This window comes from Castanea sativa, chromosome 4 (genome assembly GCF_040712315.1).
Source record: "Castanea sativa cultivar Marrone di Chiusa Pesio chromosome 4, ASM4071231v1".
NCBI lineage: Eukaryota > Viridiplantae > Streptophyta > Magnoliopsida > Fagales > Fagaceae > Castanea > Castanea sativa.
The window spans coordinates 1,628,613-1,762,826 of NC_134016.1; the positions used below are offsets into that span (position 1 = coordinate 1,628,613).

The following is a 134,214-nucleotide window of genomic DNA, read 5'->3' on the forward strand; positions in this document are numbered from 1 at the left end:
GCCAGGCATACCTATAAATGGAGAAAAAAAATCCGCATATTCAGATAGAGAATTGGATTTAATTATAAAGTGAAGTGACATGACCGAGAAAAAACAATGAAAAAGAGTAAAGCAACATGGGAATGGCACACCCCAAATTTGGTTAATGTTTAATTTCTTTCTTTTTTTTTTTGTTTTTTTTTCTACTATTGCAATTTCCCAAGTGCGACTAAACCACCTCTGACCCACCAATTGTAACAATAATAAAATTATTTTATACTACTTAAATTAAGTTTATGCTTCAAATTTTTAATAACTATACAGATTTCAACTTCATTTTCTGAAGTTTATAATAAAATTGGAAAAACTCAGAAAAGTATTATTAAGGTGCTCATCTCTGAAATAAAGATTCTCTCAAGCCATGAAGAACAACATATGATGTAAATGGGCAAGCACATTAGTATATGTGTACCGCAAACAATTTATTCCAAATCTTACATCAATTTTAGCTTCATTAACAATAGACCTTACCGAGAATTCCAGTATAATAAGAAAGAGGTACGTCAGTATGCTGGATTTTAACGAGAGTATCAGTTGTTTTAGTGATTAGACTGTACTCTTCCCATCCTGTGATCCCCCAAACCAAGTCCCCTACCTTAAATTCTGGATGTCTGGAATCCAACACTTTTGCCACACCGTACCCGAAAATTGCCTGCATATATGTATGTTTCCATTAAAATTAGAAAACAAATTACAAGCTCACTATCACATGCATGCAGCATAGTATGAAACAAGTTCTACAATTAGTACAAATTTTAGTATAAAGTGTTTACAAACATGACAATGTATTCGTCATACTTCAACAACATATTACAGAGCAAGGGTAAAGTAAAAGTTATAATATTCCTAGCAAGTGTAACCAAAAAAAAAAAAAACAAACTAAACAACAATTCTTGAGATTGACTTACGGAGCCAGGGGTGTAGTAAAGATATCCATTGGGACCTTCAGCTTTCCTCATAAAGAATTGAATGAGAGGATCGCAGGACAAATAGAGGTTCTTCACCAAAACTGCATTTGAACCTTCAGGAACCTTTAACGTAATGTGGTCAGGCACATGTCTGATTCTTTAGGAGAACCAATGACATAGTCTCTGAATATCACCTATTTGTTGCTCACTTCATCTCCGACTCTCACCTTTGCTACTCTCTCTCTCTCTCTCTCTCTCCAAGAATTTAATGCAAAACTTTGTCAATATTTTCGTGCAATGGTTCTTCTCTACGGACCACGAAGTACTATTTATAGGGCACATTTGGAAGGGAGAAATGAAATAATTTCCAAATTGAGTTCCATACTTCACGGCTGACGTGTCAGTGGTACAAAGCAAATATATAGCATTCACAGCTGCACGTAATTGCTTACGCTATAATTGCTCTAATGGCCTGTTTGGAAGTTTAGAGAGGGAGGAGAGTAGAGGGGAGTAGAGGGAAGGAGAGTAGTGGGGAGGAGAGTAGAGGGTAATTGTTATCCTCCACCTTGTTTGAATGTTTTTAAAATTAGTAAGGGGAATGGGAGTAATTAACCCTTCCTCTTATTTGGTTGTTTTAAAAATTAGGATGGAGAGGAGAGGAAATGATTTAAATAGACAAATTTACCCTTTAAAAATGTACTATGATTAATTCATTAGTTTTGTAAACTCCATTTATTAGTTTATTAGTTTTGTAAACACCATTTAAAAATGTACTATGATTAATTTATTAGTTTTTAAATTTACCCTTTAAAAATGTACTATCATTTCTTTTCCACATTTTCTGAGCAACCAAACACAGGCACAAGTAGAGAGGAAAAAAAAACATAAATTTCACAGAAACACAAACCAAATCCCCCAAAATGCACACAACCAAAAAAATAAAAAATAAAAAAGCAAGGTCCTGGAGAACGAAGAGCAAGCAAAGCGAGATCCTGGAGTTGTAGGGAGAAGCCCTAGAATCATCGCCGAAGAAGGGGCACCAGGAATGGAAATTGTACCAAGAAAACGGACGGTCACAATCTTTGGAGGAATGTCGATCGCGATCCTCATTGTCGTTGGGATAGTTCTCCGGAGTCATCGGGGAAGAGTCGCCGTCGCGCTTCATTGCCGTCGCCTGAGCTCAATCCCGATCGCCGCGAGCGGCGTGGACCTTTGGATGTCGTTGTCGACGACCCACGGCTCGGCGGCGTCTAATTTCTTGTGCTTTTTTCGGGTTACAACTGTGAGATTCTGAGAAAAATTGTGGCTTTAATTTCTATTTGGGTGCTCTGAAAATGGAGGAAAAGGGAAATGAATTGAAATTTGAGTATTGTGTACTGTGTAGTTACACTTTTTGAAAGAGAGAAGTGTTTGTTTTTGGTGGCTTTTCCGGTTCTGAATTTCTAAAAGTTTAGCTTAAAATTTTTTTTTTTTTTTGATAAGAGCTTTAAATTATTTATTTTCTCATCAAACAAACATAAATTATTTATATAATCAGTTTGTAATTTTGTTAATTTAGAAAGGCTAAATTGGAGAATTCATTTGGATAATAATTTACCTACTCTACTCTCTCTCCAAATCTCTCCAATTTGGGGGAATTAAAAATGAGGGGTTAGAGATAGTTGAAACCCCTCCAAACCCCTCTCCCTCATTTTCTTAAAAAACTTTCAAACAAGGTAATTGAATTACTCTCCCTCCCTCTACTCTACTCTCCCTCCTTTTTTTAACTTCCAAACAGGCCATTATTGTGTTCCTAGAATCTCTATACACTGCGTACAATTTTATCATCCCGCTTTGACACGAAAGCACTTGGAAAATTTTGTTTTACAATCAAACCGTCAATTTTGAACAATTTAATGATATTTGGAGAGTCTTGTACAAAAAGAATATAATGTGTCGAAGTCAGAACTTCACATCAAATATTCTTATTAAACTATATATGATTGTCACTATATTTTTTTGTAGATAAATCGTAGTAAAATTTGTAGCTCATTACAAACCTGATAACGATCACTATCTTGCCTATAAAAATTGTTTCTCTCTTTTATTATTTGCAGTGCAACAGGCTATAGAAAAAGAGAGAGCGAAAGGTTTTAGAAATGGCAGGTGATGGTGAAGAAGTGAGAAACAAACAGGTGCTAGCTAGACATTACATAGATGGCAATCCCAAAGAAACGGACATGTACTTTAACACAAGTAGCATAAGCTTGAAGGTGCCAGAGGGTTCAAAAGAAGTGTTGGTGAAGAACCTTTACTTGTCCTGTGATCCTTACATGCGAGGCATTAAGGCCAAAATCCCAGATCGCCTTTTTTATTCCTTTGCTCCCCATTCAGTGAGCTCATGCTCATAGCTCACTGACTCACTCTCTTTCTCTTGCATATATGCTGTATAACTCTCTTGCTTGACGTGGCAATGGATACACCTTTAAATTTGCTGTATTTAATCTAAACCATGAAATGGTTCAGTTTGAAATAAAGAGAATTGTTATCATAATTTTTGCTTTCACAAATGAACATATTTTTTTGGTGAAACATGTTGCCAATAGTTGGGTATAGAGTGGCTAAAGTTTTGGAATCTGGGCACCCGGACTTCAAGAAAGGAGATTTCGTTTGGGGGGTAACCAAATGGGAAGAATACAGCCTCATTACAATGACTGAAAGCCTCTTTAAAATCCAGCACACTGATGTGCCCCTTTCCTACTATACTGGACTTCTTGGTAGTAATTTGCTCATCAATTGGGAAAAAAGTTTATAAGATGGATTTGATTTTCAAGAAAAATAAAGAAACAAAATAAAAAGGATTTTTCTTCATAATCTTTATATTATTGTAATATACAATTCATGGACTCTGGATAAAAGATGAATTTGATACTTTGCAGTGTAATTATTCATTTATACTACATAATCTATCTTGTTCATGTCACTCTTTTCTGTCCTCCACACCATCTCCTCCTCTGCATACTAGCAACTATAGATATTTTCTTTTAAAGAAAACATTGACATAGTATATGTGTCTTTCCTATGTCACTTTATTTTGTTACAATGTGTTAAATGCTCCATATAATTGGATTTACTTTTCCACATAGGTATGCCTGGTATGACTGCTTATACTGGTTTCTATGGACTTTGCTCACCAAAGAAAGGAGAATATGTTTTTGTCTCATCAGCATTTGGTGCAGTTGGCCAAATTAATGGGTTGTTATGTTGTTGGAAGTGCTGGAAGCAAAGAAAAGGTACATCAACCTTAATTGGAATCTTCTGTAAAATATTTGAAAAAGAAAAGTACTAGGTATGCATTGTTCTGACAGGTGCTACCAACAATGTTGTTTTTATTCAGTAATTCAATTAGACATTTGTGACAACAATAAAGTACACATAACTTGATCTTCTGATTATATCATCACCTTTTACTAACATCCATTTTGAATGAATTTGAAGCAATAGTATATAGTTTGTTCTTAATTCGAACTGATTTTGCAGGTTCGATCTTTTTATTTTCCTCCTTGAATGAGTTGTTAATTTTGCCTCTGGTTAGACATTTGAAGTATTTTAACACATATTTGCATTATATTCCGAAACATTAAATTTCAAATTCTCCTAGTCCTCACCCTGTTGTATGATTTTACTTATTTGGACCCAAATTTTAAGCTGTGATGCATGCTTGAATCTCTGTTTTAAAGCAGGGGATATAGAAACATGCTCTTCTTTTAAAATGAAATTTCAACACTTGTCCTGCTTTTATCTGAACAAGGTTGATATACTAAAGAGCAAGTTTGGATTCGACGAGGCTTTCAATTATAAGGAAGAGCATGACATGGATGCAGCTCTAAAAAGGTCAGTGGAAAATTTGCATATAAATAATCTAAAAGAAATTAATGAGGCAAAATTTCTCATTATTAGCTGTGAGGCAAAATTGCACTGCATTCACTAATTTATTCATGGTGACTGCAAATTGCATAACATTAAAGAATAAACGTTGACAGAAACTAACATTTGATAAATATCTCAACAGCAATATCAAGGCCTAATTGTTACTAACAACTGCAAGAGCAACTTTTATCAAAAACTGAGAGGCATTGACTTTTTTTTTTTGGGTAATGATGTTAGGTGTTTTCCTGAAGGCATTGACTTATACTTTGATAATGTCGGAGGCAAAATGCTTGATGCAGTTCTCCTAAACATGATATTCTACTGTCGCATTGCAGTAGCTGGAATGATCTCACAATACAATCTTGATCAACCTGAAGGCATAGGAAATTTATTATCTTTGGTATATAAGAGGATTTGTATAGAAGGATTTACAGTGTATGATTACTATCACCTCTTTCCCAACTTTTTAGACCTTGTGCTGCCTTACATTAGAGAAGGAAAGATAGCATATGTTGAAGACAGCCGAAGGCCTTGAAAATGGCCCTTCAGCTCTTGTAGGAATTTTTAGTGGCCAAAATGTCGGAAAGCAAGTAGTTGTAGTTCCTCGGGAGTGATCATTTTACCTACTTTAGCATATGTATTTTATACTTTTTTTTCTTCTTTTTTCTGTGTAATACTTAGACAGCACCATATATAGTGCTTCTCCCCATTACCATGGTGAAAGCCATTGCTGCTTGACAGCCATGTAACTTGGAAAGTAAATTCTCAGGGTTCAATATATTATGGGCTGTTTCAATAAGGAATGCTTGTCCATATATGTAAACATTAAGAAGATAATAGTCTAATTGGCAAATAAACAAAAAAAAATTTGTGACCGCTAAAATAATTATTACAGTGTTTTGGGCCTTTTGGCAGGAAATTGGGTCTTGATTTGAGCCACATGCTTATAGTATGAATGTTTCTATGCATAGTGACTAACATCAAGGATGTTATTTGTCTATTTGTTACTATTTCTCAAATTTAAGTGTTTACATTAATTAACAAGGGCGTTATAAACCTTTGTTTCAAGGGTCATATTGAGTACAACCACTTTTTTTCCCAATCAACTGTGAAACCTCAACATTTCTGTAGAGTCAACATAACACTAATAAAACTTTCTTTTGCTTTTGAGAAATAATATTGAAAAGCATTTTCGTCCTCAAGGGGTTTAAACCTCTTTACCTTGACTGCCATAAGCTTGGTGACATTGAAGAATGGTACTGTAACATGTGTTTTGCCCCAACATTTCTTTACTGCTAGCGATAAGGAATAAGGGAAGAAAGAGAATAAGGGAACGAAAATGAAGTCAAAGTATGCCATTTTATTCAGATGGAAATTGAATTAAATGATGATTCCACTTGGGTTCACATTTTCTAATTACTGCAATTAATTAAGCTGACCCCAAAATATTGGGATTAAGGCTTTGTTTATTGTAGTTGTCCTTTGCAATTAGTTAAGGTCCTTTGCACATTTGAGTGAATTATAGATCCTTTCAAAACCCTTTCACCAAGTTCTAGAAGCATACAATATGGTAACATGAGTCCTTATTCAGTTGCCTAAATCGTGGAAGTCAAAAAGGTTTAATAATCCTTTTATAAGTCTATCTTTCAAAAACATACAAACTGGTTACTTAAATTCAAATGAAGGTATCGGGGGGTGACTTTGAACGCAGTTAAACATATTTAAAAAATTATTTCCTCTATTGCATATGGTTAAAAATTGTTCAGGGAATCAAAAAGTTCTTTAAGGGATATTATTTAATACATTAGTTTTAACATAAAAGGCTATAAAATTTCTAAACTATTCCTATTAATTTAAACTTAAATAAAACATATGAAACAGGTATTGACCTTGAAATAGAGGTAAAGAAAAGCCTAAGTAATGAAAGAAATTTTAAAAAAATGGTAATTATTAACTTCTTAAAAAAGACAATATTTTGAGGTATGTGATTGTGATGTGGTGCATTGAAGAAGTCAAAGACGCATCCATCCTACACAGATACATGAGTATGTTATTAAATCAAGCTTAGCACAAAGATTAGAGTTATCACTTGATTTAGTTCTAAGAATGGCATGACCTCTATGAAGAGATATAATTAACCAGAAAAAAAATATTTGGCGTTAGACACCAAACATTGCCTAATCCGAAGGTCAGCCTTCATTGGGAAAAACAGTCAATTAATATAACAAACAACAAATTTATTCCTTTTTCCCCTCTTTGTGCAAATTAAATGGGTATTTCAAATAAATTAGCTAAGCACAGTAACCAATATATATATATATATAAATCTCAGTAGCAAGCCACAATCAAGAACCCGAATTTTTACTGGAAAACCCTTCAATGAAAAGGGAAAAACCAGAGGACCTAATAGTCCAGTAAAATCTTCCACTATAGAAAATGGGTTTACAACAATATTCTCAAGAGTAAATGCTAGGATTACCAAGAAAAAAAAAATCAATCTTGAATTACAAAAAATTATTCATAACGCTATGCATTGAGGTGGATACTAACAGTAACAACAAGAAAAGATCTCACCAACTGGCCAGCATTTGAGAAAACGTAGAGGAACTTCAAGCAACAACACCAGTCAACATAAGGCTCCATTCGTTAGGAAAAATATACTGAAACTTCATCGAAATCGGGAATTGAAATTACCTTCCAATTTCGGCTTGAAAGTAGTTGGTTTTGTAGAAAAACCAACTACAAAACCAATTGTGCGTCCCGGAATAGGGCTGCTGGGCCTCGAAGGGATTTGGGCTTACAATCTATTTGTATAGTGGGCTTTTGAATTTTCTACCACGGGTGGTGTTATGCTCGGCAGGCCCGTATACTAGGCCTCCTTCCCTTCCTCACTATCTCTTTCCTCTCTTCCTTTGGAAGAACTGATATTGCTCTCTCTCTCCACTCTTTTCTCTCTCCAATTGCCAACCCTTTGACTGAATCTTCTTTGTCTATTTATAGCCAAATTTAGTGGAACGGTCATGATTATTCTCCTGATAGGTGAAGGAAGGGGTCCAATACTATTACCCATAAGTGGGGGTTTAGTTAAGAGTGGGAGAAAATGAGAGTGGCATTGGAACTGGCTCCACCGCTGGGTTTGATGCTCGGCAGGGGCGTTCCCTAGACAATGGAAGAGAGGTCTAATACCGTTTCATCTAAGTGGATGTTTGGTGAAAGAGAAAATGATAGTGGCATTGGGACCAACCCCGTATGTAAGTTCCGTGCTCGGCAGGGGCACGTCACGGGCTGCTTTGAGCACTCCGAGCTCGAACCTCTTGGACGGCACACGCGTTACTATGTGTGATCAGCACGGGGCTTCTATAAGAGTTAGTCCTTACGGGCCTTAGGGCGATTGGGCTTGACAGGGGGTAGGACCTGTACAACTCGTATTTGTAATTTAGTGACGCAATGAGCCACTTCACCCTAAGCAGATATTGCGACTTCCGGCAAATGTATAGCTCATTAATGAATGATAAGTCCTCAAGTTACTGTACAAGATATTCTCACTATTTGGTTCTGTGGAATGGTTATATATTTCTTATGTTTTAAAGAATTAAGTAAAGTTCAATGTGCCTTTAATTTATTTTTTTACCATCCCAGCCAAAAGAAATTAGGAAAAAAAAAAAATACTAGAATCAGCAGCTTTTAACCCTTGTTTAAACCATGTTAGAGATCCCACAAACCAATGTTAATTTGAAAATTTAAATTTTATATTGGCATTCTGTTAGAGAAATGTTGTTTAAAGACAATAGTCCAATATTATTACAAGTCCCTATTTAAGAGAGCTCTCCTAATTGATACATTTAGTTGGGTTAAGAGTGCCTCTTTCCATGCTTCTCAGTTTTAGTTGTGTGGATAATTAGTCACTGACATCTTTATAGAAATTGCAGGTGGAAAGGATTGATGGCTCCCTCGAGTTTCTTATCCTATCTAAAGACGAATTGTGGGCTGGTCAGAAATGAGGTTTTCCATGCATTTTGATTCTGTAATTTTTTTTAAAATTTTTCCTTTCTTTGTTGAGATTCTTGTGTATTGCAAATGGCCAAAAGTGGATATTGTGTCTTAATTGAAAAACTGTTCATTGCACTCCACCTCTTTACTAATGTAATGGAGATTAATCTAGCCTTTTTATCATCTATAGAAAGAAAATAGGTTATTTCTTGTTTCATCAATTTTTGAATGGGTGTCAAGTGTTTGCTTGACTTCTGAATTAATCAAACGTGTGGGTACTCCTAACCTTTCAACTCTCTGATTCTTTCCCATTGTCTTAGAGGTTGTTGCTACAATTAAAACAATTCAGGAGCTGAACAGATAGAAAAGAGGTTGATGCAACAAGCATATCAAAGAGGTAGTGTAGAATCAAGGAGGTTCCTCTCACAGCAGATGTGTAAGCACCCTTCCTTGGCTTGGTGCTAAGGTTTAGTTTTCTACAAGAGTGGAAGATGATGATGTGCATTAAAATCAAGTGGTTCATAACGATAGGAAATCTTAAGAGTTGTTTAGTAGAAGTTTTTATCTATAAACAAACTCATTAGGCTGCTAATGTGTATTACATACTATCAACTACTAGCATAGCTCTTTTAAGAGCTCCTTGAACCATGGATGCGTCTAACTATATTTGGTAGCTGTACTTTGTCAAGGTGTAGTAAATTTCACAAATTATTGGCTAGAGTCTTGTTTTCTTATCATATGGGGTCTTTGGGTTTACAACATCGATTATTATGGGTTTTTTGGGACTTGTTTTTACTACATATATTGCTAATTTAAAGGGATTTAAATGCTAGTTTGGAGTTTTTTTCCCACTAAGCTGTTTATTTTTACACTAACATAGACTATAAGATAAAAATTGAAAGTTAACACCAAATCAAGGTGTTCATTTCAAAATTTTAAAGTTAAGGATATATTTACAAATACCCAATACATTGGCAAGCACATTGCACATCCAAAATGCTAAACTCTTCTTAACATTAATACAGATTTAATCTGAAATTATGAATTTTATTAGCCATGTTCCAAACATTCAATAGGTAAAAGTTCATCAATTTTATAGAGACAAAACAGAAAAACCATATTGCTTATTACATAAGATCTAAATTGCTGGAACATGACTAGTGTTAGATTTAATGAGTCCTTCCTCCAGCTAACTCATATATATACCTTAATCATGCCAGAATCATTTAAAATATATTGAGAAGGTCAATAACACCATATGCACAAAATGACTTTCACATCAAAAAGAGTCAAAACACAATTCAGTAATTTGGCTATACTCAATCTAACTATATACGTTGTTTTGGCAATATATGAAAATATGTGTGGAGTTGACATGCACACCTTTACATAGACTAAAAGTTTTGTTTATGTAGATATGTACATTGGCTACAAAACAGTGGCTCTGCAAATACATAAACTGAATAGGGTCTTGTACTGCACAAATTACAAAGTAAATTATATATACATATCCCAAATGGTAAAGAGAAAGCAAACCTGAAGTGCCTAGGCATCAGTTGTCATCAAGTTCGCTATTTTCTGAGATGCAATCTTCTTGTTAGCTTCAAAAGGTGGAAACCATATATTTATATATTAGAAGTATAACCATCAACAACTTTAGAGTTGTCTGAAACTTTATAAGAACGTGAGTTCAATTTTGCTTGCACTAGTTGAACTGGGGATCACTTAACTCACTAGCCCCTGCATATGATCCACTTAAACTGACCTCCCAACCCAAATATGAACTTTAAAAAGGTCAACCTATAAGTGAACTTTAAAAGAGATGTTGAGACAAAGAATGTGTATGTTTTTATTTATGGGCATCAAAGCAAGCTCTAATAGCAAAATTTTGATTTTGAAAAAATTCATTTGGAATCACAACTTTCATAATTGTTTTAGATAATTCACATATTTCCAGTAATCAGTGTTGTAGGTGGGATCACTTTCTATTAATTAATTCAGAAGCATCAATCTACCCATGGCTGGAGAGATGTTTGGTCAGTTAGCATATTTGGTTTGAGGTTGGTGTAGGGAACCTTATTCCTTTTGGCATGATTGTTGGTGTGGCAACCAACCACTAAAATAAGCTTTTCCGCTTTCATAATGAAATGGTCTCAAATGTTGGAAAATGAGCAGAAGATTTCATGGAGGCTTTTCTCAATTGACTGAAAAGCTACTACACCAACACAAATCAGGAAAAAATAATTTCATAGAAGGCTTTCCTCAGTTGACTGAAAAGCTACTACCAAAAACAATCATGCAAAAGTAATTTCCTGAAAATATAACGGATTATCATTTTTTTTTTCATTTTCTAAGTAACAGTTCAGAAAATGCTGTTGGAACAATGGGAGGAAGGAGGGGACAATTGGCATGAATAATACACTTATTGGATTGAATCAATACTTTATATACTAGAAGGGATTAGAAAATTGAGAAAACAAACCAGCTAAAACTTCTGTTGGCTTGGGAGTGGATGAAAACTTCATAATGTAATTTTTCATCCAGCTGAACACAACAGATATGTTGTCCCTTGTGCCTGAACATCAAGGAAAAATTCTTAACTGACTGAATAATCTTTTAGGTCTATTAATAATGTGGATCCAGGTTTTATTAATTCTGCTAAATAAGGATGGGAACCTGAGAAGAATTGAGGTTTATTTTGCATAAAGTATTGAAGTAGAGCAAGTACATAATCTTGGAAGACTAATCTCCCATTCTCTACTCAGTAATACAAAACTTTTGTTTTTTCTTTTATTTCTTATAAATTTTATGGGGGTTAATGGACTTAAGGTGGTTTCATAGTCATTTATTCAAGGGGTCAAAGTGTGGCAAATACACTATCTCATTTCTCTCTTCTTTCATTTTTTATTTATTTTTGTTTTTAAAGTTTGTTGTTATCTTTAGTTATTTGCTTATGGATTCTGAATAATTTACAGAGAAACCTTGCAGGTGATATACAAGGAGTGAAGCTACAGTGACTGGTCCTAAAATTGATAGCAAAAGGCCAGGAAAATCATAAAAAAGCCAGCATGCAATTTCAACCACTTCAGCTGCTGCTAATTGTGTGTCATCTTCACACACCACACAAAAAAAAAGTAGAGATAAATGTCACAATTTTGAGCACCAAGATCTGATTAAGAGTACTGGCCCTAATTATGAAAACACATTCAGTTTGACAATCTGTTTGAACTTTGAATCTAAGTTCTTAAGTGCAAAAGACTAGGAAAGATTTTTTTTTTTTTTTGATAGGTAATTGCAATATATTAAAAATCAAAATGGTATACAAAATAAAGAAAAACAGCAAAGCAAAGCAAGACTAGAAAATAAAATACACGAAACCAGCCATATAATTAACAGCACAAAGGTAGAGTATCTAGGAAATCCATCAAAGAAAACATGGAGAGAGTGGAGGGCTTCAATCCCCATTCATAAAGAGTCTTCAGAAATAAAAACTTGAAGTTTGGTGCGGTGGATTCTCTGTCCTTGAAAATGCAGCAATTCCTCTCACCCCAAATGCACAAAGGCTGGGAAAGCTAAGGTATAAACTCGCAATTTTCTTTTGTTGCCATGAAAATTTTACATTTATTACTTTATCACTCTTAGATTTAAGATTATTGTAGTAAAGAGGTTAAAAGTTATGTTATAGAAAGAACACTTTAAGTTGTTAACAGAAGCCCATTTGTGATCATTTATAATTCATTAACCTCAGTTTCCACTATAAATTAAAAAGAAGAAAAACAGTAAATTACAAATCAAACTATCTATATGATTGACAGAACATGCTGTATATACAAACTAAATTTGGTTTTGTAAATCACCATTTATGAAGTAAATTATGTATAAATATCAACTTAATTTGAATAAACTTAACCACTAACCCACTATCCTGTATGTCAACAAATAGAATATGGTCGATCTTGGACCGCTCATTGTCTTCCAAATTGGACAATCATAAATCTCCAGCGTTTTCAAATGGGTGAGGCGTCGCATGGCTTCCTCGGTGGGCAGATACACCAAGTGATTGCAATCCACAGTATACAGCTTTTGAAGAGAGGAAAGATTGCCCAGCCTCTCTGGCAAAGCTACTTAGCTACTCTCATAAAAAATAAAAAATAAAAAATTCTATCTTATATAAAAAATTCTATCTTATACACTTAGTTAGAATAATATAAAAAAAATTCATTTCTTTTTTTTTCCTTTGTTTTTTTTAGGTGGGCACGTTGCCTCTTTCCTCTTTTTTTTTTCCTGACGTTGCTTTTTTTTTCTTTTTTCTTTTTTTGATTTCTTGGGTTTTCTTTCCTGACGTTGCTTTTTGGTTTTTTTTTTTTTTTCATTTTTTGATTTCTTGGGCTGTGGTGGGCACGTTGCCTTTTTTTTTCCTTTTTTTTTTTTCTTTTGGACGTTGCTTTTTTTTTTTTTTCTTTTTGAGCTGTGCGTGTGATAGTTTTTTTTTTTTTTTTTTTAACTAGTCATAATTTTTTTGGGACATGATTTTTAATTTTTAATAAATGGGGTGATTGCTTTTTTTTTTTTGTCACTTTTTTGTATTAATTAGCCATCACTTTTTAATAAGGGTGTATGAGTAAATTTATACAAACTCACTTTTTATATTCCTCCATTTTTCCACTCTCAACCAAACAAAAATAAAAAAAATTAAAATCTTTTCTATCCACCTACTTTTCCATCCTCCCACCATTTTTTATCCTCCCACTTTAACACTCCATCAACCAAATGAACCCTAAAAGTCCCAATTCTTTGATCTGATAACCTTCATCTCGACCCACACAAAAATCTGGCATCGTTTGGAGACAAGTCAACCGTCCCACTTTTTTTAGTGTGCTGCATTTTCACAATCAATAATGCAAATATGTCTCAAATTAATCAAATTGCTTAGACCTTCTAGAAGCTTGATGAGATCAGGGAATTTGATTCTTAAAGTTGGCAAATTGAAAAGCTTAATGATTGAATTTGGTAAATAATTAATTTCAGTGTTTGAGATGTGAAGAAGCCTCAAACGTGTTAACACACCAATTGTTTCTGGTAACTCTATCAACTTATGTCCTTATTGGTAAGATTTATGCCTTAGAATTCAATTTATTGACATGTTATAATAATTAAATTGTTTAATTATATGAAACTATTTATATATGAATTATTTGTACATTATCACAGTCCTTGAGATGCATCATATGTGATTTAGTTACAGAGAATATAAATCACAAATTCCTTGTAAACTCAAAATGTAGTTTGTAGTCGGTGATGAAATTAGACATTTCATCTGTAAAGACTATAACACATCAACTAAGATGTTTTGTCTTGATCATGGAAGTGGAGACTTCTAGTTGATGTGTCCTAAGTGTGTAAAACATATTGAATTAGACCATTGTGAGATTAATTATAATAATTAACAACTGTCACCTAAATAATTAATCTCACGACTTCTAATTTCATAGATTCTCAATTTTGAGAGGATAGTGAATCCGATCATGAAATGTAGGTTACTTTGATATATAATGAGTGAAATCTAATTTAACGGTCAAAACCTCAGTATGTTGAGTAACCGCACGTAATGTTGAGGGAACACATATTCTCAAGATAGAATCCATAATGTCTTTCATAGAGACATGAAATATCTCATTGAGATAAGTTTAATAGGAACTGGTTATTCAAGGTCGGCCACTTTAGTAAGGAGTTACTAAATCTTATATTTAATGAAATTAGATTTCATAAATACGAACAATTAAAAGATTAAACCGGGGACTCAAGGAATAAAATAGTTGTTTACAAAGTAACAATTTATTATGACGGTCAAAATATCAGTATGTTGAGTAACCGCACGTAATGTTGAGGGAACATATATTCTTAAGATGGAATCCATAATGTCTTTCATAGAGACATGAAATATTTCATTGAGATAAGTTTAATAGGAACTGGTTATTCAAGGTCGGCCACTTTAGTAAGGAGTCACTATAGCTTATATTTAATGAAATTAGATTTCATAAATACGAACAAGTAAAAGATTAAACCGGGGACTCAAGGAATAAAATAGTTGTTTACAAAGTGACAGTTTATTATGACTTTGTTCACTATAGATATTTCATGGAGAGGTCAAATGATATCATATTAGAGTTTTGGGATATAATTTATTAATAAGGCCTAGAATGCAATTATATTTCCATAGTGGTACTTGTTATATAATTAATAGTAAATTTGGGCTTGTCAAGAGTTGACAGATAAGCCCGAGGCCTATTGAAGTTAGAGTCTTAATTATCCTTTTGGTCTCATCCTAAGTCACACAATTAAGCCCAATTGGGTTGGCCCAAAAGGCTAACTTAATTAGATAATCGGTTATTTATTTAATAAAAGTTATTAAATAAAGTAAATGTAATGGCAATTAATATGTACATATGATTAAAAGAAGATAAAATAGTTTTTATCTGAAGTATCTTTTGAATACACCTTCCAGAACTGATTGAGAGACCACTCATCTTGGACACAATATGGAATTGGGATGAAGATTGAAAGTATTCTCAAGTCTTGTTTTGAATTTTACTATATTAAGGTACACTTTCTGTTCTTTGTTTTAGAATTCAATGTTACATGTTATCTCTCGTGAATGAAGTAGATCCTTGTGTTGCTTCCGCTGCGGGTTTTGTATGAGATGCAAAACCAATTTTTCCAACACATATAACTTTAAAACACATAAGCTTTTGAATTCTAATAATATGTTGCCAAAGTCAGCATTCTCTAAAATTAGTGTGCACAATTTTGTGAAACCATCACCTTTAAATGAAATTTCTAGTGTTGTTCGGCCATCAAATTTAACAAATAAACTTCGTACCTAGCTGAAATTATTTGAAATTAAAGATTTTGATTTTGAAATTGAGAGCACAAAATCATATACAAAATCATGCATTTTGCACCTGATAATACTACCATACTCATCATTTTTTGCATTTTGTAAAAAGGATTTGTCTAACAAAATTTTTAAATACTTGTTACCAATATCCTCCATGACCATAGTTTCTTCAGATGGTTCAAGAAACCCTTGAGCCATCCAATACTAAATTAGTTCATCCTTTGTAATGTCATAATCTTTGAGGAAGATTGCACAATATGCAAAACATCATTTTAAAGATGTTATTGTGAGACTATCAAATCTGGACGTTAATTTCAGAAAGAGATCATCACCACCCAACAAATCCCAAATTTTTATGGCACTGTATTCTCTTACTATAACTTCTGAATCATTGAGGGAGGAGTCTATATTGTGTAGGCTAATCTTGGGGTTTAAATTCACAATTTTAAGCCCCAAGCCATCTACTTCATTCACAAATTTATTTACCATATGTTTGATAGTCTTAACTTTATCAATTATAGAATGAAATGCTAGGTACCTGATTCACCATTTGGTTTTGAATCTGTACCTTTTGCCCAAAAATCTCATAGTTGAACTTATCTAGCACATTATCAACATCATAAACTACATCTCTAAGCTCTGTTAACTAGATCCTCACAAACTCATCACTTACTTGCCTTTTCTGAGCATCTTGTAACATGACATGAATCTTGCATAAGGTGTAAAGAAGATTTTTCAGCTCCTCCTCCTCCTTGTCCTTGAAACCCCACCCAAAATTGGTATGCTTTATGACAAGTGAAATTACATTGGTGACTAGTCTATCCCCAACATCATCGATGATAATTTCAACAATATATTCTTCCTCACTCTACAAAAGAGGAATTAGTATGAAAGGTTTGCAAAGTGTTAAAAGTATGGTTTTGTTAGAAATAAATAGCTATGTGTAGAGTTAGGACTAAATCAACACCTATTTGACAATTTTGTCTTTAATTTTTGATGTTGAAGCTAAGGTGATTTTTCTCTTCTCAGCACCGCTTGAGGTGGATGCACTTTCAAGCTTTTTGTTAGACTTTTGAGTTTCTAGAGCTTCTTTTTAAACATTTTGAGACACAGCTCCACATGCCATAATGTCATGTCCTACAACTCACTATAAGAAAAAAGGCTTGAAAAAAGCATAGCATAGCCGCTGTAATATGTACTGTCTATGCTAGCGCTTTTAAAACCGCCACTATAGGTCATTTTAGATATAGAAATAAGCCCTATACTAGTGTTTTGGAAACGCCGTAATAGGCCTTGCCGATATTAGCGCTTTCAGAAACGCCTCTATAGGGTATTTAGTAAAATAGAAATATATCCTATACCAGCGGTTTTAAACCACTGTAATACGTACTTCCTATACTAGTGCTTTTAAAACCTCTAGTATAGGTCATTTTAATATTATAAAAATAAGCCCTATACTAGCAGTTTCAAAACCGCCACTACAGGGTAACCAACAAAATAGACAATAACCTATTCCAATAGTTTAAAAAACGCTAGTATAGGTTTTTTTTTTTTTTTCTTTTCTTTTCTTTTCTTTTAGGCACCTATAATAAACCTGTAATGCATATTTTCCAAGCACAATAAAAATACAATACCAAATACCAAATACAATACCACTTTAAACCAACGAACCAAATATATTTAATTACACCATATCAATAAATATATACCAAATAATACATCCAAAATGTCTAGAATGTTATGCATAGAATAATACATCCCTAATGTTTAGAATGTTATGAACAAAATAATACATTCCAACTGCGTAGAATGTTATGCACAAAAGAATACATTCCAATTGTCTAGAATGTTATAATAAAGTTTCTAACTACGACACACACACACACACACACACACACACACATATATATATATATATATATATATATATATATATATATATATATCAAAGTTTGAAACTTTATTATAAATATCAAAATGTCAAACTAGCTACTCCAAAATAAGGCCCACTCCTATCAAAATAAATAAGGCCCACAATCTACGTCATCATTGCCAAATGCCTGTCATTGGATGATAAGCGTTGATCATTGGGAGAATGGTCATCCACAGCCGAATCATCATCACCATCCTACAAATTAATAAACGCACAATGAATTAGATTATTTAACAACGTTAGTAATTGAATGACACAATATCACTAATCTATTACCAATTGAACACATTATATAACTACATGGATAACGTGGCAAATTCAAGTTAGTCTTCATATAGGTCATTGGTTCTTCCTTGCGTCTTTGTCTTAAATTAAATAGGTATTTTTGCAATTGAAAAATGTTGCAAATCATAATTACTAATTATTACTAGATTTAGGATATTATCTTATGTCACAAAACATGTAATTTAACTTGTTAAAGGTATATTCAATAAATAAATATAAAAATAAAAAGGCTTGTCAAAGGTAGAAAATAGGGATCCATTGCGATAGTTGAAATAAGGTAACTCTTAAACTACGCCGCTCACCTTGTCAATCTGAGATTGAGTGGCTTTGTAAAAAGGTTAGGATGCTAGTTAGTAACATAGATGAACTTATAAACTATGTTTTTCACCTAATCTTAGATTGATACTACCTATGGTTTTCCAAAGCATTTGGAAACAAGCACTATATCTTAGAGTGCAGATTGTGAGTGACATCCATCCATGGCAACACAAATATGGGTGGTATTGTTGATACATAAGAAATTTTTTTTTCTTATATTACATAATTTTTAAAAATGATTTATCAAATTTAATTAGTTAAAGATCAAATTCAATCAATTACTTTGCTCTCATACTATGAGAGAAGGTAATAAACTTGCCCATGGTCTAGCTAGGCATTTTCTTAATATCTTATATTATGCTGTTTAGATGGAGAATGTCCATCTATTTTTTATTACATACTTCAGTTAATAAAAGTCGTTTCTTCTCAATAAAGTCTCCAGCTTTTCTTCTTAAAAAAAAATACTAAAGATGAGCTTTTATAAAGTTAAGGTATCGTAATTAATATATTACTTTATTTTTATACCCTTTTTTTCATCTAAAAAAAAAAGTAACTAAATTAGTTAAGGTATATAAAAAAAAATTAAAGTCATGACCACCTTGATTAACATGTAGAGTCCTCCCTACCCTAATGCATAAGAATTAATTTTTTTTTTCTTATATTACATAATTAAAAAAATAATTTATCAAAATTTAATTAGTTAAAGATCAAATTCAGTCAATTACTTTGCTCTTATACAAGGAGAGAAGGTAATAAACTTGCCCATGGTCTAGCTAGGCATTTTCTTAATATCTTGGATTATGCTGTTTAAATAGTTTCCATCGATTTTTTTATTCCATACTTCAATTAATATAGCCGTTTCTTCTCGATAAAGTCTTTAGGTTTTCTTCTAAAAAAATATACTAAAAATTGGGGTAAAGGCCGGGGTTCAAGTCTCTAGGAGGGACCTTCACACACATATACACTTAGATTAGGCTAGAGTAGAATTCTATCTTGTAAAAAAATTAAAAAAAAAAATAAAAAAGTGAGTAAATAAATTAGTTAAATCAAATACTTAAAAAAGGTGAACATATAATAATGATAATTATTAGTATATTTGTAGACACGCAAAACTTGAAGAAAATATACTTCGTGAATTTGGGCTAGAACAAGCACAAAGGACCCGCAGGTCAACAGAAGAAGCCCTGGACAAAATGGCCCACAACTAGGAGCTATGGGCCCAATAGTAAAGAAAAGAGGGAAAGCCCCAAAAAAGTGAGGCAACAGCCCAAGAATGGGTGCAGCCCGAATGGGCTCAAGACCTAAAAGGCTAAAACACCCAAAAGAAGTGGTAATGGAACGGCCTCATTCCGCGGCAGTGGGACTAAGTCCAGATCCCAGAATCCTATATAGATACTTTCCAATCGCCCACACTCAAGTCCTTTATTTGGACTTGGGTTCAGCAATGACTTTTGGTTTTCAACCCATTTAGTCTTTTTTTTCCCTTTTTTGGGCTCAACCCATTTACTTAGTTCAAAACAATTTCAAATTGTACGTGTTAAGAAAGCAAAATTGTGTGAAATTGTACATGAAATGAACAGAATTGGCCTATAACGTTTTGGAAGGACTATTGAAAATACAAGCAAAATCTGAAGTATGAAATGAAAAGAACATAATCCAATCTAACATTTTCTCAATAGGGTAGTCAGCTGAAATTTGCATTTGCAGAACAACAGCACAGTGGTGAATAAGTCTGTTAAAACAAATAATAATCATAATAATAAAATTAAAAAAAAAAAAACCGCACAATGTTGAATAGAGGAAGAGGACAATGCAATTGAGCTGCTGAAATAAGTTGGAGGATGGATAGAAAAGTAATCTTATTGGCTTTTGGGCCCTAGTGACACTTCAAACTCCTATTTTCTCTTGAAACCAAATCATCATTTTTTTTTTCTTTTTGTCTTCTTTTTATAGGAAAAATATTTTCATTTTCTATCCACCCACTTTTCAACCCAACCAAACAAAGCCAATCCAGTTATTAATGAAATTGAAGAGATTGTCCCATGGCTAGACTCAAGTACAGGTCCATAGAGAAAGATTAAGGATTGCATAGAAGGAGAATCTGGCATGATGAAAAAATTTTAATCAAACTAATTTTTGGTCAAGAAACTAAAGTAGACGTTAATAAAATGAAATCAATAATTGATAACTTTAGTTTTGTTAGGCATATTTTGATTCCCTGCTATGGGTAAATCAAGTGGACTCAGCTTTGGTTGGAAAATGACATTGATATAGAAGTAACGGCCCAAAACTGACATTTCATCCATCTTATAGTATTCAAGGTTCATGAAACATGATCGATTAGCCACTAAAAATTGTCTTAGCATGACATTTCAGCAACAAGCAATTGAGCATATCAATGTCGATTTTGATATTAGATTGAAAATGAAAAAATTCAAAACAATTGCCGTCACATTTTCAGTACTATTGTTAAATAGCCTCTTACACATATATAATCATTTTACAAACTGATCGATATAAAGAATTCAAAAAAAAAAAAAAAAAAATACAACAGTTGTCACAAAGAATTAATTATATAAGATTCCAAATTGGTGGATGCCAGTAGAAAATTCATATATGAACAAGGACTTATTAGCCTAGGATTTAGTGGCAATAGATTCACGTGGTCAAACTTTAGCTGGGGAAAATGAAAACATAACATTACGGGGAAAAAAAAAATTATGACCAATGGACCAAAGGTTGGAAGAAAGGTAAAGTTACAAATTGGTCTAGTCCTCATGAGATTCTTGGTTTGCCCCAACCAACTCTTCACCCAAATTTGTTCATATCAACCAGATTATCAGCACATTCATTAATTAATTCCACTTCTGCCTTAAACAAACAATTCACCAACATGCCAAGAGCCTAGCACAACTAGCACTTTTTTTAATTAAGAAAAAATCATCCATACATCCATGACTTTACTGATACTGTTACTTCAACAAAGTTTTATGCTGGGATGGTTAGAGACTAGTGGCCCCTCACAAGCTTGACATCCCATCTCCAGCTAAATCATTCCTACTGTAAAGGGAACAAGGAAGCAGACTTTTTAACAAAGCTTGGATACACTTAGGGTTTGCCTTTTGTTATGCATAGCTCTCCTCCAGTTAGGGCCAATTGCCTTGAATTCATTGAATTCATACTCAAAGTTGCCCCCATTCCAGCTTCCTCCTTGTACGTCTGCTAGCAATTGTAATAAATTGTTCCTCCAGCTGGAAACAATAGACATTGTCTCAATTGCATTTTCCTACACATGATAACAATATAATCATGTGACAAAGAGAAAAAGTTAGTATTGGGAAAACAGAATAGAGGAATGATGAAATATCAGTTTATAAGTATGATATTCGGTTTTAAAAGCATGCTCAAAACAATCTTGAGAAGATCCAAATAGAGTCCTCAATGTCCAAAGCTCATTTCATCCGTGATTAATGGCACCAAAGACAGTGAGAGGTCATTACAGGGCATGGTTGGTCATTAACTGTCTAGTGTTGCCCGAAAAGGATACCATCCAAGCACTTCAAAGGCAAGTTGCTACTAATCTGCTCTGTTAAAAGAAACAAAGATAGCAAAGCATGCGTCGCATCTAGCCTTTTCTAAATCATTATGAGAATGTAGGAACACCGTGGTGGCTTAAACCACTTATATCAGTACTGATCCTAAACTTATAGAACTTTTCACTTCAATTTCTAAGGTACAAAACCAAATTGTACAAATTTTTTCGAATAATCGCCTTATATGTAAGTGAGTGGGGTCTATCCTCCGAACAATTGCATGATCTAGTGCAATCAGTATGGTCACCTGTTGGGTATGAAAATAGAGTAAGTTGACAAGAAGAAAACACCAGAATAAATGGAAAACTATTGTGTCCCAAGGCCACATGGCAGATAATTATGCAGCAGCAGATGGGGATAAATAACCAGTAGTAGATTAGGTTGATATTGTTTAAAATTTATATTTGATAGAAGTTAGTTCCAATTTGTTAGGATAGTTATCTCACTATGAGTATTATTTATGTACTATGAAGAAAGGAATGGAACTTAAGCAGAGAATTAATCCCAACAATCCTTTCTCCTCAAGTTCAGGAGCTTAGTCTCCTCTAATTGACTAAGTAGTCAAAGTTATCTTTCATTTATCTTGGCTCATATCAAAAACCTTAATCGAATATTGTATTTTTAAATGTCCCAATAGAGATAGGTACAAATGATTTTTAGTGAAATGCTTATGAGGCAACCCACAAGTAAAAAGACTTAACTATAGATGTCTACCACATCATCCAATAAGCTGTTGAAGTCATTTGATAGAAGCAACTATTCCATAAGCACAGGAAAATCCATGGCCTCACCTATTGCTTTGCTGGAAGTGTTGTCGTGTATAATATACTGATCAAAACATGTAAATAATGTACAATATGGTCCAAGTTGACTGACCACTAGATATTTCTGAGGGGAGAGAGAGAAAACTCAAGACAACAAAATCAACATGGTTTTAGTGCAATCTTCAGGAAATCTAATTACAAGTAAAATGGCATATCTAAAGTCATAACTTGATCTCAGAAAAAAAATGCAATCAGGGTCTAGTTCAATTTGAGTTGAATCTCAAGATTATGGGGAACGGTAAATTGGAATTTAAGTTCATGCACAATTCTAATTAGGACAAACTAAATAAATAAATGTCATTGATTATTTCTCAAAATTGAAAATTAACTTAAAAATAATTTATGATATTAACAAAATATAATGGACTTATTCCAGGTTCACTTAATGATAATGTTAAAAGCCACAGTCATACATTCAGCATCTCTTCCCATAAGTTACACATACACCTAAGGGTGAACGTGATACAATAAAATGACTTTTGAAATATGTATAAAGAAAGAGCCCAAATTATTAGAAAACTGACAGGTCAAAAATTTATTTTGAAGACAATGCAATAATCAGAAGTAGACCAGAATTTTTAAATACAAAACAAAACAAAACAACATTAATGGAATTGATTGAAACAAAAATTTGAAGGTCTACAAATGCTATGCAGCAAAATATGATGCACCACATGGAAATAGAAGTTTCCACCAAAAATGAAGGGATATCTCTATGATATAACTAGATATTTGGAAATAGCAGTTTATTAGAAAGTGGTGTTAGAGAAAAAAGAAAAGAAAAAAAAGGACATGCGAGAGAACACAACAATTTATTGTGATGTTACAAGGGCATTCTTGGACCACTCTGTGCCGAAGTACATGAACACTAATTGGGAAATGAAGGATAACCAACATCTGTAAATTGTAAATGCCTAACAAATTTAGCAAATAGTATGGGAAATTGGAAGTAGAAAAAGGAAGAACAAAGGAACATTGATAGGTTTTGTTGGAAGAGAGAAATCAAAAGAGAAGTAGACGAGAAATGAGGGAACTCACAAATTTTGATGACATAATTGCAATGGAATCAATTTAGAATTCCCTCTATTGTGATTCTTGGACTATCAACAATATTCTACCGATGGGCCACTCCCGCTACTTCCATATCCATTTCAAAGCAAACAGTAAGAAACAAAACATCTAGCTGTACAGAACTCCTAGGATTCACATTGCTATAAGATCTCTTACCTCATTCACTCCGGCAAACTTTCATTCAACATTACATGGAAAGGGATCTCACTTCTTGCTTTGTTGGTAGGTAGTATCAGTTCTTGTAACTGAACTTCAGTTTTTGAAGAGATGAAAAGTTTCCCCAACACCTCCGGAAAGGCTCCAACATCATCACAAATTTAATGCCTCCAACAAAGATCATATAGGTGCCAAAGTTGGCCCAACAACTTAGATCACCAAAGAAGGTTAGGCTCCAGGATGGTGGTATGTGAGGTATCCTTGGGATTTGAAAAGAATTCTCTGATACATCAGAAATTACTTTTGGCTCTTATATGTCAAATTGTCAAGTGCTACCTGTGGGTTACAAATATTGATATGACATCAACACTTGAAAACTACATCTATCAAAATATCAAGATGGTAAATATAATAAGGTTCAAAGGATTTGTAGGAAAACTGGAAAAGTGAGAGGGAAGAGAGGACAATTACCACGAATGACATACTTATTGGATTGCATTTATAATTCATATATTAGACGAGAGGAGAATATTTGAGTAAGCTTAATGACTCTTATAAACTTCCTCTAGCTTGGGAGTATATTAAAAATCCATAATGTAATTACTTTTTCTCCAGCTGAACACAATAGATACGCTGTCCCTAGTATCTGCACATTAAGGCAACATATTGAACTCATTAAATAGAAAATAACCAAAAACAAAAAGATTTAGGGAAACTGAAGAGAGAAAAAAAAAATGGGAGCAATTACGAAAATATTCCTAGGTCGATATAAACTATAAAGTAAGCTATAAGAGAAGAAGAGAGGATGAGCTAGGAGAAAACTTACTGGACATCTGTCTTAACAATGTATATGATCTTCAAACTGCTTGCTTAATGCATTCATTGATGCAGAAATTTGGATTATGGCAAATCTTGGACCACTCTGCACTGCTCCCCTTTGCACATTTTTCCTTTAATTAGGGGCAATGACAAATAAGTTCTTCTAATAAGGTGAGGCATTGCATGGCTCGTGTGCCGTGGGAAGAGACATTTAGATCTTGCAATTGTGAAGATTCTATAGTTGAACAGTTGAAAGGTCCTAAACATTTAGGAAAAGTTTCCATTCCATCAAATTCCTCTGATTCAAAAACTAGAAGTGGCCAGCTCTTTTACCTTAAGAATTGCCAACATGACCTGTGGATTAGAAAATTTGATATATTGTCCAATGATGCAACGACATCAACACTTAAAAATACATATATAAGAATATCAAGATAGAAAAGATGCAATGATGTCTAAACTAATTACAAACTCACCTTTTTTATTTTTTATTTTTTAAGTAAAATTACAAACTCACCTTCTAATTGTGCAGGTCTTGGAATTTGTTATTAGTATCGGAAGAAGAAATTTTTCTGAGCCATACTTTATTTTCAGCAATATCATATTCTTTGTTTCCCCTGTCTTGGGATTGGTCAAGAAGAGCAAGTAATGGTGGTTATTGATAAAGGGGTGCATTAAGGCTGACAAATTAATGCCCAAATAACAACATAATTAAGTTCATGCTAGTTAGTGATTCTTAATTTTCAATTTCTTTTTAGCTTAAGTTTTGTTAACTTCTAAGAATGAGCTAACAGCTATAAATATAATGCTAGGATTTTAAAATGCAACGAAAAAGTTAGATTTCTAGTAAATTGAGGAATTATACGATAAGTTGTCCCCCCATGGCCCTTACCCCCCCCCCCCCCAAAAAAAAAAACTGATTATTAGTTGACATCCTAGAATAATATAAAATTTTCAAATTTTAAAAGATCAATCATTTGCAACTTTTTCCAGCACATTTAAGCAAGCATTGGAATTAAATATGGAAAACAATACAATCCTCAAGCATTATGTTATGTCAGTGGAAGGGGGGATAAGCCTTCACAAGCAAGAGAGTTGAAGTACTTGAACTTATTGATGCATTATAATAAAAAGTAAGATTTGGAGAACAAAAAGGAAGTCTGTTTTACACGGACGTACTATTGGCTTTCTATGACATCACATAAAATTCAGTTGCTACCAGTTGAATGATCCAGCTATCTATTGGTAATGGACACTCTTGGACCTCCAAAATGGGTGAGGCAATGTGTGGGAGCAGATGGATCAGCTTTCTGCAATCATAAGTACAGTATGCAGTTTTTGAAGAAAATCGTCAGTCTTCATCAAGACCAGAAGATTAGGGCCATCAGTAACAGATAAAGTAATTTTAACTGCTGAACAGAATTTTAACAACAATAAACAAAGTGTTATAGTATGCAATAATGATTCTGAATAACCATCTCATATGAAAACAATGCAGCAGCTCACATACCCGACAAGCATAAAAGACTCAAGAGTACATCATTTTAGATGCAAGTTTCCAGGTATTAATATCCAAATGATTTGGCGAATTCATTCTACTAAGGTAAATCACTAGTCCAAACAATCCACTAAAACATTCGAAATATGAAAATGGGAAAAACATTAAGCAGAAAAAATTTCAAAAGCAAATATCACACCACAATCGAGAAAAAGATTAATCATTTCCCCCCTTAACTTGAAAAATTCCTACATTTTTTATGCGTAAGGAACTTTTACATGATCTTGAAATCTAAATCTCTCCATTTACTTAGATTTTTAAATTTTCAAAATGGATAAGCTTAATGTATGCAATATTGATTGGCGATGATTGAATGGTTATATAAAGAACAAAAGACATAATTAGATTCATGAAAAAGTAGTGGCAACACATTATTAATTTAAAATAGCAAAAACAGTGAAAACAATGAGGTTGGTGATGGCATGCCAAGTATACCTTCATGCCTAAATTGTAAGGGTATTGCATTATAATGAAATGGTCTCAAATGTTGGAAAATGAGCAAAAGATTTCACAAAGGCTCTCCTCAGTTGACTGAAAAGCTACTACTAACTCAAATCATGTATAAATAATTTCATGAAGGCTCTCCTCAGTTGACTGAGAAGCTACTACCAACACCAATCATGCAAAAATAATTATTCCTAAGAATATAATGGATTATCAATTTTTTTTTTTTTCAAATGCTAAGTAACAGATTCGAAAATGTTGTTGGAACAAAGGGAGGAAGAAGGGGACAATTGAAATGAATAATACACTTATTGGATTGAATCAATACTTTATATACTAGAAAACATTAGAAAATTGAGAAAACTTACCAACTAAAACATCTGTTGGCTTGGGAGGGGATTAAAACATGATAATATTTAATTCTTCATCCAGCTGAACACAACAGAATTGCTGTCCCTAGTGCCTGCAAACAAGGCAACATATTTAACTAATTGAATAATATTTTAGGTCTAGTAGTAATGCGGATCCAGGTGTGTTGAAATGGCTTGAATTTAACTTCCGTGTAAAATGGCAAGGAAACAACACCAACTCTCACCATATTCATGCATAGCCGAATTGTTTGACTCTATAGGCAATTAATGAATGCATGCCTATGTTAGAAAGTTGGACTTGATCAAACAAGTCAAAGATGAGCAATTCATCATTTAATCTTACGTAAAGAATTACTACACTCATGCATTAAATGATGTAGGATTGCTTGGCCACTATTGTTGACTTGCTTCCACATTTGATGACTCATTGGCATTCATGAATTATCAAGGAGAACTACACCTGAGCAAATCAATGTGTGCTAGCCGAAATGTGTGTCTCCATTGGCAATAAATGCTAGCCATTTTTGTTGACTTGATAAGTTTCATGATGGTGATATTTTGGCTGAAGTGTAGCTATAAATAGAGGTGGAGCAAAATGAGTTCTGGAATGTATGTAAGCTACGAATTGCATAGGAAGTGAGTGTCTTGCAATTTGTCTAAATACAATAGTGTGTTCTCTATTGTTGTGAGACAATCAAGGGTGATATTTGGGGTTTGGGTTGTGAGAAAGTGTCTTAAAGCTGTTATTGTAATCTCCACAGTTATAGTGAAATATATTCTGTCGCCTCCCGTGGACGTAGGCATATTGCCGAACCACGTAAATTCCTTGTGTTATATTTTCTCTCTCTCTCCTTTTTAACCTTGTGTAAACAAATTATTTCCCCCAATTTTCACAACAATTGGTATCAGAGCTCCAGGTTGATTTATTCAATGGAGATCAACGCTTCTATTGCCAAGATAGACGTAGTTAAGTTCAACGGAACTGGTAACTTCGGTTTATGGCAAAGAAGGGTGAAAGATTTGTTGGTACAACAAGGTTTGGTGAAGGCTTTGTACGGGAAATCAAAGAAACCAGAGACGATGACGGATGACGAATGGGAAGAACTCGATATGAAGGCGGTCAGTACAATTCGACTATGTTTGGCAGACGAGCTTATGTACGATGTCATGGATGAGGTGTCTACTGCGGCTATATGGTTGAAGTTGGAGAGTCGGTATATGTCCAAGTCCCTCACAAATAAACTTAATCTTAAGCGAAAGCTGTATGAGCTTAAGATGGCAGAGGGTACGGATTTAGCTCAACACGTCCACACATTCAAAAAAATTATCAGTGACTTGTTGCGGATCGATATAAAATTCGATGATGAAAACAAGGCGATGATGCTTTTGTCCTCTCTCCCAGCATCCTACGAACACTTGGTTACAACCCTGCTTTGGGGGAAAGAGACTCTGGAATTTGAAGAGATCTCAGGAGCCCTGTTGGATCACTACCAACGAAAGCAGAATTCGGGTGAAAGTTCTGGTGAAGGGCTTATGGTAAAAGGTAATCAAGAACGTGGAAGGAAGAAAGACAGAGATCACAATTCTGCTAGGGGCTATAACAGATCCAAATCCAAAAGCAAGACAGTGAAGTGCTATAAATGCCAAAAGAAGGGGCATTTTAAGCGAGACTGCCCAGAGTGGAAAAGAGACAAGGACAAAGACAAGGAAGGGTCATCAAGATCTGCAAATGTTGTGGTAGCAGATTCAGATTCAGATGGAGATATGCTATCTGTTTCATCCAGTGCCAACAAGCTAATCGATTCTTGGATTCTGGATTCAGCATGTTCTTTCCACGTGACTCCTCACAAAGGTTGGTTCGACACTTACAAGTCAGTTAATTGTGGTTCTGTTCTAATGGGCAACGATGCTACTTGCAAAGTTGTTGGAATAGGAACAATTAAGATAAAGATGTTCGATAATGTGGTGAGGACATTAGGAGAGGTACGACATGTTCCAGAGGTGAAAAAGAATTTGATTTCATTGGGAACCCTAGACTCTAATGGCTATTGCTATAAGTCTGAGAATGGGTTAATGAAGGTGTCAAAGGGCGCTATGGTTGTGATGAAGGGGCAAAAAGTGGAAGGTAATATCTACAAGCTATACGGCAATACCATTGTAGGTGGAGCTGCTGCAGTGACTGAATCTGAGCAAGATGATACACCCTTGTGGCATATGCGACTAGGGCATATGAGTGAGCATGGTATGAGGGAATTGCAGAAGAGAAATCTGTTGGCTGGAGTTAAGTCATGTAAGTTAGATTTCTGTAAATACTGTGTCATGGGAAAGCAGTGTAGGATGCGATTCAAAACAGCCACGCACAAAACAGAGGGTATATTGGATTATGTACACTCTGATATTTGGGGGCCGGTGCAAGTGGTCTCTAAAGGTGGAGCTCGGTATTTTATGAGTTTCATTGATGATTATTCCAGAAAGGTTTGGGTTTTCTTCTTGAAGCACAAATCTGAGGCATTTGCAAAGTTCAAGAAGTGGAAAGCTGAAGTAGAAAATCAGACTGGAAGGAAGATCAAGTGCCTAAGATCTGATAATGGCACTGAGTACAAGGATGGGGAGTTCTTGAAGTTTTGTGAAGAGCATGGTATCAAAAGGCACTTTACAGTACGAAGAACACCTCAACAGAATGGAATGGCTGAGAGACTTAACCGGACAATTGGTGAGATAGCTAGATGCATAAGACTGAATGCTGGGCTTCCTAAAGTCTTCTGGGCTGAAGCAGTGAACATGGCTTGTTACATTCTTAACCGATCGCCTAGAGCTACGCTTGATGGGAAAGTTGCTGAGGAGGTATGGACAGGAAAAGAAGTTGATTACTTGTTGATGAGGATATTCGGGTGTCCAGCCTATGTTCATATTCCTATCGAAGAAAGGTCAAAGCTTGATTCAAAATCCAAGAAGTGTATTTTTCTCGGGTTCGAGAAAGGTGTAAAAGGGTACAAGCTTTGGGATCCAGTGGCACAAAAGGTGGTGATTAGCAGGGATGTGGTGTTTGACGAGAAGTCCATGATAAAAGACTTCAGAAAGGAAGAAGAGTCTCAAGAAAAGGGAAGCAGTAATAACAACAATAGATCAGTGGTGCAGGTGGAGCTAGATGAAGTGGAGTCTCAGCAAGAGAATGAACCTCACAATAGTGATCAAGAAGATCACAACATGATATCAGAACGGCCTAAACGCAACATAAGACCACCAGTCAGGTATGGTTTCGAGGATCTTGCTTCTTATTGCTTAGTAATTAGTAGTGGGGATCCTTCCACTTTTCAGGAAGCAATTGATTGCTCTGAAAGGGACAAGTGGATGGAAGCTATGGTGGAGGAGATGGAGTCCTTAAATAAGAACAAGACTTGGGAGTTGTCAGAACTTCCAAAGGGAAAGAAACCAATAGGTTGCAAGTGGGTGTTCAGAAAGAAGGAAGCAGTATCAGAAAAAGAAGGAGAACGATTCAAAGCAAGATTGGTAGCAAAGGGATATTCACAAAGACATGGGATTGACTATGATGAGGTTTTCTCACCTGTGGTCAGGCATACTTCTATCAGGGTAGTGTTGGCTTTGGTAGCACATGAGGATCTGGAATTAGAGCAACTGGATGTGAAGACGGCATTCCTTCATGGGAATTTGGAGGAAGAAATCTTCATGAAACAACCAGAGGGGTTCAAGAAACCTGGTACAGAGAATCTTGTCTGCAGATTGAAAAAGTCACTCTATGGGCTTAAACAATCTCCCAGACAATGGTACAAGAGGTTTGATTCCTATATGATTCAAATTGATTATACCCGTTGTGAGTATGATTGCTGCGTATATGTTAAGATGCTTGATGATGGTTCTTATATTTTCTTGTTACTGTATGTTGATGACATGTTAATTGTTGCAAAGAGCATGTATGAGGTTGACAAGTTAAAAGCTTTGTTGCACAAAGAGTTTGACATGAAAGACTTGGGTACTGCTAAGAAAATTTTGGGTATGGAGATTCGCAGGGATAGGGAGTCAAGAAAGCTGTGGATATCTCAGAAGAACTATATCAGAAAAGTTCTTGAAAAATTCCACATGCAAGATGCTAATTCTGTAAGCACCCCATTGGCGAATCACTTCAAATTATCTAGCAATCAATGCCCGAAGAATGAAAAAGAAAGTGAAGACATGTCAAAGGTTCCATATGCAAGTGCAGTTGGGTGTTTAATGTACGCGATGGTTTGCACTAGGCCGGATTTGGCTCATGCAGTGAGTACTGTCAGTAAGTACATGGCAAATCCAGGTAGAGAGCACTGGAATGCAGTGAAGTGGATATTCAGATACCTGAATGGAACTGCGGGATATGGGATTTTGTTTGCGAAGCAACATGGGGATAATTCAGTGGTAGGATATGTGGATTCAGACTATGCAGGCAATATAGATGACAGAAGGTCTACAACAGGTTATGTGTTCACACTGTCAGGAGGGACTATTTGTTGGAGATCCACACTACAATCCCTAGTAGCCATGTCTACTACAGAAGCTGAGTACTTGGCGGTAGCTGAAGCTGCAAAGGAAGCACTGTGGTTGAAAGGGCTAGTCAAAGAGCTTGGTTTGAACCAAGGAGGAGTTCAGTTGCATTGTGACAGTCAAAGTGCCATTTACTTGGCAAAGCATCAAGTTTATCATGCTAGGACTAAGCATATTGATGTGAGATTCCACAAGATAAGGGAGTTGACTGCTACAGGTGAAATTATTCTTGAGAAGATTGACACTTCAGAGAATGCAGCTGATATGTTGACAAAGCCGGTACCTACAAGCAAGTTCAAGCATTGCTTGGACTTGATTCGTGTTTGTGGCTTGTGATAGCCCGTAGGGGCTAAGGTGGAGGCGATTGAAGAGTTTATTTGTGAAGCTTGATACAATTCAAGTCAAGGTGGAGATTTGTTGAAATGGCTTGAATTTAACTTCCGTGTAAAATGGCAAGGAAACAACACCAACTCTCACCATATTCATGCATAGCCGAATTGTTTGACTCTATAGGCAATTAATGAATGCATGCCTATGTTAGAAAGTTGGACTTGATCAAACAAGTCAAAGATGAGCAATTCATCATTTAATCTTACGTAAAGAATTACTACACTCATGCATTAAATGATGTAGGATTGCTTGGCCACTATTGTTGACTTGCTTCCACATTTGATGACTCATTGGCATTCATGAATTATCAAGGAGAACTACACCTGAGCAAATCAATGTGTGCTAGCCGAAATGTGTGTCTCCATTGGCAATAAATGCTAGCCATTTTTGTTGACTTGATAAGTTTCATGATGGTGATATTTTGGCTGAAGTGTAGCTATAAATAGAGGTGGAGCAAAATGAGTTCTGGAATGTATGTAAGCTACGAATTGCATAGGAAGTGAGTGTCTTGCAATTTGTCTAAATACAATAGTGTGTTCTCTATTGTTGTGAGACAATCAAGGGTGATATTTGGGGTTTGGGTTGTGAGAAAGTGTCTTAAAGCTGTTATTGTAATCTCCACAGTTATAGTGAAATATATTCTGTCGCCTCCCGTGGACGTAGGCATATTGCCGAACCACGTAAATTCCTTGTGTTATATTTTCTCTCTCTCTCCTTTTTAACCTTGTGTAAACAAATTATTTCCCCCAATTTTCACAACAAGGTGTTATTAATTCTGCTAAATAAGGATGGGAACCTGAGAGTAATTTGAGGTTCATTTTGGAGAAAGTATTGAAGTAGAGCAAAGTATTTAGTCTTGGAACAATTATGCTAGAAAAACTGATCTCACTTTCTTTACTCAGTAATACAAAACTTTTGGTTTTTCTTTTATTTCTTATAAATTTTATGAGGATTAATGGACTTAATAAGGAGGTTTCATAGTCATTTATTCAAGGTGTGTGTGGCAAATATGTAATTCACTTTCTCATTCTTTCTTCTTTCATTTTTTATTTTTATTTTTAAGTTTGTTGTTATCTTTAGTTATTTGCTTTTGGATTCTGAATAATTTATAAAGAAACCTCGCAGGTTATACAAGGAGTGAAGCTACAGTGACCGAGGCCTAAGTCTGATAGCAAAAGGCATAGAAAACCATAGAAAACCCAACATGCAATTTCAATCACTTGAGCTGCTGCTAATGGTGTGTCATCTTCACCCACCACACACAAAAAGCAGCACAGATAATTGTTACAAGTTTGAGTATCGATTAAGAGCACTGGCCCTTATAATGAAAAAGCGTTTGACAATTCAGTTTGAATCTGAGTTTGACAATCAGTTTGATTCTAAGTTTCGTAAGTACAAAAAGACTAGGAAAGCTAAGGAAAAAATTTGCAAGTCTATTTTGTTGCCATGAAAATTTTACATTTATTACTTTATTACTCTTTGATTTAAGATTATTGTGGTAAATATGTTAAAAGTTATGTTATAGAAAGAACAGTTTGGGTTGTTAACAGAAGCCCATTTGTGAATATTTATAATTCATTAACCTCAGTTTCTACTATAAACTAAAAAGAAGAAAAAAAAAGTAAATTCCAAATCAAATTATCCAAATGATTGACAGAATTTGCTGTTATTAATGGTGACAGTGACACAAAGGCATTTGTAATTTTTCTGACTAATGGCAAATAAATGACTAGCATTTACTTTGTTATATCCATGTCAGCAACTAAAAGAGTCACAGCAAAGGGCATTTCACACTATTCAGGCTGAGGCCGCTGAGCTATAATAACACCAAAAGCACAGAATGACTTTCATGTCAAAGAGCGTCAAACTAAAATTCGGTGATTTGACTGCACTCAACATAACTCTATACATTGTAGATATGCACATTGGCTACAAATATATATAAACTGAATTTGGTTTTGTAAATCACCATTTATGAAGTAAATAATGTATCAATATCCCAAATGGTAAGAGAAAGCAAACCTAAAGTGCCTTTGCAAGAGTTGTCATCAACTTAATTATTTTCGCAGAAGCAAACTTTCTGCCAGCTTCCTGAGTTAGTCTTCAAAATCTTTGCAATGTGGGTACCTTCAAAAGGTAAAAACCATATATAGATATATTAGAACCGTCAACACCTTCAGTGCTGTTCGAAATTTTTTAAGTTAAAATTTGCTTGCACTACTAGAACTGGGGATCACATAATTTCATTAACAGTGAACAGTAAAACTAACACTCACCCACCCAACGTGAAAAGAAAATCAGCAAGACCCTCACCCACCCAATTTCTCATTCTTATGCAACTAGACTCTTTCTCCACAATAAACTGACCCTCATAAACAGAGCAATTATGACCTAGCCCAAATCTACTGTCAAGTTTTAGACAGCCCTAAGCAAAAGAACTGATCCATGAACTCTTACAGTATCAAAATATGAAGGTTACAAGAAATGCAAAGAGAAAGAAAATTTCAAATTTGAAAAAATTGATAAATCCAATATTCCAAATTTCCCAATCTCCAGAAAATTTCATTTTTGAATAAATTGCAGAAAGAAAATAGCTTAGCAAACAGAAACTGAATCGCAGCAAGACAAATTGGTAACAGAGTCAGCTATTTCAACAACTGGAATGTGGTTGACCTAAATTGTACAAGTAAACTATGCTTTTAGCAACTTTTTAAGTCTTGTGATGATTTGCAAAAACCAAAATTTGAATAGCACCAAGACAAATGACTGCAAATAGTAATTTCATAAATTGAAATTTTCAAGTGTTAACAGAGTGGTTGGTAATATTAATATCTACTATTTATTTCAAGAATCATTAACCAAAATTGTAGCATTTATACATTTTCTTAGTGGTGTCCAATTAAGTACTAATACTCTCACCCATTACAAACAGAAGAGGATATAAGGTATGAGTAAACTTACGAATAGGGAAATTGAATAAATGGATTGTGGTCAATCTGATTGTTCAATTTGGGGCAACCATATATCATCACCGTTTTCAATTTGGTGAAGTGTTGCATGGTTTCCTTGGTGGACAGATGCACCAAGTTCTTGCAATCCACAATATACAGCTCTTGAAGAGAGGAAAGGTTGCCCAACCACTCTGGTAAAGCTACCATTTCACCAAATTCTTGCATCCACAGAATTTTAAGGGCAATGAAGTATTGAATTTGGTCCAGGAATAGGACAGACCCATACAATTTGAGCTTTTGGAGGGAGGCGTGAATGGAGGAAGTAGAAGACAAACAATCCCCATTCTCCATATATTCAACAGACAATGTATAACACTGTACCCCACTGGGTGGTGTTGTTATGGACAGGACACCTGGCAATGACCTCAGCTTAGGACAATCCTGTACTAAGAACTTCTGAAGGGAAACGCAGGTGCGCACTGAGTTTGGCAAATCTCTCAATTTATTACACCCTCTAATAATCAACTCCTCAAGGCAAGGAAACACCAACAACACCTCACCTGCACTTGTCAACTCCTTTGCACCCTTCCACTCTTCTAAGCTACTCATAAAAAGCAATTTGAGTATTCTCAATGCCGGGAATAATGCAGTAGTATATCTGTGACTCCCTTCATTGTAACTGTAAAACTCACTTCCTATACTTCTTACCTTCCACAGTCCAAATATTTCAAGAACCTTAAGACTAGGTAAATGCCCCAAAGTGGGAACTTCTTCACATTCCGTGCACCGATTCAAATAGATCTGAATCAAATTGTGATATAGCAGGAAACCAACCCATGATGGAAATTTCTTTCCTCCATAGAATTCGATTCTCAAGCTTTTCAAATTTGGGTGAGGCTGGAGGCCTTCCAACACCTTTTCATCTTTATCATACCTATCAACTGCCATTGAATATTCCCAGTATAATCCCAACTTGAATATTTCCTTTTCTTTTAATTTTGCACTTTTGGCTTCTTCCTCATCTTCCACGTACCCTAGATTGAAAATGCCTATTTCTCCTCTGAGAATCTTCAATGGTCCCAATTCTTTGATCCGATAACCTTCATCTCGACCCACACCAAAAAATGGCAATGTTTGAAGGCAAGTCAATCGCCTCATATTTTTGTGTAATCTATACATTGTCATTCTTTGGTTAATATGTCTCAAGTTAATTCTGTTAGTCTCTCTTTTTGATCAGTTTGTATTCTTTTTAGTGCAGTAAGTTTACTATCGTAAATTCATGGTGCTTTTTATCAATAAAGCTATTATTACCTATAAAAAAAAAAGTGAAGAAGTCTCAAATGTATTAACTACTCAATTGAATTTGGCAACCCTATTACACTGTGCCCGAATAATTTTAAAACATGTAAGCATTTAAAATTTGATAACATGTCATCAAAGTCTAGATTTTTTGAAATCAATGTGCGCATTTTTATGAAACCATCTCCACTAAATGAAGTTCTTGGTGTTGTTTCACCATCAAGTCGGACAAATAAATGTTGTACTTTACTAACATTATCCACATAATCTCCCTCCAAAATCATAATTTCAGATTTTGAAATTGGGATGGCAAAATCATGCACCAAATCATGCATTTTGCAACTAATAATCTCACCATAGGCATCCTTTGTAGCATTTTGGAAAAAGGAAGTGGCCAACAAAATATTGAAATACATGTTACCAATATCCTCCATCACCATATTAGCTTCTTTAGATGGTCCAAGGAACCCTTCAGCCATCCAATGCTGAATTATTTCATCCTTTTTCATGTCATAATCTTTAGGGAAAATTGCACAGTATGCTAAACATCGTTTCAAAGATGGTGTTCGAAGATGATCATAGCCTAACTTTAATATGTGAAACACTCCATTATTATCATCGTTCAGTAAATCCCAATTTTTATTATTTTGAATCGATAGCCATTCACCTTTATCATGTATAAAGTACATTATTCCCCCTAAAAATCTTGCAGCCCATGGAACCCTTTTACATTTTTTAACAATATCCTTTCCAATTTTCTCCAAATCTAGAGTTAAAAGTCTTTCATTTGCAGATGCTCTTTTCTTGAATATGGACCAATAATCATATTCTGTTAATTCACATTGGGGAAGAGTCTCCATCGTTTCTGTCACACTATCACAATAGGTTGCTTCAACAATGTTATTTCCAACATTTTGATTAACTTTTGAATCATCAAGGAAGGAGTCTATCTCCATGTTAAAGCTAATCTCAGGGATCGAATTCACAAACTCCGCTCGAAGATCATAACTAGCAATGTCATCTTTAAGTATATTTAATGATTCATTGATGGTCTTAATATTTTCTGCCATATTGAGGGGGGATACAATGCTATTGGAGAGTAAATAGGAGCTTAGTACCTTTTGCTGAAGAATATTATAGCCAAACTCATCCAGCACATCATCAATGTCATAAGCTACATCTCTAAGCTTTGCTGACCAGCTCCTCAAAAACTCATCACTTACTTGTCTTTTCTCAACATCATTTAACACGAGTTGAATCTGGGTTAACAAGATAAGAAGGTCTATTAGCCCCTTCTTGAAACCCCGCTCTAAACTAATATGGTGCTCTATAACATTTGATCTCAACTTGGCTAAAAGTCCCTCCACAACAACATTTAGCATAATTTCAGCTCTGTATTCTTCCTTACTCTGCATAAGAGAAAATATAATAGAAAGATTGTAGATGGTACATAGTAGAGTGCAATTATATTATAAACAAACAGCCATATGACTCCAAAAAGAAGGGGGGGGGGGGGGGGGAGGGGAAATAAACAACCATATATAGGTAGGTCTAGATATAAAAGTATATAAGTGGAGCTAGATAAAAACTATTATGACAAAACTTCCCTTCTAAATTTTTCATACAATAATTAGTAGTTAGAGACTTAGTGCCAAGAATCTTGTTGATCAACTGGTTGACATCTACTATGTTTCTAATTGAGACACCCAATGTTCAAATCTCCTCACCCCTATTGTAACTATTAAATTGTAAAAAATTAATAGTCAAAAAAATGGTTGTACAGAGATTATGAAATTGACTAGACTACTTAATGTTCTTCTAGGGACACACACAATTGCTCACACACTTTAACACAACTTACACATTTGTCAACGTGTGATTAAATTATATCATTTACATATAAGTCCACCATTAGAACTTAGAGAAAAGTAATCTAATCACCACTTGCCACATGTCTAAGCTTTGTCAAAGTGTGTGACTTTTTGACACCCCTCCCTCCCCACCAATCTTCTTATAACAAAAAAATTCATTAATGAAATTTAATATGTTTTACTTGATTCAAACATTTAAAATCACTAATTGAATTAGTTATCTCAACCACCAAAATTGTGGTAAAATATAATCTAATAATAAAAAATTTACATCATTGATTACAAACATCACTCACCTTTTTAAAGAGTCCACTTAATGTGTCATCCTTCTATATTGAAGTTGAGCCAATTTTCCTCTCCTCAGCCTTGCTTGAAGTCGATGCACCTTTAAGTTTTTTGTTAGGCTAGGTACTTTTTTACAAATATCAATATCGTGACCTTTAACTCCAGCTAAGTGTGTTTTAATCCTTGTAGCACCCCAGCAAAATTACATTCGCAAAACTTACATTTGAAACGACCATTTAGTTCTTCAACATACTCCCAAAATTGCGATCTTTCTTTCGAACCATATTTCTTTTGCCTTACAATAAATAGATAAAGAATATAATATTAGAATATGAAAATTGATAGTAAAATTGGATCTATAGAATAATAAAAAAATAATTTAAAAGAAATGGATCTATAGAATTATAAAAATAAGCTTTTTTTTTTAATGAAAAATGTTGTGAAAATTGGTGAAATAATTTGTTTACACAAGGTTAAAGAAAGAGAAAAAAAAAATATGACACAAGGAATTTACGTGATTTGGCAATATGCCTACGTCCACGGGAGGCGATAGAATAAATTTCACTATAACTGTGGAGATTACAACAACAACTTGAAGACACTTTCACACAAACCAAACCCCAAATACACCCTTGATTCTCTCACAAATAGATAAAGAACACCCTATTGTATTTAGACAAATTTGCAAGACACTAACTTCCTACAATCCGTACCTTACATGCTCTCCGAACTCATTTGCTCCACCTCTATTTATAACTACACTTCAGCCAAAATATCACCATCATGAAACTTATCAAGTCAACAAAAATGGCTAGCATTTATTGCCAATGGACTCACCTTAGCCCCTACGGGCTATCACAAGCCACAAACACTAATCAAGTCCAAGCAGTGCTTGAACTTGCTTGTAGGTACCGGCTTCGTCAACATATCAGCTGCATTCTCTGAAGTGTCAATCTTCTCAAGAATAATTTCACCTGTAGCAGTCAACTCCCTTATCTTGTGGAATCTCACATCAATATACTTTGTTCTAGCATGATAAACCTGATGCTTTGCCAAGTAAATGGCACTTTGACTGTCACAATGCAACTGTACTCCTTGGTTCAAACCAAGCTCTTTGACTAGCCCTGTCAACCACAATGCTTCCTTTGCAGCTTCAGCTACCGCCATATACTCAGCTTTCGTAGTAGACATGGCTACTAGGGATTGTAGTGTGGATCTCCAACAAATAGTCCCTCCTGACAGAAGCTCTCTTTGGACTCACAGACTTGGATATCACTGGAGAAAGCACATCTTCCCTGGGCTCAAGTTTATGCATTAGATACTCCTTCACTAAAACAACCTTATCCATATTTGCTCACCCTTATTATCTTGCTTTCCTCTTTCAATAGCAACAGAGAGCTAATGCCAAATTTTCAGTTACAATTTCAGTTAGTGTCCTTCTAAGACTTGTAGGCATCTGTTTTTATTTTTAGTAGTAAGATTGACAGTGTTTTCCAAAACATGCTTCCCAAAATTCTTATGTATTGCTCTTGGATTATGTCTAGTGGTTTCCTTGTACCCCTCAGGAGCCAGCCTTCATTCAAATGCTGAAAATCAAATGATAAGGGGCATTAAGAATTAGGAACCATGTTGGAGTGTTTCCATTTTACCTCACAAAAGCAGTAAAATAATAAAGAAAGAAAAAACAAGGGAATAAATGTGTTGCACAAAGTAAGGGTGTAAAAAATATAACCTGGGCTTCCATAGAATTCAGGATCTTCTTCATCTTCATCGTCATCCAACCTGACAACCCAAGAAGGTTTGGTGCTAACGCTGAGAGTATGTCTCAAATTCTTGGCCTTCTTCAATTTGGTGGGAACTCATTTCTTGTAATGATGAACATATTCCTTCTGGGTCAAGATCCATTCCAAATGTAGGAGATGAGGAGGTAGGCAACCACTTTGAACCTTATAAAAGTGTGTTCAAGTCATGGAAATTTCATTCAAGATTAAATGAAGCCTTTAACAAATATACCAAGCTAAAAATGCTATATAGGGTTTAAAAGTGACGGTCTAAGCATGTACCAGAAGCCTCTCTACCACCAAGACCAAGACACAAGTTTATGTAGGATGCTTAAACCACGATGGCATGGTTGGAATTACCTTGGAGAAGCTTCAAAGAGGGGCTGATAGGACTTTTGGTATTGTAACCATTTCTTTGCATGCGGTCAAGTAGAGCCATTTTCACAGTGTATTTATGCCTTCATATATATTGGTTTTGTTGCTCCTTTTATCCCCTATAACAGAGAGAAATGTAAGAGAGATGAATGATGCTCAAGAATTGGCTTATGGGATTCTTGCATGGTTCTAGAATACATGCATTTGTGCACATAAGCATATATATGAACTTTATAGTTGTTTCCTGGCTGCAATTAGGAGGCATATTGAGTCCTCAAATGAACATATGCAGCAGATGTGATAGCTAGATGGTCGATATATAGAGAGACTAAGAAAGCATATGGTTCTAGCTTTTCATTTCTAAAATGAAATCAGATTATGACCAAAGCATATACAAAATGCTATTTCTTAATATTCTATAACAGCCATTAGTATTAGAAAACTAATAAGTCAAAACATTATAGTGAAGACAATGCAATAGTAACAGGTGGACCAAAATTTCCTAGGTAAAATATATCCAAAAAATTTGAGGGGTTTGTTTGAAACAAAAATTTGAAGGTTTACATATGCTATGCAACAAAATATGTTGCAGAACATAGATATACAAGTTTGACACAAACATTGAAGGGAAATCGCTTTAATAAATGGATAAGAAATATGGTAAATTAATTGTAAAATGAACTAGTTTATTCCAAAATGAAATGTTAGAAAAAAGGACCTTTGAGAAGAAATATGGATTTAATATTATTTTGAGCTTAGACTAGGAATCATATATTTATCTGGATATTGGGAATAGGGCGTATCTAGGACCACTTTGTGCTGAAGTGCATGAGTACTAATTGGGATATGAAGGACAACGAAAATCTATAAATAGTATAAAAACAACAAATTTAATAATAATAATAATATATCAAATTGAAAGAAGAAAAAAGAATCAAAAGGAATCATATTAGGTTTTGATGGAAGAAAGAAAACAAATGAAATGAAGAAGAGAATGTGGCAACTCACAAATTTCAATGAAACAATTAGATTGGAAATTTGGAACCAATTCAAGCTTCAGTTCTTCATTTAGCTTTCCATGGAAACTGAGTGGGCCACTTGCTTTGCTGGTAGGTAGTAGCACTCCTGCTCCTGAACTTCAGTTCTTGAAGAGATAAAAGGTTACCCCAGCCCCAAATAATCGTGAAGCATCCTTGACAAGGGAAAAGTATTCGCTAATAAAAAAGAAATTACAGGTGGCAATTACATCAAAAGAATTGTCAAGTGTTGCTAACTATGGCTTACAGAAATCATAGTTAAATATTAATAAAGAATATGAAAAAATAAGGGGGGTGATAATTCAAATGAATTACTTTTTTTTTTTTTAATTCTTAATTTCTGAAAAATATTTGATGTGCTAAAAGAAATCCAACCATCACGGAATAACCACAATGAAATATAGCTAAAAATTGAAGATACACAAAAATTATGCAATAAATATGTGTTACATAAATATGAATTAATGGTTTGACATAAAACTATTTGGACATTGTTAACCCAAGAATATGGTAATGTGTGTGTATATATATATATATATATATATATATATATATATATATATATATATATATATAGAACAAATCACGAACAGTGTGTCAACTTCACAGCAAACAGAAGAGAACATAGAAATTATAAATGATTTCGAGCTTAGAATAGGAATGTAGAATGTATCAAAGGTTTTTCTTAATCACAGGAACATGGGCAATCTTAGAACCTTTTGTGCTAAACTACATGACCTCTACTTGGGACAATGAAAGATCACATGTATTTGTAATTTAGTAATGCAATGAGCCACTTACATCATAAGCAGATATTGCAATGAGCTAGTTACACCATAAGCACATATTGCAGCTTCTTGCAAATGTACAGCTCATGTAAGAACAATAGGTGGCTTTCCACTTACTGTCGAAGACATTGTCAAATATGTTAGAGTAGAGTCCATCCACATATAATAGCCTAATTTTCACCATTGACATATGATTGACCAAAAAGAAGACTGATTATTTTCCATTTCCTTTTATATTACAAAAGAACTTCTACCATGTCAGAGATATTAATTGTCTGAAACTTACTGGTCATCCATCTTAATAATGTACATGATCTTCAGACAGCTTCTTGTTTAATACATTCATTAAAATAGATATCTGGAATGTGGGAAATCCTAGACCGCTCTGCACCACAATCCTTTGCACATCTTTCAATTAATTTGGAGCAATGACAAGATATTTAGCTCTTCGGTTGGATTCGGGGTTGGTTAAAAGGTCCATGAATAAATGTTTCCTCCAGCTGAACACATTAGATATGCCAGTGCCTGCATATTGAGGTAACATATTTAACTGATTAATAAATTTTTAGTTCTTTGAATAATGAGAATCCATGTGTTGTTAGTTTTGTTAGCTTTTTAACATCCCAGGCTCCTAGTTCGTTATATCCACATCAGCAACTAAAAGTGTCAACCTAAGTATAATAACACATATATGGAGTATAATAACTAATATAACGCACAAAAATGACTTTCATATTAAATAGTGGCAAACTACAATTCATTGATCTGACTGTTTTGGTGATATATGAACACATATATGGATTATAGATTTGACATAAAACTCTTCTGAGATCATCAACCAAAGAATATGGCAATATATTTAAAGCAAAAAAGAGAAAGCATAGAAGAGAACAAATCATTAGCAGTTAGACAACTTCAAAGTGAAACAGCAAACAGAAGGAGGTTTGAGAGAACATACCAGTTTTAAATTATTTGACCTTAGAGCAGGATGTATCAAATATTCATCTTAATAACTGGAAAATGAGCAATCTTTGTCCAGTTTGTGCCAAACTACATGACCTCTAATTGACACAAGGAAAGATTACTGATATTTTAATTTAGTGATGTAATGAGCTACTCACACCATAAGCAGATATTGCAGCTTATCCTGAATGTATAGTTTACTGCGGAAAATATTCTCCCTATTTGGTTATGTGATTTTCAAATACGTTAGTGTAGTGTGTTCAAGTAGATGAAGAGGAGATAAAGGATTAGTCCATCCACATTTATAACAGTCTATTTTTCACTATCAACATGATATTGACTATGAGAATGATTCTTTCACTTTTCATTAAATTACAAAAGAATTTCTCCCATGTGAGAGATTTTAATTGTGTGTTGTTCGTGAGAAATTCAAGTGTGATGAAGAGGTACAAGTGCATCACAGTGAACAAATATTCAAAGCTCTAATTACAACTTCTACTTGCTAGATAATATCTGCTATCATTTATATATCTGTACATGTACACACTTTGACAAATTGTCTCAAGTGCGTAAAGATGACAACAGTATAATTATAAGTAGGGGGAAAAGAATGTCCAAAACAATTTGGAGAAGATCCGAAAAGACTCCTCAATCTCCAAAGGCTACTTTTATCTCTTGCAAGGGATTAATGACAATTGACAAAAAGTTTCAGCTGCAATTTACGGCAGCAAAGATTATGAGAGGTCATAGCAAGACATGGCTCGTCATCAATTGTCTAATGACTCAAAAAGCTTTACGCATGTCAGAGTAGAACTTACGTGATCAACCATAAAAAAAAGTAGAACTTATGTGATCTGTTTTTGGCAAGCATCCTCAACAACCAATGACATCCAACTCATTCACAAGAATCACAGCTCACCCATTTGTTCATATCCAAAAAAATTAAGAAACTATCAAAGTCATGCATTTATCCAGTTTCAGGGGCAACTTCCTTACTAATCTGCCGTGTAAAAAGGATCAAGAAACAACAATATTGGAGCTTATGATGCATTTTTCCTTTTCTAAATTGCTATGGAAGTCATCAGAATGTATCAACACTGTGGTAGCTTGAACTACTTATATTAGTACTAAAAATAGTAACTTTTTTGATAGGTAGTACAAAACCAAATTCTCAACCAAAATGTATTAAAACTATTGAAGAGCAGAAATTTAGTGTTTATAGGGAAAAGGCCCATTATCTTATATCTAAGGGATCAAGAACAATCCTACAACTATTTGCATGATCTAGAGCAACCAGAATGGTCACCTGTTGGGTAAGACCATCATGTCAAGGTTACAAGAAGAAAACCACACAATAGTGGAAAACCTTAACTAAATATGGTACTTTTAAATTTTCTAATAGAGATGTGTATAAATGAATTTAATGACAACCAACAAGTAAAAAGACTATCTATAGATCTCTACCTCATAATCCCAAAAGCTGTTGAAGTCATTTGCATGAAAGCCTTATGTTAGGAAACCGTAACAAATAACATATGATTTGAAAGGCAGAAGAATTATCAAGCATCTGTATATTATGGAAAATATTATTGCTAGTTATATAAAGAATGGATGAAACTATGGCCTATGTACAAGAAAATCCTTGGCCTCACCTAATGCTTTGTCAGATGTGTTGTCAACTATGCATACTGGTAAAAACTTAAAAACAAGTATATGATATAGTTAAATACGACCTACGACCAGAATTTTTTTAGGAGAGAGAGAGAGAACTCAAGACAATAAAATCAATATATTTTCAGTGCAATCTTCAAGTATTCTAATTACTGGTACTATGTCGTATCCATGGTCATAAATTGATCTCAGAAAAACAAAAATGCAATCAGGGTCTGGTTCAATTTGAATTGAGTCTCAAGATGCTTCCTTATGGGGTACAATATATGGGACTTTTAAGTTCATGCACAACTCTGATTGGGGTAAAATAAATAATTGATGCAATCAATTATTCTAAAGTTTGAAAAAAAAATTCAAAAACAATTATGACATTAACAAAGTTGGGTCAAAGTGATACTATAGAAATGACTTGAAATTTGTACAAATAAAGCGCCTTAATTATTAGAAAACTGACAAGTCAAAACTTTATAAGGGAAAATGCAATAGTAAGAAGTACACCAGAAATTTATATGTAAAACTAACCTTCTTTTATTAATAAGAACTAACCAAAAATAAAAAATAAAGAAATTGATTGAAAAAAAGAAAGAAAGAAAGAAAGAAATATATATATATATATATATATGAGGGCCTACATTCACTACCCAGAAAAATTTGTTGCACTACATTGTAAACAAGTTTGAAATAAAATTGAAGTGATATTGCTAATTGGAAAATGAAGGTGTAGAGATTTCGTGTTCACAGATGGATAACCAAATCTGGAAATAGTATATGAACAACAAATTTAGAAACTTGTATACAAATTTAAAGTAGAAAAAACAAAAAATTAGGATTGACAATAGGTTTTGTTGGAAGAGAGAAATCAAAAGAGAAGATATTAATGAGAGAACTTACAAATTTCACTAAGTCAATTGCATTGGAACCAATTTAAATTTCCCCACTGTGATTCTTGGAATATGACCAATCTTCTACCAATGGAACTCTAGCAAACAGTATGAAACAAAGCATCCAGCTTTGCCAACCACTCCGGGAATTTTCCATTTAGCTTTCCATAGAAAGCAAGGGCACCTCCTGCACTGTTGGTAGGTAGTAGCAATTCTTGTCCCAGAACTTCAGTTCTTACAAAGACGAAAAGTTACCACAGAACATATGCAGAGGCTCCAACATTGTCAAAATTTAATGCTTCCAACTGAGCACATATAGGTGTCAAAGCTGGCCAAACAGCTCTGACAACCAAAAGAAGATTAGGCTCCAAAATGGGTGGTGTGTGAAGTCCTTGACATTGGGAAAAAAAAAATCCTCTGATAAATAAGGAATTCTGGTGGCTTTTACATTAGAAGAAATGTCAAGTGCTACCTGTCACTTACAACATTGATACAATGACATCAACACATGAATACTACAAGTATTAGAATATCATCAGAATTCCAAGATGAAATAGATGCTATTGTAAGGAAAAGTGAAAGGGAAGGGGGGATAATTGGCATAAACGGTATACTTATTGGATTGAATTAGTACTTCATATATTCGAAGACAAGTGAAGATTACGGAAACTTACCAATTCTCATAAACTTCCTATAGCTTGTGGCTAGATTAAAAGTCCATAAGTTAATAAATTTTTCCTCCAGCTGAATACAATAGACATGCTGTCCCTAGTGTCTGCACTTAATGGCAACTTTTTTATTGATTAAAGGAGAAATGAAGGAATTGGGAGCAATTAAAAAAAACACTCTTATGTTGTTGTTAAGGAGAGTATTAGAAAAGAAAGGAGGATGAGGTGAGAGAAACTTACTGGTCATCCATCTTAATAATGTATATGATCTTCAAACTGCTTCTTCTTTGATAAAATTAACAAAAAATGAAATCCCAGACCACCCACTCTGCACTGCTCCCCTTGGCACATCTTTCCTTTAATTTGGGGCAGTGACAGATTCTTCTCTTCCATTTTCTTGGCAGTGTTAAAGCTCCATGAATAAATTTTTCCTCCAGCTAAACACAATAGATATGCTGTACCCAGTGCCTGCATATCAAGGCAACATATTTAACTAATTGAATAGTCTTTTAATTCTCTCAACAATGAGAATCCATGTTTTGTTAGTTTTGTTAGCTTTTTAACATCCTAGGGTCCTAGCAATTAGTTTGTCATATCCATGTCAGCAACTAAAAGCGTCAAAGCAAAGGACATTTCACACTATTCAAGCTAAGCAATAACAATACTAGACACACAGAATGACTTTCATATCAAAAATTGTAAAACTACAATTCATCAATCCAGTTGTACTCAATCTATACATTGTTTTGGTGACATGCACAACTTTACATGGACTAAAAGTTTTGTTTATGCAGATATGCACGTTGGCTACAGAACACATTGACTATATATAAATACAGCTCAAAGTAAATTATATATACAAATCCCAAATGGTAAAGGAAAAACAGATCACATGTACCTTGGCATCAGTTGAATCGAGTTGATTATTTTCCCAGACGCAAACAGATCATATGCACCTTCATATATTTGATAGTTTGCAAAACTCAGAACTCTATCAGCAGTCAGCAACAATCACCTCGATTTCGTTGGATTCATAAACAAACTTCTCTTACTCATCACAGCTATAAGTAGTCCCGTGCAACTCTGATTATCAGCCCAACCCCAGCTTCCTCCTTGTCCTCGAAGATTGCTTACATACATTCCTCCTCTGTTCATCAGCTTGCAATTATAATCAATTGTTCCGCCAGCTGGAAACAATAGGCATATTGTCTCAATTGCATTTGCATACACATGACATCAATACAATTATGTCATGAAGTAAAGAGTCTTGGGAAAACAGAATAGAGGAATGAAGAAATAGGAGTCAACTAGAAGTATGATTGCCTATTTCAAAAGTATGCTCAAAACAATCATGGAAGATCCAAATAGAGTCCTTGATCTGCAAAGCTCCTTTTATCTCTTGTGGGGACTAACTACGATTGACAAAAGGCTTCATCTGTGATGAATGGAACCAAAGGTTTCATCACAGGACTTAAAGTGGTCATTAATTGTCTATAGTTTCAAAAAATAAATATTAAACCAAGTAGAACCTGAATCTATGTGATCAATTTTTGGTTAGCATCCTCAATAACCAATAACATCCACCTCATTCACAAGAATCACAACTTACCCATTTGTTAAAATAAAATAAATATAAAATAATTAAGAAACTAGCAAAGTTATGCATAACCAGGCACTTCAGTGAGATATTAACATTTATTGCATCTTGCCTTTTCTAAATTGCTATGGAAGTTGTCAGGATGTTTCAACAACGGGGTCAGTTTATAGATACTGGTCCATCACCATATATGCAAGTGAGTGGGATCTATCCTCCAAACAATTGCACGATCTAGATCAATCAGAATGGTCACCTATTGGGTATGAAAATAACGTAAAGCTCACAGGAAGAAAACACCAAAATAGATGGAAAACCTTAATTGAATCTAATTTTATGAGGGTTAATGGACTAAAGAAAAGGCTTCATAGTCTTTTACTCAAGGTTTCAAAGTGTTGCAAATATTGTATTCACTCTCTCATTCTCTCCTCTCAATTTTTTATTTATTTATTTTTTTTATAATTCATTGTTATCTTTAATTATTTTCTTATAGATTCTGAATAATTAACAGAGAAACCTCACAGGTGATACCCATGTGTAAATCAACCAGTAAAAGGCCATGAAAATCGTAGAAAAGGCAGTATGCAACTTCAACCACTGCAGCTGGTGCTAATGGTGTGTCATCTTCACCCACCACACAAAACAGTAGAGATTATTTTAAACTTCTGACCATTAAGATCTGAAAATTGTTAAACTTTTTTGGCATGAATGATATACTTATCAGATTGAATTAGTACTCTAATTATTCAAACATAAGAGATGATTTGAGAAAACTTACCAAATCTTATAAGCTTCCATTAGCTTGCAGCTAGATTAAAACTCCATAAGTAAATTAATTTTTCCTCCAACTGAACACAATAGATATGCTGTCCCTAGTGTCCACATGTTGTTAGTTTTTTAACATCCCATGCTCCTAGCAATTAGTTTAATATATACATGTTACTAATTAAAAGAGTGAAAGCAACGGACATTTGTTTAGGTTAAGCTGTAATAATACCTGATGCACAAAATGACTTTCATGTCAAAGAGTGTCAAACCATAATTCTGTGATCTGACTACTCAATCTAACTCTATACATTGTCTTGGTGACATATGAACACATATATGGAGTTGACATGCACACCTTTACATAGACTAACAATTTTGTTTATGCAGATAGGCCCAATGGGTACAGAACCCAGTCACTGTACAAATATATATTAACTGAACTGGATCTCGCAAAGCACCAATTAATTAAGAAGTAAGTTATATGCACGTATCTGAAATGGTAAAGTGAAAGCAGACTTGAAGTACCTTGGCATCAGTTGTCATCAAGTTGGTTATTTCCGAGGTGTAATCTGTCTTACGAGCTTCATGATTTAGCCAAAAAAAATTAAAATGTGTTAGAAACCTTCAAAAGCTAAAACCGATATATAATTATATTAGAATAGAACCATCAACACCTTCAGTGCTGCCTAAAACTTTATAAGAAATTTAAGCTTTGCTTCTACTAGTAGAACTGGGGATCACATAACTTCATGGTCCAGTAAAACTGACCTACCAACCCAAACATGAAAACAAAAATCCGCAAGACCTTCTCCCACGCAATGTCTAATCTCATTCTTATGCAACCCAACTCCACTTTCCCACAATAAATTCACTCAAATAAACATAGGAATTATGACCCTGTAGCCCAAATTAACAAAATCTATTTCCAACTTTTACAAAGCCCTGAAAACAAGAACTGCTCCATGTATTATATTAGAATTCCAGCTCATGAAATTGAAAAGAATGAGTATGTTTTCATCAATGGACATAATCAATTTGACACCAATAAGTGAAGGTTAAAAGAAATGCTGAGAAACAGAATGAGTATGTATTTTATCATGAATGGATTAATCTATCAAATTTTATGAGCATTGGCTGAGATCTGATTTTTTGCAACATTCCAGTAATTAGAGTGGTTGGTGAGTTAAATTTCTATTAATTAATTCAAGAAACATTAATCTAATATTTTTTTTTTATAATTAATCTAAAATGTTAAGATGTGAAATTTAAGAATAGCCCTTCTAAAAATATAAAATTATATAAATAAATTGGGGGCCAGTAGGAAATGGAATATACTTTTAGTAAGAGTCATCTTCATCTTCAGAAACGCTGAGAAAAAGAATGAGTATGTATGTTATCATGAATGGACATGCATTGTGAAGTGCAAAGTTTCAGATTTTTTGAAAAATTCCAGTAATCAGAGTGGTTGGTGAGATAAATTTCTATTAATTAATTCAATATGCATTAATCTAAATTTTTTTTATACATAATTAACTCAAAATATTAAGATGTGAAATTTAAGAATAGCTCTTTTTTTTCAAAAAAAAAAAATTACATAAATAAATTGGGGGCCAGTAGGAAATGGAATATACTTCTAGTCTAGATATAAGTACACTTACTAATCATCTTCAGTCGTCAAAGACATCAAACCGAAAGTCGTCAGAGCCGTCAAAGCCAAAGCTGTCAAAGTCGTCAAAGTCCTTCCCTTGGATGTATTTTCCATTGATTCTGATGTTTGGAACATGGCCAATCTGGAACCACTCAGCGCCACTCCCTTCTGCACATCTGTCCTCTAAATTGCGGCAATTATCAATGCGCAGATGTTTTAAATTGGTGAGGTGTAGAATGGGAAGATACATCAGCTTTTTGCAGTAATAAAGAGACAGCTTTTGAAGAGAAGAAACATCGCTCAACCAATCAGGCAAAGCTTCCATTCCGTTAAAGTTCTCTATCTGCAGCTCTTCAAGGGCAGTGAAGAGTTGAATTTCGTTCGGGAGAGAGTTGAGTGTAGGCCTCCCAAGCAATATTAGCTTTTTGAGGGACGCGTGCGAGTATCGAATGGAAGGATAACGCAGAATCGGGAAAGCATCCAGCTCTTCAATAAACCCACCAATTACCAAAGTCTTTAAGCGGCCTTCTCGCAAAAGCTTCAGTCTTGGATCAGCACAGTTGCTAATTTTTAAATTAGTAAGAGAATGAAATAGTTCTCCTAAATCTGGAATTGATTTCAGATTCGGACAGTGCTCAATCTCCAAATATTGGAGAGATGTACAGAATTGTAACCCACCGGGTAGTTCATCAATGCCACACCGTATTATCTCCAAGCGTCGCATAACTGACGGGACACCTGGCAAATACCTCAGATATCTACACTCACGTAAGGTTAACTCCTCAAGGGAAGGAAACACCGTCAACACCTCACCTGCGCTTGTCAACTCCTTTGCATCCTTCCACTCTTCTAGGCTTTCCATAAACTCCAATTTGAGTATTCTCAATGCTGGAAATAATGCTGGAAATAATGTAGTAGTATTTCTTGAACTCCCATCACTGTAACTGTAAAACTTACGTCCTATATTTCTTACCTTGGACATATTTTCTATTTCAAGAACCCTAAGACAGGGTAATTGCCCCAGAGTGGGAACTTCTTCACATTCTATACACCGATTCAATTTGATATGAATCAGATTGTGAAATTGTGACAAATCATTAACCCAAGATGGGAATTTCTTTCCTCTATACCCTTCGATTGTTAAGCTTTTCAAATTTGGGTGAGGATGGAGACCTTCCAATACCTTTTCATCTTTATCATACAGGTCCATTGTGATTAAATCTTCATGTTGCCAGTATAATCCCAACTTTAATATTTCCTTTTCTTTTAATTTTGCAATTTTGGCTTCTTCCTCATTTGTCACCTTCTCTAAATTGTATATGTCTATCTCTCTGAGATTCTTTAAGGGTCCTATTTCTTTAATCCTATAACCTTCATCTTGACCCAATCTAAAAAATTTCAATGTTTGAAGGGAAGTCAAACATGACATATTTTTGAGTAGACAATCTTTGGACAATATCCTTGACCAATAAGGAATATAAATACTAATATGTCTCAGGTTAATCAAATTGCTTAGGTCTTCCGGAAGCTTCTTGACATTAGGGAATTTTTCAATTCTTAAAGTTTGCAAATTGTAGAGTTTGGTAATGGATTTTGGTAATTCCTCAATTTCAGTGAAGATGTGAAGAAGCCTCAAATGTATCAACTGCTCAATTGAATTTGGCAACCTTATTATACTATTCTTGGATAATTTCAAAACACGTAAGCATTTAAAATTTGATAACATGTCATCAAAGTTTAAATTTTCTGAAATTAATGTGCGCATTTTTATGAAACTATCAGTTCTTGGTGTTGTTTTGCCATCAAATCGGACAAATAAAGGTTGTACTTTACTAAAATCATCTACTAAATCTCCCTCCAAAATTAGAGTTTCAGATTTTGAAATTGAGAGTGCAAAATCATGCACCAAATCATGCATTTTGCAACTAATAATATTACCGTATGCATCCTTTCTAGCATTTTGGAAAAAGGAAGTGGCCAACAAAATATTGAAATACATGTTACCAATATCTTCCATCACCATATTAGCTTCTTTAGCTAGTTCAAGGAACCCTTCAGCCATCCAATACTGAATTACTTCATCCTTTTTCATGTCATAATCTTTAGGGAATATTGAACAATATGCGAAACATCGTTTTAAAGATGGTGTTGGAAGATAATCAAAGCATAACTTAAGCACAAGAAAGATGTTACTACTATCTTCATCCAACAAATCCCAAATTTTATTATTTTGAATCTCTAGCCATTTGTTTTTGTCAAATTCAAGGCACATTATTCCCCCTAAAACTCTTGCAACCAATGGAACCCTTCCACATCTTTTAGCAATTTCCCTGCCAATAGCCTCCAAATCTAAAGGAAATGGAATTCTTCCATTTGTGAATGTTCTTTTCTTGAATATGGACCAACAATCATCTTTTGATAATTTTTCCAATTGATGTCTGTGATGTGTCTCCATAATTTCAGCCACATTCTCACTACATGTTGTAACAACAATATTATTTCCTATACTTGAACTAAATTTTGACAAGTAACCCTTTAAAGTATTCCATTTCTCAAGATCTGCATCCTGCACATCATCAAGTATGAGAAGATATTTTATTACTCTCAACTTTTTTTCACATTTTTGAAGCATTTGATCGCATTTTAAATAACTCAAGTCCTTTTCAAGAAAGTTAAGAATCTCTCTTAAAATCCCTTTAACATCGAAATGTATACCAACATTTACCCATGCTAGTACATCAAAATGTTTCTTTATTAGTTCATTGTTATACACAAGTTTTGCTAAAGTTGTCTTTCCAAGACTTGCCATTCCCAATATAGGGAGAACAGAGATAACTTCTTGATTGCTTGAACTAATAAGTACATTTACCACTTTTGTGACATCGTATTCTCTTCCTACAACTTCTGAATCATCGAGAAGGGGGTCTATATTCATGTCCAAGCTAATTTTGGGGTTTGAATTCACCAACTCCATTCTAAGACCAAAGCCAGCTACGTCATGCACAATTTTATCCAATAACTGTTTGATGGTCTTAACTTTATTAGGATTGCAAAATGAAAAGCTACGCACCTGATCCACCATTAGATTTTGAATCTGTACCTTTTGCCAAAAACTTTCATAGCTAAACTCGTCTAGCGCATTATCAGCATCATAAGCTACATCTCTAAGCTCCATTAGCCAGATCCTCACAGACTCATCACTTGATTGCCTCTTTTGAGCATCATCTAACAAGAATTTAATCTTGAATAATGTTTCAAGAAGATTTTTCAACTCCGCCTTGAAACTCGACTCAAAACCGATATACTCACTGGCATGTAGTGAAAACGCATTGGCTATTAGTCTGTCCACAACATCATTGAGGACAATTTCAGCCATATATTCTTCCTTACCCTGGAAAGAGAAAATAGTATGAAAAGGTTTGCAAAGGGTTAATTAAAAAGCATTGGTTTTATTAGAAATAAATAACTATGTATAGAGTTCGGATTAGATAATCACCTTATTTTTTAATTTTGAAGCCGAGGTTGATGCACTTTTTAGTTTTTTGTTGGTCCCTTGAGTTGCTTGAGCTTCTCTTTTTTTTTGAGTTGCTCGAGCTTGGTTTTGAACATCCGGAGGCACAGCATCACATGCCACAATGTCATGACCTGAAACTCCAGCCAAGTGTGCTTTAATCCTTGATGCACCTCCAGCAAAATCTCGTTTACAATAATTGCACTTGAATTTTAAACAGCCATTGACTTTCTCAGCATGAGCCCAAAACGGATCTCTCCCTCTACCCATACTTCCTTTTCCTTGCAATAAATAAATAAATAATATAAAAATCAAATATAAATTAATTCAGATAAAATTAATGATATAATATAATAATCCTATTTGCAAACTGTCTGTATCAGTATCAGTTCTCAAAAATATTAAAAGTCTGATTTAATATTAAAGCAATTTATCACATATTATATTCATATAATAAAGCAATTTATCACATATTATATTCATATAATAATGATATGATGTGATATAGAAATCCTAATTACCTATACTCTCTGCATCGGTTTCAGTTCTCAAGAAGCTCAACAATTGTTAACTATTCTTAATTCCTACATTTTGTAATGACTAGATCTGAGCATGCACGTATAATAAAATAAACAAAAAAAAAGGTGGCTCTTTTGGTTATATCATTGGCTAGAGAACTGGATCTAATAAATTAATCCAAGAAAAGCATGCTTTAAGCGTTATAGATCCTTATTTTTGTCTATCTTTTCGATAGTGGTAGACATCAATTTTTTTTTCTTCTTCTGGTTTTTATGTTGTGTAAATAAATAATTATTTAGGCAATATTAAAAAAAAAAAAATCAAGAGCATGAGAGACATGTCAAAGTGCACTTACTCTAGTAGTTTGCAAACAAGTATATGCAGCCCAGAGAAAGAGCAGAGGTAGAATCTGGGAACTGGGAGTACTATGAAGCTCAAGAGAGAGTTTCTTTTTCTTTTCTTTTTTTGTATATTCTGAATCTAAAACTTATGAAAAGAAAAAGTAACGCGTTTTATATATTTTTTTTACTCACAAAAGAATGTTTTTTTTTTTAATTTTAATCAAGGAAATCAAGATTTCTTTAATTTAATTTTAATGTTCTTAAGTGTATACTTAATTTGTAAGCCCAGCACAGTAGAGAGAAGAGACTGTTTTGACTTTTTAAGTTTAAGTAATACAAGTTCCTCAAAAAAAAAAAAAGTTTTAAGTGATACAATTATTTGATCAATTTGCCTTAACCTTTTGTTGTCTGATCAATTTGCCTCGAGATCTGAAATGGACTTGTCAAATTCAGCAGCAGATCAGATCAGATCACGTGAATAAAGTGTAGCTGTGATGTGATTGGTCGAACAAAACTTGTTAACTTCGCAGCTTCTCATTAGGTTGGGCCCAACAATCCCCATCCCAGATATTTCTAGTCAAACAAAATTCCTTAGTTGGGCTGAAATTCTCCATGATGATCTCTTAAGCCCAGCAGAGAGGAAAATAAAGTAGAAAACTTTCTTTTCTTTTTTTTTATAACACAGAAAACCTTTTTTGATAATACAAAAGTGATGACTCCAAGTTATTGGTTAGATTTGAACCTTGGAATCATTGAAGAGATTGCATAGATGAAGGTGAATCTAGCATCGTGAAAACAAACGACTGTTTAGTAATGTATTTTAAATAATAATTTTTAGTATTTAAACAACATTTTATATATATATATATATATTTTTTTTTATACACTTTTTTACTTATATATTTTCAAAAAATACAAACAACGTTACTAGAATAATATTACTAAACGGGCCACAAGTTTAATAAAACTCTCTTCTTCTCTTTTTTCCTTTTTCTTTTTTGCATAGAAAGTAGAAACTAAGTTAATAAAATGAAATTAATAATTCAAAACTTAGTTCTGTTAGGCATATTTTGATTCCTACTATCAATTAGTCACTCAAATGTCATAGCATGACATTTCAGCAACATGCTTTTTAAGCAGGTCAATGTCGATTTGTGAAATTAGATTGAGAATGAAACAAGTTTAATAAAAGTCTCTTTTTGCTAGAAACTAAAGTAGGTGTTAATAAAATAAAATCAATAATTGAAAACTTTAGTTTTGATTCCTATTAGAAAATTGGGTGGTCTCTCTCAAAAAAAAAAAAAAAAAATCGGGTGGTCTCTCCTTTGGTTGGAAAAATGACATTAATAGAAAAGTAATGGCCCGAAACTGACATTTCCTCCATCTTTTGGTCTTCAAGGTTCATGAATCATTATCAATTAGACACTCAAATTGTCATACCGTGACATTTCAGCAACAAGATTTCTTAGCAAATCAATGTTGATTGTGATATTATATTGAAAATGAAATTCATTCATTCATCCTTCTTATCTTCACTTTTAGCAATGGTTCAAAATACAATTTTTACATTCACGTTAGATAGTGAAGAATTAGAAAAATTGTTTCGCAAAAAAAAAAAAAAACTTGTTTGTAACTATTATGAAAGAAAAAATATTGACATATTTCCCAACTTTTCTTTAGATGATTGATGGAGAATGATCATATGTTGCCTACTTAATTAATTAATTAATTTTAAAATGTAACTATAGTTTAAAGTAGTTTTTGTTCAGTTTAGAGGGAAGGAAAAAATTAAGATAATGAATAGTAGTCCCATGTTGGCCATGTCATTATTAAAATATGTGTAATGAGTATATTTAGCTAACACTTATAAACTTGTAAATGAGTTTATGCTTGAATTGTTTTGTATCAAACTTAATTGCTCATGAACTTGTTCGTGAACAATTTTTTTCACTTGGGTTCCGCCTTGTTTATTAAATGAGCCAAAAACTAAGGCTTAAGCTTGGCTTATTTAAAACAAACAAACATGAATAAGCTTTTTATCCAGCCGAGCCCGAATTGTTCATGGTCAACTTGATTCATTTATAGCCCTTGGTCCCTTAACTATTGTGGACGACTAAATTTCTTAGTTCAAAATAAGTCAAACAAGTAAAATAGTTTCACAAATGCGAATTTGTATTGATGAATATGTGGTACAATTCTCTGTGTTTACAAAAGAGTGTTCCTCTGATTTGATCTCCTTGAAAGATTTGTTAATTGGAATTGTGGTAATGTGATTTTGATTTGAACACAAAATATCCTTCAATTTGGCTGAGGAATGAATCGAAGATCTTTAAAATGGAATTATAATGAATTTCTGGCTATGAGCTTGTTGGAAGTTCTTTGTTCTTCACGTTCTTCGTGTTCTTCGTGTGTTCTTCATCTTCGAAGATTTGTGGTGGAAGTTCTTTGGGGCTTTAGAGGCTTGAATCCGTAGAGCTTAACTGATTTGTGGTTTGGAGGTTTCTGAATTTGGTTTTGTAAATCACCATTTATGAAGTAAATAATGTATCAATATCCCAAATGGTAAGAGAAAGCAAACCTAAAGTGCCTTTGCAAGAGTTGTCATCAACTTAATTATTTTCGCAGAAGCAAACTTTCTGCCAGCTTCCTGAGTTAGTCTTCAAAATCTTTGCAATGTGGGTACCTTCAAAAGGTAAAAACCATATATAGATATATTAGAACTGTCAACACCTTCAGTGCTGTTCGAAATTTTTTAAGTTAAAATTTGCTTGCACTACTAGAACTGGGGATCACATAATTTCATTAACAGTGAACAGTAAAACTGACCTTCACCCACTCAACGTGAAAAGAAAATCAGTCACCCACCCAATTTCTCGCTCTTATGCTACTAAACTCTATTTTTCCACAATAAACTGATTCTCATAAATTGAAATTTTCAAGTGTTAACAGAGTGGTTGGTAATATTAATATCTACTATTTATTTCAAGAATCATTAACCAAAATTGTAGCATGTATACATTTTCTTAGCAGTGTCCAATTAAGTATTAATACTCTCACCCATTACAAACAGAATAGGATATAAGGTATGAGTAAACTTACGAATTGGGAAATTGAATAAATCGATTGTGGTCAATCTGATTGTTTAATTTGGGGCAACCGTATATCATCACCGTTTTCAATTTGGTGAGGCGTCGCATGGTTTCCTCAGTGGGCAGACACACCAAGTTCTTGCAATCCACAATATATAGCTCTTGAAGAGAGGAAAGGTTGCCCAACCACTCTGGTAAAGCTACCATTTCACCTAATTCTTGTATCCACAGAATTTTAAGGGCAATGAAGTATTGAATTTGGTCTAGGAATAGGACAGACCCATACAATTTGAGCTTTTGGAGGGAGGGGTGAATGGAGGAAGTAGAAGGCAGACAATCCCCATTCTCCATATATTCAACAGACGATGTATAACACTGTACCCCACAAGGTAGTGTTGTTATGGACGGGACACATAGCAATGACCTCAGCTTAGGACAATCCTGTACTACCAACTTCTGAAGGGAAATGCAGGTGTGCACTGAGTCTGGCATATCTCTCAGTTTATTACACCCTCTAATAATCAACTCCTCAAGGCAAGGAAACACCAACAACACCTCACCTGCGCTTGTCAACTCCTTTGCACCCTTCCACTCTTCTAAGCTACTCATAAAAAGCAATTTGAGTATTCTAAATGTCGGGAATAATGCAGTAGTATATCTGTGACTCCCTTCATTGTAACTGTAAAACTCACTTCCTATACTTCTTACCTTCCACAGTCCAAATATTTCAAGAACCTTAAGACTAGGTAAATGCCCCAAAGTGGGAACTTCTTCACATTCCGTGCATCGATTCAAATAGATCTGAATCAAATTTTGATATAGCGACAAACCAACCCATGATGGGAATTTCTTTCCTCTGTAGAATTTGATTCTCAAGCTTTTCAAATTTGGGTGAGGCTGGAGGCCTTCCAACACCTTTTCATCTTTATCATCATACCTGTCCACTGCCATTGAATATTCCCAGTATAATCCCAACTTGAATATTTCCTTTTCTTTTAATTTTGCACTTTTGGCTTCTTCCTCATCTTCCACATACCCTAGATTGAAAATGCCTATTTCTCCTCTGAGATTCTTCAATGGTCCCAATTCTTTGATCCGATAACCTTCATCTCGACCCACACCAAAAAATGGCAATGTTTGAAGGCAAGTCAACCGCCTCATATTTTTGTGTAATCTATACATGTATATTAACCCCATCAAACAAATAATATTAATATGTCTCAAGTTAATCAAATTGCTTAGGTCTTCCGGAAGCTTCATGAGTTTAGGGCATTCTTCAATTCTTAAAGTTTGCAGATTGTAGAGTTTGGTAATGGATTTTGGTAATTCCTCAATTTTAGTATGTGAGACGTGAAGAAGCCTCAAATGTATTAACTGCTCAATTGAATTTGGCAACTCTATTACACTATGCCCGAATAATTTTAAAACACGTAAGCATTTAAAATTTGATAACATGTCATGAAAGTCAAGATTTTCTGAAATCAATGTGCGCATTTTTATGAAACCATCTCCACTAAATGAAGTTCCTGATGTTGTTTTGCCATCAAGTCGGACAAATAAAGGTTGTACTTTACTAACATTATCCACAGAATCTCCCTCCAAAATCATAGTTTCAGATTTTGAAATTGAGATGGCAAAATCATGCACAAAATCATGCATTTTGCAACTAATAATCTCACCATAGGCATCCTTTGTAGCATTTTGGAAAAAGGAAGTGGCCAACAAAATATTGAAATACATGTTACCAATATCCTCCATCGCCATATTAGCTTCTTTAGATGGTCCAAGGAACCCTTCAGCCATCCAATACTGAATTACTTCATCCTTTTTCATGTCATAATCTTTAGGGAAAATTGCACAGTATGCGAAACATCGTTTCAAAGATGGGGTTTGAAGATGATCATAGCCTAACTTTAATATGTGAAACACTCCATTATTATCATCGTTCAGTAAATCCCAATTTTTATTATTTTGAATCGATAGCCATTCACCTTTATCATGTATAAAGTACATTATTCCCCCTAAAAATCTTGCAGCCCATGGAACTCTTTTACATTTTTTAACAATCTCCTTTCCAATTTTCTCCAAATCTAGAGTTAAAAGTCTTCCATTTGCAGATGCTCTTTTCTTGAATATGGACCAATAATCATATTCTGTTAATTCATATTGGGGAAGAGTCTCCATAGTTTCTGTCACACTATCACAATAGGCTGCTTCAACAATGTTATTTCCAACATTTTGATTAACTTTTGAATCATCAAGGAAGGAGTCTATCTCCATGTTAAAGCTAATCTCAGGGATCGAATTCACAAACTCTGCTCGAAGATCATAACTAGCAATGTCATCTTTAAGTATATTTAATGATTCATTGATGGTCTTAATATTTTCTGCCATATTGAGGGGGGATACAATGCTATTGGAGAGTAAATAGGAGCTTAGTACCTTTTGCTGAAGAATCTTATAGCCAAATTCATCCAGCACATCATCAATGTCATAAGCTACATCTCTAAGCTTTGCTGACCAGCTCCTCAAAAACTCATCACTTACTTGTCTTTTCTCAACATCATTTAACACGAGTTGAATTTGGGTTAACAAGATAAGAAGGTCTATTAGCCCCTCCTTGAAACCCCGCTCTAAACTAATATGGTGCTCTATAACATTTGATCTCAACTTGGCTAAAAGTCCCTCCACAACAACATTTAGCATAATTTCAGCTCTGTATTCTTCCTTTCTCTGCATAAGAGAAAATATAATAGAAAGATTGTAGACAGTACATTGTAGAGTGCAATTATATTATAAATAAACAACCATATGACTCCAAAAAGAGGGGGGGGGGGGGAGGGGAAATAAACAACCATATATAGGTAGGTCTAGATATAAAAGTATATAAGTGGAGCTAGATAAAAACTATTATGACAAAACTTCCCTTCTAAATTTTTCATACAATAATTAGTAGTTAGAGACTTAGTGCCAAGAATCTTGTTGATCAACTGGTTGACATCTACTATGTTTCTAATTGAGACACCCAATGTTCAAATCTCATCACCCCTATTGTAACTATTAAATTGTAAAAAATTAATAGTCAAAAAAATGGTTGTACAGAGATTATGAAATTGACTAGACTACTTAATGTTCTTCTAGGGACACTCACAATTGCTCACGCACTTTAACACAACTTAGACATTTGTCAATGTGTGATTAAATTATATCTCTTACATATAAGTCCAACATTAGAACTTAGAGAAAAGTAATCTAATCACCGCTTGCCACATGTCTAAGTTGTGTCAAAGTGTGTGTGCAAGTGTGTGACTTTTTGACACCCCCCCCCCCTCCCCACCAATCTTCTTATAACAAAAAAATTCATTAATGAAATTTAATATGTTTTACTTGATTCAAACATTTAAAATCACTAATTGAATTAGTTATCTCAACCAAAATTGTGGCAAAATATAATCTAACAATAAAAGATTTACATCATTGATTACAAACATCACTCACCTTTTTAAAGAGTCCACTTAATGTGTCATCCTTCGATGTTGAAGTTGAGCCAATTTTCCTCTCCTCGGCCTTGCTTGAAGTCGATGCACCTTTAAGTTTTTTGTTAGGCTGTCCAATATTTAGAGAAGCTTCTTCTTGGACTTTTTTAGGTACTTTTTTACAAATATCAATATCGTGACCTCTAACTCCAGCTAAGTGTGTTTTAATCCTTGTAGCACCCCCAGCAAAATTACATTCACAAAACTTACATTTGAAACGACCATTTAGTTCTTCAACATACTCCCAAAATCGATCTTTCTTTCGAACCATATTTCTTTTACCTAACAGTAAATAGATAAAGAATATAATATTAGAGTATGAAAATTGATAGTATAATTGGATCTATAGAATAATAAAAAATAATTTAAAAGAAATGGATCTATAGAATTATAAAAATAAGCTTTTTTTTATGAAAAAGAATAAGGTTTTTCTAATTTTTAAAAAATATTATATAATTATGTTATGTGTTTTTCTCTCTATACTCTATAGCGCATACATATACTATAAATATAATTAAATCAAAATCAGATTAACTTTTTGTACGCCCCTAAATTTTAAATGCTAGATAAGCTTCGTTTCTTTTTATTTTTTTTGAGGGAAAGATAAGCTTCTTCTTGAACAAATTTAGTAGCTATTTTACAAATAACAATATCATGATCAATAACTTCAGCCAGATGTGATTTAATCCTTGAAACACCTCCATCAAACTTATGTTCACAAAACTTATATTGTAAACAACAATCTAATTTGAAAACATTTAAACAACAATCTAATTTCTCAACATGTTTCCAAAATTGATCTTTCTTTCTATGCATATTTAATTCTCCTTATAATAAATACATAAAGAATATCATATGATTCCTTAAAAAAAAAAATTAATAATAAAGAATCTATAAAGGAGTATTACATCATTTTTTTTTCTCTCTCTCTCTCCCAATTATATATACATGGAGAGAGAAAGTTTTCAAACTTCAAATAAAATAAAATATTAAAACAATTTAGAATTATTTTATTCACTTAATGAAATTAAGAGCACGCTTTAAACATTATATATCCATACTCATTCCGAATTGGTCTGTTTTCTCAATAGTGGTAAATATCAAATTAAAATTTTCATCTTATTTTAATTGTTGTGTTTAATAAACTATTGATCTAGCCTAGAAAAATAAAATCAATGGCATGTTAAGAGTGAACTTACTGGATTAGTATACAAACAGGTAGATGCAGTGAGTGGACCCCAAGAGAAAGAGAAAAGGTTACGACGTCTGAGAAGAAGAGGTAGGATGAATTTTTTATGGTCGTTAAGAAATTCATATATTGACGATAACAATAACAACAACCAAAAAATACAGCTAAACCCACTACCTATCATAGTTTAATTTTTTTTGTCTTTTTGTAATGTCTTGTTCAGTGTTCACTTACTACCCCAATTCAAATATTCAATGCCACGGCCCCATCTACCCTCCACCGAAGAGACAAGAGCCAATCAACAGTTTTATATTTTACATACACATGCACAAAAAGACAAAAGCTGAAAAGCCAATTTATATTGTCAAAAGATAACAGTCTGAGAGAGAGAGAGAGAGAGCGCCGCTCTCAATCAGAGCAGAGATGAGATAGAGAAAAAATAGAGAGAACTGAAATACCTAGATGTTGCCAGCTGAGGTCAGAGGCGGCGGCACGTTGAAGCCACGGGCGGCAGCACGTTGAAGCCAGAAGTTCTTATTTCTCAATCTCGCCGTCGCCGTCGCCGTCTCTGGGTTTTGCTGTTGCTGAGTCGCTGACTGCTGAAGACCCTAATATAGTACATAGAAATTTTATTATTATTATTATTTTTTTTTGGTTGATTTAAAAATTTGTCTTGGGTTGAGGTATTTATTGGTCATTTGCGCTGGCTATTATTATAGTAATTTTTTTTTCAGATTTTAGTTTAATAAAAAAAAAATTTTTTTTGCTTGAAATTCTTGATATATTGTCAAGGGAACCAAATTATGGAACAAAGTTTAATTTTATTAGGCATAAAAAAAAATTAGGGTAGTCACAAATCTTTTTTAAAGGATTGACAAATATAAAATTTTAAATTATTATATATAAATTTTTTTTTCAAAGATACAAAAAGCCAACTCTTTTCCTTGTATCAATTGGATAAGGTGAAAATGTGTGGATGCATTTGTATGGATCTCAAATTCATTGTTTTTGTTCAAGAATGGCGATTATGAAGCATTTAAAATCAAAGCAATAAGGTAGAGAAGTCTAACTTAACAAAAATATTTTCTTTATAGACTGAAATGTTAGATTGTTCAGTGTGCTTAAAGTAGATAAAGTTGTTTGCCATGACCTTCCCAAGACCAAGACCACACAAAAGTAGAAGTTTAGTACATTGGGTAAGATTTTTTTTATTTTTTATAATCTCTTCTGCACAATTTAAATTGTTTAAAAAACAAAAGAAATGTGCAGTATATCTTACAACAATATAGCATAAAAAGGTAAAGAATATTCCCACCTCCTCTCCCCAAAAAATAAAAAAATAAAACAAAATGAAGGGAAAGAAGACATGTATTCATGAAATATGTGTTTATACATATTTGCTATCTTTTGAACCTGGATTATGGTAGGATATAAAAATAATACAATTACCTCATCCTCTTGATTAAAGCATAGTTGTATGTGTACAGTTGAATTTGATTTAGAGAGTAATTGAATTGAATATATATTATATATAAAAAAAAAAAAGTACATCTACTAAGAAGGTAAGGTTATACTGTTATACATAACTTTAATTTTGTCATATCTCACATCACATCAATATATATATAAAAAGCGAGCACTCATGCGGGAGTAGCGTGACGCCTCATAAATGTCTCATTTGAGCCTATTATACTAATTATTGCATTTAACCTTCCCAAATCACCTTCACTTGAAAAATAAATTCCAACATCCTTTTAGAAATTGAAAAGATGCACATTACTTATTGTTTAGCAAAATCAAATTCACCTCTTTCTCTTTCTTAACTCTTCAGTTCCCCTTTAAATTTGATGCACACTAATATAATTCTTTTTAAATCTATATATATATATATATATATATATATATATATATATATATATATATTATCTGTAGCCCTTAGAGCTTGCTGGACACTGAGGAAAATAAATCAATGTAATAGTTCTTTGGACAATAACCCAAATCCCATTAGATAACTCTACCCTTTCTAGCTCCATTGATGCCAATTTGCTTCAACCATTATATCTTCTTCTCGGAGCTATGTTTTAGATCCCAAATTTAATAATAAGGTAATTCTTTCTCTAAAAGGTGGGTATATAATCTCTAAAACCAACCCTTTCTCTGTCAGTCTCTTAATTTTTTACTTTATTACTTTGATATCTTTAATTTTACTTTGTAATTTTGGTTTGAACGCAATTGCCTTTAATTTATATGCATGCAAATTGTTTGATAAAATAGTTGAATGTTTTGCTATAGGCAACTATTAATGCAGGAGCAACAAACTATTTTTTATGTGTTCATATTGTAAATTGTAGCAATACACAATAAATATGGTCTGTGCTAGAAGTAACGTTGTAAATTGCTTCATATAAACACTATTTTGGTTTTACTTTCTTTTCTATAGTTTTTATGGTTTGCTTAATTTGACAATTTTGTCACTAAACCAGAACAAAATAAAAAAAAACAAGACAGGAGAATTCTATAGCTATGAAATTTATCTTAAGTGATGCTCATTTTGTAACATTTTGATTGTGTATGTGTGAGTGATATTAGAATAATTCAAAACATTTAAGAATATATATATATATATATATATATATATATATATTAATTACAAGTCAATTCTTTCAATTTTTATTTTTATTTTTATTAGTGTAACTGTTATTTATTCCAACAGTACTATAAGCATGAATTTTATAGAAAGGTATATAACAAAATCTGCCAATTGTTTGAAATACAAACTCTTTTGGTCTTTGACCGGCACTTTGCCACTTCTTTTTATCATAAATCAAACATGAACTTTCTAAATATTGTATTTGTACTTTTGCTTTCCTATAAATACTCGGTAATTAGTTTATTGTCATACGTGTATTGAAGATGGATTGTGGGTTAAGAACAAGTTTTTGGACTAGGTTTTAGGATAATTATATCTAATTATATTTATTCAAATCAAAAATTGCTGATACCTAAAACATCCTAAATTAACATTATAAGGTTAATATAAGGAGGCTCAACTCCATGTTTCAATGAATTCTATGAGAGAGTGTCAATGCCCTAATGAAGGACGAAGTCCTTACATCTTTCAATCGAATGTCCAAAACTACCACAAAATTGGGTCGTTACTTTTGATAATTGGAGAAAAACCCCGTTTTGCACACCTAAAGAGATTTTTTTTTTTTTTTTTTTGAGAAGGCGCCAAAGAGATTGATAATGGGCTACTGCTTTGCCTAGACATGACTCACTATATGACCTTGACACTACTATATATAGTTAAAATATTATTGAGGATGCTTGATGAGATCAATGCCTTGGTTAGAAATTTCATATGAAAAACAATAGATTCAACGAGTCTGATATGTACAACATATCCTTGCAGCTAATTGGGTTCATGATCAACTGATGGTAGGGAACAAAATATGCCTACTTGGTTGTAAGTTTTCAGCTATAATTGTAGGTGATTTTTTTTTTTTTTTGAGAAGCAATTGTAGGTGATTTTAGCAATGAAAATATTCACCATTTGTGTTATAATATATGTACTACATTTTTCAAAATCATCTTACATAAAAGCTTATATAGCATTATTCGCGCATCGCGCGAGCAACTTCCTAGTTAAGAGTTAAAAAATAAAGTGTTATATCAATTTTCTATTCTTTTTTTCACGTTAGGGTAAAAAAAGATAGTGTTGTATCCATTGTTATTGATTCCGTTCCGTTCCGGCCGGAACGGCCGGAATTTTTCGTTCCGGTATGCAAACCGGTACCGGGATACCCAACGTTCCACCTCGGGCCAGATTTCGGGCCATTCCGGTCCATTCCGGCCATTCCGGTCCATTCCGGCCAATTCCGGCCGAGATGTGAATTCCGGCCGGTACATGATTTGGCCTATGGAAAAAAAAAAAAAAAATTTTTTTTTTTTATGGCTAATATTATGTTATAAATTTTGTTGGCTTATTAGTTATTAATTATTATGTGCTTATGTAATGAGTAATGACTTGTTATAAATCTTCTTATTGTTTGATGTTGTATTGAGGTTTAAGACATAAAAGTTAAGACTAAATATTTTGTATTATTTGATGTTTAGTTATTGTCTTGTAAATCTTCTTATTGTGTGATGTTAAATAGATGTTATATTGATGTTTAAGACTTAAGAGTTAAGACTAAATGATTTGTATTATTTGAAATTTAGTTATTTATTTATTAGAATTGACAATTTTATGTTTTACAAGAATATATATAATTTAATTTTTAGGAACCCGAAACACCTTAAAACGGTACGCCGAAATCGGCCGGTACCGAAATATTCCATTCCACTGGACAAACCGAAACGGGGTCCGAAACGGTATTAATAACAATGGTTGTATCAAATTTGATGGTTTGTCACAAAATAACTAATATTTATTTTAGTTCATTCATTCTTATATCCGCTTTTTCTTAGATATTTTATTTTAAATTCAACAATTACCAAAGGCAGTTTCATTCAAATGCTAACGCTACAATCATGAGTACTGTTCAAAAGATAAATCAGTTTTTAACATTTCACTACGTGGATGAAATTTGATACTTTTATGAGAAACTCGAGCCAAGCGAGCATGTTTAGCCCAAAAAAAAAAATTAAGGGCAAATTATACTCCCCTTCCTTGAGATTAGGAGGAATAACTCTCACCTCCAAACCTGAAAGGAAAAAATACTTCTCTTTCTTATGGTTTGAAAAAAATGACACTCAGTAACAAAATATTTAAAATTTTTTTAAAATTCTTTTTACCGAAGTTTAACTATCGTTAGTAAAACTAGCATTCATATAAAAAAAAAATGAACAGAGCATATTATAAAACTTGTTGCTAAAACAAATTTTTTAGTCGCAACTTAACAAATGATATTATAATAATAATTAAAGATAAAAGCAAAAGGACATAAGAAAAGAGAATAAATAAAATTAATTAAAGATGACATAAAAGAAGAGCAACCAACATAACCAATTCTACAGAATCATTTCATCATGGATGAGAATAAATAAAATTAATTAAAGATGACAAAAAAGAAGAGCAACCAACATAACCAATTCGACAGAATCATTTCATCATGAATGGTGACCAAAAAGATAGCTTCGAAATCTAAATAGTTCATTACAGGCCTAGTGTTAGGCCCAGCTATTGGTTGGGTATGAACAAATCAGGCCTACTTTTAAAACAGTCTCCTTTTCCTCAAACTGCATGATTAGTTTTTTTTTTTTTTTTTTTTTTGAGAAATGCATGATTAGTTCATTACCCTTCAAATTTTTGATTACTTGTCTTGCCTCATAAACCTGTTACCCTAATACAATACAACCATCATCTTCTTACCACTCTTAAGCCATCGCACGAGTTACAAGCTAAAGTAACTAAGATTGGCTATTATGAGATTGATGACAACAACACTTACAAAATACAGTAACAAATCCAACATGGCTAACTGACTTGGTAATTGGGTACTATCAATGCATTAAATCATGTCTCTGACCTAAATTATATAGGGAGATATTCACATTTGTTGCATCTGTTTGGACTTTTGTCAACTTACATGCTGCAAAAACATTATATTGGTAACTATAAAAATCTTCTTCAAACAAAGGAAGGAAATCTTTATATACATAAATAAACTTATTATCGATACATGGAAGTCAAAAGAAATTCGTTTCTTTATCAATAGTTAGGCTCCCCTCTCGAATGGCTTGGAGGATTATGCAATGATTTTCTTTCCAACAAACTGCAGACGAGAAATATACATGAGATATGAATTATAATATACCATAAAGAGAAATTACACCATAGCACATGGAATCCATAACCTGGTCAGGGCCTTGTTCAGATAACTAAATATCGACATAAATTTGACCAAGTGATTTCATACCATTTATCAAATGCATCCCATGGTTACCAAAGACTGTACAATGGAACTTCAAAAGAATAATTAGCATTAGATTATGCATTTCTGATGGTGATGGTTTTTAGTATTGGTACATTGGAGTGAAAAACTAATTGAAACTCGTTAAGATGTCTCCATGTACATTCAGGATCAAAATTGACACCCAAAAAAAAAAATTATGAGCATCGGCTGAGATTTGAGTGTGTGATGGCGAGTCTTTAGCTGAATGCACATTGGTGGAAATTGGCATGGGCAATGTTCACTTTCTAACTGAACTCATAGCTGTGTATTTAGAAAATTCCTCATGTTGGAGCAAGTCAGAGCATCCCTCATACCACGTCCATATCACCAGGAGCTCTTTTTGGACTCATTGCCTTGGATATCATTGGAGAAAGCACATCTTCCCCGGGCTCAAGTTTATGCATTAGATACTCCTTCACTGAAACAACCTTATCCATATTTGCTCACCCTTATTATCTTGCTTTCCTCTTTCAGTAGCAACAGAGACAGAATAAATTTGTGGAAAGCACTCTGAATTTCTGATACCGCAGCGAAAGCTGATACCAAATTTTCAGTTACAGTTTCAGTTAATATCCTTTTAAGACTTGTAGGCATTTGTTTTTCTTTTTAATAGTAAGATTGACAGTGCTTTCCAAAACATTCTTCCCGAAATTCTTATGTATTGCTCTTGGATTATGTCTAGTGGTATCCTTGAACCCCTCAGGAGCCATCCTTGATTCAACTGCTGAAAATCAAATGATAAGGGGCATTAAGAATCGGTAACCATGTTGGAGTGTTTCCATTTTACCTCACAAAAGCAGTAAAATAATAAAGAAAGAAAAAACATGGGAATAAATGTGTTGCACAAAGTAAGGGTGTAAAAAATATAACCTGGAAATCGATAGAATTCAGGATCTTCTTCATCTTCATCATCATCCAACCTGACAACCCAAGAAGGTGTGGTACTAACATCCTGATTATTTTTCTTCATGCTGAGAGTATGTCTCAAATTCTTGGCCTTCTTCAATTTGGTGGGAACTCATTTCTTGTATGATGAACATATTCCTTCTGGGTCAAGATCCATTCCAAATGTAGGAGATGAGGAGGTAGGCAACCACTTTGAACCTTATAAAAAGTGTGTTCAAGTCATGGAAATTTCATTCAAGATTAAATGAAGCCTTCAACAAATATACCAAGCTAAAAATGCTATATAGGGTTTAAAAGTGACGGTCTAAGTATGTACCAGAAACCTCTCTACCACCAGGACCAAGACACAAGTTTATGTAGGATGCTTAAACCACGATGGCATAGATGGAATTACCTTGGAGAAGCTTCAAAGAGGGGCTGATAGGACTTTTAGTGTTGTCACCATTTCTTTGCATGCAGTCAAATAGAGCCATTTACACAGTGTATTTATGCCTTCATATATATGTTGGTTTTGTTGCTCCTTTTATCTCCTATAACAGAGAGAAATGTAAGAGAGATGAATGATGCTCAAGAATTGGCTTATGAGATTCTTGCATGGTTCTAGAATACATGCATTTGTGCACATAAGCATATATATGAACTTTATAGTTGTTTCCTGGCTGCAATTAGGAGGCATATTGAGTCCTCAAATGAACATATGCAGCAAATGTGATAGCTAGATGGTCGATATATAGAGAGACTAAGAAAGCATATGGTTCTAGCTTTTCATTTCTAAAATGAAATCAGATTATGACCAAAGCATATACAAAATGCTATTTCTTAATATTCTATAACAGCCATTAGTATTAGAAAACTCATAGGTCAAAACATTATAGTGAAGACAATGCAATAGTAACAGGTAGACCAAAATTTCCTAGGTAAAATAAATCCAAAAAATTTGAGGGGTTTGTTTGAAACAAAAATTTGAAGGTTTACATATGCTATGCACCAGAATATGTTGCAGAACATAGATATACAAGTTTGACACAAAAATTGAAGGGAAATCGCTTTAATAAATGGATAAGAAATATGGTAAATTAATCGTAAAATGAACTAGTTTATTCCAAAATGAAATGTTAGAAAAAAGGACCTTTGAGAAGAAATATGGATTTAATATTATTTTGAGCTTAGATTAGGAATCATATATTTATCTGGATATTGGGAATAGGGCGTATCTAGGACCACTTTGTGCTGAAGTGCATGAGTACTAATTGGGATATGAAGAATGACGAAAATCTATAAATAGTATAAAAACAACAAATTTAATAATAATAATATATGAAATTGAAAGAAGAAAAAAGAATCAAAAGGAATCATATTAGATTTTGATGGAAGCAAGAAAACAAATGAAATGAAGAAGAGAATGTGACAACTCACAAATTTCAATGAAACAATTAGATTGGAAATTTGGAACCAATTCAAGCTTCAGTTCTTCATTTAGCTTTCCATGGAAAGTGAGTGGGCCACTTGCTTTGCTGGTAGGTAGTAGCACTCCTGCTCCTGAACTTCAGTTCTTGAAGAGATAAAAAGTTACCCCAGCCTCAAATAATTGTGAAGCATCCTTGACACGGGAAAAGTATTCGCTGATAAAAAAGAAATTACTGGTGGCAATTACATCAAAAGAATTGTCAAGTGCTGCTAAATATGGCTTACAAAAATCATAGTTAAATATTAATAAAGAATATGAAAACATAAGGGGCTGATAATTCAAATGAATTACTTCTTTAAAAAAAATTCTTAATTTCTGAAAAATATTTGATGTGCTAAAAGAAATCCAACCATCACGGAATAACCACAATGAAATAGAGCTAAAAATTGAAGATACACAAAAATTATGCAATAAATATATGCTACATAATATGAACTAATGGTTTGACATAAAACTATTTGGACATTGTTAACCCAAGAATATGGTAATATATATATATATATATATATATATATATATATATATATATATATATAGAACAAATCATGAACAGTGTGTCAACTTCACAGCAAACAGAAGAGAACATAGAAATTATAAATGACTTTGAGCTTAGAATAGGAATGTAGAATGTATCAAAGGTTTTTCTTAATCACAGGAACATGGGCAATCTTAGAACCTTTTGTGCTAAACTACATGACCTCTAATTGGGACAATGAAAGATCACAGGTATTTGTAATTTAGTAATGCAATGAGCCACTTACATCATAAGCATATATTGCAATGAGCTAGTTACACCATAAGCAGATATTGCAGCTTTTTGCAAATGTACAGCTCATGTAAGAACAATGGGTGGCTTTCCACTTACTGTCTAAGACACTGTCAAATATGTTAGAGTAGAGTCCATCCACATATATAATAGCCTAATTTTCACCATTGACATATGATTGACCAAAAAGAAGACTGATTATTTTCCATTTCCTTTTATATTACAAAAGAACTTCTACCATGTCAGAGATTTTAATTGTTTGAAACTTACTGGTCATCCATCTTAATAATATACATGATCTTTAGACAGCTTCTTGTTTAATACATTCATTAAAATAGATATCTGGAATGTGGGAAATCCTAGACCGCTCTGCACCACACCTCTTTGCACATCTTTCAATTAACTTGGAGCAATGATAGGATATTTAGCTCTTCGGTTGGATTCGGGGTTGGTTAAAAGCTCCATGAATAAATGTTTCCTCCAACTGAACACACTAGATATGCCAGTGACTACATATTGAGGTAACATATTTAACTGATTAATAAATTTTTAGTTCTTTAAATAATGAGAATCCATGTGTTGTAAGTTTTGTTAGCTTTTTAACATCCCAGGCTCCTAGTTCAGCAACTAAAAGTGTCAAGCTAAGTATAATAACACATATATGGAGTATAATAACTAATATAATGCACAAATATGACTTTCATATTAAATAGTGTCAAACTACAATTCATTGATCTGACTGTTTTGGTGATATATGAACACATATATGGATTATAGATTTGACATAAAACTCTTCCGAGATCATCAACCAAAGAATATGGCAATATATTTAAATCCAAAAAGAGAAAGCGTAGCAGAGAACAAACCATGAGCACTTAGACAACTTCAAAGTGAAACAGCAGACAGAAGGAGGTTTGAGAAAACATACCATTTTTAAATTATTTGACCTTAGAGCAGGATGTATCAAATATTCATCTTAATAACTGGAAAATGAGCAATCTTTGTCTAGTTTGTGCTAAACTACATGACCTCTAACTGACACAAGGAAAGATTACTGATATTTTAATTTAGTGATGTAATGAGCTACTCACACCGTAAGCAGATATTGCAGCTTATCCTGAATGTATAGTTTACTACGGAAAATAGTCTCCCTATTTGGTTATGTGATTTTCAAATAAGTTAGTGTAGTGTGTTCAAGTAGATGAAGAGGAGATAAAAGATTAGTCCATCCACATTTATAACAGTCTATTTTTCACTATCAACATGATATTGACTATGAGAATGATTCTTTCACTTTTCATTAAATTACAAAAGAATTCCTCCCATGTGAGAGATTTTAAGTGTGTGTTGTTCGTGAGAAATTCAAGTGTGATGAAGAGGTTCAAGTGCATCACAGTGAACAAATATTCAAAGCTCTAATTACAACTTCTACTTGCTAGATAATATCTGCTATCATTTATATATCTGTACATGTACACACTTTGACAAATTGTCTCAAGTGCGTAAAGATGACAACAGTATAATTATAAGTAGGAGGAAAAGAATGTACAAAACAATTTGGAGAAGATCCGAAAAGACTCCTCAATCTCCAAAGGCTACTTTTATCTCTTGCAAGGGATTATTGACAATTGACAAAAAGTTTCAGCTGCAATTTACGGCAGCAAAGATTATGAGAGGTCATAGCAAGACATGGCTTGTCATCAATTGTCTAATGACTCAAAAAGCTTTACGCATGTCGGAGTAGAATTTATGTGATCAACCATAAAAAAAAGTAGAACTTATGTGATCTTTTTTTGGCAAGCATCCTCAACAACCAATGACATCCAACTCATTCACAAGAATCACAGCTCACCCGTTTGTTCATATACAAAAAAATTAAGAAACTATCAGAGTCATGCATTGATCCAGTTTCAGGGGCAACTTCCTTACTAATTTGCCATGTAAAAAGGATCAAGAAACAACAATATTGGAGCATATGATGCATTTTTCCTTTTCTAAATCGTTATGGAAGTCATTAGAATGTATCAACACTGTGGTAGCTTGAACTACTTATATTAGTACTAAAAATAGTAACTTTTTTGATTTTTTTTTTTTTTGATAAGTAAGAAGAGAATATTATTAATAAGAGAAAAGCGAGAAAAATACAGAGAGTTCAAAGTAGTGAACACATAAAAAAAGGAAACAAAAAAACAAAAGCAGCCCCTAGTCTATCCTAATAGACGAAAGAAAATCCATAATAGTAGAACAATCCGAGAAACCCTAACATCGAGACCAATCAAAGAGGGTCCGCTGGCAAGACTCTAACAATTGAACCACAGTTTTCCCCTCATCCTCAAAAGACCGTTGATTCCGTGCAATCCAAATAGTCCACATTAAACAGCCTGAGACCAAATTCCAAATTTCAGAACTATGCTTCCCAAACCAATTATACCAACAAAATAATAAGTCCACAACTGAACCTGACATGACCCAATCGATCTCAAACAATCGAAGCACATACATCCACAAAGAATGAGCTATCGGACAAAAAAGTAACAAGTGATCCACAAATTTCGCATTACAACAACACATACAACAACAATTTGTCAAAGGACGACCACGAAGCATAAGGTTTTCCAAGGTTAGAATCTGGCCATGAGCTGCTATCCACATAAAAAAAGCCACCATTTTAGGAACTTTAACTTTCCAAATGCCCTTTCAAGGAAAAGTGGAAGGAACTGCATTTCGAATTTTATGATAAAAAGACCGAGTATCAAACTTCCCACTACCATTAAGATCCCAGCTAAGCCTATCACACCCTCCACCCCTAGGAGTATGGGTATGGATGAGATGAAGAACCAAATTCTCAACCAAAATGTATTAAAACTATTAAATAACAGACATTTAGTGTTTATAGGGAAAAGGTCCATTATCTTATATCTAAGGAATCGAGAACAATCCTACAACTATTTGCATGACCTAGAGCAACCAGAATGGTCACCTGTTGGGTAAGACCATCATGTCAAGGTTACAAGAAGAAAACCACACAATAGTGGAAAACCTTAACTAAATATAGTACTTTTAAATTTTCTAATAGAGATGTGTATAAATGAATTTAATGACAACCAACAAGTAAAAAGACTATCTATAGATCTCTACCTCATAATCCCAAAAGCTGTTGAAGTCATTTGCATGAAAGCCTTATGTTAGGAAAACGTAGCAAATAACATATGATTTGAAAGGCAGAAGAATTATCAAGCATCCGTATATTAAGGAAAATATTATTGCTAGTTATATAAAGAATGGATGAAACTATGGCCTATGTACAAGAAAATCCTTGGCCTCACCTAATGCTTTGTTAGAAGTGTTGTCAACTATGTACACTAGTAAAAACTTAAAAACAAGTATATGATATAGTTCAATATGACCTACGACCAGAATTTTTTTAGGAGAGAGAGAGAGAACTCAAGACAATAAAATCAATATATTTTCAGTGCAATCTTCAAGTATTCTAATTACTGGTACTATGTTGTATCCAAGATCATAAATTGATCTCAAAAAAACAAAAATGCAATCAGGGTCTGGTTCAATTTGAATTGAGTCTCAAGATGCTTCCTTATGGGGTACAATATATGGGACTTTTAAGTTCATGCACAACTCTGATTGGGGTAAAATAAATAATTGATGCAATCAATTATTCTAAAGTTTGAAAAAAAATTCAAAAAAATTATGACATTAACAAAGTAAGGGTCAAAGTAATACTATAGAAATGACTTGAAATTTTTACAAATAAAGTGCCTTAATTATTAGAAAACTGACAAGTCAAAACTTTATAGGGAAAATGCAGTAGTAAGAAGTACACCAGAAATTTATATGTAAAACTAACCTTCCTTTTTTAATAAGAACTAACCAAAAAAAATAAATAAAGAAATTGATTGAAAAAAAAAAGATATATATATATACATATACATACATATATATATATATATACACATATACATATATATATATATATATATATATATGAGGTCCTACATTCACTACCCAGAAAAATTTGTTGCACTACATTGTAAACAAGTTTGAAATAAAATTGAAGTGATATTGCTAATTGGAAAATGAAGGTGTAGAGATTTCGTGTTTACAGATGGATAACCAAATCTGGAAATAGTATATGAACAACAAATTTAAAAACTTGTATACAAATTTAAAGTAGAAAAAACCAAAAATTAGGATTGACAATAGGTTTTGTTGGAAGAGAGAAATCAAAAGAGAAGATATTAATGAGAGAACTTACAAATTTCACTAAGTCAATTGCATTGGAACCAATTTAAATTTCCCCACTGTGATTCTTGGAATATGACCAATCTTCTACCAATGGAACTCTAGCAAACAGTAAGAAACAAAGCATCCAGCTTTGCCAACCACTCCGGGAATTTTCCATTTAGCTTTTCATAGAAAGCAAGTTTATCTCTTTTTACAATCCCTACGCATGTCGCTAATAAGATTGAGAGGTTGCAAAGGGATTTTTTGTGGTGTGTGCACCTTTGGAAAATGGTGGTTTAGGAGTAAGGAAATTAACTACTTTTAATAAAGCCTTACTAGGAAAATGGTTATGGCGGTTTGAGGTTGAGGAGACAAGGCTTTGGAGAAGGGTAGTAGCTCTAAAGTTTGGGGAAGAATGGGAGGGTTGGACTTCCAAGCTAGATAGAGGGGTACATGGGTGTGGTTTATGGAGAAGTATCTGAATGAGCTGAGAAGTTTTTTGTAAAAATATTCGGTTTGAGGTAGGGGTGGGGGATAGAGTGAAGCTTTGGACAGATCAATGGTGTGGGGATTCTCCACTTAACTTGACCTATCCGGTTGTGCATGGGATTGCCTCCAATAAAGGGGCATCAGTGGCCTCTTCTATTGAACGGTTGGGGATCAAGGAACGAAGAAGCTAGGATGTTCATTTTATTCGGAAACCAAATGATTGGGAAATGGGTGATGTGGATGCTTTTCTTCGTACTTTGGGCTCTAATTTACCTCCAACTGAGATGGAGACCATATGCGATGGAAGTTGATAAAGAATGGAGATTTTGATATCCGCTCGTTTTATAATAAGTTAAGAGGACCTATGCCCATTATATTTCCTTGGAAAAGTGTTTGAAAGGTTAAGGCCCCTCGGCGTGTTTCTTTCTTTGTGTGGACTGTAGTATGGGATAAAATCCTTACAGGTGACAATTTGAGAGGTAGAGGGATAGACTTTGTTGACTGGTGCATTATGTGTCGTTGTAATGGGGAAACGGTGGATCATTTGCTATTGCATTGTGGTAAGGCTTACCGGTTGTGGAGTTTGGTGTTTAGATCTTTTGGGATTTCTTGGGTCTTGCCAAGATCAGTTGCGGATACTCTCTTTGGTTGGTGGGATTGGCTTGGGAAGCATTCGTCTAGTATTTGGAATTTAGCTCCGCTATGCTTAATGTGGTGTTTGTGGAGGGAAAGAAATTGGAGGACGTTTGAGGACATGGAAAGTTCCGATGATCAATTATTGGCTTCTTTTAGTGGCTCCCTTTTTGATTGGTCTAGGGCTTGGAGACTCACCTCTAGTGATTCTCTCCCAATGTTCCTTAGCTCCCGTCTTTGTAATTAGTATATTTTCTTTTTGTTTTTTATCATCTTTTTCAGTTTTGTTACCTTTGCCTTATGTTTTTCTGCATGAGGTAGTATTTTTGAATATACACCTTTTTTATTTATAAAAATAAAAATAAAAAGAAAGCAAGGGCACCTCCTGCAGTTCTTACAAAGACGAAAAGTTACCACAGAACATATGCAGAGGCTCCAACATTGTCAAAATTTAATGCCTCCAACTAAGCACATATAGGTGTCAAAGCTGGCCAAACAGCTCTGACAACCAAAAGAAGATTAGGCTTCAAAATGGGTGGTGTGTGAAGTATCCTTGACATTGAAAAAAAGATCCTCTGATAAATAAGGAATTATGGTGGCTTTTACATTAGAAGAAATGTCAAGTGCTACCTGTCACTTGCAACATTGATACAATGACATCAACACATGAATACTACAAGTATTAGAATATCATCAGAATACCAAGATGAAATAGATGCTATTGTAAGGAAAAGTGAAAGGGAAGAGGGGATAATTGGCATCAACGGTATACTTATTGGATTGAATTAGTACTTCATATATTTGAAGACAAGTGAAGATTACGGAAACTTACCAATTCTCATAAACTTCCTATAGCTTGTGGCTAGATTAAAAGTCCATAAGTTAATAAAAATTTTCCTCCGGCTGAATACAATAGATATGTTGTCCCTAGTGTCTGCACTTAATGGCAACTTTTTTATTGATTAAATGAGAAATGAAGGAATTGGGAGCAATTAAAAAGAACACTCTTATGTTGTTGTTAAGGAGAGTATTAGAAAAGAAAGGAGGATGAGGTGAGAGAACTTACTGGTCATCCATCTTAATAATGTATATGATCTTCAAACTGCTTCTTCTTTGATAAAATAATCCTACACCACCCACTCTGCACCGCTCCCCTTTGCACATCTTTCCTTTAATTTGGGGCAGTGACAGAAATTCTTCTCTTCCATTTTCTTGGCATTGTTAAAGCTCCATGAATAAATTTTCCTCCAGCTAAGCACAATAGATATGCTGTACCCAGTGCCTGCATATCAAGGCAACATATTTAACTAATTGAATAGTCTTTTAATTCTCTCAACAATGAGAATCCATGTATTATTAGTTTTGTTAGCTTTTTAACATCCTAGGGTCCTAGCAATTAGTTTGTCATATCTATGTCAGCAACTAAAAGCGTCAAAGCAAAGGACATTTCACACTATTCAAGCTAAGCAATAACAATACTAGACACACAGAATGACTTCCATATCAAAAATTGTAAAACTACAATTCATCAATCCAGTTGTACTTAAATCTATACATTGTTTTGGTGACATGTGAACACATATCTGGAGTTCACATGCACAACTTTACAAGGACTAAAAGTTTTGTTTATGCAGATATGCACGTTGGCTACAGAACACACTGACTATATATAAATACAGTTCGAAGTAAATTATATATACAAATCCCACATGGTAAAGGAAACACAGATCATATGTACCTTGGCATCAGTTGAATTGAGTTGATTATTTTCTCAGATGCAAACAGATCATATGCACCTTCATATATTTGATAGTTTGCAAAACTCAGCACTCTATCAGCAGTCAGCAAAAATCACCTCGATTTCATTGGATTCATAAACAAACTTCTCTTACTCATCACAGCTATAAGTAGTCCCGTGCAACTCTGATTATCAGCCCAACCCCAGCTTCCTCCTTGTCCTTGAAGATTGCTCTCTCAATATTAAGTATACACATTCCTCCTCTATTCACTAGAATTTATTGTAGCATAAAAAATATATAATTGATATGATGCTCAATTGTCAAGTTATCTAGCTGATAATGTTAAAAAAAAGAAAAAAAGAAAAAAAAAAGCACCCTAACAACATCTAAATCCAAAATTCCTAAACTTTTAATATTAGATCCTAAAAAAGCAAGCAATCAAAGTGTTACACCCAACACAGTTAAATGCATTATGCATTCTCTATTCTGTACACAGATTTCTTTTGATAAAAAATTTGTTTTTGTTTTTTTAGTTTTTATTGTCATTTTGTTTTGGAAATGGGGCCACTGAATACAAATATAGGCTAGATGATCACTTTAAGTTTTTTTTGGCTAACTTCATGTATGAGTTTTTTGAACAAAAACTTTAAGGTTTAAGCTATGTCCCTCCTATTCTTGTGATAGATCAGCCACCGATTAGTACATCCATTATGATATTTTTAAGTAAAAACATAGGAGCATCCTCTATCCAAAACTCTGCATCATCTTGCATCTAACATATTGATATTGTGTATGCCTACCCAAAGCATGAGCTACTGTATTTCATTTTTCCCTTACGTGATTGACTTCCCCATCTTCTAAATTGCAGTAGTTGCTCTCTGTAGTTGCTCAGGCTCTATTTCCCAGACTCACAGTGACCACTTCTTAAATTCCAACATCCTTTGCAAAACTCAGCACTTTCTCAGGGCTACTTGCCTTGAATTCGTCGAATTCATACTCAAACTTGCCCCCATTCCAGCTTTGATTATTGCCCCCATTCCAGCTTCCTCCTTGTACACTTGCTAGCAATTATAATAAATTGTTCCTCCAGCTGGAAACAATAGACATTGTCTCAATTGCAATTTCCTACACATGATAACAATATAGTTATGTAACAAAGCAAGGAAAAAAGAGAAATAGTTAGTGTTGGGAAAACAGAATAGAGGAATGATGAAATATGAGTATATTATAAGTATGATATTCTGTTTTAAAAGCATGCTCAAAAAAATTTTTAGACTATCCAAATAGAGTCCTCAATGTCCAAAGCTCCTTTCATCTGTGATTAATGGCACCAAAGATTGTGAGAGATCATTACAGGGCATGGTGGTCATTAACTGTCTAGTGTTGCCCAAAAAAGTTATTATCCAAGCACTTCAAGGGCAAGTTGCTTACTAATCTGCTCTGTTAAAAGAAACAAAGATAGCGGAGCATGTGTCGCATCTAGCCTTTTCTAAATCATTATTTAAGTCATCAGAATGTATGAACACCATGGTGGCTTAAACCACTTATATCAGCACTGATCATAAACTTACAGAACTTTTCACTTCAATTAAGGTACAAAACCAAATTGTACAAATTTTTTCAAATAATCAGCTTATACGTAAGTGAGTGGGATCTATCCTCCGAACAATTGCATGATCTAGTGCAATCAGAATGGTCACCTGTTGGGTATGAAAATAGAGTAAAGCTTACAAGAAGAAAACACCAGAATAAATGGAAAACTAGGTCCCAAGGCCACATGGCCGATAATTATGCAGCAGCAGATGAGGATAAATAAGCAGTAGTAGATTAGGTTGATATTGTTTAAAAATTTATATTTTATAGAAGTTAGTTCCAATTTGTTAAAATAGTTATCTCACTATGAGTATTATATATGTACTATGAAGAAAGGAATGGAACTTAAGCAGAGAATTAATCCCAAAAATCCTTTCTCCTCAAGTTCAGGAGGTTAATCTCCTCGAACTGACTACGTAGTCTAAGTTGTCTTTCAATTATCTTGGCCCATATCAAAAACCTTAATAGAATATTGTATTTTTAAATGTCCAAATAGAGATAGGTACAAATGATTTATAGTGAAATGCTTATGAGTACAACCAACAAGTAAAAAGACATAGCTATAGATGTTTACCACAGGATCCAGTAAGCTGTTGAAGTCATTTGATAGAAGCAACTATTTCCTAAGCACAGGAAAATCAATGGCCTCACCTATTGCTTTGCTGGAAGTGTTGTCATGTATAATACTGATCAATACATGTAAATAAATGTACAATATGGTTCAAGTTGACTGAAAACAGATATTTTTGAGGGGAGAGAGAGAAAACTCAAGACAATAAAATCAACATGGTTTTAGTGCAATCTTCAAGAAATCTAATTACAAGTAATATGGCATATCTAAAGTCATAACTTGATCTTAGAAAAAAATGCTATCAGGGTCTAGTTCAATTTGAGTTAAATCTCAAGATTGTGGGGTACAGTAAATAGGAATTTAAGCTCATGCACAAATCTAATCAGGACTAAATAAATAAATATATGTCATTGATTATTTCTCATCATTGAAAATCACCTTAAAATAATTTACAATATTAACAAACTATAATGGACTTTAAAATTCCAATTTCACTTAATGATAATGTTAAAAGCCACAATCATACATTTGACATTTCTTCCCATAAGTTACAGATATACCTAAGGGTGAACGTGATACAATAAAATGACTTTTGAAATATGTACAAAGAAGAGCCCTAATTATTAGAAAATTGACAAGTCAAAATTTTATTCTGTAAACAATGCAATAGTAACGAGTAGACCAGAATTTTTTCAATATAAAACAACATTAATGGAATTTATTGAAACAAAATTTAAGGGTCTACAAATGCTATGCATCAAAATATGATGCACCACATGGAAATATAGGTTTCCACCGAAAATGAAGGGATATCGCTATGAAATAACTGGATATTTGGAAATAGCTAGTTTATTAGAAAGTGATGTTAGAGAAAAAAGAAAAAAAAAAAAAGAAGACACGTGAGAGAAAACAACAATTTATTGTGATGTTACAACTGGAATAAAAAATTTATCAGGATATATCCTTCTTTTTTATTTTCAAACTCTTCTATTTCTCCTTTGTGCAATTACTTTTGGGCGACTGTTAGGGAGGCTTTGAGCCTAAATCAACCCCCTTCCTTCTTCTTCTCCTTCTTTTTTTTTTTTTTTTTTTTCTCAAAAAAAAGCAGTACAAAGTGATTAGACTCTCGGATGTAACAAGGGCATTCTTGGACCACTCTGTGCTGAAGTACAGGAACACTAATTGGGAAATGAAGGATAACCAACATCTGTAAATTGTATATGCCTTCCAAATTTAGCAAATAGTACGAGGAATTGGAAGCAGAAAAAAGAAGAACAAAGAAATATTGAAAGGTTTTGTTGGAAGAGAGAAATCAAAAGAGAAGTAGACAGGAGAAATGAGGGAACTCACAAATTTTGATGACATATTTGCAATGGAATCAATTTAGAATTCCCTCTATTGTGATTCTTGGACTCTCACCAATATTCTACCGATGGGCCACTCCCACTACTTCCATATCCATTTCAAAGCAAACAGTAAGAAACAAAACATCTAGCTGTACAGTATTCTAAGGATTCACATCGCTATAAGTTAAAATAAATCCTCTTTCCTCAACCACTCCTGCAAACTTTCATTCAACTTTACATAGAAAGGGATCTCACTTCTTGCTTTGTTGGTAGATAGTAGCAGTTCTTGTAACTGAACTTCAGTTTTTGAAGAGATGAAAAGTTAGCCCAACACCTCTGTAAAGCTCCAACATCATCACAAATTTAATGCCTCCAAAAAGGACATATAGGTCCCAAAGTTGGCCAAACAACTTCGATCACCAAAAGAAGGTTAGGCTCCATAATGGTGGCCTGTGAGGTATCCTTGAAATTTTGATACATCAGAAATTACCTTTTGCTCTTATATGTCAAATTGTCAAGTGCTACCTGTGGGTTACAAATATGACACAATGACATCAACACTTCAAACTACATCTATCAGAATATCAAGTTGGTAAAGATAATAAGTAACAGGTTCAAAGGTGTTGTAGGAAAACTGGAAAAGTGAGAGGGAAGAGGGGATAATTGCCATGAATGATATATTTATTTGATTGAATTAATAATTCAAACATTACACAAGGGGAGAAGATCTGAGTAAACTTACTAACTCTTATAAACTTCCTCTAGCTTGGGAGTATATTTAAACTCCATAATGTAATTAATTTTTCTCCAGCTGAACAAAATAGATATGCCATCTCTAGTATCTGCACATTAAGGCAACATATTGAACTCATTAAATAGAAAATGACCAAAAACAAAAACAAAAAGATCTAAGGAAATTGAACAGAAAAAAAAAAAAAAAGAGCAATTACGAAAATATTCCTAGGCTGATCTTCAAACTGCTTGTTTAATGCATTTATTGATGCAGAAATTTGGATTATGGCAAATCTTGGACCACTCCACTGCTTCCCTTTGCAAATCTTTCCTTTTAATTAGGGGCAATGACAAATATGTTCTTCTAATAAGGTGGGGGCATTACATGGCTCATGTGCAGTGCAAGATACATTTGGATCTTGCAATTGTGAAAACTCTATAGTTGAGCAGTTGAAAGGTCCTAAACATTTAGGAAAAGCTTCCATTCTATCAAATTCCTCTGATTCGGAAACTAGAAGTGGCTAATCAACACTTAAAAGTAGATATATAAGAATATCAAGATAGTTAGTTCCAATTAGTTCAACTAGTAAAATTTCTGATGGTTGAAATAAGAGTTTTGGGGTTCAATCTCCGCCTATATCAAAAAACCGATTGGTGTCTTGGTTTGATAATAAGGAGCTATCATCAAGAGCGGATGCTATAGGTTGAAACTCTCTAAAAAAAAAGAATATCAAAACAGAAAAAGCTTTCAATTTGAAGAGCTCTTTTTAATTTTAGAGGGGGTCATGTATGAATTTTTTTTATAAAAAACTTTAAAATATGATCTACTAATATGTACCATTTAAAAAGCTACGCTCCCCCCCCCCCCCTATTCTGGTCATAGATCCACCTCTAATTAGTACATCCATTTTGATATGTTTAAGCAAAAACAGAGTAGCATCCTCTATCCAAAACTTTGCATCGTCTTTCATCTACATATTGTGCATGCCTACCCAAAGCGCAAGTCACATTGTTTCCTTTTTTCTTTACGTTGTTGCTTTCCTTTCTTCTAATTTTCTGTAGTTGCTCTCTTGAATACTCAATGATGTGTCCACCTTGCTGTCTCCATTTCCCACATCCTTTGCAAAACTCAGCACTCTCTCAGCAGTCAGCAGCAATCACCTTGATTTCGTTGGATTTTTACACAAACTTCTCCTACTCATCACAGCTATAAGTAGTCCCTGGGCAACTCTGATTTTCAGTCCCACTCCAGCTTCCTCCTTGTCCTTGAAGGTTGCTCCCTCAATATTAATATATACATTCCTCCTCTGTTCATCGGCTTGCAATATAATCAATTGTTCCTCCAGTTGTAAACAATAAGCATATTGTCTCAATTGCATTTGCCTACACATGAAAACAATACAATTATGTCATGAAGTAAAGAGTCCTGGAAAAGTAGAATAGAGAAATGAAGAAATAGGAGTCAACTAGAGGTATGATTGCCTGTTTCAAAAGTATGCTCAAAACAATCTTGGAAGATCCAAATAGAGTCCTCAATCTCCAAAGCTCCTTTTACCTCGTGGGGACTAACCACGATTGATAAAAGGTTTCATCTGTAATCAATGGCACCGAAGACTGTGAGAGCCCATCACAAGACGTAAGTGATCATTAATTGTCTAAAGTTTCAAAAAAAAAAAAACCAATGCACCAAGTAGAACCTATGTGATCTGTTTTTGGTCAGCATCCTCAACAACCAATAACATCCAACTCATTCACAAGAATCACAAGTTGCCCATTTGTTAAAATAAAATAAATATAAAAAAATTTAAGAAACTAGCAAAGTTATGTATTACCAGGCACTTCAGGGACAACAATATTTGCATTTGTTCCATCTTGCATCTTCTAAATCGCTATGGAAGTCATCAGAATGTATCAACACTGTGGTCAGTTTATGGATACAGGTCCATCACCATATATGCAAGTGAGTGGGATCTGTCCTCCAAACAATTGCATGATCTAGACCAATCACCAATCAGAATGGTCACCTGTTGGATATGAAAATAATGTGAAGCTTACAAGAAAAAAACACCAAAATAGATGGAAAACACATTAATACATTAAAAAGGAAATTACACTTTACCACCCTAAACTATAGCTCATATTAAACTTTGCACCCTAAACTTTTCGTATGCACGTTTTGCACCCTAAACTATGACTTTTATTACACTTTGCACATGACATTAAATTTGCTGTTAACTTGGATAGAAATTCAAAGTTTAGGGTGCAAAGTGTGGAGTATATTTTAGAGTGGTAAGATGTAATTTTTCCTTTATTTATAAGCGATTGAGGAAGAGGGGCAATTAGGACTTTTCACGCTATGCCATATTTTTCCATCCAAATTAACAGCAAACTTGATGTCGGGGTGCAAAATGTAACAAATATTATAGTTTAGGCCTTTTAGGATGCAAAACGTGCATTCGAAAAATGTAATCAATGGTATAGTTAAAGGTAATAAAGTGTAATTTTCGCAAAATTAAGATATCAAAAACAGGGATAAAAATTAGGTTGGTGATGGCATGCAATTGTAAATTGTAGTACCTCACAATGAAATGGTCTCAAATGTTGGAAAATGAGCAAAAGATTTCACAAAGGCTTTCCTCAGTTGACTGAAAAGCAACTACTAACACAAATCACGCAAAAACAATTTCCTAGGGGGCTTTCCTCAGTTGACTGAAAAGCTACTACCAACACCATTCAGGAAAAAATAATTTCCTATAAATATAACGGATTATCAAAATTTTCTTTTTTCTTTAGCTAAGTAACAGGTTAAAAAATGTTGTTGGAACAATGGGAGGAAGGAGGGGACAGTTGGCATGAATAATACACTTATTGGATTGAATCAATACTCTATATACTAGAAGAGATTAGAAAATTGAGAAAACTTACCAACTAAAACTTCTGTTGGCTTGGGAGTGGAATAAAACTTCACAATTTAATTTTTCAATCTGCTGAACACAACAGATATATGGTCCTCGTGCCTGCACATCAAGGAAACATATTTAACTGATTGAACTTTCAGGTCTATTAATAATGCAGATCCAGGTGTTGTTAATTCTGCTAAATAAGGACGGGAACCTGAGAAGAACTTGAGGTTTTTTTTCAGAAATTACTGAAGTAAAGCAAAGTACATAATCTTGGAACAATTATGATAGAAAGACTGATCACCCTTTCTCTACTCAGTAATACAAAACTTTTGTTTTTATTTTATTTCTTACAATTTTATGAGGGTTAATGGACTTAAGAAGGAGGTTCATAGTCATTTATTCAAGGTGTCAAAGTGGGGAAAATATGTATTCACTATCTCATTCTCTTTTCTTTCTTTCTTTTTTTTTTTTTTTTATTTATTTTCATTTTTATTTTTTTAAGTTTCTTGTTATCTTTGGTTATTTGCTTATGGATTCTGAATAATTTACAGAGAAACCTCGCAGGTGATACAAGGAGTGAAGCTACAGTAACTCAGGCCTAAATCTGATAGCAAAAGGCCAGGAAAGTCATAGAAAACCCAGAATGCAATTCAACCACTTCAGCTGCTATTAATGGTGTGTCATCTTCACCCACCACACACAAAAAACAGTAGAGATAATTGTTACAATATTAGGCATCAAGATATGATTAAAAGTACTGGCCCTAATTATGAAAAAACATTCAGTTTGACAATCAATTTGAATCTAAGTTTCGCAAGTACACAAACACTAGGAAAGCTAAGGTATAAATTTGCAATTTTCTTTTTGTTGCCATGAAAATTTTACATTTATGACTTTATCACTCTTAGATTTAACATTATTGCGGTAAAGATGTTAAAAGTTATGTTATAGAAAGAACACTTTGAGTTGTTAACAGAAGCCCATTTGTAATTCATTAACCTCTGTTTTTACTATAAAATAAAAAGAAGAAAAACAGTAAATTATAAATCAAATTATTCATATGTTTGACAGAACTTGCTCTTATTATTGGTGACACAAAGGCATTTGTAATATTTCCAACTAATGGCAAATCAATGACTAGCAATTAATTCATTATATCCATGTCAACAACTAAAAGAGTCACAGCAAAGGACATTTCACACTGTTCAGGCAAGGCTATAATCACACCCAAAGCACAAAATGACTTTCATGTCAAAGAGTGTGAAACCACAATTCAGTAATTTGACTGCAGTCAACATAACTCTACAATACATTGTAGATATGCACATTGGCTACAGAAACTGTGACTCTACATATATATATATATATATAAACTGAATTTGGTTTTGTAAATCACCATTTATGAAGTAAATTATGTATCAATATCCCAAATGGAAAGAGCAAGCAAACCTGAAGTGCCTTGGCGACAGTTGTCATCGACTTAATTATTTTCCCAGATGCAAAATTTCTGCCAACTTCCTGAGTTAGTCTTTGAAATCTTTGCAATCTGTTGGCCACGTTCAAATAATAAAAACCAAATATAGATATATTAGAACCATCAACACCTTCAGTGTTGTCTGAAATTTTAAGTTAAATTTTGCCTGCACTAGCATAACTGGGGATCACATAATTTCATGGTTTCCCCAGTAAAACTGACCCCTTAACCCAAACATGAAATGAAAAATCAGCAAGACCTTGACCCACCCAATTTCTCATTCTTATGCAACTAAACTCCATTTTCCATAATAAATCCACCCTCATAAACAAAGAAATTATGACCCCAGCCCAAATCAACAAAATCTACTGTCAAGTTTTAGACAGGTCTAAGCAAAAGAACTATCCATGAACTCTTACAGCATCAAAATGTGAAGGCTACAAGAAATGCTGAGCAAAAGAATGAGTATGTGGACATAAAAGTAGGTTCTAACAGTGATTAATCCAATATTCCAATTTTCCCAATGTCCCGAAAATTTCAGTTTTGAAAAATTTGCAGAAAGGAAATATGCTAGCAAACAGAAATTCAATAGCAGCAAGACAATAGTTAACAATCAGAAAATAGTTTATCAGACTATGCTTTTAGCAACAATTTAATTCTTTTGGTAATTTGCAAAAAAATAAATAAATAATAGGAGCAAGCCTATTGGTAGCCATCACAAAAAAAGTTAACTATACTCTGCTTTTAGTAGCTTATCAAATTATTATTAATTTCATAAATTTGAAAAGAAATTTTGAATTTTTTAAATGTGACTAGAGTGGTTGGTGATATTAATTTCTACTATTTATTTCAAGAATCATTAACCCAAATTGTAGCATTTATATATTTTCTCAAGTGTCCAACACACCAGGAACACTGTCACCCATTTATGCAGCTCTTCCATTGGCTTCAGAATGGATCAAAAATCCATAAATTAATTTTTCCTCCAGCGGGACACAGATATGCTGTCCCAATTGCCAGCACATTGAGGCAACATATTTAACTGATTATATAAACTGCTAGTTCTTTGAAAAATGAGAAATCCATGTGTTGTTTGTTTTGTGTGATTTTTAACATCCCGTGCTCCTAGCATTAGTACTATATATCCATGTCAGAAATTAAGAGAGTCCAAGCTAAGGACATTTCACACTGTTCAGGCTAAGCTATAATAATACTAGACGCACAGAATGACTTTCATGTCAACGAGTGTCACACCATAATCAGTGATCTGAGTCATCTGACTACTCAATCTAACTCTACGATTTGGTGACATATGAACACATATATGGAGTTGACATGCACACCTTTACATAGACTAACAATTTTGTTTATGTAGATATGCTAATTAGGTACAGAACACATTTACTTCGCAAATATATATAAATGGAATCAGGTCTTGCAAAGCACCAATTATGAAGTAAATGATACATACGCATCTGAAAAATAGAAAGCAGACCTGAGGTACCTTGGCATCAGTTGTCATCAAGTTGGTTAATTTCCCAGATGCAAGCTTCTTGTGAGCTTCACGAGTTAGCCAAAAAAATTTAAATGTGTTAGCACCCTTCCAAAACTAAAAAAAGATACATAAATATATTAGAACCATCAACACCTTCAGTGCTGTCAGAAACATTATAAGAAAGTGAATTAAACTTTGCTTGCACTAGTAGAACTGAGGATCACATAACTTCATGGATCAGTTAAATTGACCTCCCAACCCCATCATGAAAACAAAAATTAGCAAGACCTTCACCTACCCAATATCTCATTATTATGCGACTCAACTCCACTTTCCCACAATAAATTCACCCACATAAACATAAGAATTATGACCTAAAACAACAAAATCTATTTCAACTTCTACAAAGCCCTAAAAACAAGAACTATTCCATGTATTATTAGAATTTCAGCTCAAAGAATTGAAAAAGAATATTTGACACCAATAAGTGAAGGTTACAAGAAATGTTGAGACAAAGAATAAGCACGATGCTTGAGAGAAAGAATTGAGTACGTTTTCATGAATGGACAAAATGCAAGCTCTTATGGCTACTGATTCAATATTGAAAATTTTCATATGCCGAGAAAATTTCAATTTTAAAAATTCAAACATAATAATTTGGTTAGAAGAATGCCTTTCTTTTCTCTTTCCCATCCCATTGTACAACATGATTTTATATAAATAATAAAGTATACTATCATTTCTGGTCCAAAAAAAAATTGAATAGGAGTCAAAGTTTTGAGATAAATATTTTCTGAAATAATTGCAGATAATAAGATAAACCAAAAGATTCATGGAAAAAGAAGATATTAATCTAAAACGTAGCATTCATAAATGTTAAGATATTACTATCAATTGAAAGTATTAATTTATGAGGACAGTGCAGTATCTACCATTGTATGGTTTGGTAATCTGAAGTATGGAGTTTATGGAAGCATCTGTCAAAGCGTGAAATTTATGAATAGCCCCAAAAGGATTTGGGGAAAGTGAAGAGAGAAAGGAAGATAATTGGGGGCAATTCGGAAATGGAATACATTCCTAGCCCTGGGTTGATTTAAATAAAACAAGATTATCAGAGAAGAGAAGAGGATATAAGATATGAGTAAACTTACTAATCATCTGTAACATCTTCAGAATCCTCCCTTTAATATATTCCCCATTATTATGATATTTGGAATACGGGCAATCTTCGACCACTCTGCGCCACTGCGCTCTGCACATCTTTCCTCCAATTTGGGGCAATTAATAATCTCCAATGTTTCTAATTTAGTGAGCCGCCCCATTGCTTGCTCAGTGGGCAAATACATCAGGTTCTTGCAATCCACAAGATACAGCTTTTGAAGAGAAGAAAGGTTGCCCAACCAATCAGACAAAGCTTCCATTCCATCAAATTCATATAAATCAAGATATTTAAGTGCAGTGAAGTGTTGAATTTCATCTGGGAGATGGTTGAGTTTAGGCCACCCATACAATTCTACTTTTTCGAGGGAAATATGCGAGTATTGGATGGAAGTAGAAGCCAAACTTGGGAAAGTATTTAACTCCTCACAAAATCCACCGATCTCCAAAGACTTCAACTGGGTCAGGCAATCGAACCCGTCCAGGCAAAGCTGCACTATTCCACATCTCAAAATTTTTAATCCGGCAAGAGAATGCGATGCTCGTAGATCTACAACAAATACCCTTAGATTAGGACATTCCCAAATTTCTAATTGCCTAAGAGAAGGCAACTCCTGTAGATTTGGAATTGATATCAGATTGGGACACTTCCAAATGCTTAATTGGATAAGAGAATGCAATCGTTCTCCTAAATTTGGAATTGATCTCAAATTGAAACAATTATCAATCTCCAAATATTGAAGAGACCTACAGGATTGTAGACCAGAAGGTAGTTCTTTAATACCACACATTTTTATCTCCAAATGTTGAAGAAGTGACAGAACACCTGGCAAAGATCTCAGGTCAAGACAATTCTGTACTACCAACTCCTGAAGGGAAACACAGGTGTGTGGCAAAGAAGTCAATTTTCTACAAGAACATATAGTCAACTCCTCCAGGCAAGGAAATACCTCAACTGCGGTTGTCAACTCCTTTGCATCCTTCCACTCTTCTAGCCTATCCATCCACTCCATTTTGAGTCTTCTCAATGCCGGAAACAATGTGTTTATATGATTTCCATCACTATAAAACTCAATTCCTACACACCTTACATTATTCATTCCTTCTATTTGAAGAACCCTAAGACAGGGTAAATGCCCAAGAGTTGGAATTTCTTCACATTTATTGCACCATTTCAAACTGATCTCAATCAAATTGTTATATATCGACAAACCAACCCCAGCATCAAGACTCGTGAACATCCATGATGGGAATTTCTCTCCTTTAAAGAATTTGATTGTTAAACTTTTCAAATTTCGGTGAGGCTTGAGACCTTCCAACACCTCTTCATCATTATCATAGTCGTCCCTTGCTCTACCAAAACGAGCACCCCAATGAAATCCCAACTTGAATATTTTGGCATTTTTTGCTAAATTTGCACTTCTAGCTTCTTCCTTACCTCTCACATACTGTAAATTGTAAATATCTAATTCTCCTCTAAGATTGTTTAAGTGTCCCAATTCTTTTATCAGATGACCATCTTGATCCAAGAAAAAAAATGGCAACGTATGAAGGCAACTCAGCCGCCCCATATTTTCAGGCATTTTAATTTTGTAACCTAAACGCTTGAAATGATCAATATAAATATGTCTCAAGTTAATTAAATCGCTTAGGTCTTCAGGAAGCTTTGTAAGATTACAGCAATCTTCTATTCTTAAAGTTTGCAAATTGTAGAGCTTAGTTATGGATTTTGGTATCTCCACAATTTTAGCACGTGAGATGTGAAGAAACCTCAAATGTATTAATTGTTCAATTGAATCTGGCAACTCACTTGTACTAACATCAGATAACTTTAAAACACGTAAGCATTTAAAATTTGATAACATGTTGCCAAAGCCTACATTTTCTGAAACTAATGTACGCAATTTTGTGAATCCATCTTCAGTGAATGAAATTTCTGGTGTTGTTTGGTCATCAAATCGGACAAATAAAGGTTGTACTTTACTAATATTATCCACTGAATCTCCATCCAAAATCAAAATTTCAGATTTTGAAATTGAGATGGCAAAATCATGCACCAAATCATGCATTTTGCAACTAATAATATTACCATAGGCATCCTTTGTAGCATTTTGAAAAAAGGAAGTAGCCAACAAAATATTGAAATACGTGTTACCAATATCTTCCATCACCATATTACCTTCTTTAGATGGTTTAAGGAACCCTTCAGCCATCCAATGCTGAATTACTTCGTCCTTTTTCATGGCATAATCTTTAGGGAAAATTGCACAGTATGTGAAACATCGTTTCAAAGATGGTGTTGGAAGATGATTATAGCCTAACTTTAATGTGTGAAACACTCCATCATTATCATTGTCCAGTAAATCCAAATTTTTATTATTTTGAATAGATAACCATTCATCTTTATTATGTATAAAGTACATTATTCCCCCTAAAAATCTTGCAGCCCATGGAACCCTTTTACATTTTTTAGCAATCTCCTGTCCAATTTTCTTCAAATCTGGAGTTAGAAGTCTTTCATTTGCAAATGCTCTTTTCTTGAATATCAACCAACAATTGTATAATTTATATTGGGGAAGAGTCTTCGTGATTTCTATCACACTATCATCGAGGAAGGAGTCTATCTCCATGTTAAAGCTAATCTCAGGGATCAAATTCACAAACTCTGCTCGAAGATCACTAGGAATGTCACCTTTAAGTCTATTCAATGATTCGTTGATGATCTTAATTTTGTTTGCCATATTGATAATGTCATTAGAGGGCAAAGAGTAGTTTAGTACCTTTTGCTGAAGAATGTTATAGCCCAACTCGTCTAGCACATCATCAATGTCATATGCAACAAGTCTAAACTCTGCTAACCAACTCCTCACAAAATCATCACTTGCTTGTCTTTTCTCAGCATCATTTAACACAAGTTGAATTTGGGTTAACAAGGTAAGAAGGTCTATTAGCCCTTCCTTGAAACCCAAATTAAAACTAATATGTTGCTCTACAACAATTGATCTCAACTTCGCTAGAAGTCCCTCCACAAAAACACCAAGTAAAATTTCAGCTATGTATTCTGCCTTATTCTGCATAAGAGACAATGGTATGAAAATGTTTGTGGAGTATAGAGTACAATTCTATTAAAAATAAACAAGGTGGGTCCAGATATATTTATATATAGGAAATATAGAAACTTGTATTACGATTTTCACCTTCTTCATTTTTATACAATAATTAATACTTTTTTTTTCTTTCAAAGTTTTATAATGACTAGTCACAAACACAGGTGATACATAGAAATATATAATTATTTTTAAATGTGGTATAATATATAACTTATTATCTAAATTTTATTGTAGATAATTTTTTCTCCCTAAAAATTAAGCAAACTCCAAAAGTAATTTATATTTCTCTATTTTTACAAATATATAATTTTATAATTTATGATGTTTTTGATTGATATTATTTTTTTAAGTTGTCCATATTTTTCTAACTATTGTTATTATGCATTATATTTTCCTAATTTCTTTTTGTATAACTAAAATTTTTAAGTTTCAAATATATTATTCAAATTTTTTATTCTCTTAAGAAGATTGTCATGATAATCAAAACTGATCATATAGTTACAATGAATATTACTCAAATAATTGATAGCAATATAGTAGTCCCAACCCAAACCTTTTTTCTTTTTCTTTTTTCCTATTTTTAGGTAAGTACACCAAAATGGATTGAAGTGGACCATTATGGACTGAACTGGAATGAATTGGAAAACTGTAATACCTCAAATTGGATTGCAATGGACCGAATGCCAAATCGTAATTAGTAAACATAACTCAAAAAATTAATAATAATTATAACAATAAAGTGATGTAAAACCATTATCTGTGATAAGTAATTTATTCCAATGTGATGAAAGTGGTTTGTTTTAAAAGTAATATCAATTAGATTTGTTATCGCATTAATATTTTTAACTGAATTATTATGCATGCAATTGTGATTCTATGTGTCTGTTGAAAGTTTTATTCAAATTAAATTCGGTACCATGTACACCATGAAAAAAAAAAAAAAAAAACCACTTACATGTAATATTTTATACAAAAAGAAAAAGAAAGGGGGGGGGGGGAGGGGAGAGACTTTGCTAAGAGCTTTATTATATCTATCTTTTGATGTTGATGAAAATGACATATGGTTCTCTAAGTAGGAGCGGAATTGGACCCTTCAACTTAGCCTTGAATACTACATTAGCATATGGATATGTATATAGTGGTGGAATGATTTTTTTTTTTTTTTTCAGGTGATTTTAAACTAACAATAAATAAATGGTCTCTCCATCCAAGATGTTTGTATTACATGTATTTTCTATTATAAGTTACATTTAGGTTCAAGAATGTGTAGAGTGATGGTCATATCATGATTAATAAGTTATTATAATTAGTTTTGAGATTGAGTAAAGGTATAATGTATTATTGCATACATTAATATTTATATGCATATTTTTTGAAGAAATGATGGAAAGAAAATGAAGACTTGGCCGTCGACGTGATTCAACAAAAATGCAACAATAATAAATGCTACACTTCAACTTTTAGATATTGTATAGATTAGTATTGAATACAAATCTTTTGTTCCATTTTTTGTGTTCCACATTATTCTCCACCATCTCCCCCCCCCCCCCTTCCCCCCTTAAATTTCATAAACAAACATGCTTATCCCCTCTTCCCTATGTTATAACTATCAAATTATATAAATAAATAAAATAATAACAATGCTAAGAATTTTGTAGTTTACTGACATTACACTTCACCAATGGAAGAGAACATGAGTTCAAACTCCCCTTCCCCACTTGTTGCAAGGAAAAAAATTCACTTAATAATATAGAAATTTATTATAATGTTTTACTTGATTCAAACAATTAAAATCAATAACTGAAATGTTATCACAAGTTCACTGCTAAGATTATGATGAAATATGAACTAAATGTAAAATATTTATATCTTTACTCACCTTTTCAAACACTCCCCTTATCATGTCATCATTTGATATTGAAGCGGAGCTGATTTCCCTCTCCTTATCCTTGTTTGAAGTTGATGCACCCTTAAGTTTTTTGTTAGGTTCACCAATTGTTAGAGAAGCTTCCTCTTGGACCTCTTTAGGCACTTTTGTACAAATATTAATATCGTGACATTTTGCTCCAGCCAAGTGATATTTAATCCTTGTAGCACCCCCAGCAAAAATGCTTTCACAATACTTACATTTGAAACGACCATTATTTTGTTTTTCAACATGCTCCCAAAATCGATCTTTTTTTCGAACCATATTTCTTTTCCCTTACAACAGATATATAAAGAGTTTAATATTAGAATATAGAAAAAAATTGATAGTAAAAATGGATCTTTAGAGTAATAAAATTATTTAAATAATATAGATATATAGAATAATAAAAATAATATTGTTATATTTTTAAAAAAATATTATATAATTATCTTATGTCTATCAAAATTACCTTCAAAGTAGTTTTTGGCTCGGTCCTCTAATGGCTAGATAAGCTTAGAATTCGTGTATTTTTAGGAACCTTTCTACAAATAGCAATATCACGATCAATAAATCTAATCCTTGAAACACTTCCATCAAACTTTTCATCTTATTTTATTTACTGTGTTAATAAACTATATATAATATTTAACCAAGAAAATATAAAATCCATACCATGAAAGACATGTCAGAGTGAACTCACTCTAAAGTCTGAGAACAATAGAATGAAGAAACAAAAGTAATCGTATAGCAATTTATTATAACGTGTTTTATATCACTCGTCGAAAGGCTCAGATGATTACTTCCAAAACATATATACAGATGTTTACTTCTATGGGTCAAAACACTGGAAGCATTAATCACAGGCCCTTTTTATATACAGCTTTGTTTCAAAAAGCCTCATGAGATTCTCTTCTCCATTTTTTTTATTTTTAATTTTATTAAAGGAATGAGATTCTTGGTTTTTCCCCCAACCAACTCATCAATCATCACCCGGAATGAATTTATATTACTTTACCCATCTTGCAGTTTTTTTTATTATTTATTATTATTAGTTTTCCTTCATTTTTTATGGAATATTTATGCAATTCTTTTTTATTTATATCATAATTAATAGATTACTATTTCTTTAAATGTCAAATTTCATTTGAAAAAGAATGAGAATTCTTTTTTATTTTATCAAAGATTGTTAATGGTTTAAACCAAGCCCAAAATAAAAAAGTTGAAAAAAAGAACTAAAAGTTATAATATTTTTTTAAAAAAAAAGAAAGAGAAAAAGAACATTATTATTAACTTTTGAGAGCGATAACTTTAAAAAAAAAAATTAACAATTTAAAATAATAATAAAATTGAATAGCATGAAAGACATGTGAGCGTGCACTTACTGTAGTAGCTTGCAAATAGGTAGGTGCAGTCACCGGACGTGAGAAAGAGTGAGAGAAAGAGAGAAGGAGCTTGTCAAAAAGAGAGAGAAGGAAATAGAAATAGTCTGAGAAGAATAAAGAAAAAGTGAGGAAAAATATGTGTAAATAAAAATGTATGGAATATTATTTAAAATATGAAAACGTGAGTCTGCGTTCGGAGAGCAAAGAAGTCCGTAATGGTCTAGCGTGTATAAATATAAAACGCGTTTTTCAAACCTTTGCTATCAATTATTAGAACAAGTAGGCCCACCAATTTACCATTGTGCAGATAAAAAATGGATTCGATGTGTCGGCAAATGGAATTCCTGTGCAAATATAATCGTCTCATCTACCAGCCAACAGGGAATCTCTTATGCAAACATCACAGTTGTTAATGTAAAAATTATAATTTAAAAAGTATGGTAGATATACATATTTAAATATTCATAATATAAATAATGGGTTAAAAACACTTTATTTAACATTTTTTTTAACAATAATTTTCAGTTTGAACATTGAAAATTGTTGTTAAAAATCTTGTACGAAACAGCTTCTATTGTTTTACTTTTACCCCCAACTAACTGATCACTCATCGACCAGACGCAATGCATTTACATAATCACAAATTTCAGGACACATTTATAAATTAATTCAAAGGTTAATTTAGTTCTTATCTTGGAAATTTTAGAAGAGTTCCAACTAATCACCATGGCCTTCTTTGTTTTAAAAAGCCTCATGAGATTATTTGGTTTTTGGGTTTTTCCCAACCAACTCACCCAGAAAGAGTTTATATTATCACAAATGTAAAGTTTATAATAAATTTGTCCACCACACCACCCCACTTTACCCATCTTATAATGTTTTATTTTTTATTCTTTTTAAGTTTTCCTTCATTTTTAGGGATTATTAATGCAATCACTATCTTTCCTTCAGAAGGACAACAAATGTTGAAAAAAAGAACTAACAGTTTATGGCTCGTTGTATACATAAACTTAAACGTATGTTTTTAATTTTTAAATAATATCACATATTTTATTATACATTTTTTCACCAACACATATTTTCAAAAAAGCTAAAAACTTTTAAACACACATATCAAAGAGCCATTAATTTTTCTAATTCAAATCCACTGCTTAAATTATTTTTTTCCATTCATAAGGATCAATAATAACTCACAGTAAATAGCGCCTACAAAGTGGCCATCGCTATGTCACAAAATACCACCTCAGAGGGTGCCTCGACCAATGACATGATGAGTCGGTTTTGGGAAAAAATTTGGAGCCTTGGTCTCCCAAACAAGCTGAAGACTTTTGCATGGAAAGCAAGCCACAACATCCTCCCTACCAACGTTAATCTTTATCGTCGTGGAGTGATTGATAATGCCACTTGTGAAGCATGTGGTTTGGCCGAAGAAACAAGTGGGCATTTGTTCTGGGATTGCACGAAGGCACGTGAAGTATGGCTGACCACTGGAATACCTTTTGATGCTACGGGTGTAAACTTCAGGGAGTTTATTGATCTTCTCTGGTACCTCATCTTTGTGCAGCACATGGGAAATGACTTAGTTGAGCTCGTTGTCACAGTGGCGTGGTGCATGTGGTACAACCGCAACAAGGCGAGGCTTGGCTCCACCAGGCAGACCAGCCAGGAGATGTTCCACAAAGCTCGCTCCACCCTCAATGAATTTCAGCTAGCCCACTTTGTTCCGCCTCTCTTCAAAGAGCAAGCGGATCCTCATTGGATTCCACCTTCACACCCATGGTACAAAGTCAACATCGACGCCGCAACCTTTTCAAACCTTCACACCGTCGGCATCAGAATCATGATACGTGACCATGAGGGATCGGTGATAGCCGCTATGAGTAAGCACTTACCATTACCGTTGGGTCCATTAGAGGCAGAAGCGAAGGCCGCGGATGAAGCAGTCTCCTTTGCATGGGACGTTGGAATCAGGGAGGCAATTTTTGAGACTGACTCGAAGGTAGTTTCTGATGCTCTATGTGGCACCATTACACCCCGGGTCACAATTGTCGACATCATAGATGGAACTCTTCACCGTTTGCAAGCCTTTCGACGAAAAAAATTCCAACATGTAAGACGAACAGCCAACCAAGTAGCACATACCTTAGCACGTCATGCTAAAGGAATTAGTGAGTTTGTAACGTGGGTAGAGGAAAGCCCACCTTTTCTTGATTCCCTTGAATTTCGAGAAGCTATATAATTTTTCTCTCATTTTTTTAATAAAGTCCTTCGGTATTTCTCATAAAAAAATAAAATAAAATAATAACTCACAACTTATAAGTTGTTACAAAAATTTTATACCAACAGGACTAGCATTTCCTTCTAGAAGCAGACAGAACAGAAGATATTGTTTTAACTCCGATTTGTTAATACAATTAATTAATTTGCCTAAACCTTTTGATTATCAAAAAAATTGCCCTAACCTTCTGTTGTCTGAAAAGTGAGCTTCGAGATCTGAATGGACTGTCATTCAGCAGCAGATCAGACCAGATCACGTGAACAAAGTGTAGCTGGGATGTGATAGGACCAAAGTGATGTCCCCAAGTTGTTGGTTACATTTGAACCTTGGAATTATTGAAGAGATTGCTACATGTCCAGACTAACCAACCGAGAAATTATACGCTGAATCTAAAAACTCTTTTTCTTTATCATTTTTTGCTAGAAATTTAAGTGGAAGTTAATAAATGAAATTAATAATTGCGAAAACTTCGTTTTTTTAGGCATATTTTGATTCGTACTTTGCTTTGGTTGGAAAAATGATATTGAAATATAAATAATGGCCCAAAATTGACATTTCATTAATCAAATTATTTTGGTTTTTTAAGGTTTACGAATTATGAGCAGTTGAGTCACTCAATTGTTGTAGCATGACATTTCTGCAACAAGCTTTTAAAGCAAGTCAATGTCATAGGAAGATGCGTCAATAATGGAGGTCAGGAAGAGTAAGAGAGAGAGAGAGAAGGTAATAATCGACTGCGAAGATAATGAATCTAAATCTTCTCTCCCACTTTTCTTGTTCAACTTTATACTTTATTAATAAAAATTTTTCTCGTATTTATTTAATTAATTAAATATTATTATTAATTAATAACAGTAGCATTAATAAGTCAATAATGATAGTATTTAATTAATTAGATAAACGTGTGACAAATTTTATTGATAAAATATAAAGTAAAGAAGAAAAAATGGGGCAAAAAATTTCGACTCGAAGATAATAATAAAGTAGGTGGGTGGGTTGTGTCTTTCAAGATGGGGCCCAGGCTTGAACAAGCAGGACCAGCACTGATATTTTAGAAACTGTTTTCAGAAAACATGGCAAAACAATTTCCTAGTCTAAGAAATTGTTGCTCAAACAATGCCAAATGGCAAAAAAATCCCATCTTTTTTCACACGTTTATCAAGTCCGTGTCCTTTTTCTAAAAGTAGCTTTATGGATGGGACATTACCATGTGCTGGAGCTTGTAGATCATCATTAAAGATTTGTTGGGTCTTTTTTTTCTTTTTCTTTTTTTAGAAGAAGATTTGGTTAAATCCTGATAAAGACTTGCACACACTCGCTTTGTTCATTCATTTGAAATCATAATTTGAAAGCAAAAATTCAATTCAAAATGCGAATTCAATAAATTTTAGTTAAAATTGTGAAAATACAATTTTACAATTGTAATTAAAATTATATTTTCAAAATACAAATTTAAAAAACTGTGTATAAAATATGTACAAGATAATTATAAGTGCACAATTGCGCTTAAATTCAAAAACACACGTGGGCTCAGGCCTAATGAGCCTTAAACAATGAAATTTGTAAAGTGTGGGCTCGCAATCTAGTTTAGTGATATTCGAAACTTGATGAACATGCTAAATTATTACAGTGTTTGCAAATAAAAGACAAACGGGAAAAGTAAACTTCCTCGAACGTGAGCCGAGGAGAAATTATATATATTATTTGTCTTTTTCTTTTCTCAATGGCCATAGTTCTTAATATATATATATATATTTTTGTCTCTCCTCCCCTTTCTTTGCCCTCTTTCCTCCTTAAATACTTCTTCTTCTTCCCTCTTTGTCCACGTGCCACACAAATCACCCTATTAACCACCTGTCACGTCCACCACCCTCTGGAAGTCTTTGAATTATAGCAAGAAGATTGACTTTTACTATTCAGGGATCACTTCCCCATTAATGCGACCAGAAAGGTAGGTGCAGAGTCTTTAATGTGGAGGCAGCAGCCTTTTCCTGAGATATTTCTCTTACACCGGAATGTTTAGAGGGTATTTGGACTCCCTCTGTATCCTACAGTCTTTCTAGAACTCTGCCCTGATCTTTCTAGTGAACCTCCAAGTAGTCACTGGTATGTCCGAGGAGTGACTCTTCCTCGGATGAATCCTCGGGCTCTCGGCTCGTGAGCCAACTCATGGCCCTAAAGGCCTTTAGTCAAGAATGAACTAGCGCCCATTGATAAAGCCCAAGGCCCAAATACCCACTTAGGTTCTTTCACGCCCCACAATAGCCCCTCAAAACTTTATTTTTCCCTATCCGAGGAGAAAAATGGAGTTTTGATCCGACCTAAACCTCCCCCACATGTTTCATACCTCACCACGTATGTGGAAATCGTTTCACTTCCCAGAAAATGCCGTCTGGCGCTTCGAATTTCAAAAACGCGCGCATTTATGACCGCAAGTTACACCTTGTTTCCCACGTTCAACGGTGAGATGAACATCCAACGGTCCGTATTGCCCCCTGAAAATTTGGCGGGATGAATCCAATTTCGAGGCCACTTTACGCACGTCATAACGCTTTGGAAATATGCGCCTTCATTTATTTCTTCAGAACTCAATCATATCAAAACATCAGTCATCGCCTTTTCTCTCAAGAAATCTGTGGAAACTCGCATAACTACGAACTCGTAAGTTCCTACTTTTTCTTTTAATCCTTTCTCCTCGGATTCTATCCTCGGCTCCCTTCCTAACCATTTTCCTTCTTAAAACTTTCCCTTTCCTTTCTCATAGATGGGTAGATTTAAGTGTTTAGTTGACATCGCCGCTAGGATGGAAGGTTTTAGGGCCAAATACCAGATTCCCAGCGACGTAGGCTTGAGATACTGTCCGGCGGAAGCCGTAGGTAGTTCTAGGAATACGGGAGAGGTCATTATCCCTATGATTGCCTTCATAGAAGGTGGGATGACCCTCCCTATGAGAAGCGTAACTAGGGAATATCTTCGCAATCACCGGTTGTGCCCTGACCAGTGTGCCCCCAATGTATTTAGGGTCTTAGGAAGCATCGACGCCCTAAACGAGCAGATGGGCTTGAACCTCACCTGGCATGACGTTGTCTTCATGTACGAATGCCACAAACTTAGGAACGTAGGCTATTACATTAAATCCCGGTCTAGTGTAGTTAGGTTAATTTCCTGTTTGCCCAAGTCTAATAAAGGCATGAAGGACGACTACCTCATCGCCTCAGGCAACTGGCACGCCGGCCCACACTGCCCAGTCGTATGGGGAGATCCAGGTGTGACTCCTTAGGATCTAATTTCCCAACCCCGTAACTCCATCTAAAAATCCTTAAATGTTTATTTACTTTCACAAACTGTCTAACTCTAATTTGTTATATGCATTACTAATCTGACCACATTTGCCCCTTTGGGTGTCTTTTTCTTCAGACAAGCAACTCGTGCGCCCACGCCTGAGCCATTGCAACGTCGCTGACCTGAACCGCGTGCTGCGCTCAGAAGTTTTCGTGAGTGAAGATTTACAGCTGAGAGCGGCTCACCTAATACTGGGATTCAACCCAATATCCTCGGACTTCCAGGAGATAGAGAACGCGATTATCGGAGGACATAGGAGGCGCAAGAGAATAAACGTAGCCAGGCCAAACTTTCTTGCTGACTACGACATTCCCGACAACCCCAACACCATTCTGTACACGCGTCCCATTGCGGTGATCCCTTTCTCGACGCACTCTCAAGCAACTGCCGTCCCGGAGGAGCGAGTGTCCTCTTCGCACACATTGGACGACGAGATAGACAAGTTTCAGCTCGAGGACGTCGAAAGACCCCGAGGAAACCAGTTCATCGTACTCTCTAACAAGGAAGAAGAGCCCACCGAGGCCTCCGGAGTTGCAGGGTTAGTAGTTGCCCATCCAAAAGACGATTCCGAGGAGGAGGACATGGACAAGCTTCAAGGCCTTCTAACCAAGAGAGGCGAGAAAGTTGCCCAGAAGAGAGCGGGAGGGTCCCAAGTTCCTCCATCTTTGCCACCTCCCCCTCCTCCAGCCGAACCCAAACTTCCAGCTGAGGAGCCCAAAAAGAAAAGAAAGGGGGAGGCCAAGGAGACTGGTGGCGAAAAACAAAAGAAGCCACGACAACAGCCACAACCAGCTCAGCAACAGAAGCTAGACAAGGGCAAAGGTCGGGCTCGTTCAGTTGAGAGTGGGGAGATCAGAGACATGGTCGAAGTGCGCCGAGCACCGGCTACCTGGTCTCCTGACTTAAGACTGGATGGAGCACCAATTTCTTGCTAGTCCAGCATCAGGGCAGTCCAACAAGGCCACGCCCACCACCTGGCCGACGCGTTGGAACACCCTCTTCTGCTGCCCAAGGATATGGAAACCTTGAAAAAAATGAGTCAACCTCAGCTATTCCTGTCTTTAAAAAGGGAATTAGCCCTTGTAAGTTTAACTTTTTATGAATATTTCATTTTTCATAATATCGGATTATTAATGAGTGTTCTGCTATATCTAATTCTCTAACATTTTGTCGTAGGCTGTTCAAGAAGTCTTTGTAGCTGAGAAGTTTGTAGAGGACTCTCGAAAGAAGGCCAGAATGGAGGCTGACATTCGGATGGAGACTGAGAAGTCCCTAGGCCAGGCCCTTGCAGAAAATGAGAAACTCACCTCTCAGCTGGCTGATCTGAAAAGAGAAAGAGACGGTGCCGAGGCCAGCCTGAAAACTATGAGGACTCAAGTAGAAGGGCAGCGCAAGCTTCTCCACCAAAAGAATGATGAGCTCTCCCAGGCCCAGAAGGAACGCTCGGACTTGGAGAAGGAGCTCGCACAAATGAAGGAGGAAGTCGGCACCTTCAAGCTCTTTCTGGAGGCCGCCAAGCAGGCGAGTTATGAGGAAGGGGTAACTGCAACAGAAGACCAGCTGACAGAGGCTTTCGCGGCCTTGTGCCGAGAATACTATCAGCAGGTCTGGGGGGAAGCTATAAACGTAGCAGGGGTTCCTTCAGCCTCCGAGCTGAGGAAATCCGAGAATGTTTGGCTTCCTCTTAACATACAGGAGATAGAAGAGGCTCCTGCTGTTGCTCCTGCCCCTGAGGCAGCTCCTCCTGCTCTTCCTCCTATAGTCCCAGAGCTCATTCCAGATCCTACAGAACCTTCAGGTTCCAATAAAGAGAAGGAAGGGAGTGGGGATGCCGAGAAGGGCCTAAGCCAACGTATGGAGCCAATCGTCCCTCCAATCACTACAACAGACAAAGGGAAAAAGGTCCTGTCTGCCTTTGAATTGGAGCTAAAAAGCACTGAGGCTAGCAGTACTTCTCAGCAAGACCCCCCTCCACGAGCTTAGGGCTTCTTTTTCTCTATACTTGAAATTTTCCATGTAATGATATATATTGACATAATTAATGGAAGACAATTTTATTTGATTTTCATCTAAGTTATGTTTACTTCATCTTTTCATCTTTATGTTTACCATAAAGTTCTCATTAGCACACAGCGAACAGAAAGAACGAGACAAATAGTCCACTTTCAGCAGTTTGAAACGATTAAAACTTGTGAAATAAATAAGTTCACTTTCAGCAGTCCGGAACAATTAAAACTTGTGAAATAAATAAGTTCACTTTCAGCAGTCCAAAACAATTAAAACTTGTGAAATAAATAAGTTCACTTTCAGCAGTGCGAGGACCCTAGCTTATCAAATTTCTGCCTAACACTTAAAGATATATAACTTAAGTCTCAATTTGACCACTGTTCTGTTCGACAAAAAATCAAACATCAATCTTAACAAGGCATGTGGTCGGAGGACCTTACAAAACCAAGTTTCTATTTGATATTTAGTAATAGTAACTTAAGATGTTAATTTCCCCAAAGTAGAAGGCCTGAGGACCCGGAATAACTAAGGTTCTGTTTAACAAATAATAAGATATCAATTTCCACAAGGCATGTAGTCCGAGGACCGTGCATAACCAAGTTTCTGTCTGATACTTAGTAATAGTAACTTAAGATGTTAATTTCCCCAAAGTAGAAGGCCCGAGGACCTGGCATAACTAAGGTTCTGTTTAACAAATAATAAGATATCAATTTCCACAAGACATGTAGTCCGAGGACCATGCATAACCAAGTTTCTGTCTGATACTTAGTAATAGTAACTTAAGATGTTAATTTTCCCAAAGTAGAAGGCCTGAGGACCTGGCATAACTAAGGTTCTGTTTAACAAATAATAAGATATCAATTTCCACAAGGCATGTAGTTCAAGGACCGTGCATAACCAAGTTTTTGTTTGATACTTAGTAATAGTAACTTAAGATGTTAATTTCTCCAAAGTAGAAGGCCCAAGGACCCGGCATAACTAATGTTCTGTTTAACAAATAATAAGATATCAATTTCCACAAGGCATGTAGTCCGAGGACCGTGCATAACCAAGTTTCTGTTTGATACTACGAGCGTTGTAATTGATAAGTTCATATACATTTATAACTTAAACCATAGATGAAAAAAATGCCTTTTATTAATAATAATACCTTCGAAGGTTGTTTACATTCTATGGACGTTGTACAACTTTTTCATCTAAATCAGATAGTCGATATGACCCTATGCCTGCTATAGAAATAATCCGATATGGTCCTTCCCAATTCGGTCCCAATTTTCCCCAGGCTGGGTTTCTTGCAGTACCTACGACTTTTCTCAGAACTAGATCCCCAGGCGCTAGGGGCCTGAGGTTCACACGGGCATCATACCCTCGTTTAAGCTTCTGCTGATAATAAGCCATTTGGACCATAGCTGTCTCTCGTCGTTCCTCCACTAGATCTAGGCCCTTCTCCAAGAGGCCGTTGTTGTTTTCTAGGCTAAAAGTACTCGTCCTTAGTGTGGGGAAACCAGACTCTAAAGGGATCACTGCCTCGGCCCCATAAGTCATAGAGAATGGTGTTTCTCTTGTGGATCTACGCGGCGTAGTTCGATACGTCCATAAAACATGCGGCAGTTCTTCCACCCATCTGCCCTTCGCATCGTCCAGTCTTTTCTTGAGTTCACTAACTATGACCTTGTTGACGGCCTCAGCCTGCCCATTTCCTTGAGGATAAGCTGGAGTGGAGTATCTATTTATGATGCCCATGTCACTACAATATTTTCTAAAAGCTCTACTATCAAATTGAACCCCATTGTCCGATATGAGTGTATGCGGTACCCCAAACCTAGTGACAATGTTTTTCCAGATGAACTTCTTCGAATCGACGTCCCTAATATTTGCCAAAGGCTCGGCCTCGACCCACTTGGTAAAGTAGTCGGTGCCCACGAGTAGCCACCTTTTGTTTCCTACTGCCCTCGGGAATGGCCCGACTATGTCCAATCCCCATTGAACGAAAGGCCAAGGACTGGAAAGAGGATTAAGGACTCCTACAGGCTGATGTATGTTAGGAGCGAACCTCTGGCATTGATCACACTTTCTTGCATAATCCTGAGCTTCTTTCTGCATATTGGGCCACTAATATCCCTGAGTCAAGGCCCTATGAGCTAGGGACCTTCCCCCAGTGTGGCTTCCACAAATCCCCTCATGCAATTCTTCCAAAAGTGCTTCCGTTGACTCGGGGTGCACGCATAACAGGTATGGTCCGGAGAACGATTGTTTATACAGCTTCTGATCCTCAGACAACCAGAAACGCGTCGCCTTTCAACAGATCTTGTCTGCTTCAGACTTGTCCTCGAGAAGAATGTCATTTTTCAGAAAGGATATCACAGGGTCGATCCAACTAGGCCCAGACCTTATTAACTGGATACGGGGTGCACCGACGACGGCAAGAGCTGACTCTAGCAAATCTTCAACAAGGATAATCCTAGGCAATCCCTGGGCCGAGGATGTAGCTAAGGTAGCCAAGGAGTCTGCATGTGTATTTCCACTTCTAGGGATGTGAGACAGGATAAAGGAATCGAATTTAGATTGCAGACGTTTGACCTGAGTCAAATATCCTTGCATTCTGGGTCCCTAGCCTCCATGGTCCCCATCACTTAGCCGACCACTAACTGAGAATCCGAATGCACATGAACTCCCTTTCCGCCCATCCTATGCACCATGTTCATACCGACCAAGACAGCTTCATACTCGGCCTCATTATTGGTAGCCGGGAATGCCAACCTCAGAGATTTTTCAAAGACAATTCCTTCAGGGGATACCAGGACAAGTTCGATGCCAGATCCTTTCTGGTTAACTGCCCCATCAACGTACACTTCCCAAGTGGGAGGTCCTATGCCCGTGATTACGCCAACTGTTTTTTCATCCATGTGTGATTCCTTCACGGCTTCTTCCAACAATGGTTTCGCGAATTCCGCCATCAAATCTACAAGAACCTGGCCTTTTATTGAGGTGCGCGGCATGTATTTGATATCATAAGCTCCCAAAATAGTTTCCCATTTAGCCACCCTTCCGGAGTAGTCAGCGTTGCGCAAAACTGATTTGAGAGGCAGTTGGGTCAGAACCACAACGGTGTGGGACTGAAAATAATGAGGAAGCGTCCGCGTGGCATGAACTATGGCTAAAAGTGCTTTCTCCAAAAGTAGGTAACGCACCTCGGCCTCATTCAGAGTTTTACTGACGTAGTAGACCGGTCTTTGCACCCCACCGTCGTCCCTTATGAGGACTAGGCTGACCGCATGAACGGCCACTGCCAGATATGCAAACAGGACCTCATCTACTTCAGGCCGAGACATAATAGGTGGTCGGGAAAGATATTCCTTAAGTTGTTGGAAGGCTACAATGCACTCCTCAGACCATTGGAACCCCCTCCACTTATTCAAAAGTTGGAAGAAAGGCTTGCATCGGTCAGCCGACCGAGAAATGAACCTGCTGAGAGCAGCGATCATTCTGGTCAATTTCTGAACTTCTTTAGGATTCCGAGGTGGCTGTAAGGTCTGAATAGCTCTGACCTGCGCTGGATTCACCTCTATACCCTTATGAGTAACCATGTAACCCAAGAACTTTCCAGAACTTACACCAAAAGAACACTTCGAAGCGTTTAGATGCAACTTGTACTTTCTAAGTACCCGAAAAGTGTCGTTTAAATCCTTCACGTGTGCAGATATCGTCTTACTCTTCACTACTATGTCATCCACGTATATCTCAATGGTCTTTCCAAGCTGCAACTCAAATATTCTAGTTATCATCCTTTGGTAAGTAGCCCCAGCATTCTTCAATCCGAACGGCATCACTTTATAGTGATAATTCCCTGTTGGAGTAATAAAGGCAGTTTTCTCCTGATCTTCTGCTGCTAGCGGAATTTGGTGATAACCCTGGAAGGCATCCAAAAAGCTCATCCGAGGATGTCCCACGGTGGCATCCACTAGCTGGTTGATGCGCGGCATCGGGAATGAGTCCTTTGGGCAGGCTTTGTTTAAATCTGTGAAGTCCACACACACTTGCCATTTCCCACTTTTCTTTTTGACCACAACCGTATGCGCCAGCCACTCCGGATAGAAAACTTTCTTAATAGCCCCAGCCCTCTTGAGCTTGAGCACCTCTTCCCTAAAGGCTTCAGAGTGCTCCCTAGAGGAACGTCGAGGGGGCTGCCTTCTAGGAGGAATGGCAGGATTGACGTTCAAATGATGACAAATGGAGCTTGGGTCAACCCTCGGAGCCTCATAGGGGTCCCAGGCAAAAACATCGACGTTGCTCTTTAGGAACTCCACCAATTCCATCTTCTCCTGGTGTGGTAAACATACCCTAACCTAGAAGAACCTTTCGGGATCATCCGATATCAAAAACTTCTCAAGGTCCTCGCATATGGCCTCCTCTGCTGTCACCACGTCGGACGCATCCAGAGTTGTTAATTGCTATAAGTTTTCCATAGCCGAGGTCGAGGACTGTGGTTCGGTCTGATGTAGCACTGCGGCCGATATGCATTGCCTGGCCATCAATTGGCTGCCGAGGATCTCTTCAATGCACTCCCCCGAAGGGAACTTAACCTTAACATGCAATGTGGAGGAAACAGCTCCCAGAGCGTGCAGCTAGGGCCGGGCAAGGATGGCAGTGTATGGGGAATATGCATCGACCACGATAAAATCCACCTCGACCGTCTCGGAGCCAGATTGCACGGGCAACCGAATCTGTCCCTTTGGTATAACTGCTCTCCCTTCAAAACTTATTAACGGTGAGTCGTAAGGGGTGAGGTCTTCTAATTTCAATTTTAGCCCCTTAAATAAGTCAGGATACATGATATCCGCGCCGCTGCCTTGATTAATCATTACCCTTCTCACATCATAGTTCCCTATCCTCAGAGTAACCACTAGGGCGTCATCATGGGGTTGGATGGTACCAACTTTATCTTCCTCTGAAAATCCCAAGATGGGTACACTTAGCTTCAGTCTCTTCGGCTTGGAGCCCCCCTCCTCGGCTTGGGAGTCCGAAACGGCCATCACCCTAGTAGGACATGAGCCTGTCCTGCCCGGTACAGCAAAGATAACATTGATTGTTCCCAAAGGAGGCTGAGATGAGTTATTCCTCTGATTATTCGAGGCAGACTGACTGCCCTGCCTACTAGGTTGGTACAAGTGCTGCTTTAACTTTCCTTCGCTAACAAGCTGCTCCAAGTGATTCCAGAGAGTCCGACAGCTCTCGGTAGTATAACCCACGTCTTGATGGTACTAAAAAAAGAGATTTTGATTCCTCTTGGTAGGATCCCCCGCCATCTTACTAGGCCATCTGAAGTAGGGTTCCTTACGGACCTTCTTGAGTAGCTGGTGCACCGGCTCTCGGAATACAGTATTAACTGTCTGAGGTGTCGCCGAGCCAGACTGACTGGAGTAATCTCTTCTCGGCTTGTTGTTGTGATACCTGTCCGACCTGAAATCCCTTCTCTCCTGCGGGATAACCTTTGCCTTACCCTTCCCCTGCTGTTGGTCTTCCTCGACCCTTTTATATTCGTCAATACGGTCCATGAGGCGACGTACACTCCGTACGGGTTTTTTGGTCAAGGACTTCCTCAAGTCATGATCAGTTGGAAGGCCCACCTTAAAAGTATTGATCGCCACCTCATCAAAATCACCATCTATCTCATTAAACATCTCCCAATATCTGTCGGAGTATGCTTTCAACGTCTCACCCTCCTTCATAGCCATAGACAACAGTGAGTCCAACGGTCGAGGAACTCTGCTGCATGTAATAAACCTCGACGCAAATGCTCTGGTCAGTTCCCCGAACAAATTTATAGACCCTGATTTGAGACCGTTGAACCACCTCATAGCAACAGGTCCCAAGCTAGAAGGGAAGACTTTGCACATCAAGGTCTCATTGTGAGAATGCACAGCCATTCTCTGGTTAAAGTGGCTCACATGTTCCACCGGGTCAGTCCGGCTGTTATAAATGGTGAAAGTAGGCTGGGTGAACCTCCTGGGGAGCCTCCTATTCTCAATCCTGCGCGAAAATGGCGATCTGGAGAGCTGGTGCAATGCCCGGCTCATGGCATCGTTCCCTAAGCCCCTGGAGGGGAGCTTCCTGCTCCTACGACCCGATAGGCTATCCTCTTCGCAAGAGGATATTTTGCTGGGGGCGACCATGACCTCGAACTGTAACTACTTCCCCGGGATTTCCGGAAGAGGTACTGGATGAGGGTGAGGCACGCCTTTGCCTAACGCGACGCAGCTTCCTCTTAAGATGATTAATCTCCTTCTGCATGGCTTTAGCACCTTCTTTATGGGCGGTACTAGCCCCTCCATTGTGAGTATGACTTGCTTTAGGATACTCGGTATAAACGCTACCCTCTCGATCCCTCCGGCGCTCAAGGCGCTCGAAAAGATTCTCAGGTTGCGATCCCTGCGATTCTGCATGGTATGAGCCTAAGCCTGCCATGGTGTTCGAGTTCTCCCGCCCTAGATTCCCACAGACGGCGCCAATTGTAAGTGCACAATTTCGCCTGGACCCAAAAACACACGTGGGCTCAGGCCCAAGGAGCCTTAAACAATGAAATTTGTAGAGTGTGGGCTCGCAATCTAGTTTAGTGATATTCGAAACTTGATGAACAGGCTAAATTATTACAGCGTTTGCAAATAAAAGACAAACGGGAAAAGTAAACTTCCTCGGACATGAGCCGAGGAGAAATTATATATATTATTTGTCTTTTTCTTTTCTCAAAGGCCACAGTTCTTAATATATATATATATATATATATTTTTGTCTCTCCTCCCCTTTCTTTGCCCTCTTTCCTCCTTAAATACTTCTTCTTCTTCTCTCTTTGACCACGTGCCACACAAATCACCCTATTAACCACCTGTCCCGTCCACCACCCTCTGGAAGTCTTTGAATTATAGCAAGAAGACTGATTTTTACTATTCAGGGGTCACTCCCCCATTAATGCGGCCAGGGAGGTAGGTGTAGGGTCTTTAATGTGGAGGCAGCAGCATTTTCCTGAGATATTTCTCTTACACCGGAATGTCTAGAGGGTATTTGGACTCCTTCTGTATCCTACAGTCTTTCCAGAACTCTGCCCTGATCTTTCTAGTGAACCTCCAAGTAGTCACTGGTATGTCCGAGGAGTGACTCTTCCTCGGATGAATCCTCGAGCCCTCGACTCGTGAGCCAACTCATGGCCCTAAAGGCCTTTAGTCAAGAACGAACTAGCGCCCATTGATAAAGTCCAAGACCCAAATACCCACTTAGGTTCTTTCACGCCCCACAATAATCCTTACTCTTAAGATTTGTGACCAATGCCAATACATAGTTAAATAGTGGACTAATCTTGTCAAAAACCAGTTTAAAGACTTATGTTTTTATGATCACATATGTGAATAATGTTAGAAGCATATGTCATTTAGAATTGGCTAATCCTATGACAAAACGCACTTTACTTGTAATTAGATAGATCGAGAATGTGTTTAATACTTCAAGGAATAATAATTCAAGTCCAAGTGTTAAAACTATGCAAATCTGTCCAAGAAACAAGTGAAGAAGTGCTGGATTTTAAAGCCCGACAGCTAACTCGACAGATAGCATCTATCGGGGTTTAAAAGGCTATTTTAGCCTGATACTCGACAGCTACTCGATAGATCCCTATCTATTGAGATTTATGACAATCAGTTTTTTAGATCTGATTTCACTCCAATCCGTGTGTACATGTTTAGGCTTTCTTTTCTCACAACCCTAAACATATATAAGGATTATTTTAATGGTCATCAAAAGTTGCGCGAGTGTAGAGCAAAGTTTTGTTCATGCAAATTGTGATCGGAGACAGAATTTGTCATAGTTCATCTTTCTCTTGAAGAAGTTACTGTGTTTGTACGCCGTTGGATTTTGTGACCAAGGAGCTTCGTGATTTTCATTGTGTTGATGAACTGAAGAACTTTGCAGCCAACATCTTTCTCAAGTTGGTAAGTAAGCTGCGTACTGGGATCCACGCATCGATTGGTTAGTCACGTACTAGGAGCCGTGCATTGAAAATGAGAGATTGTCACTACAGAACAAGTCCAATTGTGTATTGGGGAAAGGGTTCAACTGTAGGTTGGTATAAGGTATTGGAATTTCTTTACTTGTAACCGTTTGTTGTGATAATAGTTGATTCTCGGGAGTTGTGATTTGTTGGTGATTTATTTGTGCTACTACGCGTTTTGCATGTTAATTAGATTAATTAATTAACTTGGCTAATCAATCAGTTAATTTATCACAAAGGGTCAATACATTCTTGACCTATCAGTTTTAATGTCAATTTTTTTTATTTTATTCCGATTTGAGGTTTATGCTTAGTTCAATGAGATTTATGTGTTTGTTAATGACCAAAATAATGAAGTGTGGGATGAGACATAATTTAAAAATGATTTTTTTTAGAGGAAATAGTTATGAACAACAAAATAGTATTGAAGTTTGATTCTCAAGAAAAGAAAAATAGTATTGAAGTTATTATCCAATGCGTGGGTGTGGGTTTATTCATTTTTTGGACTACGTCTCATCCCAATCTGGAGTCTGCACTATTTGGATATGGCAAATGCATAAATCTCGTTGGATTATGAGATAACCTCAAATCGTGATGAATGGAAAATTTGACTAAAAACAACCTCTAAACAGATACAGTGCACACAATTATCCTAATCTCTATTATTAATTCTATAGAAAGATAAAGGTAATTCATTTATTTTAAGACAAAATCACATTAAATTGTCAATAAAAAAATCCATATTAGGGAGAAAAGCATAAATAAGTGGTCATTTAAAAAAAAAAAAATTTATGCATTTGTACATTCAAATTTCAAAACTAATCTATCAATCATCAAGAGCAGACGTTATAAGTTAAAACTCAAAAACAATTCAAAAACTAATCACAAATATTAAAAATTGAAAAGAAAAATTACATCCAATCACTTGGTCGAAACTATTGTTCTCCATTCTTAATCAGTGAATTTTCAATCCAAAAAGGGCCCCTTCCTTCTCAAAAGTGAAACATGCTAACCATAACACGCGACCTCTTCTATATGTTCCTTGAAACCCCAAGCAAGGCTGATTTGGTCAGTGGTAAGTGAAGTCAGCTTGCCTAGTATTTCCTCAGCAACAACATTAAGGATAGTCTCAGCCATTTTTACTTCAGTGCTCTAGTAAGTCACAGACATGGTGTAAGTATTTGGACAGCAGAGAAGAATTGTGACGCTTAAGACTAGCAGAAACAACTACTATTAGAAGAGGGGAACTTCACGTCTATTAAGTCCATTTTTTTGTTAATGTAAATGGAGTCTTGTAGGACCGCAGCCATCACCATCTTCTTTAATTTCTTATGTTCACATTCACGCTTGAAAATTTTTAACTTTTTTTTTCCCCTCATGTTCACATTTTTAGACAGAAAAAAGGTCACCTTCATTATTGATAGGCCAAAAACGAATTGACCCCTTGTGATAAATTAAGTTGATTAATTAGTCAAATTATTAATTAATCAAATTAACATGCAAACGCTTGGTAGTACAAACAAATCACCAATAAACTAAAGTATGCAGTGGAAAATAAAAGACACGGTGATTTGTTTACGAATAGAGAAAACCTACACGGCAAAAAATCTCACTGGGTGATTTTAAGGTTACCACCCCCGAAACTCCACTATTATCACAACAAGCGGTTACAAGTAAAGGAATCCCAAGTACCTTACCAACCTACAGTTGAACTCTTACCCCAATACCCAATTGGACTTGTATTGTAGTGACAGTTTCTCCTTTTGATGCACGGCTCCCAAGTACGTGACTAACCAATTGTGCGGATCTCAGTACGCGACTTCAATCACCAACTAGAGAAGATTGTTGGCAGCAAAGTTCTTCAATTCATCCACACGATGAAGATCAAGAAGATGCTTGGTTATAGAACCCTACGATGCAAAGACACAGCAACTTCTTCACAAGAGAGATGAACTAGGGCAAGAACTTCGTCTCAAGTCACAATTTGCATGAATAAGGATTTCTCAATACTTGTGCAGCTTGTCACACGTTAACGGTCCTTAAAATAATCCTTTTATATGTCTAGGGTTAGGAGAAAAGAAGGCCCAAAAACACATCGACGGATTAGAATTAAAACAGAACTTGGAATCTGTTTTTCATAAATCTCGACAGCTAAAGGTATCGAGATGCTGTCGAGCAGCTATCGAGCCTCGGGGCTAGAACAACTTCTTAAAGCTCGATAGATGCAGCTGTCGAACCAGCTGTCGAGCTTTAATAAAGAGCACTTCTCAACTTGTTTCTTGGATAGACTTGCATGACTTTAACTCTTGATCTTGAAACCTTGTTTCTTGAAGCATTAACCACATCCTAAATCTACCCAATTACAAGTAAAGTGCTTTTTGACAAAGGATTAGCCAATTACGTTAATAATGAATAACATATGTTCTAAACAAGTGAAACACATATGTCCTAACAATCTCCCCTTTTGGCAATCTGTGACAAAACCACAATCAACAAATGAACATATAAGAGAAGTCATAAATCACTCAACTCATATTCACTTGATGAATACAATAAAATCTATCCTAACACAAACTCTTGAAAAACTTTGTAAGAAAAGAGTTTATGATAAGTAGACGTTGACAACCTGTATTTCTGAAACACTTTAAACAAAACCCATCAAGGCATCTTAGTGTGAAATAGAGATAATAGATTGCATACAAATAAAGAAACATGTGTATAAAGAGAGAAAAGAAACAATACATGTAAAGATAGGTGAAAGAAACATACAATATCACATATATAACAAAAATGTGCACAATGAATGTAATAATGGTCACAAGACCTAGGTATAAGAAGAAAATGTATCTAAAGGTGGAGAAAAGAAAAAGATACAAGTAATCCTCACTACATCCCTCAACACTCAACACTCCCCTTATAAAAAATGTCCCTATATAAGCTCTCCCCCTAAGTATGACTACTCTCAAAACCAAAACTACTCCCTCTTTTTGTCACGAGTGACAAAGAGTAGAATGTCAAGTAGACATCTTATCGGTAGAGCTAGCATCTCCATCATCATCATCCGAAGCATCATCGTCATCACCATCATCATCCCCAGACGTGGAAGCCACAGGAGGTGGTGGAGGAGAAACCTCGGGAGCAAAACCACCCATGGACGCCTGTCGCCTAGCAATGCGACTAACACGAACATTTACCTGATATAACTCTGTAGAGAGCGTATTCAGGCAAGCATCCATGAGCTGAAGCTACACCATGATGTGTCCTAGTGACATATTGCTCGTAGAAGAGGAGGGAGCGGATGAGACACGAGCAGATCTAGATGGAGCGGAGCGGGAGGAAGGAGCTGCTGAACCTGTTTGACGCGACTGAAACTATGCCTCACTACGTTTTACTATAGCGGTGTCTATGGTAACCATGACAGAAAAAGTGTCGGAGACAGGAAAAAGGATAGAAAAATGGCGTAGAATCCTCATGACAACGGAAGGAATGATGAGCTTATCATGGGTAGCCGTATCCTTATACACATCTATGATAGAAAAGATGAAATATGAAGGAAAGTCAATGGTAAGATCTTCAATAAGAGACAACAGAAAACGAGCACGAGGCTTTGTGATAGAGTTGTAGTGAGAGAGAGGATGTAAGACAAAAGTCATTACCATGTTTAAGAAATGAGGACCTTTAGCAAAAGGTTGACATGACGTAAACTGGCGCTCACCCCAATCAGAAAGGCGCTCACAGAAGGCGGTGACCATCTCATCTTTGGACACAGTCCGTAGACGCTCACAACCAGGGTAGTCAGGATGTGCAACTCTCAGAACATAGAGCACATCGGATACCAACTCCGGTGTAATGACTGTGCGCGTACCTCGAACACGAGTGAGAAAGAGAGGTACTGAATAATCAAATCCATGCATGTTGGAGTAAAACTCCTAGATCAGCACGGAGGGACAAGTGACTGGGACGTCACACAGTGACTCCCATTCCCGTTTGTGAATGACATCGAGAAGGTTAGTATCGGCAAAGTCTGCCAAAACAACTTGGCATTCCGAATGAACACCTCGTTTAGAGAAGTTCTCTGAGAAGTCCTGATGGGCTTTCTCATCACGGAACCGAACAGAGAGAGGAGTATGATCAGAAGATGAAGAGGCCCTAGAATGAAGAGGGTTCTGGGTCGGAATAGACTTACGTTTAGGTGTCATAGACACTACTAACGCAAACAGAAAGAGAGGGGGGAGAAAGAAACAATCAGAAAAGTCCCAAAACGATTCAGATATAACAAGTATATTGAAAAGATAGAACGTATGCATGGGGAATGCATGGACATGTGACATGCAATATGAAAAACATCATGGGCTCAGCCCAATCCAATCCTACCAGCACACAAACACTTTTCACACAATTAAATGCATGAGAAAACAGTTAGAATGCTAATGTGATGCAATGCATGGAGTTTTTAAGATAAAAACTACAAAACTCGTCCCAAAAATTTCAACATAAACTCATCAATTTTGAAAAACCCCAAAATTATTCAAAAATCCCAAAACCTAGGTTTCAAAAACATGAAATGCATGTAGAATGAGGGACAAGAAGCTTACCAAGTGAAGAAAAACTTGAAGAAGCTTGAGGAAACCTTAAGAAAAGGATTTGGAGTGAGAAAGAAAGGTTGGGAAGGTGAAAAGACAAATCTGTTGAGAGAGAGATTAAGAGAAATGAGAAGCGGATCGCACAGAACCTTTATATAGAAGATTAGTAAATCCCGACAGATACAGGTATTGAGAGGTGTCGAGACATTTGTCGACGTAGGTGTCGAGGAATACAACGTTGATAGATACAACTATCGAGAAGGTGTCGAGGAACAAGACAGGACACGAGAACAGACGCTCGATCGATCCATCAAGTGTCGAGAAGCTATCGAGAGGATAGGAGGTTTCTCGATCGATCCAGAAGGTGTTGAGAAGTTATCGAGATTGCTATAAGAAATATCTGAGAAGCTCGACAGACAGCCAGGTATCGAGGAGGTGTCGAGCCAACTTTTCAAAGCAGTTTTTCAAGAAGGGAAAAACACAAACATGAATGCAATCTCGCATGCAACTCAACCAATGATCCAATCAACATATTTGACTCTAAAAAATATCTCTCAACAACAATCTTAAGCCTTTGGATAAAAAACAAACACACTTACACACAAAACCAGTTTAGCCGATTTTATATTTCGAAAATAAGTTAAGACAATTTAGAGAGTGTACATCAACACATGTAAACTTTGTGATGACAAAATCACATTTTACCTGCACATGTATCAAAGGTAGCAAGGAGTGTTGCGTGTTGTGTGTGAAAACATCGCAAGATTCCATAAGTGTCTGTATGTTATGATGATTTGAGGTATGAGAAAATTACTTTAACTCACATACAATCATAACTGTTTGATGGGGACTATCACCTTCGAAGTCCTATAACTCCCACATCTCCTAGAAAACACGCTTGCAATCATATTTAAAGTATTTTTGATCTTTTTGCTTTTAATTTCTTTGCATATTTTCTTTTTATTAAGCAAATCATGCATGGGTATGTAAAAGAGAGAAGAAATACCCACTTATATTAAGCTTTGACATTGCACTTTTGCTATGCCGAAGCATACATATGTCATTGACATTACACTTTTGCTATGTCGAAGCATACAGATGTCATATCATGATTGGCGGGCAACAGTGGTGAGATGGTTATTTATACATTTCTCTTAGGATTTTCTAGTCCTACCCGTAAAAAAGAGTGATACGAGTGTTAAGTACAAGAGATCACTTAACCTTACTCATCACAAACAAAAAGCCACAAAGCTCACTTGCTTAGTTGTGCAAAAGAATGCTCATCTAAGCTACAAGAGATACAAAGTTTAGATAACTTTGTTTCAATGGCCATTTTAAGGTTCACAAGAACCGATGTACACATACACACACTGTTTTTGTATTTTTCGATTTTTCAAAAAAAATTTTTAAATATTATCTGAAAAGCAAAATAAAACAAAAACTGAAAACAAATAAACAAAAACATGTTAAACAAAGCAAAACAATGCATAAAACTAGATTGACTTAAAACAGTAAAAGCAAAACACACAAGTAATGCAAAAAAAAAAAAAAACAAGAATGGGAGAGAGAGAAGAAGTGAATAAATCACTTGGAACCCTTTTCCTTCCACACCTTAGAAGAACCTTTCCTCTTAGCAAACCCTTGAATCGGTGATGAGGGGGAAGGATTGAAACCGTTTAAGTTTGAAAGGAACATGTGGTCTTTGAAAAGATCTCCAAGAGGAGTAAGAAAGGTTTGAAATTGATTCTGGATCCCAGATGCTATCAAGCCATTGCTCTGTTGAGTGGCTAACCACTTATAGCAATTTGGTCGAGTATGACTGGCAATACCACAATGATGACAGAGATGCTGCTTCTTTTGTTTAGGCTTTTGAGAGTTAGCCTTTTTGGTCCTAGGGTTTTTAGTTTCCTTCTTCTTAAGCTTAGGGGGTGCTCCTAAGATGGACTTATCCTTGTCTAGGTTCTCACTTGCTAATTCAATTTTATCATCATTGTTCTCAATTTTAATATTATTAGTAGGAGGAACAAAAACAGTAGTACTAGCAGTAATAATGTTAGAGGAAGAGAATTCATACCCCAATCTTGTTCGATCAGAAGCAGATTTCTAAATACTGAGCATCTCATCCAGCTTCGCACTTGATGCCCTCTCCAAGTGAGCTCTAACTTGAAACAGCTCCGCTTCAAGCTTCTTGATCTTCTCAGCCAAGAAATTATTCTCGAATCTCAGTGCCCTAATAGTGTGATTTGCTTCATCAAACTTTGTGGAAAGTTCCTCACGGTTAAGTTCCACATCACTGAGCTTCTTGGTGGCTAGCCTATAGAGTTTTTCATGCTTCTCAGAGAGCTTGTACAGTTTCTCATAGGCTGTATGGATATCAACTTGATCATCCATCTTTTCAAACTTGGATTCCACGAATTCCTCTTCTTCATCCACATCTTCAACAATCCCTTCAGTAGGATTGACAGTGGCAGTGAAGGCATTTAAAATTCTGTCATCCTCATTGTCAGAATCATCCTCAGGCTCAGTGTCGCTCAAGGTAGTAGCAAGTGCCTTGCTCTTCCCAATGCTCTTGAGATATGTGGGACACTCCTATTTTATGTGACCGAAACCTTGACATCCAAAGCACTTAGGTCTTGCGGGAACAGTGTACTGATCGCCATCCCTACCATCCTTCTTCCCTTTATCTTCGCTCTTGAACTAAGAAGAACTAGATTGCCTACGGTCCTTGTCGAAGCCTTTCCCATTGGCATTTTTCATGAATTTCTTGAATTGCCTAGTGATGTAGGACTTCATCTTAGAGTCTTCATCGTCTGATGACTCATTTGTCTCACTGCTCTTGGCCTTTAGTGCCATGCTCTTGCCTTTTCCCGACTTGCCAATTCTTGTCAACCCTAACTCATAGGTTTGCAGATTACCAACTAGCTCAGTCAGAGGAATCTTGTTAATATCCTTTGACTCCTCTATCGCCGTAATCTTGGCATGAAATCTCTCGGGTAGAGATCTGAGCACCTTTCTCACAATCTTGGGTTCAGGAATGGTTTCCCTAAGATTGAAGGCTGAGTTCACTATGTCCTTGAGCTTAGCATAGAACTCATCAAATGACTCATCCTCCTCCATTTTAATTTCTTCGAAGCTTGTAGTGAACCTCTGTAGTTTCAAGTCTTTGACAACCTTTTGTTTCCTCATAGGTTGTCTGAAGGATAGTCCATGCTTCTTTTGCAGTTTCCGTGGAGGATATCTTCTTGAACTCCTCATTAGTGACCGCAGTGAATAAGGCATTCAATGCTTTGCTGTTGAAGTTTACCGCCTTGATTTTAGCTTCATCCCAATTGGCCGGCGCTTCTTTAGGCTTGGTCCAGCCTATCTCCAGAGCTTGCCACACCTTCTCGTCTAGAGACTGCAAGAAAGCTCTCATGCGTACTTTCCAGTATGCATAGTTAGTACCATCAAACAATGGAGGTATAATAAGAGATCGACCTCTATCCATGACAAACAGGGGTTAATGGATCACACACAAAGATTAAACCCTAATCAGAGTGTGCCTGCTTTAATACAACTTGATAGGCCAAAAACGAATTGACCCCTTGTGATAAATTAAGTTAATTAATTAGTCAAATTATTAATTAATCAAATTAACATGCAAACGCATGGTAGCACAAACAAATCACCAATAAACTAAAGTATGCAGCGGAAAATAAAAGATACGGTGATTTGTTTATGAATGGAGAAAACTTACACGGCAAAAAACCCCACCGGGTGATTTTAAGGTCACCACTCCCGAAACTCCACTATTATCACAACAAGCGGTTACAAGTAAAGGAATCCCAAGTACCTTACCAACCTACAGTTGAACCCTTACCCCAATACCCAATTGGACTTGTTCTGTAGTGACAGTTTCTCCTTTTGATGCACGGCTCCCAAGTACGTGACTAACCAATTGCACGGATTCCAGTACGCGACTTCAATCACCAACTAGAGAAGATTGTTGGTTGCAAAGTTCTTTAATTCATCCACACGATGAAGATCACGAAGATGCTTGGTTATAGAACCCTACGATGCAAAGACACAGCAACTTCTTCATAAGAGAGATGAACTAGGGCAAGAACTTCGTCTCAAGTCACAATTTGCATGAACAAGGATTTCTCAATGCTTGTGCAACTTGTCACACATTGACGGCTCTTAAAATAATCCTTTTATATGTCTAGGGTTAGGAGAAAATAAGGCCCAAAGACACATCCACAGATTAGAATTAAAATAGAACTTGGAATCTATTTTTCATAAACCTTGACAGCTAAAGGTGTCGAGATATTGTTGAGCAGCTGTCGAGTCTCGGGACTAGAACAACTTCTTAAAGCTTGATAGATGCAGCTGTCGAGCTTTAATAAAGAGCACTTCTCAGCTTGTTTCTTGGACAGACTTGCATGGCTTTAACACTTGATCTTGAAACCTTATTTCTTGAAGCATTAACCACATCCTAAATCTACCCAATTACAAGTGTGTTTTGACAAAGGATTAGCCAGTTACATAAATAATGAATGACATATGTTCTAAACAAGTGAAACACATATGTCCTAACAATTATTACAAATTGGCTTCCACCATTTCCAAAGTCTCTTTGATAGTATATTGTGCATGAGTCACTTTCTACTTTATTTCTTCTCATCTTCAAAGAAATTGCTCGTTCGGCGGACTACTCTGACGACTGAATGCCACTCTTTGGAACAATATTTCATCTTTTAAACATTATTAAACAGAAAAAAAAAATTTATGAATTCTCTAAAAATATTGATTTTATATTTTAAAACTTTGATTAATTTCTCTTTAATGTTTAAGATTTAAAAAAAAAAAAAAACTAATGGGTTAATGTTGATCTAAACTAAACTCCTGTTATACGTGTTTAAAATAGTAACTCCTTTTGATTGAGGTAGGTTTTTTTTTTTTTTTTTTTTTTTTTTTTTTTTTTTGATTGAGGTAGTTTCAACTCAATCCGATCTTGACCCTAATCAATTTTAGGTGAAACAAAAATTCAATCACGTAAGAAGGAAAAAAAAAACAAAATCAAATCTTACTAGATGTCTAAATTTGGTCCTCTTCACCATGTGTGTGTCTGGCTCCAAATTAAAAAAAAAAAACTAGCTGATTTTACTATTTACCTTATTTTTATTACAATTCACGGGCTCCACTACACTTTTTGGTACTATTCATGAGTCTCATTGTACTATTTCAACTATTTTTTACCTTTATTTATAGTACTTTCAGCAAAAGGTTTTCAGTTTCAGTAAAATAAGCGGATCTCAAATAGATGTTAAACCCAAACTCATTCATGTAAAAAAAAAAAACAAACAAAAAAACCAAAAAAAAAAAAAAAAAATTATTACCCGAAGTCTATTTAAATTTTGGTCATTTTTTAAGTTTATGGTGTATTTCGGAAATTTTAGAGGATTTTAGGAGTACTTTGGTCATTTTCAAGTTTTAAGGGCAATTTGGTAATTTTAATTATTGGGTAATAGGGTGGGTTGGGGTTTATCCATAATAATTGGGTTGAATTGGGTTTAAGTTAGAAGTAATTAGTTAAACTAGTTTTTAACCTGTGCATATGCATAAATATACTTAAAAAATATACATTAAGATGCATAATATAATTCTTACATATATAGTTTAAATATTATTAATAGCCATTCATATATATATATATATATATATATATATATATATATATATATATATATATATATATTTATCTTTAAAAAGTTTTGTAAGAATATTATTAGGTAGAAAATGTAAATTTTTCATTTTTTTCTATTCATTAATTTTAGACTCTTTGACTTTGTACGCAATAACTCACTTGGATGGATATTTATGATGTGGTCCCACTTTTGACTCTAAATTTTTTTTTTTAAAAACTCTCTCGAAAAATAAATAATTTAAGACACATGGTACAAAATTGGACTTCAATTGTAAAATTTAATTGAATTTTCTCCAAGTTTTGCCTATATATATATATATATATATATATATATATTGTTAGGACATATGTGATTGGTTGTTAGAAACATATGTTAACATTTTATGTAATTGGCTAATCCTTTGACAAAACACACTTTACTTGTAATTGGGTAGATCTAGGATGTATTTAATATTTCAAGGAACAAGATTTCAAGTCCAAGTATTGAAACCATGCAAGTCTGTCCAAGATTCAAGCTGAGAAAGTGCTGTTCATTAAAGTTCGACAGCTAGCATCTATTGAGACCTGTAGAGTTGTTAAAGCTTGTGGCTTGGTAGCAGCTCGATAGATAGGCATCTGTTGAGGTTTATGAGAAACAGAATTTCAAATCTGTTTTAACTCCAATCTGTGATTATGTGTTTGGGCTTTCTTTTCTCACAACTCTAGATATATATAAGGCTTATTTTAAAGGCCGTCACATAAGAGAATACAAGGAGAACACATGAAAAAGGTGACCGAAGCCTTATTCTCTCTAAAAGAAGCTACTGCATTTTTGCACCTTAAGATTTTGTAACTAAGTGCTTCTTGATCTTCATTGTTGATGAAGTGAAGAATTTTAGAGTCAACATTCTTCTTTCTCAAGTTGGTGAGTGAGTCACGTACTGGGATTCATGCAAAGGAGTTAGTCACGTACTAGGATCCGTGCATCAAAAAGTGGCGTTCATATATTGAAGAGTTCAGAGGTTCTGGAGCGGTAGAAGGTTTCTGCTGTAAGTTCATCTACGGGGATTGTAGAGTCTAGGGACAAAAGTTTTGTACTAGATCTGAAATTTCTCTTTATTATAGTGGATTGCTTTCAGGAAGGTTTCTCCCTAGGTTTTTTAATATGAAACTAGTTGGTTTTATTGGTTTTCCTAAGTCATCATATCTTGTCTTATTTACTTTTTCGCTGCACATAATTTTGACATGATATTGATGTTTGTTTGTTTTAACAAGTTTTATTCATAATAAATCTAATTAACAACTTGGGTTTAAAACTTGTTAATTCTATCAACCGGGGTTTTAATTTTCGAACAAGTGGTATCAGAGCAGGTACACTTTGATTTGATTAATTTCCTGAGTATGATCCTTGACCCTCGTTGTCATGGATCGTGGACAATCTCTTTTGATTCCTCCTTTATTTGATGACACTAATTATGCGTAATGGAAAGTTCATATGAAAGTTTTTTGCAGACTCTAGATGAACATGTATGGAAAGCTGTTGAAGTTAGCTAGATTAAGCCAAAGAAATCGCCAGTGGATTGGGATGATGCAACAATCATAGCGGCAAGTTTCAATAGTAGGGCCTTGAATGCTTTGTTTTGTGGGGTGACCAATGAGGAATTCAAGAAAATATCATCTACGGAAGTTGCCAAGGAAGTATAGACCATTCTTGAGACTACCTATGAAGGTACCAAGGCAATAAAGACTATGAAACTTCAAAGACTTACTAGTAGTTTTGAAGAAATAAGGATGGAGGAGGATGAGACATTTGATGAGTTCTATGCTAAACTCAAGGATATTGTGAATCCTGCCTTCGACCTTGGAGAATTTATAGCAGGATCTAAAATTATTAGGAAAATCCTTAGGTCCTTACCTGAAAGATTCCATGCCAAGATCACTGCCATTGAAGAAGTGAAGGACATTGATCAACTTTCTTTGACTGAGCTTGTAAGGAACCTTCAAACCTATGAGATAGGATTAAGCTCAATGAGAAAAGGTGGAAAGAGTAAAAGCTTGGCTCTTAAGGGTGTAGAGGAAGAGATTGAGGACTTTAAAGATGAAGATGAAGATGATGATGAAAATCTAACCTTCATAACTGATGAGATTATCAAGCTTCTTCAATTTAGGAAAAAAGATAAGGGCGAACCTCCTAAGAAATCTAAATCCTTTAGGAGGGTAAGAATGAGAAACTCCCTATCCAATGCCATGAGTGCAAAGGTTTTGGTCATATGAGGATAGAGTGCCCAAACTATCTTATGAAAGAAAAGGCCAAGAAGTCAAAAGATAAAGGGTTGGTTGCTACTTGGATTGACATTGAGAATGACTCTTCTGATGAGTATGTGGATGAATGTGATCACATTATAGCTTTTGCTATCACAACTGATAAGGTGATTGTGGAGAGTGCTAGTAATAGTTAAAATTCTTTTGATGAGGAGGTACACAAGAAGTTGACCATTCAAGAAGCCAATGATAAGCTATGCACTGAATTCATAAAATCTGAAAAGACTTTTCATCTTCGTAGAAAAGACCTTAATGAGGTAAAAACTGATTTGTTAGTCAAACTGGATGAGACTACAAGGTTAGTTGGGACTCTTATTGTGGAGAACACCTCATTAGAAGAGAAAGTTAAGAATCTCGAGGTTGAGCTTAGTCAAGCTAGAACTCAAATAGAGAGGATGTCTAGTGCAAAGCTTGATGAAGTATTGAGTGCTCAAAAGCTTAGTTTTGATAAAACTGGCTTAGGGTATGCTGTTTCCTCCGACCCCTCCTCTTTCACGGCTTCTAGACCAAGGACTGTCTTTGTGCCCCAATGTGAGAAAAGTGATAAAAGTATGAAATCCAGAACTATTTTGGCTAATTCTAAATCCTTTGTTAGACCTCATATTTGTCACCATTGTGGTGTTTTTAGACACATTCGTCCTAATTGCTTTAAATTGTATCCTCAAAAACAAGTGTTCAAACGGTCACAGGTTTTCTTTCAAGGACCTATACCTTTGTTTAGAGAGTTATTAAAAGCCTTGAGCTTTTTAACTCAATTTTAGGAGAATCTTAATTCTCCTATGTCCTTTAGTAAACATACTAGGACACGTGCCTTTTCATCTTTACTGCCAAAGACTCATGCTGTGTGGGTGAGAAAGGAGCCTAAGACCTAATTGTCTTTTCTATTTGTCCTCTCCTTTAATTCTTTCTATTTATAGTAGGACTCTCCTTATTTGATTTCTTATCTGCTTTTGGAATCATGCTTTCATGCATCTGTATCTGTCTTTCATGCTTTCATGTTGTTTGTTTGTTTTTGTTTAGTTATTTAGTTTTTATTTTGTTTATTTTCAAAATAAAATAAAAATTGAAAAATTAGAAAAATACAGAAACAGTGTGTTTGTGTATATTGGTTCTTGTGAACCTTAAAATGGCAATTAAAACAAAATTCTCTAAACTTTGTATCTCTTGTAATTTAGATGAGTATCTTTATGCACAACTAAGCAAGTGAGCTTTGTGACTCTTTGTTTGTGATGAATAAGGTTAAGTGATCTCTTGTACTTAACACTTGTATCACTCTTTTTGACGGGAAGGACTAGAAAATCCTAAGAGAAAGGCATAAATAATCATTTCACCACTGTTACCCGTCAATCATGACATGACATTTGTATGCTTCGGCATAACAAAAGTACAATGTCAAAAAGTTTCACATAATTGAGTATTTCTTTTCTCTCTTTTATATACCCATGCATGATATGCTTAATAAAATGAAAAATATTCAAAGAAAATAAAAGCAAAAAAGAACAAAATGTTTTAAAACACGATTGCAAGCGTGTATTCTAGGAGATGTGGGAGTTATAAGATGTACCTCAAATGTGATAGTTTCCATCAAACAGTTATGATTGTGTGTGAGTTAAAGTAATTTTCTCATATCTCAAATTATCATAAGATAGAGACACTTATGCAATCTTGTGATGTTTTCACACGCAACACGTAAAATTCTTTGTTATTTTTGATACATGTGCAGGTACAATGTGATTTGGCAATCATAAGGTTTACATGCGTTAATGTATGCTCACCTAACTGTCATGACTTGTTTTTAAAATATAAAATTGGTTAGACTTGTTTAGTATGTGTGTTTTGGATTAAAATGCATGACATTTTTCTTGTTGAGAGATGTTTTTGAGAGATCAAAATGTTGTTTGTATCTTTGGTTGAGTTGCATTCTTGATTGTATTCACGTCCGTGTTTTTTCCTTCTTTGAAAAACTGTTTTTAAGCAATCTCGACAGCTCTTCGACACCTCTCGATCGATTGAGATTCTCTTGCATGCATTGTTTTTCACATGTTTTGCATCTTTCTTTTATCTTGTCATCCATAACATCTTGTTTTATTCAATTCATGCATTTATATGGATTCCTTGTGCCCCCTTGATCATCCTTGATCATCTTTATGTTTCTCAGGTGAAGCTTTATCACTCCTTGTACCCTTTGTCAATCATGACAAAAAGGGGGAGATATTGGAGAAATTTTGGTTTCTTTTAAGATTCTACAAGTTAAGGGGAGAAATACATGCCTTTGTAAGGGGGAGATGTGTTTCATGTTGTTAGGGAGAGTGTTTACCTCCTTGTTGTTGTAGGAGCTTCTTTTAGCTTCTTCTTCTTGTACATTGGTCTTGTGACCATGTTTACATACTTTGTGCTTATCTTTGATATATATGTGATGATGTATGTTTTCTTCACCTACCTCTACATGTGTTGTTTCTTTTCTCCCTTTATACACATGTTTCTTATTATCTGTATGCAATTTTTTATTTCTGTTTCATACAAAGATGCCTTGATGAGTTTTGTTTAAGTATTTCAGAAATACAGGTTGTCAAAGTCTACTTGCCATGAACTCTCTTTTTGCAAAATTTTTCAAGAGTTTGTGTTAGGATAGATTTTATTGTACTTGACAAGTGAGTATGAGTTGAGTGATTTATCACTCCTTTTATATGTTCATTTGTTTGTTGTGGTTTTGTCACGGATTGCCAAATGGGGAGATTGTTAGGACATATGTGATTGGTTGTTAGAAACATATGTCAACATTTTATGTAATTGGCTAATCCTTTGACAAAACACACTTTACTTATAATTGGGTAGATCTAGGATGTGTTTAATACTTCAAGGAACAAGATTTCAAGTCCAAGTATTAAAGCCATACAAGTCCGTCCAAGATTCAAGTTGAGAAAGTGCTGTTCATTAAAGCTCGACAGATTTATCAAAGCCAGTAGAGTTGTTGAAGTCCGTGGCTCGACAGCAACTCGACAGATAGGCATTTGTCAAGGTTTATGAAAAATAGAATTTCAGATATGTTTTGACTCCAATCCGTTATTATGTGTTTGAGTTTTCTTTTTTCACAACCCTAGACATATATAAGACTTATTTTAAAGGCCGTCACATAAGAGAATACAAGTAGAACACATGAAAAAGGTGACCGAAACCTTATTCTCTCTGAAAGAAGCTACTGAGTCTTTGCACCTTAGAGTTTTGTAACCAAGTGCTTCTTGATCTTCATTGTTGATGAAGTGAAGAACTTTGCAGCTAACATTCTTCTTTCTCAAGTTGGTGAATGAGTCATGTATTGGGATTTGTGCAAAGGAGTTAATCATATATTGGGATTCGTGCATCAAAGGGTGGCGTTCATATATTGAAGAGTTCAGAGGTTTCAGCGCGGTAGAAGGTTTCTGCTGTAAGTTCATCTACGGGGATTGTAGAGTCGAGGGACAAAGATTTTGTACTAGATTTGAAACTTTTCTTTACTATAGTGGATTGTTTTTTGGGAAGGTTTCCCCTCAGGTTTTTTACTGTGAAACTAGTTGGTTTTATTGGTTTTCCTAAGTCATCATATCTTGTCTTATTTACTTTTCCACTGCACATAATTTTGACATGATATTGATGTTTGTTTGTTTTAACAAGTTTTATTCATAATAAATCTAATTAACAACTTGTGTTTAAAACTTGTTAATTCTATCAACTGGGGTCTAAATTTCCTAACATATATATATATATATATATATATATATATATTTATAATGGGTAATATCCAAACCCTTCCCGACTACCTTCTACCCATTAATTCTAGACTCTTTGGTTTTTGTATGCAATAACTCACTTGGATGAATATTTATGATGTGGTTTCACATTTGACTTTAAAATTAAGAAATGAAACTCTTTCTAACAATAAATAATTTAGGACACATGGCGCAAAATTGAACTTCAATTGTAAAATCTAATTATATTTTTTTCTAAGTTTTGCCTATTGATATATATATATATATATATATATATATATATATATATATATATATAGAGAGAGAGAGAGAGAGAGAGAGAGAGAGAGAGAGAGAGAGAGAGCTAATAATGGGTTAATGGGTAATGTCCAAACTCTACCCGATTACCTTCTACCCATGAAGAATCGGGTATTGCCCGGAATATTTGGATCAGGTAGGGTTGGATATTCATTACTCAATGGGTATGACCATCCCTGCTCACCATCCACTTGAATAAGTTTCTAACCAACTTTATAATTTTAACTCTTTTTTTTTTCATAAAAAAAGCCCTTGGTTTTATTATTTGTTTCCCAACTTGTAATTACTTTTATTTATTTTTAAAATTTTATTTCTTATTAACGCATATTTGGTTTTTTTTTTTTTTTTTAAACCCCATAATTTGGTCTCAAAATTTAGATTCTTTATTACTTTTCATTGATTGCTTAAAATTAAAATTTTCTACCTTATAGTTTGGATTTGTTCAATATGATCCTTTTATCTACAATGGTTAATTGTGTCAAATGTCAAATGACGTTGCAAATGTTTGAAGTGCGTATACACCAAACTTGAACCAAGTAGTACCAAGGATCACAACAATTATCCTACTAAAAAAAACCAAATCTTTATCAAGAAAATTAGATCAGATTATCTCAAAGGTTAAAATGGATGTTACAACCTTATCCAAAAAAGAAAAACCCAGTGTTACAACCATATTTAAAACATAATGAACAATACAAGTATAGTTGAAGTGGTTTACAGCCCATAATAATGCATGGAAGCAGGAAAGAGATCAACTTAAATAATGGGGAAAAGGCCCAGCATAACTGGCCCATATTGTCAATGCATTTTTTTTTTCATTTAGAAAACAGAAAAACAGAAAAACCAGTTAGCCCCTAATTAACTGAACATTTTAATGGCAACCCAACATAAACAGTAAGAGCTAAGAACTAACTAGCGTCAAACTACAATTCTCAAGCCTGCTCCCAAAAACATTATATAAGGAATTCTTGTCCGTATATGTAAACAATATGAGGGATATAGTCTAACTGGCAAATAAGGGAAAAAATTGGTGGCTACTCAAACAATTTCAGCACAGTGTTTTGGCAAGGAATTGGGTCTGATTTGAGACATTGCTTATTACAGTGGATGTTTCTATGCATTGTGACTACATCAAGTGTGTATCTGTCTATTGATACTGTTTCTCAAACTAAGTGTTTACATGAATTAACAAGGGCTTTATATACCTTTGTTTGAAGAGTCATATTGAGTCAAACCCAAATCAAAAGGCCCAAGTTACACTTAAGCTTGCCCAAACAGAAACACTCCCCTTTTCTGAGCTATCAAGCTAAAGACCAACTCTTAACTTAGTAAACCATGTCTTTCTTTCAAAAGTAAACCATGGTAAGAATTTGTGTCATGGACTCATGGGCTTGGGTTTTGGACTTAATAATGGCCTTATTTAATAACAAATAAATAAATAAAAACCTTTCTTCAGCCATTTTGTTGTATGCACCTAAGGTTTTAATAAAGGTTTAATATAAATTGTATTAATCTCAAGAGCATATCTAAAATGGCACCCTACACACAAGGAACTTTGTAGATATAACAATCTCTATGTTAACCAGGACATGAAAAAAATACTTCCATTGCCAACAACACACTAGAAACTATTAGATATAGCACTTAAATCACATCTGTCACATGCTGAAAAAACAATCCACAAAAATCCAAATATGTTTACATACCACAACTATAACAAATTATATTTTCTTAATACCAAACATTAGAACCATGATAATTACAAGGAGAGAAACAGCACTGAGATAAGGGAAAATGACGCATGGGAATTAAAGTCATTTTAGTACCGAAATATTTAGTGATTGTAGATTTTTTTTTGGTTATGCCATGTAGCCATGTCAGTACAGCACATAAAAATGCATCTTTACTTGTCAATGATTATATTTATAAACTAGATTTGTTTAAGTCTTTCCAAAAATTGTTGACGGCTTCGTATAGTTTTAAAAACTGGACCGAAATTGACCGACTGGTATAACCATGAACCAAAAGCACCAATTCAATTTAGTAAAAACCCCCCAAAATTGGTCAAAATCAAGAACCGGGAGCAAAAACAATTTTTTGATCGTACTGATTTATAAAACCATGCTACTTACACTAATTAGCAAGTTTACAGTTTTAAAACATCATCTTCCTCTCATACAACTTTTGAATCATAAAGGAGTTTATCTCCCTATCTAGACTAATCTCAACGATTAAATTCACAAACTCCATTCTAAGTGCGAAGCCAATAAAATTATCTTTAATTCTATCCAATGATTGACAAATGGCTTAATTTTGTTTGCCATATTGCAGTAGAATACAATAGGATTGGAGATTGAAAAGAAGCTGCATACCTTTTCCTTCATTAGGCCTTAAACAGTACCTTTAGCCACAAGATCTCAAAGCAAACTCGTCTCCACTTTACTTACCCCACAAATTCATCACTTGCATCCTGCAATATTAGTCAACATTACTATTTGTTTCGGGAAGTAGAGGTAGGATGGCACAAAATTCATTTCATTGTCCTCCCTTTTTACGCTTTTAATGTCTCATCATGTAAAATTTGCTTTATTTTACTTCTAGATAATCATATATAATTTAATTGACTAATTCGCTATACCAATTCAATTATGCATAGAAAAAATTGATAGTTATATTATACTTCAACAATATTACTGTAGGGTCATTGGGCCCAAGAATATTTCTGGAGTGGCCCAAGAGTATTTCTTTGGACTAAAGGCCCAATTCGAGGACACTGAATGGTCCAATGATGTATAAATGTCAACTCATAAAGCAATGCTAAATAGTAAAGAGGTAATGCCTGAACAAGTATGTCCTAAAAGATGGTTCGAAGAAGATTATGTCATCGGCTATGTATAGCCGATGTAGGAGAAGGGCTGATTAACATCTACAAGCTAAGTTCTAGAAAATCCTATGGGTAAGGGTAAACTTGGTAAATATTGAAGATAAGAAGAAGGGCGGTGGAATATCTAAGATAAAACTGTTACCACCGCCCCCGCATTGAATGCTCTGCAACTGCTATTCTGGCTGCATTAATGGGGAAGTGAGACCTGAGCATCCAAGTTTAACCTGGCTCCTGTCTCTAAAGATTTCAGGGGAGGTGGATGAGACAAGTATCTAAACCAGCAATCTAACCCCGACGTGGAACATGAAGAAGAGAAAAAGGAGGGGATATAAAAGGAAGAAGGGACCTTCAGCAGAAGGGAGAGGAAGAAATAGAGGAAAAAAACTGTATACCTCACTATCCATAACGGTATACTATCTTGAGTAGAAATAATAGAAATAATAGAAATCATTCTCGGCTGGTGTTTGAGGAGAGGATTCTTTCTTGTAAACCGTTCCTTGTCCTGTATCATTGTGATCAAAGCCCATCATTTTTGTTATCTAAACATCACTAGAACCTATATTTCAAGCTCACTCTCTACAAATTTTATAGTAAAAGGTCTTTCAGGCCCATCCCCTTCGGTCCGTGGGTTCGGGCTCAAATTGTGTCCTTACAATTGGTGCTGTCTATGGGAAATCTTGTGTTCTAGGAGGTTTAGCATTATGGTAGGCTTAAGTCCACATCGTGCAGAGTCTGTGGGGTCCCAGCGTGAGGGTCACACCTTGCATCCTGAAAAGGATAGGATCAGGAGGGTAGTGTGCATACAATGCATACTAGTAGGAGTCGTTCACGAAGTGAAAGCAGACTTCCCCACGAGGAAAATGCTAAGGCCATGTAGAAGGAAATTAACCACCTGAAGAAGAAGTTGTGCCGCGAAAGGCGAAGGCAAACTCCTTCCTTGTCTGATCCTTCTTCTAAAGGCTCTAGGGATGATAGTTACAAGCCCAGGTCAAGAACTCCTCAAGAGGAGTTTTTCTCCTATATAGAGGACAATCTGCATGAATGAGAGGGTAAGAATTCTCTTTCGAGAGGCTTGGGAAATGATGCTATGGGCCGAGCATTACATCAGATCTCCAAATCACCCTTCACGCGCAAGTTGGAAGAAGGGAAGCTTCCTCGACGCTTCACACAACCAGGATTCACCATTTATAATGGCCGAATAGATCCTGTGGAGCACGTGAATCATTTCAATCAGAGGATGGTGGTGCATTCTAAGAATGAAACGTTAGTGTGCAAAGTCTTCCCCTCCAGCCTAGGACCTGTGGCTATGAGGTGGTTTGATGGCTTGAGGGTAGGTTCTATCAATTCTTTCAGGGAACTTACTAGAGCATTTGGTTCTCGTTTCATCCCATGTAGTAGAGTTCCTCGGCCTTTGGATTCGTTATTATCCATGGCCATGAAAGAAGGAGAAACCATGAAAACATACTCAAACAGATACTGGGAGATGTTCAATGAGATTGATGGAGACTTCGATGACGTGGCGATAAGAACCTTCAAGGTCGGCCTACCTACAGAGCACGACTTGAGGAAATCTTTGACCAAAAAGCCTGTAAGGAGTGTACGTCGGCTCATGGATCGCATTGATGAATATAAAAGGGTTGAAGAAGATCAACAGCAAGGTAAGGGAAAGGCGAAGGTTATTCCTTAGGAGAGGAGGGATTTCAGGTCGGATAGATACAACAACAACAGGCCCCAAAGAAATTTTAATGGTAAAACTGGCCCTACCACCCCTCAGGTGGTTAATACCATCTTTAGGGAACCAATGTATCATCTGTTGGAGAAAATCAGCAACGAACCACACTTCAAGTGGCCCAATAAGATGGCAAAGGGCCCCATGAGGCGCAATTAGAACCTTCATTGCCATTATCAACAGGAGAGAAGTCATACCATCGAGGACTGTTGAACTCTGTGGAACCATTTAAAGTAGTTAGTTAAGGAGGGAAAGTTAAAGCAATTCTTGTATCGGCCTAATGGGCAAGGAAACCACTCAGGGACTGCTAACCAGGGCAGCACTTCATCAAGGCCTCCTCTAGGTATGATAAATGTTATTTTCGTTGCACTTGGAAGAACTTGCTCTCATCCTTCTTGGGTGATATCTGTAGCTCAGACCCTAGCCGAGGATTCTAAGGACGAGCCGAAGAGGATTAAAGGAAATATCCTACCAATTTTAGGTTTCTCGGAAGAGAACAAGATTGGGACTGTCCAACCACATGATGATGCTTTGGTGGTTACATTGAGGATAGGGGGCTATGATGTAAGGAGGGTAATGGTTGATCAGGGTAATGGTGTCTATATCATGTACCCTAACTTGTTTAAAGGGCTAAACTTAAAGTTAG

The 134,214-nt window shown here is 35.1% G+C and overlaps 5 protein-coding genes, 2 long non-coding RNA genes and 1 pseudogene across 14 annotated transcripts in view; 1 reads left to right on the forward strand and 7 right to left on the reverse strand.

Annotated features, from left to right (window-relative positions):
- Positions 1 to 697, reverse strand: part of LOC142631644 (2-alkenal reductase (NADP(+)-dependent)-like) — a 3,326-nt gene extending 2,629 nt beyond the window's left edge. Inside the window, exons 1-2 of the mRNA XM_075805859.1 lie at positions 511 to 697; positions 1 to 11 (exon numbers count right to left, since the gene is read on the reverse strand). The exon at positions 1 to 11 is cut by the window's left edge and continues 168 nt beyond it. Coding sequence (XP_075661974.1) covers positions 1 to 11; positions 511 to 697 — 198 coding nt within the window. The remainder of the gene's footprint in view (positions 12 to 510) is intronic.
- Positions 698 to 4,177: 3,480 nt separating this feature from the next.
- LOC142631430 (2-alkenal reductase (NADP(+)-dependent)-like) lies at positions 4,178 to 5,391 on the forward strand. Its single transcript, XM_075805595.1, has 3 exons — positions 4,178 to 4,219; positions 4,738 to 4,820; positions 5,094 to 5,391. The coding sequence occupies exons 1-3, from the start codon at positions 4,178 to 4,180 to the stop codon at positions 5,389 to 5,391; spliced, it is 423 nt and encodes a 140-aa protein (XP_075661710.1).
- Positions 5,392 to 10,000: 4,609 nt separating this feature from the next.
- On the reverse strand, positions 10,001 to 13,003 carry LOC142631645 (uncharacterized). The gene is made up of 3 exons (XR_012843637.1): positions 12,764 to 13,003; positions 11,329 to 11,421; positions 10,001 to 10,447 (listed from the first exon to the last, which is right to left on the reverse strand). It is a non-coding gene; the product is annotated as an uncharacterized LOC142631645 (long non-coding RNA).
- A 7,884-nt stretch (positions 13,004 to 20,887) lies between these two features.
- On the reverse strand, positions 20,888 to 43,293 carry LOC142631642 (putative disease resistance protein RGA3; annotated as a pseudogene).
- Positions 43,294 to 47,872: 4,579 nt separating this feature from the next.
- Positions 47,873 to 55,109, reverse strand: LOC142631641 (disease resistance protein RGA2-like). The gene is made up of 4 exons (XM_075805857.1): positions 55,005 to 55,109; positions 54,116 to 54,411; positions 50,630 to 54,010; positions 47,873 to 49,552 (listed from the first exon to the last, which is right to left on the reverse strand). The coding sequence occupies exons 2-3, from the start codon at positions 54,398 to 54,400 to the stop codon at positions 50,639 to 50,641; spliced, it is 3,657 nt and encodes a 1,218-aa protein (XP_075661972.1). The 5' UTR covers positions 54,401 to 54,411; positions 55,005 to 55,109; the 3' UTR covers positions 47,873 to 49,552; positions 50,630 to 50,638.
- A 2,458-nt stretch (positions 55,110 to 57,567) lies between these two features.
- Positions 57,568 to 61,889, reverse strand: LOC142631643 (putative disease resistance protein RGA3). The gene is made up of 3 exons (XM_075805858.1): positions 61,578 to 61,889; positions 58,090 to 60,812; positions 57,568 to 57,673 (listed from the first exon to the last, which is right to left on the reverse strand). The coding sequence occupies exons 1-3, from the start codon at positions 61,884 to 61,886 to the stop codon at positions 57,643 to 57,645; spliced, it is 3,063 nt and encodes a 1,020-aa protein (XP_075661973.1). The 5' UTR covers positions 61,887 to 61,889; the 3' UTR covers positions 57,568 to 57,642.
- A 6,815-nt stretch (positions 61,890 to 68,704) lies between these two features.
- LOC142631509 (uncharacterized) lies at positions 68,705 to 87,700 on the reverse strand. Of its 7 annotated transcripts, XR_012843618.1 has the most exons (17): positions 87,599 to 87,700; positions 86,172 to 86,263; positions 85,079 to 85,270; positions 84,729 to 84,838; positions 84,239 to 84,629; positions 83,257 to 83,356; positions 82,519 to 83,039; positions 81,172 to 81,259; positions 79,842 to 80,129; positions 79,004 to 79,273; positions 78,332 to 78,547; positions 72,172 to 74,282; positions 71,897 to 72,003; positions 71,084 to 71,307; positions 70,062 to 70,197; positions 69,632 to 69,865; positions 68,705 to 69,485 (listed from the first exon to the last, which is right to left on the reverse strand). It is a non-coding gene; the product is annotated as an uncharacterized LOC142631509 (long non-coding RNA). The 7 variants fall into 7 exon arrangements; XR_012843621.1 differs by having other exon boundaries at positions 71,084 to 71,267; positions 71,897 to 74,282; XR_012843620.1 differs by having other exon boundaries at positions 71,084 to 71,289; positions 71,897 to 74,282.
- A 1,392-nt stretch (positions 87,701 to 89,092) lies between these two features.
- Positions 89,093 to 96,829, reverse strand: LOC142631162 (putative disease resistance protein RGA3). 2 transcript variants are annotated; one of them, XM_075805259.1, is made up of 5 exons: positions 96,678 to 96,829; positions 95,266 to 95,588; positions 90,978 to 93,347; positions 90,270 to 90,656; positions 89,093 to 89,183 (listed from the first exon to the last, which is right to left on the reverse strand). In XM_075805259.1, exons 2-4 carry the CDS (start codon positions 95,575 to 95,577, stop codon positions 90,288 to 90,290), a joined length of 3,051 nt encoding a protein of 1,016 aa, XP_075661374.1. In that variant the 5' UTR covers positions 95,578 to 95,588; positions 96,678 to 96,829; the 3' UTR covers positions 89,093 to 89,183; positions 90,270 to 90,287. The 2 variants fall into 2 exon arrangements, with proteins under 2 accessions (XP_075661374.1, XP_075661373.1); XM_075805258.1 differs by having other exon boundaries at positions 90,270 to 93,347.
- Between the last annotated feature and the right edge of the window lie 37,385 nt (positions 96,830 to 134,214).

Coding starts and splice junctions, on each gene's coding strand:
- LOC142631643 (XM_075805858.1), bottom strand. CDS start 61,886: ATGGTTCGAAAGAAAGATCGATTTTGGGAGTATGTTGAAGAACTAAAT. Junction 60,813..61,577: donor TAAGTGGACTCTTTAAAAAG/GTGAGTGATGTT, acceptor TCTCTTATGCAG/AGAAAGGAAGAATACAGAGC. Junction 57,674..58,089: donor TTTATTCAATTTCCCAATTC/GTAAGTTTACTC, acceptor TACCTTTTGAAG/GTACCCACATTGCAAAGATT.
- LOC142631430 (XM_075805595.1), top strand. CDS start 4,178: ATGGGTTGTTATGTTGTTGGAAGTGCTGGAAGCAAAGAAAAG. Junction 4,220..4,737: donor GTGCTGGAAGCAAAGAAAAG/GTACATCAACCT, acceptor TATCTGAACAAG/GTTGATATACTAAAGAGCAA. Junction 4,821..5,093: donor ATGGATGCAGCTCTAAAAAG/GTCAGTGGAAAA, acceptor TAATGATGTTAG/GTGTTTTCCTGAAGGCATTG.
- LOC142631162 (XM_075805258.1), bottom strand. CDS start 95,577: ATGGTTCGAAAAAAAGATCGATTTTGGGAGCATGTTGAAAAACAAAAT. Junction 93,348..95,265: donor TAAGGGGAGTGTTTGAAAAG/GTGAGTAAAGAT, acceptor TCTCTTATGCAG/AATAAGGCAGAATACATAGC.
- LOC142631641 (XM_075805857.1), bottom strand. CDS start 54,400: ATGGGTAGAGGGAGAGATCCGTTTTGGGCTCATGCTGAGAAAGTCAAT. Junction 54,011..54,115: donor CTTCAAAATTAAAAAATAAG/GTGATTATCTAA, acceptor TTCTCTTTCCAG/GGTAAGGAAGAATATATGGC.